Here is a 132,958-nt window from a genome sequence, read left to right as displayed (position 1 = left end):
TACTTACTTGTCTTTGAGATCTTTGATTTCTTTCAAAATTTTCATTAAAACAGACTGACGATCCTATAAATGAAAACGATTTATTTAACATATACATATATGCTGATAAGCTACAAAACCTTTTTAAGTTTTTATAGTTAAGATTTGTTGGCTCTTTAATGTTACATGTGTGTAGAATGTAGGGTCAGTTGTATGTATGCATGTATGTATGTATGTATGTATACCACCCATGGCTCCTAAATTTGCCACAGTATGCAAAATAAGGCTAACCAGCAATGTTAATTATGGCTTTGGCCCCACAGAATTTAATCTGGCTTTCTAGAGAAGGGGAAAAAAAAAAGACAACAAACCTCAACTTTGCTGTAAGCACGAGGAAATTTGTAACAACACGCTGTGAGTGCATCTGCGACAGTAAAAGGAACTTGTGCCAAAAACTTTGCCATCTTCTCTGTCGGTACCAAACACAACCATGACCGAATCAAAGATCTGTCCGTTTGCAGCAAATGCTTCTTTGTTATCATCATTTGAAGAAGATCACTGATAACGCAAAAAAAGATTTGTATAGAAGATGATAATTACCGTATTTGCTCGATTATAAGACGACCCCCCCAAATCTGAATATTAATCTAGGAAAAAAAAGAAAAAGCCTGAATATAAGACGACCCTATAGGAAAAAAGTTTAACCAGTAAATGTTAATTCATCTAAACAATTTTTTTTTTAATAAAAGCTATAATTGAGAAAAATATTTTGGTTTTATTTCCTTCTATTTTCCAACCTGCCCCCCAGTTATGCACATCTGCCCCAGAAATGCCTTATACCCCCTATATGCCACTGTGCCCCATGATATGCCTTTTAACCCTCTAAATGCCACTGTGCCCCATGATATGCCTTTTAACCCTATATGCCACTGTGCCCTGTGAAATGCCTTTTGACCCCCTATGTGCCACTCTGCCTCCAGAAATGCCTTATACCCCTATATGCCACTCTGGCATTTAGAGGGTTAAAAGGCATATTATGGGGAAGAGTGGCATATAGGGAGGTTTAAGGCATTCAGGAGGCAGAGTGGCGTATAGAGGGTTAAAAAGGCATTTCTGGAGGCAGAGTGGCATTAAGGGGGTTAAAAGGCATTTCACAGAGCACTCTGCCTCCAGAAATGCCTTATGCCCCCCATTTAACACTCCCCCGGCACCCCCCCCCCAAACTTACCGGTGCTTCTGACTTTCCTGTCATGTAGCCGGGGCAGCGTGTAGATCCCACGCACTTACGCTGCAGCCGGAAGGAGGTGTGGCTAGCAGCGGGGGTTGTCTGCGTCCATCACGCAGACCTTCCCCGACTGTCAGAGATCAGATCTCTCTGATCTCTGACAGCCGGGGAAGGTCTGCGCGATGGACGCAGACAACCCCCGCTGCTAGCCACACCTCCTTCCTGCTGCAGCGGAAGTTGCGCTGCCCCAGCTACACACCGGGGACTCAGAAGTATCGGTAAGTGCGGCGGGGGAGACAGGAGGATCCAGGTCCCCTGCAGCTGCGGGGGATCTGGATCTTAGTCGTCTCATAGTCAGACCTATTTGAGGTCTGATTATAAGACGACCCCGATTATAAGATGAGGGGCACTTGCTCTGAAAAAAACCTCGTCTTATAATCGAGCAAATACGGTAAATGTAACTTCACACTAAACACGTTTCATCCATTCACTTTAAGATTGAATACATGAAATGGCACGAACGTAGTGAGTAACTGCATAAAAAGTACCTGTTTTTGGCACGCATAATTACTCTCTCATATTCCAGCCCTTCCAATGCAGCCCAAACATCTTCTTGTTTCAATTTTGTGGAAACATCACCCTGATTACATGATGCAGAGAATGCGTGTAGCAACGGTAAGATCCAAATCCAGTGTTCCACATCCTGTTCAATGCAGCTCCGACACAATTTTCTCAGATGACTATCCATTCTGGAATAAGAATTATCACAAAAATATATATATAATTATCAAAGTAATGGATATTAAGATGTTGATACACCAACTATATCATCCTATACCTTTTTTTTTATATATATACGTAACTGAATGGTTTGGATTGAACTTCCTTTTGGTTGAAGCTTGTCAACTTGTAGCTTTTAACCAGGCCCTAACTGGCCATCTGGCTCACCGAGATCATTTTATTATACCATCATTCATAATATGTAGATGACGGAACTACACTAAACACACTAATATACGTATTATAATTTAAAAAAAATACAGTTACATCATGCTTACTGTGGGATTTTAGAGAAAACGCCTTTCACATTTGTAAGTTCATCAAGCAATTCTTCTCTTGGTTTTTCCTCCATACATAGAACACTGCATATATGTGCTAGCATTTCTTTGGTCACATCGATATCGTAGGTTTGGACAACTCGGACGCAGACTAATCCAGCCACCAATCTGTCTTTTATGATGGAATTTTCTGTTACTGAATTTCGGTTCAGGAAGGGCTTCACAATTTTAATCAGTGCGTTCAAAACCAGGGTTTTTACCTAAATTATAGATAAAAAGGTTGTCCTAGTCAGGCAATAAAGATAACTGCTTATTAAGTTGCATTTAAATCATTTTGCTATACCCTTTAGAGTTGTACCATGTTAGCCACAAAAAGAACAAGAGCGTATTTGGTAAAGATGATACCTTAACTGGCTAATTTAGGTGTAATAGATTGCAAGCTTTCATGGCTATCTAGGTAATATGCCTGAAGAAAAGACCTAGATACATTGGAAAGCTTGCAATCCATTATATCTCAGCCAAATCTTGAGTCATTTGAAGCAATTACTCAAAAATCCCTCTCCTTTGTCCATGCTGTCAGTTGCAAACTATGATGATATATTCTGCCTCTGTATTTTCATTTGAAAACATTAATGTACAACGTGTTTCCTGAAAGTACTAAAGAGAATGATATTGGATGACAACAAGATAACCAAGTCTTTGCCTTCAAACAGTGAAGAGAATTGATTATGATTTATGACGAATGGATAGAACTTCATGGAACATACCAGAAACATGACAAAATCTCTATACAAGTAATTATTGATTACCTCATTGACTCCAAATTTAGGCAAATCCCATTTCCTTGCTGTGTATATGAACACATAGGGTGTTGTGTACACAGAAAAAAATTGTTCCAATTGATTAAAGAAATTTAATACGTTGATGGCATCGCTGGTGCTCAGAATGCTGAAGATACTATCAAGCATGATCTCTCCTGCAATTAGTTTTCCTTTAGAAATGTTGTCGTATTTTTCGGTCACCATGGATTTTAGATAACCTAAAATACTTCTGTTTTCTTTCATGCAGATGTCATCATATTGATGCCACTCTAAAACAGAAAAAGAAACATCATCACCAAACATATTGAGACTTTTGGTTTTTTAACATAATGTGATGTTCAATTCTCTTAACAATGCTCTCAAATACTGAAAAAAGATTGTAAAAGATTGTAAAAACTCTCTCTCCAGCCCCTACGGCAATATATCGTGTTATAGTTGGGTCGTATGGCTACGGATTGTAATTAAACAGCCAATCAAGCTTAACTTTTGTCTTCAAGGGAAACACTGAAGGAAACCTCTGTATTTGCAGGGCCGGCCTTAGGGGTGTGCGACCTGTGCGACCGCACAGGGCGCCATGGTTGCAGGGGCGCCTGACCGGGACTTAGATTAAAGCATCGTTTGTTTTTTTTAAACTTTATTTAACATCATTCATGTTACATAAAGTTTAAAAAAAAAACAAAACGATGCTTTAATCTAAGTCCCGGTCAGGGGCGCCGAGCGGTTGCTCGTGAAGTTCTCGGCAACCGCACGGCGCCCCTTACTCTCCGTGACTCCATCGCGGTGCCAGCATCTCATGTTGAGCGCCGGACTATTCCGGCGCTCAACATGAAATGCCGGCAGAGCGAGAAGACGGATGCCTCTCGCTCTCACCGCAGGACTCCGGCAACAAGGTAAGTGGGGGGGGGTGTAGTTTGAAGGGGCAGGAGGGGGTGTAGTTTGAAGGGGCAGAGGGGGGGTGTAGTTTGAAGGGGTAGAGGGGGGGTGTAGTTTGAAGGGGCAGAGGGGGGGTGTAGTTTGAAGGGGCAGAGGGGGGGTGTAGTTTAAAGGGGCAGATGGGGGGTGTAGTTTGAAGGGGCAGAGGGGGGGGTGTAGTTTGAAGGGGCATGGGGGGTGTAGTTTGAAGGGGCAGAGGGGGGGTGTAGTTTGAAGGGGCAGAGGGGGGGTGTAGTTTGAAGGGGCAGAGGGGGGGTGCAGTTTGAAGGGGCAGAGGGGAGGGGTAGTTTGAAGGGGCAGAGAGGGGGGTTAGTTTGAAGGGGCAGAGAGGGGGGGCGCCAGAGGAGTAGTCTGCACAGGGCGCCACAACGCCTAAGGCCGGCTCTGTGTATTTGCATAGTGAGGAGAGTTTTAAATGGCGACTCCAGACCTCAATCATGTAGTGTCGGGTATGTGGACATCCAAGCTAATGAATTTACCGTTTCTGCCTGGCTTCACCGATGGGCCAACAGGCTCCCTTTACGCATCTTCTGTGCTAATCAACTAGACAGATTAGGATGTTGACGCATAGAAAACAGAAATCTCCCTTAAAACACAATGTGGCTGGATTTCCATTGATTAAATTATTATTTTTAGGCATGTTTTAGGGATCTGAAGGCCTTTATTTGCTCGTGCATGTGATTGATACATGTATGGGCCCAAAATGCATTGTTTTCAATGGGTTTAGGGACCGCCCATTGTCCTTGAGGGGTTAAATACCATTGAGATGTTACAATAGTAGAATTAAAAGTATCTAACAATGACAATACATAGAATAACATTAGCACGTGTTAAGGGCCCTGCTCTTGCACGCTTATAATCTAGTTAGTAGGCAGTTGAAGGGATCTAGTTCTTCTAACCGGAATGTTAAAACGTCCCATATGTACTGCATATGTAGATAAACATAATTCAGATGTGTTAATAAGGTACATTTTGAAATCCAGTCACGTGGAACTGCAATAATAAAAAATAGTAGTGGTCTTGTACTCCAACAGCACATGTTGCCCACTGTCATTATCTGATTAATAAATATATTAAGCTCCTACCAAATGAATCAATGGCCTTCATCACTACTGAGCTCTGACATATCATTACAGGGACACTCAAGCCATCACATGCACTTTACTGCATATAATAGCTGAGAGGACTATTCAACAAATGAAATTGTTGAAAGCCAACATTGCAATAATTTGCGTAAAGAAAAACTACAAAGTGTCCTTGTTTTGTGCAATGGAAATAACTTTAATAGAATCATAAGTGATCCTGCTGAAAGAACGGCATACCTCTATCAAATGTTAAATTTGAATTGATGTAAAGACGGCGATTCACATGCGTTTTTTCTGGACCATCAACATAGTAAATGTACTCATACTCCAATTTCTTCTTTTTATGCAGACATAGGTACTTGTATGGGATATCCTTATTCATGTTTTCTTTATTAATTTTGGCATGTCCTTCAAATAGATATCCATGATCCTTTAAATCCCTAAAAAATATGAGTTAAATTAGAAAATTAGCAGTTAAATAGATGCATTTGGTAACATAAATGAAGCCACTGAACACGTGGTTTCTTCTAATAAAAATGGTCTTTCTAGGAAGAGAAAAATACAGAATGGGGTATTTTTTGATTTTCCATAGTAAAGGTATACATCATACTTTTCAGAACATTTATGACGTTGTTTGTAAAAAGGATATTTACTGAAATCTCTGAGCAAACCTATTACTACCTAAACCTGGGAAGCAGAATACTCAGTAATGCAACTGCGACCAAGCACACAATATTGGAGAAACCGTGGAAAAATGGAATCCAAATGATTTACCGTGACCAATGCATTTCACAGATGTCATCTTTCCAATCGTTAAATCCTTTTATTCTTCCAGCCCTCACTACAACTTTATCTTCCTCGGGTTTGATATTGAAGTCCTTGGAAACAATGACGTGAAAATATACCGTGATAAAATTAGCTGGATCTGTTGATCTGCAAATACAATACATAAAAGGAACATCAGCAAATAAACCTTTAATATAGATGGGTTGGCCTAACGTGGGAAAGCTATTTGAAGGATTGCCAAGGGATGCTTTCCGGGAAACTGTTCAATGCAACCATTATTATTTCATTATCAGGTATCTGGAACAAGCATCTCAGGATCTGTACATGACTCAAACACGCAGGATTTGTACAAAATGAAAATTGGGCAGTTAAGTTGTTGATACGGTTCAAAACAGAAGAATTATGCATTTCGTGTGGACCAGTGGTAGAGAGAGATATTCCCATTTGTTTGTATTTTTTGCGTACCTTGTATAACGCTCTTGTTCCTGGGTTGGAACGCACGTTTTGCTGCTAGAAGCATTTTTTCTTTTCATCTCTGTCTCTTCCTTTTCAGACTTGCTGTTTTTCTACGATATACATCATTTTAGAATGTTTTATTATAAGAATGGAAAATGAGGTGTACCACCTTGGCATGAATGTTAAGGTGTAAACAGCAGAATTATTATTTGCTAATTAGCCTTAAAAAAAAATAACCTTTTACAGCAGCTGTTTTAGAAACCTAGAATTTGATATCAGATAAGAACCATTTGCCCCATCTTGTCTGTCCATTTTTTCATTATTTTATAACCTTCTAAGATCCATCATTTGTATATCTCAAATTTGAAGGTTTTGGATGAGTACTAATTCTATAGTGTCCAAATCTGCTAAAATCTAATGGAAATTTCCAATACTTACATATTACGGATGAAGCCCAACCTGACCACTTACATAATTATTCAACTTTTAACTGAATAAATAATCATTTATTTACTTAAAAAAGGAATGTCTGATGCAAGTGTAGCTCAACAGCTATCAGCCTTAGCCTTGAAAAAGCTGATGGGGTTCTAAATTCTAGAAAAATATTTTGAGCTGCCTTGAATGAGTAAACACAAAACAATCAAATGATGAACATTCTACAAAATGAGGACCTAATAAATCCACATATAATATCATAAAAAAAAGGGTGAAGCCCCTATACTGCTGTATATGAAAGGAGGGTGCAGGACAGTTGTGTGTTTTTATTTCCCCGAATGCACTATTAATTATAAAGCGTCTCTTGCAAAAAGGGCTGAGCTGGCCCTGCATTATGTATAATTAAATGAGGAGAAAGTAAATTCGCCCTTCCTAATTTATAGTGAAGTCAAGGAGCTGAAACCAAACTTTCCCTCAAACTGTTTGGCAGGCGTTTTTTGTACTGCACAGAAAGTGCCTCTAGATTCACCGCAATACACAGCAACAATTGCAAAAATGCTGAAAGCGTCTAAAACCTACCGCTAGTTCATGACTTCGCTTTTAGTAAAGCAGATCTGGCTATGTTTATGCCCATTACTACTGTAAGGCTAGACTGGGATATCTTCTACACATTCATTACATTAGCAGATAGTGTATGTAAATATATTAATATTGCATTATATAATTATTCACCTCAGGACCCTTAGCTTTGGTTTTAGAATCTTCACTTTGTACCATTTTGCTTTTTGAACCTTTTCCTTTTGCCTCTACATCGTCTTCTCCATTGGGGTTGGCAGAAGCGTTAGCTGCAGCCTTCTTAATTTCATCCTTTTGGACTTCCTTGTCTTTTCCTGATTTCGCATTGGTTGTCCTGTTCTTGGGATCCGGACCTTTCTTTCTTTCGTTATCCTTTTGAAGACTTTCCTTTGTGACCTTGTTATCTTCATCCTTATTTGAGTTCTCATTAGCATTGCTGGGTTCTGGGTTCTGATTGTCTGTAACTTGGTTGTCTGTAGTTGTTTTGTCGCTTACATTGTCTCTGTGTGTGTAATTCTCAGATTGCCCACCTTTCTGAACTTTGGATGAAGTATTATTTGTGTCCGGTGTGCTGTCCATGCAGTGCTCACTGGCTGGACTGTTATTTTCCTCAGATTTCTTGCATGTTGAACCCTCCTCAAGGTTAACCTTTCTTTCTTCCACTTCAGAAGATGTCCCTTTCTCAACTGTAGAACAGCCTTTGTCTGTTTCTTTTTCAGTTCTTGTAAGATTATCCTTGGATTCAGAAACTAATCGGTCCGTCAAATCCTTATCAGGTTGGTGTAGCCCTGCTTTGTTGGGCTCCTCTCGATTGAGTGGTGGATCCGTGGCTGAGGGTAAAGTGGTGTCTTCAGTGCCTGGAGAAAGCTCTTTATTTTGCAAATATCCTTCATTTGTACTTTCGTTTCCTGAAATACTGCGATGTCCTGAGATTTGGGGAACTGAAGGGAGTGAGGTAGTATCAGAATCATTGGCACCCTTGTTTTTATTTCTCCTTCTTTTCTGTAATATGAAAATGTAATCAACAAGGAAATACATTAATAAGCATGCAGCAACAAGTCAGATATAAAGACAAAAAATGAGCTACAGATAACTGTCATGAACAATAAAGGACTGGTTCAGCCCAATATTCACTTAAAATGGAACAAGAAAACTAAGATAAGCAAGCCCTGCAACATGCACATATTAGAATTAGAAGGTCTATAAACATTCTGTATTGTTAGCTGATCTGAAGTATAGTTCTTACTTTTTTACTGGCGGTTGCATTTGAACCATCACCGGGTTCATCCGCACGTTCATTCGATACTTGGCTGCTCTCTGATGCATTGGAAGAAGAGGCTCTCTCTCCAGTTAGTTCTTTTCCTTCTTCAGAAAGAGATGGTAGGTATGGATTCCCACCACACGTAGGACCTGGTTACATGATAAAATATTCATGTATTTTATAACCGACTGAAATTGGTGTTCACTAACTGGCATTTTTTTCAATGTTTTAATTTATTTTTGGCAGTGACCACGAATCAAGGTAACTACAACCAAAATGCTATTTGGCAATCACCCAAACATTGGTTATCTAGGTGGACTAGCCTTAAAACTCTTCATAGGTCTATTGAAAGGTGACATTCATTTGCCGAATCAAGGGATTCTAATGGTTGCATAAAATTACCTTCTGAGTCATTTAGATCTCTTGACTTTTTGGACAAATTGACATCTTCCAAGCTGGAGAAACTTGGGAGTGAATTTGTAGCTACCAGAGCTACACGTTTCCTCTTCTTTTTTTTCTTCTTCTTCTTCTTCTGGAATGCAAAAGTTACAGTATTGTCCAATCAGTAATTAGGTTTTTTGATGTGTATACAAATTTGTTTTGGTACAATTGTTTTTAAACAACGATGTAACTTAGGTTCCGTGACCAGCCTTCTAAAGACATCCATCTTTCCAAATTGTTTTTTAAAAACATCTTTCAGAGAAAGAGTATAACCTACAGCTATGGATCTCTTATTTTTTTGAGATGTTATACTTACACTTTTTACAGAATTTAAACCATCTTCCAATGGTGCTGGCTCATCAACAATTGAAAACTGGCTGCTATGTGATGAGCTGAAAGAACGGACTTCATCTGCAACTAGAATTTTCCAAGATTCTGGTCAAACATATAAGATGAATAGACTAAAACATGTATTTGCACAGATAAAGCAATATCCTATCTATCCACCAAACTCTTCAACAACCTTCATAGTTACAATTAACGCTGATAATTGTGGCCACATTAGAAGGTAAACCAAGGCAATATGAATAAACAGAGAAAAAATGACGGCAAAAAAAATATTGCATAAAGGGCATAGTAAAAAGGGTTGTAAATAATTCTGTTGTGATCAGGCCCGGACTGGCCATCGGGCCAGGCCGGATTGACTTAGGGGCTGATGGAGCTGCAGCTCCAGGCCCCTACCTTAAAATAGGCCCAGTCAGGACCGAACTGACTGGGCCTATGCGGCCTCTACGGCCGCATTAACGCAGGGCATAAGGGGCACCTGCCCCTTAAGCCCGCCGCAACTGCGACCGGGTCCGCCACTCTAAGGGGTCGGGAAGCCCCCACCAGGGCCGGCCTTACGGGTGTGCAGCTGCACAGGGTTTAAATTAAAACATCGGGGTTTTTTTTTTGTTTTTTTTACTTTATTTAACATCCTCCATGTTAAATAAAGTTTTTGTTAACTTTATTTAACATGGAGGATGTTAAATAAAGTTAAAAAACCCCCCCGATGTTTTAATGTAAGCCCTGTGCGGTCGCAGACCCCTAAGACCGACCCTGGTGGGGGCTTCCCGGCCCCTTACAGTGGCGGACCCAGTCGCAGTTGCGGTGGGCTTAAGGGGCAGGTGCACCTTATGCCCTGCGTTAATGCGGCCGTAGAGGCCGCATAGGCCCAGTCAGTCCGGTCCTGCCGCGGGCCCGGCCGCAGTTGCTGCTTGCTCCGGCGACAAGGTAAGTAGGGTGAGGGAGGGGGGTGCAGTGAGAAGGGGCAGAGGAGGGTTAGATAGTGAGAAATGGGGAGAGGGGATAGATAGTGAGAGGGGGTACATAGTGAAAAGGGGGAACAGTGAGAAGGGGCAGATAAGATGGGGAGAGGGGGTAGTGTGAATGCGTATGACAATTAATGAATTCATGTGTGGATGAATTGCTTGAATGATTTGTGAGACTGCATTAATGAATGTGTTAATGATTTGTGTGAATGAGTAAATGCAAAGATGGTACATGAAGGGTGGGCAATACATAAATAAATAAATAAATAAATAAATATGTGCTGCTCGGGCTTAAATGCCCGGGCCTATTTTTTGTCCCAGTCCGGGCCTGGTTGTGATGTTCTAGAGCCAACATTACAAAACCATTACATAGACCAAAAACCCTGTGACCACACATCATGGAAACCTGTTCATGGTTGTTTTTCAACATAGCATCTGGGAATTGATTATATATATTTCATCTAGGTGTATTTTCCTTTACAACTATGTAATGGTCTATTGTAGGCTAAAAGGTCCACATTTTGGTCAAATCCATAATATAATATTTTAGGTGTCCTGTGTATCATATTATAACTGTTGCATATAGAATTACCTTCGGCATCATCTCTTAATTGTTTGGGCAAACTGCTGTCCTCCAAGCTGGAGAAACCTGACATGGATGAACTCGTAGTTTCCAAACCTGCACTTGCACCTTTATTTTTATTCATTTTCTTTTTCTGCAATCCAAAACAAAAATGCCAGCAACAAGTAGGTTCAGTGATGCGTCAGTAAACAACTTCCAGATAGTTTTCTACTAACACGTTCAACTTTATAGACAAGCTTTCAAGAGGGCCCTGTATAGATCAAACTTTTCATTTCCTTTTTTTTTTTTTTTTTTTTTTTTTTTTTTTATCATACACTTTGTTCAAATCTAATATATGCTGGCTTTAAATATCTGAATCCAGTTAACACAAACCTTCCTCCCAGATGTGGCGTTTAAACCATCTTGCAACGGTGCCGGCTCATCCACTTGCACGTTAGGTACTCGGCAGCTCTGTGTCAAATCGGACGGAGGGACTTCATCTTTCAAAGACTCCACTTCCATCTCAGAAAGAGAAGGTAGGTTTGCATTTTCATCGCCTGCGGAGGAAAGATATTTGAAGATGCTGTTGGAAATGTACAGAATATATAGAAGGTGAAGAAGAAAAAGGCTAGTGCAACATGGGTACCTTGGAACACACCGGCAGTAACCGAGGGAGGCAGTTTTTTCCCACACTCGCTGCAGAATTTGGGGGAGACATCTTGCGTTACGTGTCCGCATTGGACACACTTCATGTTGAGAAACTGCAATCCAAGATGGTGTTTCCCGGAATCCTGATAACAAAAAGGTTAATCCATGAGATTTACTTCAGTGAAAGTGAAACAAAAGAGTCACAAAATAGATTACGCCTGCAGGCAAGCAATGACTCACGCAGACTGCTTGCTCATCAGTGTACATTAGATCAGATGCTAAATAAAAACTGAATTTGCTATTTTGTGAAGGTTAACCTTTTAATTCTTGGATCGTATTGATTTCCTTTTTATGCTCATGGGTACATGAAAGTACAAAAATCATGAAAGAATTGCTACTTTAGTGCAGAAAATTCCTGCGGGTAGTTTCTCATTCTGGCCTAGGCAAGGCAATTGATGTCTTTTATGATGGGGTCTGGCCAGGTTTCCAGATAAGATTTATGGCAGGATCTGCCCTAAGAACTAGTTACATTATCTGATTTACGGGCAGGATGTCATGTTACCCCATCCTATAACCTGAAGTAAATTGACTTTGGTTATTAATTATTATTTGAGGTAAGAGAGTTGAGCTGTGGTGCAGCACAAGCCAAACACAGACTGAGCCCAAAGCTGAGCTAGCTGGACATGCGCAAGAACCACAGAATGGAAGGTGTCCGAGGGAGCATGTTGCTTTCCATATTTGACCTTAAGCTATCGTTCCGTAACAGAATGTGTTAGAGACGTAAAATTTGATGGGAAAACGAAACCATTTGGCTCATCTAGTCTGCTCATTTTTCCTCCTCAAACCTTAATCAGTCGTTGGTCTCATTTTATATTCAGCCATATGCCTATCCCATGCATGCTTAAATTCCCTCACTGTATTTGCATCTACCACTTCTGCTGGGAAGCTGTTCCACCTATCTACCACCCTCTCAGTAAAGTAAAACTTCCTTACTTTCAGTCTAAGCCTCTGACCCTCACGTAATTTGTCTGCTATAAACACCTTACAATGTTTTTGGCATTATAACAATGAATAGAGCACTTTGGACTTTGTCTCTATCCACGTGATAACTACTGCCAATTTTGCTAGCAAACATATCGTGTTATTTGATTATATGTCTTAATGCCTGTTAAATTTATACATAAACTACAGAACTGGCCGGTGTGTTTACTTAGGAAAGAAGCTTAAGAAAGCAGATTTTTTTTAACCCGGCTAATGATTTAGCTAGCATGATGTATAGATGAAATGTATTTTGTGGTTCATTTAAGAGATATGTCCAGATTAACCAAGCATTTATACCACTGAAGGTGGGAGTTTGAAGGTTTATTTCATTTTATTAAAATAACAAATAAAAGGGTTTTATTCTAGCATGGGATTAAAATTAAAAAAAAAAAAAAAAAAAATCCCCTCTTTACTCTATTTTATGGTGGTTTGGAAAATGCGATAAACCAAAAAAGGAGGAACGGTGTGGGGCGGAAGAAGTGGGTTGTCTGGTACTAACATACGAGTGATATATACATAAATTATAGAGGAACATGCTGGGGCCAGATATTCCAGATAAGGAACCACAGTGGTAAATGCATGCCTGGTACTAAAATGTGCCAGTAAAATGTTTAAAATAAATAACAGACAAGCGCGTATTAACCAAGTATGTAGTAGTTACACTTTGGGGGTAAATTATTTCTTAGTTTATGAGTAGTTAGACTTAACTTGTTTAGTTTCTTATATAGACATTACAAGTATCATTTTATCAATGTTATTGTTAAGGGTAGTATTCAACAACAAAAACATTCCGCCGGGGATTTAGTATAAATAATAATATTATGGTATGCACATTCATGGCAAAAATAAATCATATGTAATAATGTACATATTACATTTTTTTTAATTTAAAAGTGATTTTAATTAAAATAATAAAAATATATACATACATATAGAGCAATGTGCTTTTGATATATAGTTTACCTTTAAGCTTAGAATGGGCAAATAAAAACAGGTAGATGTCTGAAGCAGGGGTCTCCCCCTTAATAGGAGCATCTCCTTACCCAACTTTTGGGGGGCAATTAAAGATCCCCAATATAGGAGTTAGTTTTAGAGAAGCACATGGGCTGTTTAGCTGAAGGGGGGGGGGACAACTGGAAGTGAAATACACCGTAAACACCCACAGCAGGGCAGAAATGGGAAAGCTGCACCTACCCCAGCCTGCAACAGCCCAGCACTTCCGCATTCACTGGGATTACACAGCACATCAAGTGACCCTTCCACAGCCAACCGGCACGGGCTTTCACACGATACTTTGTATCACTCTTGGATTGCACTGAACCCTCACTAAATGCCCCATCCCCTCCCAGATACCCGCATGGGAAGGGGGTTTTCTGAGGGTTGACATGATGAAAGCCCATGTTAGAGCATCACATCCTCCCCAAAGGGCACTGCTGCAAACACTGCTACGATTATCATTTCTCAATGCACTTACAGCTAACAAGAACTCCCCTCAGAGCATCCATACCCTGTCTCTAGCTGGATTACAATACATGCACCATTAAATCTTCAGCATGTACAACCACACCTGTAACTACTACTCTCACAACCTCCAGGGCTGCTGTGACAATGCTGAGGTTATATTCGTTTTACATGAAACCTTTCATTTACTTAATAATTTCAATAGTCTGGTGCCAATCAGGATACCTAAATAATAATAGAGGGGCAGATGGGCACTGAACGTTCTCAGAAGTTGTAATAACAAGCCCCAAACCATCCTGAATTCCATTTAAAGTGCAACCGAAATGAAATCCCTGTGGAGGATCACTTACCTTTGAGTTTCTGCCCCTCCTGGGGTAATGTGTTTTTGGGGGGTTCTGTAGATCCCTCTGTTTTCTGGCTGAGCCTCAGAGACAGATCTGCTCCTTGCCTTCTGTGCAGCTATTTCCTGTCTCTATTCTTTTATGTTGAGTTGAAAGTTTCGTTTTCTCAAGTTTTTTATTTGTTTCAATTTCCTTTCTTCGGTCTTCTCCCTGCCCAGCACTGACCGATCCCAATAGCACTTTCTTTATGGTCTGTTTGATGGTGATATTTCTGTTTAACCCTTTAGCTTTTTCTGGCTTTGTTTCTGTGATCTTTAACTTGCACAATTTTCTTTAAATATAAAATATTGGGATTTTGGTGCAATGCTTGAAAGTAGTCTTACAACCATAGAAACCAATGAAATGGTCCAATCAGCATTGTGATTCAATTGTTACCATGGTAATATTCCCACTTTTAAAATTCTGCTCCATAATCACTTTTTCTTTTCTTTGCATGTAATCTATAATATGAATCGTGAATAAGTAGCACTTTATAGGCAGGGGGAATTGAATTTTCAGTGTGAACAACAACAAAGCTGGACGGTGGTATCAGGCTGATGTATGGACTAGGAAGCTAAAGGGCATAGTTGCCAACAGTCCTGTATCTCGTGGAGTAAGTCCCTGACAACTGAATTATGTAGTGTTGGATAGCTGTCCTGATCAGTAAAAGCAGACAGCTGGTGTTTATCACATCCTTTAGGATGATCCTATTTTCAGTTCCTCATGATTTAATGCCAACCTTGCGGCCTTGTAAACCTTTATACATTTAATTGAGTTTTTTTATTTTTTTATTTATCACACCATATCTTGTGCATTAAGATTGTTGCTATTTAATGCCATTATTGACTAGCTGAGCATCATGGGATTTATAGCCCATAGCAGCTAGAGAAGGCCTATCCACATTAATGAATAGTTTCCCATAGAATAACGTTTAAAGCCTTGGTCCTCAAAAGATGTTTGTGTCCTTTAACACGGCCAAACATTGTTCTGGTTTCCGTATCACGGCCAAACATAGTAACATAGTAACATAGTTCATAAGGTTGAAAAAAGACCAAAGTCCATCAAGTTCAACCTATATACATATTGTGTCCCTACTGTGTTGATCCAGAGGAAGGCAAAAAACCCTTATGAAGCAGATGCCAATTGCCCCATACCAGGGGGAAAATTCCTTCCCGACTCCAAATATGGCAATCAGAATAACTCCCTGGATCAACGTTCTGTCCCTATTAATCTAATATCCATAACTTGTAATATTATTGCTTTCAAGAAACACGTCCAGGCTCCTTTTGAACTCTTTTATTGAGTTTACCATCACCACTTCCTCTGGCAGAGGGTTCCATAATCTCACCGCTCTTACTGTAAAGAACCCCCGTCTGTGCTGGTGTAGAAACCTTCTTTCCTCCAGCCGTAGAGGATGTCCCCTTGTTATAGATACAGTCCTGGGTATAAATAGGTCCTGGGAGTGATCTCTGTACTGCCCCCTTATATATTTATACATAGTTATTAAGTCCCCCCTAAACCGTCTTTTTTCCAAACTAAATAATCCCAATTCTGATAATCTTTCTGGGTACTGTAGTCCTCCCATTCCCCTTATTACTCTGGTTAGCTGTCTTTGAACCCTCTCCAGCTCCACTATATCTTTCTTGTACACTGGTGCCCAGTACTGTACACAGTATTCCATGTGTGGTCTGACTAGTGACTTGTACAGTGGTAGAATTATTTCCTTGTCGTGGGCATCTATGCCCCTTTTGATGCACCCCATGATTTTATTTGCCTTAGCAGCAGCTGCCTGACACTGGTCGCTACAGGTAAATTTACTGTTAACTAAAACTCCTAAGTCCTTTTCCATGTCACTCGTCCCCAGTGTCCCCAGTATGTATTTAATACATATTCCCAGCCTGGATTCTTCTTCCCCATGTGCATAACCTTACATTTATCTGTGTTGAACCTCATCTGCCACATCCCAGCCCAAGCCTCCAACCTATGCAGATCCATTTGTAATTGTGCACTGTCCTCTATTGTGTTAACCACGTTACAGAGCTTAGTATCGTCTGCAAAGATTAATACTTTACTATACAATCCCTCTACAAGGTCATTAATAAATATATTAAAAAGAATAGGACCCAAAACTGGCCCCTGTGGTACCCCACTAGCAACAGTCATCGTTCTGGTTTCCATATTCACATACCTGCACACACACTCTTACTCATACATACATACACACATGAACACACGCCATCATGTATAATTGTAAGCTCCTTTAAGCAGGGCCCAGCTCACCTTTAGTTCCTGTAAATTGTTATGCGATGCATTATGTTCTATTTACACATTGTTCAGTGCTGTGGAATATGATGGCGCTATATAAATCAATACATTTTAATACCTACACACTTGCTTGCATATATACGCATTATGCATAGTCCCAGAACACAACGGAACACATGGAAACGCTGAGATAGAATATTATATGTGCTTATATGTGTTTCACCACAAACAGAAGGGGGTATGTATGTTTGCATGCATGTGAGGATTAATGTGTATGTGTGCATGAATGTCTATGTATAAATGTATGTGAGCATGAATGTCTGTGTATAAGTGTGTGTTAATATGAATTGTTATGGAAACAGTATATATATATATATATATATCAGCAAGAAGTTCTTATGGCTTTAATGAATATAAGCTGGCTCTGACTAGTATAAAGGGTCAAACTCACGCAAATATGCGAGAGACGCAAGTAGCAGTACATTAGGACGTTCAGTATCAGTTAAACAAATAAGTACTCTATGTTTTACTAACCACCAAGATATCCGGCTAGCATTTTGTTCTAGTTACAGGGAAATTGCTTAACATTGTCTAATGTCTGTTTGTAACGCTTTTCTGCCTATATCTGCATAGTTTTAAGGATTTAACCAATTGATGTGATTTACGTATTAAGACATCCTTCTTTTTGGACACTATATAACCTATAACACAAACGTAATAAAGCAGAGTGATTTTGGACCAGACCCAGAGTGTGTCGTGTGTCTTATTTCTGTCTCCGTGCACGTACATTTATATTCATATAATTTGGAGCAGTTCAACAATTGAAGAAAGGCTTTATTGGAAAGCATCCAAAACAGAATCTGTATATGAAAGCATTTGTATGTATGAGCAGTGGCGTCGCTACAGGGGGGCAAGGGGGGGCAATTGCCCCCCCTAGGTTAATCCTTGCCCCCTGTTGCCCCCTGCCGAATTTGGAAAAAAGTCGCAACGCGACTTTAAATCCCGTCTTTTTTAAAAAAAAAATTTAATGCGGAGGCTTCCACCTCCGTCGCGGTGCCGGCATTTCATCCTGAACGCCGAAATATGACGTCATATTTCAGCGCTCAGCAGCGAAGCAGCGGCCACCGCAGCAGAGAATGAAGACAGAAGCCTCGTGCTCCCGTCGCTGGACCTAAAGGTGAGAGAACTACAAAGGGGGAGGGTAGATAGTGAGTAGGGAGAGGCGGTTAGAAAGTGATAAGGGAGGGGGTTAGAAAGTGATAAGGGAGGGAGAGGGGGTTAGAAAGTAATAAGGCAGGGGCGTCCAACATGCGGCCCGCGGGCCGCACCTCGAGCATGTACTGGCTGACTTGGCATGATAGGAGTGTGATTGCTAACAGCAATCAAAGTCCCATCATGCCTAGGTTCCAGCACTTACACATCCGACTAGTAAATGCTGGAACCTAGGCATGATGGGACTGTGATTGCTGTTAGCAATCACACTCCTATCATGCCAAGTCAGCCAGTACATGCTGAAACCTAGCTAGCTGCCCCCCTTGTGTATTGATGGTGCCAGCAGTATGGGGTCTGCACATCACTTACAGCCACCCTGTACCAGCATGTACTGGCTGACTTGGCATGATAGGAGTGTGATTGCTAACAGCAATCACAGTCCCATCATGCCTAGGTTCCAGCATTTACTGGTTGGATGTGTAAGTGCTGGAACCTAGGCATGATGGGACTTTGATTGCTGTTAGCAATCACACTCCTATCATGCCAAGTCAGCCAGTACATGCTGAAACCTAGCTAGCTGCCCCCCTTGTGTATTGATGCTGCCAGCAGTATGGGGTCTACACATCACTTACAGCCATCCTGTACCAGCATGTACTGGCTGACTTGGCATGATAGGAGTGTGATTGCTAACAGAAACCACAACACGCACAGTCCCATCATGCCTAGGTACCAGGATTTACTGGTTGCCTGGGTATGATAGGAGTGTGATTGCAGTGTGGACGCCAGGGCTGGCTTTGGGGTATGCAACCTGTGATCTATGCGTGTAATTTAGGGGGTTTTAAATATACCTTTTAATTACGTGTTTTTTTGTGAATTCCAATTGATCTATACCTGCAAAGCTGGGGTTGTATGTTATTCTGTAGATCCATATCTGCTATGCTATGTTTCCATACATTATTTATGTATACCTGCAAATACAGGGTTAATATGTCTTATTCAGTTGATTAATACCTGCAATGCTGTTTCCATGTATTTATTTGATCTATACCTGCAATGCTACGTTTCATATACTATTGTATACCTGCAAATACAGGATTTGTATGTCTGATTCTGTTTATTTGAGATCACAAGTGAATTTCAGTTGATCTATACATGCAAAGCTTGGTTTGTGTGTTAATGTGTTGATCTATACCTGCTATTGGCAACTGGGGCTAATGTTAATATATATGGGCAGCAGGGGCATCAATACACAAGGGGCAAAAACACTAAGGGGGTATAAACGACAATGCAGTGTGAAAAATCCATCCTGATGTAGACGTCTATGACGTAGATTGTGTCCTGCTGTTTGTGTGTTTTAGGTTATCAGTGTAGCAGAGCCTGTCCTCGGTGTGTGTTTGGGTGTTGGTGTGGCAGAGCCTGTCCTGGTGTGTGTTTGGGTGTTGGTGTGGCAGAGCCTGTCCTGGTGTGTGTGTTCGGTTGTCACTGTGTCAGAGCCTGTCCTGGTGTGTGTGTGTGTTTGGATGTGGGTGTGGCAGAGCCTGTCCTGATGTGTGTGGGTGTCTGTGTGGCAGAGCCTGTCCTGGTCTGTGTGTGTGTTTAATTGTTGTTGGTGTGGCTGAGCCTGTCCTGGTGTGTGTCTGGGTGTCGGTGTGACAGAGCCTGTCCTGGTGTGTGTGTCTGGGTGTCGGTGTGACAGAGGCTGTCCTGGAGTGTGTGTCTGGGTGTCGGTGTGACAGAGCCTGTCCTGGTGTGTGTGTTCAGTTGTCAGTGTGACAGAGCCTGTCCTGGTGTGTGTGTCTGGGTGTCTGTGTGACAGAGCCTGTCCTGTTGTGTGTGTGTCTGTGTGGCAGAGCCTGTCCTGGTGTGTGTGTGTTTGGTTGTCGGTGTGGCAGAGCCTGTCCTGGTGTGTGTGTCTGGGTGTCGGTGTGACAGAGCCTGTCCTGGTGTGTGTGTTCAGTTGTCAGTGTGGCAGAGCCTGTCCTGGTGTGTGTGTCTGGGTGTCGGTGTGACAGAGCCTGTCCTGGTGTGTGTGTCTGGGTGTCGGTGTGACAGAGCCTGTCCTGGTGTGTGTGTGTCTGTGTGGCAGAGCCTGTCCTGATGTGTGTGGGTGTCTGTGTGGCAGAGCCTGTCCTGGTGTGTGTGTGTGTTTGGTTGTCAGTGTGGCAGAGCCTGTCCTGGTGTGTGTGTCTGGGTGTCGGTGTGACAGAGCCTGTCCTGGTGTGTGTGTCTGTGTGGCAGAGCCTGTCCTGATGTGTGTGGGTGTCTGTGTGGCAGAGCCTGTCCTGGTGTGTGTGTGTGTGTTTGGTTGTCAGTGTGGCAGAGCCTGTCCTGGTGTGTGTGTCTGGGTGTCGGTGTGACAGAGCCTGTGTTGGTGTGTGTGTTTGGTCATCTGTTTCCTGGCACTTAAATTACAGTAGGAATTATTTAATTTATATTTATCCAGAGATAAAATGCCCTCCTGAAGTTGTAGTGACTTCAGGGGACAAAACGTTCAAGGCCCTGAAATCATTTAGTGGAAAAGTTATTTATTGTGTTATAATATTTATTTCAAGGATTAGTCGCACTCAATTGTGGCTTCAGGCTTCCCATGTTGAATGATCAAGTATTATTTTAGCCCAATAACAAAAGTATAATTCCATAGCACATTACTTTTGGAAATTATTAATGCCCCCCAGTTTGACTGTGGTATCTTGTGTGCCCCCCCTATATATTGTTTCTAGAGTCGCCACTGTGTATGAGCATGAAGCATGTGTAAGTTTTTGTGTGTTAGCATAGATGCGTGTGAGCATATATGTGTTTTGTAAGTGTTTGTGTCAGAGCATGTATGCGTAAGCAGTGTGAGATACAGTGTGTGTTAGCATGAGTGTGCAACTGTTTGTGTTCGTAAATGTGTATATATAAGTGGTGAGCATATGCAAGTGTATGTGTATTCATGTGTATGTATGTTAGCATTTGTAAATTTGTGTAAACAGTTTTTTCCTATGTGTGGAAGAGTGTATGTTGCTATGGGCAAAGAAGGCACAGACAAGCTGTCTGAGAGCAATAATGGCACAGGCAGAGTATTTGGGATTAAGATGTTGCTTCGGGCAAAGGTAGCACTCACACGCTGTTTGGGAGGGCTGTGGTTTCTAGTTCTGCCCCTGCCCCATTCACCAACAACAGCTCACAATTTTGTTTAACCCAAAATGTGACACCCTCAGGAAAGTATGAATGCTGACCACTAAAATCAAAACTTGACAAGAGACAGGAAGAAGAAATACAAATGTACAGTAAAGGAGAGGAGTTGTACATAGCATTCCAATCACGAAGGTGTATGCGATGACTCCAGAAACAGTGAGCATTAATATATATTTTAAAGACAAGTTCTTTTTTATTAAATTTCCAAAAACAGAGTAGCAGTTTTTAGATGTATTTTTTTTTATTCATTCGTACAATTGAAAATACTGGGTTTTAAGTGGGCATTATCCCTTCTACACATTGTGAAAGACAAGCTGATTGTGGACAGATGATGAAAAAACATCTGCTAGGTGTAAAATTTACTGAAGCGGGGCTTATAAACTGAATTTAGTGAGATACATTTTTTCACAGTCTTCTCTATACACTATGAAAAGCCAACTGAATAACTCCCAAACATGTTTCCCTTTGGTCCCCACCACTGACAACATTTATTAAGATTACTATTTCACTCAAACATTTGCACATGGCATACATTTGGTATTACCCACATTCTATTTTGGAATAACTGGTCCTGTTTAACTTGGTTGGATGTGCAACTCTGGTAGCCCAATGTGTATATGGCTTGTCATGCTCCCCTTTCATATTGTAAACACAGTTTAGGCGATGCATGCCCTTTAAAATACAAAATTCGGACTGGTGCGTCTGTCTTTGAAGCCACAACTGAGCATTTTGAATCAGGTTATGATGTGTTTGAACGTACATAGTATATATTGCAGGTTTCCCTTTGTATGTATAGTCTTTGTAGCTTGTAGTTGTAAAACCAATCATCCATGTATGTATCCATCTTGCATTCAACAAGCCTTATAGCTGCTAACCAACAGCTCTGCAACCAGGACCCCTCTCCGCTTTGAGTCACATAAATCCATCCTTGCTTTGCTTTCCTCAATACTTCTGTAGAGTATAAAAGCTGGAAAAAAACCAACAATTTGAAACATAACCTACAAACCTTTACTATGCCAACCAGTGAAATATTCTGTAAGATTGTTAACATTAATGTTTGCAGAATTCAGTAAATGTTAGCAGTGCCCAGATAGTAAGACGCTTGCATTGTGTACAGAAAATCCTTTCCCTGTACCCAAATCCCAAAACAAGTAATGAGCACAATTGGACATTAATGACACACTAATAGATTTAATATTAAATTTAGAATGTTTGATTATTGTAGTAAAATGTTCATTTAGCAGATAAAAAAAACAATTTATACAGTATACACATAGATAAGAGACAATAGCCCCTACGGCAAGCAAACAATGTTGTAGAGGCAGAACATCTCGTTCGTTTACAGGTCGATGGTTCATATGTTTTTTCTTAACATAACAGAAGTTGAAGCACTAGATCGTAAGCTTGTTTGAGCCGGGCCCTCCTCACCTGTTGTTTCTGTAAGACAAATTGTTATATTATGTTATATACTGCTTGTTATGTCCTGCCTACCCATTGTACATCGCTACAGGATATGATGGTGCTATATAAAACAATAAAAAATAATAATAATATTCATAATTTATGTACATGTCTGTAATGATCTAGTGGCCAAAAGTGGTACTGCGATGAATACCCCAGATAATTTGTTGGACTAATCAAAATGAATTAATGATTAATTCTCCAATCAGGAGAGAGGAGAAGAAAAAAAAAAAATCGGAGGTGGAGCTGATAAGGAGAAAAAGAGAGCTTTCTCTTTTTTTTTCGTAGGGTGTCCCTCCTTGTTTTGAGACACTGGTATGAATTAGCAAAATTTGTTAAAATGAATACTTGTATAAGTCTAACATTATGATTCATCAAAGCCGATTGATGGTAACAGTGTTGAAATGCATCATACTTTTTGTTTATTTTCATACTAATTAAAATACATTCATTTTCTTAAATAATCTGGTTACTGTGACATTGTTGTCGTCACAAATCCGAAAAAAAAAGTAAAAGTGGATTTATTGGTGCTATGATATAATATCAGTATGTTCTCTCTTCTGTTGCATTGCTCTCCAGTATAAATTATGCATCACACTTTTATATATTTTATCCGACAATTTGTAATAAAAAAAAAATAAAAAAAATATTGCAAACCATCTGTCCATCTAATAATGTTTTTTGGAAACAAAGAAATTAAGCTTAACTACCGTCTTGCCCAGTCCGGTACACAGTCCTATGGTGAGGCCCTCGTGACATTATGGAGCAACGGCTCTGTGCTGCCTTCCTCTTGATACAGATCTCCAGAAAATACAAAAGAGAAGACACCCTAAGCATAACTTTTTAGTAGCGCGGACAGTATGTTATGTAATGGGACGTCTGCTCACCAAGGACCATTTTTAAAAAGTACCAAGTTTGCGATCTTCGCACACAATCTATGTCCAACCTTTGTTGGAGTTTTTTGCTTGGAGAATCCCGGGACAATAAATTACGCTATAATTCACTCAATCCACCCTTTTCGCTATGGGGTAGATAGATGAGATCTATTGCTAGTGTACGGTTTCTCAGAACTTGGAGAAAGAAATCACACCCAGGTAAGCACCAAGGTCAACGATGCACATTAACGTCAAGTTAATTTTCTGACAAGAACTCGTCAATTTGACCACTGGCTGAATAAACTCAATGTGTGGACAATGTAGAAATTATGAAAAAGCCAGTCTCCTTGGTGGAGCCAGAAAGTGTTCATCTATGTAAACCTAGACACACCTGTTTTTCCAAGTCCCTGAAGACAATGAAAGGCCTTGGAATCGGCTGCCAATAACATCAGAAGAAGTTGAGGCTATGAGTAAAAAAAAAAAAAAAAAAAAAGGGTCAAGGTCAGGTATGCAAGTATTTGATGGTTCTATGAGATTTGAAATATTTTTTTTTGGACAGAAGTCCATCATTATTTACCTGGAGTCCACAAAAGGTAAGGGACAGTCCCTGGGATTTAAACTCGTGCAGAAGATCACGGAGCCCGACCACCACTGTGTAATCCAATGTTATGACGTGAGAAAAATCCAATGTCACAGAGCGTGGGGGCGACACTGGGAATAAGAGATTGGTTGGGTTGTATCTGTTTACCATGTAAGCCATCCTTACTCGCCGTTCTCAGAATGTACACGATTCCTACTCTCCACTAGGTTATTTCAGACCTTTTGTTTTTTGATAAAAAAAAGGCTTTTGTATTAATGCCCAATGGTTCCAAAGCAATTGCATTGATTGGATGAACTGTGACTAGTTTTCATAAAAGAAAAAAAATTTGGTAGAAGGGTCAGAAACGGTCATCAATATGAAGTTTTCAGATAATGACCTTGATTTAAGGCTTCAAGTCTGGATCAAATACAAATGACTGCGGTAAGAATGACAACCCAGCAGCTAAATAACTGTCCAATTTTACTACAGATAGCAAGTCTGCTGTAGAAATAGGAGAGTCTCCTAAAATAAGTACCCAAAAAGATGGGATGAATACGACAGAACAAATCATATATATTATTTTAGCAAAGACATAATATTCTACTTTTTAACCCGGGTATTGTAAGCTTGGTGAATCACAAAAAAAGAGGGAACAGGACAATCATTTTCACAAAAGGGATGCATTATGGTATTTGTATATAAGTGAGATACCTACCGGCAAGAGCTTTCTCATAAACGGAATCTCGGAGGAATTCCATGGCTGGAAAGTTCAGCCCGCTCATGAAATGCAAGGTTAAGCCATTTGATTGGGACACCTGGGAAGGTGAGGAGAAAGACTTAAAAAAACATTTTCAATGCCTTCTCAAGATGGTACAGAATTTAAGAGCTGATAAAGTATCCCTCCTAAAGTATCCCAACCTAACCCAGTACATGAAACTCCAGGCTTGGAGTTGAAACTTCTTCTATACATGTACACTTACCGTCATTTTTGGCCTCGCAATGGGGTAGCATAGAATAACCACAGAGATTAGAATCCCAGCAAGGATGCCATACTGGATTTCCCAGAAGGAAAGAAGGAAGGTTATCAGGAATGGAAGCAAATCTATTTCTGAGAACAAAGAATGTATTTTAATGACTGATATTAAATATTAACCATACTCAAAGCAATGTAGACTTTGATAGAAGAGAACGCTCATTTTAAAGGTTGTAAAATAGTACAACTGCTTAGTTCTCAGGATAAAAACATTTTTCGTGATGTTAGGTTAGATTAAACCTGGGAACTCCAGGCTGTAAACTGTGATTCTACTAACAGAACTATTTTGGAGCTCTGATTGTTGAAAATACACCCATTCACTTGTGCCTGGTCAGTCCAGGATAATACACTTACTTACTTACTACTTACTTTTAACATTCCATAGGGTTTTGCAGATGCCCAAATCAAACATGGGCGCCACTGCACAGATGATCACCGCGGCGAGGGCGGCTTTTGGGATGTAGAAGAACAGAGGTGTGAGATATGCAAGGGACAACAAAACCAAAACACCTGTGAAAAAAGGAGGAAATATGCTGAGCACCATGTACATTAAACTTCTAATAGCCACAAAAGACAGAAGGACGTCCAAAACGGCGTTTTTCTGTAATACATTTTTTCGTTGGCTCACAAGTGGTAAACGTTTAAACATGCATGGGATGGGTTAAATATATGTGATAAATTATTACTAGCACAATAGGAAGAGCGGCACATGGCAAACCTAATAACAGAATAACCTTCATCATTATGCTGGCCACAAACCCAGCCATCCAGAATATACGGACTGAATTCTTGCTCTCTATAGCACAGTTAAACCATTTGGTTGAATGTAGGATGTGACGGTTACAGCTTGTTGTGGGATAGCCAGGTCACATCATCACCCTATGAAAAACAAATATATCAGAGCTCACCTGTGAGCAATCCACCGGCAGGGGAGCAAACTCCCGTCTGTGAGTTAAGGGCTGTCCTAAACACAAAGCATAAGGTCACCACTCTCCACCGCTGTGATAGAAAACAGTTATACGTGGCATTGGCAAACTCACCGGCCGAAGCTTCCCGTCACAGGAAACGAAGATAGGAAAGAACCGAGGACGTTGGTGAGGCCTGAAGAAGGACAGACAGCAATCAGATTCTATCTGGCGTGTTCACACTGGCAAAGCGCAAGAGCAACGGGTATTGATGGATAATAAAAATAATCAATATTATTACAATTAATGATATGCGATTACTGCGGCACCTCAACTAGGGTGACAACATCATCTGTGTGTCCCGGGGCAAGTATATATTTCACATTCTGCTGCCCAGCACGTTGCTCCCCTGCGGGACATGTAACTGAATGACCAATTCCCTTCTGTGGGTTTATACATCATATACACCGCAGGGGGGCAGCGCTTTACATGTTGTGGTAAGCAACGGGTGAAAAGTAAGTTAGTCTGGATGCGGTCATCATTTTCACAGTGTTTGGCTGCGTTTAGTAATCTAGATGCCTTAAAATGATAATGATGTCATAAACATGAATAAGATTTGACGCAGGAAGTTGTTAACTTCAATCGAGCAGCTTGCTTATGACATCGCCAAGTCACACAAAAGTAAGAATAATTATTGTGCATCATAGTGCTTCCTTTGCAAATGTTCCTTGTGATGTCATGGAGGGCAGACAATTTGTTTTATTTTTATAAAGCCTCATATACATTTTCTTACAAATCACTTTTTGTTCCTGATATACTAGTTATTACCGATGGCAAGAAGCTCCTGGTTGGTGTTGATCCTGTAATTGTTCTGAGATGCTGCAACAACAAAGAGAAAACCTTTAGGAAAACCTGTATTTTAAAGGTGCTGTTCCACTTACTGAATTTAACACGTGTGTAACTATTACCTCCAACCTATTTCTTTGTCTTGTCACATACCCCTTTAAAGTTTTAGATTAAAAAAAACATGATATTGAAGTATTTACACTATACTTTCTGTGTGTAACGCAGATTAGAACTTTGAAATCTTAAACAATTCTCACCAAAAGCTCTGGCGATGGCAACACTTTCCAGTAATCCCATACAAGGAACAATGAAAAGTCCCGGTCCAATGTTCTGCGAGAAAGAGACCTATTATTAACAGCAATTATCAAATTAAATAGAATAAGATGAATGTAGGTGAACCAAACCAATCCTTGAGCAATGCAGTGTTCCTGTTTTATTAGGACACGCATAGAGTAAATCGATTAGTGACAACCTGGTACATCAATCAATGACCTTACGGAATATGTAGGGTGGGCATCACTCACCTGTACCATCTCCTGGAACGTGACAGTGCCGTTGGCCGTGCTTTCTGAAAATGGGGGAATACTGAATTTGGGGAGTCCCTCTGCTGTCTTCCCTGTGAGGATGAATGGCTGAGACCCCATAGCCTGGAAAGAATAAGCCACCAGTCCAGCAGCAATCACCACCACGGCATTTCGGGCTGTGGAAAACCACAAAGGAGTCGCCATTAGCCGTTATCCTTTTAAGAGCAGTAAACTAGAAAATCCCCGGACATCATAATGATAAAGCCACTTAAATAAAGGATATTTCTTGATATATAACTAAAAAAAAAAATGCATCTATATATGTGAACTCAGAAACGCATGGATGAAATTATGTGGACCATGATCAAGGTTGAGTTATCTTTGATATTCTTTTAATGATCACTTGCCTGTCGTTATGACCCAGACAATGAGGTAGCAAAACCGGTACCAGCATGACATGCCCCGGTGCATTCTGGGTGAGTGTTCTTTCATCCATTTTAGGATCATGAGTGTTGCAATGCAGGTCAGACCCAAGATGGCATCTCCTAATCTGAAGAGGGAGAGCACAATCAACACCATACCTAAATTATTTGTGTAAACATGTTAGGGTCTGAGCATCTTCTTACCTAGTATTTGGAAGTTGGCGAAATGTTTCGTATACCTGTAGAATAAACTCACGTGGAATGTTCTTCAGCCCCAGGAGGTTCTGATAAAGAATATCAGAGTGAAAACCTAGCAGAACAAATGGACGAAGAACAAGGGGCATGGGACATAGATATCTTTACCTACCTTTACTTGGCTAAACCCAATTGTGACAGATGCTGCTGAAGTAAAAGCTTTGATGACTGGATAGGAGATGAAATCTAAAAGGAACCCTAAAGATAAAACAAATGGTGTTACCAAGACTTTAAGGTTGGTCTCATTTATGGAAATACGGGCTATGATAGAACCAACGTAACAAGTCATTCTTTTTTTTCCTGTAAGACAGGGCTTGACAAATTCCAGGAGCCATCGGCACTAAAAATGTGAGTGGTGGCTCCATGGCTCCAACGGTTCCTCTACTTTGAGTTACGCTAATATAGAGACTCACCAAAATTTAAAAGTCCCATGGCTAGCTGGATGCAACCAGATAAGAACGCTAAAAGAATGGCCAGAGACGTATCTCCCGATGTGTAGACTGATACAAGGAGGGACATTATGGCTGTGGGACCCAATGTCACGTCTTTAGAAGTCCCAAGGAAACAATAAACAAAGCAGCCCACGAAAGAGGAATAGAGTCCATACTGAAAAGAAGAAAATAAACCGTTATCCCTTTTAACATGCACAGACCCTGTCTAGATGAACAGAACCCTATATTGCCACCATGACCATGTCCAGCTATCTTGTGGCCCTTCCATATATTTAGAAATTCTGCCACTGTATGTTGACCCAAACAATCACCAGTAACTCTGACATTGAGAAATAGACCCAGGTATGCTTCAACTCACCTGGACAGGGAGCCCAGCGACCTCCGCATAGGCCAGAGCCTGGGGTACTACTGTTAGACCAACAGTCAGCCCGGCAATAACATCCAGCTGCAACCATTGCAAAGAATAGCGTGACAGCCAGGAAAGAAAGGGCAGTCTCTTCTGCAGCGTCTCACGGGAGCAGCATGACATACAAAGCCTCCTGATTCTACCTTGATGGCCATTCAGCCACTCCATGGTGGCAGGAGACGGTTACCGCATGCTAACAGAGGAGGTAAAAGAAAGTAGTATCCCGGATGTGCACAAAACTAACTAAACTAAATAAAAATACTGCAGATCATGTGTATCTGAATACATAACAGAGCCAGACAGTGTTAGAGATGTAAGGACAGTTTTGGAGTGAAGGATAAAACTGTTCTTTCTATACACATTGTTATTACTTTTAGGGCTGTAGAACCCTGCGATAACCTCATACCAAGCAAACATTCTGAGCGCCTAAAAAAACGGAAAACAGGGGAGGAAAAGGCACATGGGGATTTGGGACCCAAATCGGGAAGTTCTATCCTAAATAACAATACTACATGGATAATGCCAAGTGTAATAATATCATTTCCATGGAATATCATTTCCATCTTTTTCTTCTCCTACATTTCCTTATGCCTAGCAGTAATGCCTTAGACCTGAGACATGCAACTCCTTGTTTGAGCAATTAATCTACCACGTCACATATCAGAAGCTGGTTTTTCAGGTTAGAATCTCAAGAGAATAAGTTGATGCCAAGTGAGTAAATATACCTATGGCATGATTTAAAGGGACCTGGTCTTGGTTATGATGACTATTACAGTGATGTATAATATCATGTATGGTGATAGACACGTTGTGTGTATAAAAACAATACAGACTTTTGATCTGAGACATTTAAGACTAAATGTACACAGTTCAGTTAGCAGTTTTGGCCACTAGGCGGTGCTGCTGAATCTAGAAGTTCCCTTCTGCATTGCCTTTATGCATTTATATACCTTTATGGATATATGCCACATGAGTATGTATATTCTTAATTAGTATGATAATGTTAAGGACTTCTGCTAGTAAATTTTACAGATACTTAAAATATCTGAATGATATCTAGAAAGGCTTTTTCTTTTCCGGGAAGTTTCAGCCACTTTTGTAACTAACGTCAGGACTGTGCATAAAAACTCAGGGAATTTAGCTTAACCCTTAATGGATCTTCTATGGGAGCTTCACAAGTAACTCCAACATTAGGGGATTACAAATCAGAGGAGACTTTCTGGATCAGACTGCTGGCTGTGAATGTTATTTCAGCGGATAAAAGCCCCATTCAGCCTCCCAGTTGAATGAGTTATTGTATCTGATGGTTCCACTTGTTGATAAACAATGAAGAGCTGGGATACATTGTAGCCTCTACCCCAGAGGCTCAAGCACAAGAACATTCGGGTATCCCTTAATAATCCATAGAATGGGGGGGGGGGGGCAAGGTGCTGGGGTGATAAATCAACATAAGGGGTGAGGCGGGCAGAATTAGGGTGGAGGGACAGGGTAACAGAATGAGGAAGGGGTGAGTGGCAGTGAAGATAATTAGAGGGGTAAGGGGCAGGGTAGAAAAAAATGGTGAGGGATGAAGTAGCAGCTTCTCACAAAAGAATGAAAGGGTTAACAGTGCAGAGAATAACAGAGAAAGGAATGAGAGGCACAGGGACAGAATCCAGTGCAAGTGAAGAAGACACAATGGGCAGAATGGGGTGGGGGCTCCGTGAGGGGCAACTGCTGAATAACAGACACTAAAGGCACCGGACAGACAGACAATACTGCCAAAAACACTGACCTGATACAGCTGCTCCTCTGTAGTGTGAGAGGGTGGCTGGACCGAGTCACGTGATTAGGGGGCGTGGTTAGAGGGAGATGGGGCGTGCTCAGAAAAGGCAGGAAACGGGCGATGCAGCCCCAATGGGTACCCGGGGGTCCGCTGTGGTTTGGTGGGTTCTCTGTGTCCTCGTATCAGAGGCCAGTGGAAGGAATGTGCTGCTTATAATCGGTAGGTACTGAACACGGTGTCTTAACCTCTTTTAGGGGAGAGGTAGGCGTTCTGATGTCTGTGTATTAGGAGGAGGGGAGAGGTGGGTGTCCTGATGTCTGTGTATTAGGAGGAGGGGAGAGGTAGGTGTCCTGATGTCTGTGTATTAGGAGTAGGGGAGAGGTCGGTGTCCTGATGTCTGTGTATTAGGAGGGGAGAGGTAGGCGTTTTGGATGTCTGTGTATTAGGAGGAGCGGAGAGGTAGGTGTCCTGATGTCTGTGTATTAGGAGGAGGGGAGCGGTAGGTGTCCTGATGTCTGTGTATTAGGAGGAGGGGAGAGGTCGGTGTCCTGATGTCTGTGTATTAGGAGGAGGGGAGAGGTCGGTGTCCTGATGTCTGTGTATTAGGAGGAGGGGGAGAGGTAGGTGTCCTGATGTCTGTGTATTAGGAGGAGGGGAGAGGTAGGTGTCCTGATGTCTGTGTATTAGAATGAGAGGAGAGGTAGGTGTCCTGATGTCTGTGTATTAGAATGAGAGGAGAGGTAGGTGTCCTGATGTCTGTGTATTAGGAGAGGGTAGGTATTTACCTTTGTGTTCTGTTATTCTGCCCCTGTGTGGGTTTAAGTCCCTGGGTTTTTACTGGTGGGATGTGCTTCCATAACCTGTGGGAGGGTCTGCTTTTTAACCCCATTCAAATCCGTTGATATGTGGTGTTGCAGGTGATGATGCCGGGTTTGAGAGTGATGTCTATAACAACACGGCCATCAAGACCCCCCACCTGAGAGAGCTGGCCGAGAAAAGCCTCATCTTTAAGAATGCCTTCACCTCTGTGAGCAGCTGTTCACCCAGCCGCTCCGCCATACTGACCGGCCTGCCCCAGGTGACTGCTCTGCCCACCCAGTGAACCTTTAACCCTTCAGTGAGAGGCGACTCCGATTTGGGGAGAAAAAAAGCAATTAATAGGGAATATTCCTTGCGTGTGATTTTAACGGCCCATGTAATGGGTACTGGTACCAACATAGCCTTTTGTTTAATTTCATGCCCTAAAATTTTCTTCCTACTCCTCTTTCCAACCATAACCATGGCTGCCTTAACCTCCAACAACGAGGAGGAATAATTATACAAAATGCAACAATGGGGAGATAAATGAACGGGCGGCAATAATTATTTATGTCCCAAAAAAATCTGCGCTTGGAGACTTTAAATCACCTAAGAAATGACCATGAAGAAATAACAAAGCCTTAGACATTTATTAAAAGTGACTAAGGGGTTAAATGCTGAATTATAAGTGTTTGTTGCTTTTTCCACTTTTATTCAGGGTCAGCTGCCTGTGCTGAGGTGGGATTTCACAACCCGCCGTGTCCCGACTACCAAAACTTCTTGTTTTTCCCTGAAAGCAGGAACTACACGTTATTTGTGTAGAGAGAGCTGTTGTTAATATAGAATGTGCCAACATCTTGCCGTCACTGTAAGGAAACGCTGAGCTTGCACTTCACTCAAAGGCAGCATCTGCTGCACTGATGACTTATCTGGTCATGATGGCCACATGAGAGACGTGGGCAGATATCGCATCAATGTGGTTTATTGATTCGTATGCCCAGATCTGATAAATAGCCGCAAGAATCATGCTCTTGTCTCTTAGAGGAAGTTGCACGATTGATGTCTGGGCAAACATACGTTGGGTTTCTTTGTTTTATCTGATGGCTCCAATTTTGTACCAAAATTGTTAGGGTTTGGTGGTAATAAATCTCAGAAATAGGTGTCTTTTGAAGCTTTGCCTCTCCATCTCTCCGTAGCACCAGAATGGCATGTATGGGCTCCACCAGGACGTGCACCATTTTAACTCATTCGATGACGTCAAAAGTTTGCCTCTGCTGCTCAGACAAGCCGGCATCCGCACAGGTACAAACTGGGTGATAACCCAACTCCTACAGCAAACCAAGCCACATGGAGGTGTATGCTAAATGTATACCTGGATCAACTCAAACCCAACATTTGGTTTGGCCCAGGTAAAGAGTCTAGACGCTCGCGCTGAAGGCTGGATCAGGCAGTAACCCTTCTGTTTGATTTATTATGCCTGAGAAACCTGTGTTACATTGTACCATCATGTCGCCTAAAAGAGCTCTATAGAGAACCAGATGTGTCCCTAAGTGAAGAAGACTAGCTGGAATCTTTGCAAACACATAAAGTAGGTTTAATTACCCAGGTCTGGTAGCCCCACATAGATGTCATCTGTAACCTATCCTATAGGTGTTATCGGAAAGAAGCATGTAGGCCCGGAATCCGTTTATCCATTTGACTTCGCTTACACGGAAGAGAACAGCTCGGTGCTGCAAGTCGGACGCAACATAACTCGGATCAAGCTGCTGGTCAGAAAATTCTTTGAAAGCCAGGACCAGAGGTAGTGTACTAAGTCATTTTTAGGTATTCATTATGGATTAGCGCATGTATCAGTCCTGATTATTTTTTTATGTGTCCTCTCTTGTGTGTAATTTTATTAAAATTATATTATGTGACACCAACTTCTTTCTCATCCAGGCCTTTCTTTCTGTATGTTGCATTTCACGACCCTCATCGCTGTGGACATTCCCAGCCCCAGTACGGGGCTTTCTGTGAGAAGTTTGGAAATGGCGACGTTGGCATGGGGAGGATACCAGACTGGACCCCTCGGTACTACACCCCGGAGCAGGTCCAGGTTAGATCTTAGAACTTCCCAGATTCACTCATTATCATAATAAAGTTCGTATCACAAAGCCAGTCAGCAGTAAATCTTTCCTTCATTAATGGATCATCTGTGGTGTCAACTAGTGTAGCAAGAGAGTTTTCTGAGATGAAGCTCCCCATGAAGATACAACCTTTGAAGTGGTCAATGCTGCAAGACAAAGCACCTATCTTTGCAGATATCATTCCAACCATCCTGGATTGGTTTCTGGGAAGGAATAATAATGCTTGTAAGACCATGATATATTAAACTCAGAAGGTGGCACTCGATACTAGAAAGCCCTGTCTCAAAGAGAGGACAGATGTGTATTATAAGGTAGCACAGATGTATACCATGATGTTTTTCACATTGGGCTCTTGTTCTTTCAGGTACCCTATTTTATTCCAGACACCCCCACCGCCAGAGTTGATCTGGCAGCGCAATATACCACCATTGGCCGAATGGACCAAGGTAAGTGCTTTGCATAACTTTTAACCCCTTAACGACCTTTGCCGGTTCAGGACCGTCACGGAAAAACGGTCACTTAACGACCTTTGACGGTCCTGAACCGTCAAAAAATTAAATAAGCTTAGAAAGTGATCAACGATCACTTTCTTCGCTTAAACGGCGTTGCTTTTGTAGGTTTTGTAAGATTTTTCAAAGAAAAGTCATAAAAGGTGGTTTTTGGTTTTTTTCAAATTTTCACCATGTTTTATTATTTTTTTTTATAGTAAATAAGGTGATAGGATCAAAACATATGATATCTGAAGAAAGCCCATCTTGCCCTGAAAAAAAACAATATATAACATGTGGGTACACTAAATGGGTGAGGAGAAAATTACAGCTGAACACAAGCACCGCAAAAGTGTTAAAACAGCCTCGGTCCCACAGGGTACAAAAAGAAAAAATGAGCCCGGTCCGTAAGGGGTTAATCTTAACAGTCGTACTTTGTAGTCTAGTTTTGACCAGCACTTCTCAGCCTCTGGAGTGGGTCAGAAAAAGGGTATGGGGTCACCTGCATTAAAAGCAGGGAGTTTTCACACCCTGTCTTATCAGTCCAGTGGAATGAGAGCTTCTGGCTGCGATGAACCAGCATAAAAGACTGAAAATGAAGACCCCAAATAGGACACATCTGGAAGATGCATGTTGTTTGTACGTTACAGCAAGTCTCCCTGCCCCGCTGTAATAGACCACAGAAAGAGGAGTCGCAGATGACTTGGGGATTTTAGGCTAATTAGGAAAACGGCGTTTGTGAAATTACTGGATGTTTTGAAACAAAGCTTTTCCCCTGGCACATACCTGCGCGACTTTGCCTGACCCTGGGAAAATATGGGTAAGGACTTTGACGTGCAGTCACATGGCTTATGGGACATGGGCACTACAAAGCCCATCAGAAGATTCTTAATCCGGATTTTGGATTTCTGTTTGTTCTCCTGCCACAAGAGACCTCAAACAAAAAAAAATATATATTTTTGTGTTGCATGGGCTTCATGATTGCATTATATTATAGCGTAATAACGTGTGTGTGTGTATATATATATATATATATATATATATATATATATATATATATATATATATATATATATATATATATATATATATATATATAGGTATTATCTGAGTCTTATGGGCTTATACTTTTGTGATCTTTGCTGACCGCTGAAGGTTTGCCAGATCCAGCAAAGCCAGACATAAGAAAACCTCCCTAGACACCCCATGTTCCACTATAGTATGGAGACTAATTCAACGCCTGTCTTTGTCCTTTCTGGCAGAGGGGCTCTTAATTTAAAGTCCGGTGGTATATCTTTTTCTGTAGCTTCTGGGTTTTAATACATAAGACTTGGAACCATCAAAACCCAGGATTTTGAGATCTTGGTAATGACTTTATTCCAGGTAATGTTACTGCATGGCTGGGGAATTCTTTCTCCTCTTAGACCTTCCTTTTGCATATTTTTATCCACTAGACTGAGAAAAGATCCTTTTATACACGTAAACATTAAAAAGAGGACGTATGTAACATTGTTGCAAGATGTTTATTTCATGGTAGGATGTCACTTTGTACACAATTTCATAGTCCTCTTGGTTTTCATCCATGGCAGGAGTAGGTCTTGTCCTTTCAGAGCTCCGGAGTGCTGGGCACGAGAATGATACGCTAGTCATCTTCAGTTCAGATAATGGTATACCCTTCCCAAATGGACGCACAAACCTGTATTGGTCTGGAAGAGCAGAGCCCCTTCTGGTGTCATCTCCAGACCATCCAAGACGCTGGGGGCAAGTCAGTGAATCGTTTGCAAGTCTTCTTGGTAAGGAGACACCAAGAGGTAGCTAAGAAAGGGTCTGCACTGTTAATATGGGCTCTGTATGCCCTAACATAATTTAGTCTGAAAGTTGTATCTCTTATTAATGACATCATATGCAAATGACCTGGTATTCGATGGGTCAGATGGGGAATTTGAAAAGTAATGTTTTTTTAGTAAACTAAGCCGGGTGTAAGGTCAACTTCTTAAACTGGACCAGCCAACTTGCCACATCTGGCTAATGTATATGTTCCTCTTTCCAGATATCACTCCTACCATCCTAGACTGGTTCTCTATTCCGTACCCAAACTACAAGGTTTTTGGTAAGAGTGTTGAGCTCACTGGGAAATCTCTTCTGCCTGCTCTGGAAATTGAACAGCCGTGGGCTACAGTATTTGGAAGCCAGTCTCATCATGAGGTGACCATGTATTATCCCATGAGGTCAGTCCAGCATATGCAGTATCTCCTCATACACAACCTCAACTTCAAGATGCCTTTCCCTATTGACCAGGACTTTTATGTGTCCCCAACCTTTGAAGACTTGCTTAACAGGACCGTTTCTGGCAAACCAACTAAATGGTTTAAGACTCTTCACAGCTACTATTACAGAGACCGCTGGGAACTCTATGACCGATCAGGAGACCCTTCAGAGGCAAGAAATGTGGCTGGAGATCCTGGCTACCAGGGCATCTTTAAGGCCTTGCGGGATTTATTACAAAAGTGGCAATGGGAGACCTCAGACCCCTGGGTGTGTGCCCCTGATGGTGTTCTGGAAGAGAAATTAGATCCAAAGTGTCGCCCCCTTCATAATGAACTATAATGGATGAATATCTTGACTGTGGCAAGGCAAAGGTGAAGATCTGCCATTTTTTTTGCCTGTAGCTAGAAAGTCGGCACGCTGACTATGACCTCATACCACAGTTGAATTCTCTAGCTTCTGCCCACAGTGAAGTTCCCAAATACATCAGGTGTATGGAATGCAACGCGCATGGCTACTGGAAACCACTAGGTGGCTTGTACCTCACAACCTCCATAACAATGCACTTTAATCCCAACATGCGCTTCTGCAGTAAGGCAGCTGCTCTATATACTGACTCGTGCCTTAAAAAAAGAGAGGACCGTAGTGCACGCCGTCCAATCTGATCGTATAGCTCGCTCCAGGGTTTTATGCGTTCCTTGTACCTCCTATTGAATGAGCCTCCTTCACCTCTCCAAGTATCTTCCTACCTTTAAATGGCTTCCTTATTGTTTCACCAGCCTACAATCAATTTATTATGCTGTATCTGCTACAAATAATAAACTAAATTAACTACAGAATTCATTGATCGCTTGCCACTTACTGTTTTTATTTAGTTTATTCAGATTCATATTTTCCAGCTCCTACATTTGCCTCCACCAAGAATCATAGGCAGAATTCAATCGGAATTTTCGCATCAGCCCGCATTGAAAGTATTAAAACTTTCTACTATAATTGAAAATAACTTGAAGCAAGCCAGCACTTTTTGAAAAATGATGCGCAAACTTTTTTTTTTTAAATATAGCTGTAATAAATCTGTAATGAGCCATTTAAAAAATTAAGAAAACTTACAATATATTTTTTGCATTTCTGTATATACAGCATTAAAAAAACTCTACAAACATACAGTTGATGGACCAGTACATAGAACAACTACAAGAGCGAAATCACAAAGAAAAGAGCGCCTGTTATCTTCAGAGATAGCGCAGGCACAGTGTACAAAAAGCAACATAAATCACATTATTTATGCTTTAATCATCTGTGAACCATGAAGGAGGAGGACCACATCGTAACCATTATTTTTTTTAAGTGAGATCGAGATTGTTCCCCCTCTTTGCTTTCGATGTAAATGCAGTGCCCTATCTACCCATGACCAATATTTTTTTTTCCAATACATCAGGCGGGTACAAAACGGTGTGGATAGGGACATAACTTCTAAAGGCTTCTCGTTTATGTTCCATCTGTGACCTCCTTGTCTGTCCGCAGAACGTCATGGATCAGTTTTGAGAAGTCAGCAGGACATTAAACATAATGGCATGAAACCACAAAATAGCTCAATTAGTTCAACATGACTTTTTATGTAAACCCGAGCGAGTTCGCAAAGAAGACACGCGATAGGAAAAAGACGAAAATCACAAGAGGAAGTCTGTGTGTCATAGAAAGTGAAAACAGAAACTTAGTTTCATGCTAGAATTTTCCATGCAAATTTTCCTGATTCTCTTGCTTGACCCATGACTGCTCCAGTTGTGACTTAAAGACGAAACTCAATTTATTCTTTAACCACCCTAGAGACCCATATGCTAGCCAAGTTGTATGGCTTAAGTGCTTAAGGGAAATATGCCTTAATTGCTTTAATTTTTCACATTTACATACATGGTTATATAAAGTGCTCTTGGGAGTATTTAAGTGCTAGTTTTTTATTTTTTTTTTTTTTTTTTATCTGTTGATTTTGAATCCCTGTGCGCATGCAGCCATTTTGGTTTTATAAGACCCGCCTCCCTTCTTCCTCAAACCGTTGCTTAGAAGTGATACAGGGAGATTAATGAACTGTATAAGTTATTTTCGATTGTATAGAGCTGAATAGAAAACGTGTATTTTGATACAATATAGCTTATTGGAGTGATATAGCACCTTGCTTTCTTTTTCAAACACTTGAAACTATTTTAAACCAGTGTCATTTATACCTCAACATTTTATTTGTACTATATGCTTATTACCAGTTGCTCAATATCTTATTATCAGGACCATAATAACTATATAAGCAAGTGATATGACTGATATTAGAATAATATGATCTACTATTTCATTTTTAAAGTGGTTACGTTACTTTTAGACACATGCTTGTCCAGTTAAACTGGACCCAAGGGCCACGTCAACTCCTTAGGTGCACTTGGGATCAACTTGGACCATTGGCAACATTCTTGAGGACGCTTGGTATCATCTCCAGAGCTGGTTGTCTCATTGGGAATGGAGCTGCTCTTTCTTTCTGGGTCAATCTCCGAAAAGCATTTAGCTTAGTCGGCTCCACAATATCCATTCTGGTTAACCATTGAGTACCCTGTTAGCTGGGGAACAACGGAGGGTTTGTAGTTCTTCAATAGCTGAAGACTGGTAAAGTATCTGTATATGTTGTTAACCAAAAGCTGGAGGATGATAGCCGCGTATGTTCATTAAGCTACCGTTACTCGGTGTGTATCTCTGCGCTGAAGCACAAGGAAATCCTAGTTAGTTAGGAAGTTCCGTGTTGTAGAAGCCAAAAGGTCAGCACTGCTTATTCTCCAGCCACACAACGTGTTTTTGCTCGTCTGTGACAGCTTCCTTCACGCTGCTGATCAAAGATTCGGTGTCACTCCAGCTCTCTGGCTCCACCGTGCGGTACAAGCAGGGCAGCGAGTCTAACTCAGTTTCTTCCCGGTGAGCACACTCCAGAAGCAGGTCTTCGCAGTTCCTCCACCAATGTAGCAGTTTCCTAAAGAGAAATTAACGAATTACATTCTGCCTTTATCAGCACAGAATTTTTTTGGCCAAGGATCAAAATATTTATTTGAAGACATTACTTTGGAAGCATCAACTTCTTATTAGAGACATTCATCATGGCCGTCCCTTAAATCAGTCAAGAAATGGTGGTAACTTCATCACCATTACCATCCCACGCACGCGACATGTCTATAAACCCCTTCCTCACTTTTATACCAATCAACGTACTTTAGTTTTTTTGTGCTCTTCTCCGTCAGTGGGACATGCAGGATGATTGGGTATATTCCTGCCCGGAGGAGCACGGAGACGCAAGAGAGACCGAGCTCCAAGAGGCAGTGCGCGTTCTGTAAGGAAGAACAGTCTTAAGTAACATATGAAAACCTTTTAAATAGCATAACTCAGGTCTTTGTCCTTTTGTACCTGTTGGGCCACGGCTTCTACGTTCTGCCTGGTGAAGCAGCAGCGGACCTTCTCCCCCTCTTTCTCCCCGATAATTTCTCCGCGTTGATACCTCGCTGCGTACTGCGCATCGCTTAGGCACTCTGCAACAAGCGGCAGAGGGTTAGCAAATACTTTCTTCAGCTGAGGAGACGCCGCGTTGACATAACTATCACGGTGAGGGTACCTGTGTCGCATTTCATGAAGTCCTTGCTGGTACAGAGCTTATCACTCAGGATCCTCCCAAGCAGAGAAGGAACAAACAACACAGGCCGGGGACTTGTAACCGTTACGTGGGTCACCAAGGTGTACGGCATCAATGTGGGGCAACTTCTTCCCAGTGTGGAACCTGAGGAAGGATCTGGACAAAAAAAAAAAGAAAATGTGCGCATTTTATTAGACAAACACCAACTCTACTGCGTAGATCAACCAGAATGATTAGAATTACCTTCACAAATTCCACAATCCAGAGATGCCCAGAGCAGGTGTGAGATGCACCGGTCTGTACTCACAACACGCACTTGCTTTCGACACTGCGGGGGATTTAAAGTGGAGAATATTACGAAGGCATGTAGATTAAAAAAAAAAAAAAAAGTGAATTAGTTGTTTAAAGGAGTCTAGATAATATTTTCGTTAAGCCTGGAGAAGGTGATAAAGTGAGTGCGCGCTTGGAGAAGATGATTATTTTTATCTCGTTCTATTATTGTCAAAGTCCATAGCTATCTATGTGTTCAGAGCAACGAAGAGAATGAAATGAAGTCCGAGCTTACCTTCCGCCAAGCTGCACTTTGCCAGGTCATCTGCCAGGTCATGTGTTGGACGCAGGTAATTAGCTGCTGCTGAGCCCTAAGCGACGATAAAGAGAGATATCAGAAAGCAAAAGCGATGCTGATGATGGAAAGGTTACAATAATACTAAGTATCCAAAATGACTACATTAATATGCCCTGTCAATATTATGGACAACGGGGATCTGTATATTTTTTCTGTTTTTACTCTAAATATACATCCCCATTAGGTATAAGTGAAGTGTGAGTGACAGGAACGTGCGTCTTAACAGATAGTTTCGGTTACTCACTGGCGATAGTTGGGTATGATCCCGGACTCTCCATCCTTCAAGGTGTAGGCATTAACCCTATGAGCAAACCATTGGCAGCGATTCTTGAACATGGTGTCTTTAATGTGAAGGATTTCGCCACAGGTCACTTGTAGACCTCCCCCTATACGGCCTGGCATGGACAGGTTAACGCGGACATAGAAAGAGTCTCCAGATACCTCAGACCCATTCTCTAGGTCCCGTAACAGCCTCCGATATTCTGAAAGGCGAATTTTAATATTTATTAATATTTTTTTTATATTTAATAATATTAATATTTAGTAAATGAAATGTAGCAATATAACGTGATACTTATTGTTAGAATCTTTATTATAATTATTAGTCATTAATTATATTATTTAAATACAAATATCAAAATGGAACTTTTTTAGACATACAAATTATATCAATACCATCTATTTTGCATCGTACGGAGAGGCAACAGAACCCGTTGACTCTGTTCAGGGTGCTATGAGCGTCCTCTGATGTCATTCCTGCCATGTCCACTTTATAAGTAGGATTTATGACATTGAAATCCACCTGCAAGAGCACAAATTTCCTAAATAAGGACAACGGGCAAAGGTATAATTTGACAAGACTCTGTAAGTGTTTGTACATTAGCCAAGCTCCTGATCCATAGCGTGGAGTTTAAAGCAGGCATAGGAAATGGTTCACTAGGGAATAAACTAATTTATACAGAATTTCCTAAAATATGAAACCATGTCATCCATTTTAAAGTATTCTAATGAATATTTGCCTTTGAATTTATTAAAACATTTTATAGTTATTTTTGCGAAGCCTTCAAAGGTTTGAGAAAGCAGCGTGCGCTTTAGCAGTTACAAGCTGCTTTCCCTGGGCATTCTGCACTGCTTGCTTAGAGACATTGAGAGGGTTCTTGGTGGACAAATGATAGGATCTTCACTTGAGCCCCTTTACCATTTGGGAGCAAATACAATGGGGGGGCATCACCATCGCAGCCAATCAGCCGTCGGTCGAACAGCTACAGAAAATAACGGGTACCGCAGTCGCTACGACCCGTTTTCCCAAAATTCCAACCATAAAAAATAAATGCATGCGGTTATGAGAGGATGACATTATGTGCTCTGCTTTTATTAATGTATTTTAGGGTAACAGGGATAGGTTGGAAGTGATCTCAAAACAAAAAGAAAACAGCTGGTTACGGACATTCAGAAATCACACAAGAAAAGGAGAGAAAAGGCTGAGAACCACCTTCCAGCTCCTACCAGCAAGAAGTCCCAAAATACTCAGCCAGGTTAGCGATTGACGACGCGTGTTTAGAGGTGTTCTTTATCACAAAAATGCCCTGGAAACAGTATTGGATGTGGCCGAAAAAAAAGAATTTGTGTCGGTGAACAAAACTCACGGCTGTAATCTGATATCCCGGCATCAATGACATCTCGTCTGCTGCAGAGTCTTTGGTCACATGGTGGATGAAAATTCCAGTTCGATTCCCCCCAATGATGCTGATCTGCTTAAGGAGGTTATCACCCTGGAAAGCTATTATGGTGGTCCGGCTGGTCATCCTTTGTGCATGGCGTCTCCGCGGCATGGAACTGGAAGACAGAAGGAGGCAAAGGCAAATTAGTCAATTCCAAGCAGGAGTGCAAAGTGACATAAAGTGCTAAGTCCCATCCACCCAGCCAATTAATTTACATACAAATATTCCAGATCATAATTAAAATTTAGTTCAAAGTTGGGACACAGTTTACCTACATTGGAAGAGAACTGGAGCCATCACCGCTCTCAACCATCTCAATGGTTGGCAGCATCGACACACCTGATGGAACAGAACAGAACAATGGAAACAAGGAAGCATATAATTAAAAACAAGTCATGCAATTAAAATGTGATTGTCATATATAGTTATATATTATTTGTTAATTATATCTGCAAGCGAATGGCTTTTAATATTCAGCTGCTGGAGATAAATTACTAAATGACAAAATGTATAAATCCTCACCTTTGTTGTCTTCCTCAAACTCCGAGTCTGTGTCGGCTTTCTCACTCTGAAGAAGGTCAGGGAGATCTTGGGAGCTGCTATGGTAAAAAGACGTGGTTAAGGACAACCTGGTGTCAATCTGCTTTCTACAGCAGTAGTTCTCAAGACAGTCCTAGAGGAACACTAACCAGGCAAGACTTAGTAATTAACTAGGTGATGGAATTTAGGTTCCTTCATCCTAACCAGTGGTCCTCCAAGCAGAATGGCCAACTATGTGGCTTCCTCTTAGTAGTTAGACCACTCACAAAGAGCAAGACAAGCCAAGACCAAGATAAGCAGTGGACTACCAGCACACGTTGGCATTTACCCCGTTTGGATTCTCTTTTTTGACAAATCTTTCATCCAGTAGCCTTAGAAGTGACTATGAGCCTGTATACATTCTCTTTACGCAGATACGGATACCGGAGGGTTAACTCACGAAAGAGATGAGTAAGAAACGGGTTATGGTAGTTATGGTTTAACAACAGGTGGCGATGTATAATTTGAAAAGAATATATTATTTAAATTCCTTAGTTGCTATGTTGGTTGAGGGATGGGTTCATTTAGTTACCTTTTGGAGAGTTCCTTAAGATATCCCACCTGAAGATGGGTATTTTCCCCAAGGTCCTGGCTGTTCTGCATGCACAGATCATGCAAGGACTGGAACACAAACAAAATACATATGTGTTGAACTTTTTCGATCACATCTCTCCACTCTCTCCTTTCTCCCAAAGTATACATACCGATATACGACAGAGACGAATTAACAGAAAAGAAACACAATAGACAGTCAAATGTAAAAGATGCATTAGACAAAAGCACACGCGTTGGGTTAAAATAACAGTAGGTACCTCAGAAAAGCTTGAATTGGACACCCTGTCTCCATCTTCAGAGGGGAATATGGCATCCATTCGGACCAGTCTCTGCTTCTGATTGGATTCTGTGCATTTCTTTAGCTCAGGGGAGTGTGGGCAACTTGTCATCTGCCCCAAGGAACACAGAAGAACGGGGTGAGGACTTGCTGTTCTTTCCTCTCTGCCAATTCCCAGCACTTGACTTGAATAATTAATCTCATACCCCATGCAATACGGAACGTGCAAAGACATTGTTGGCCCCATATATATGATGATTATTACCCCTTGGGAAGTCAGTTTCACTCTATTTTCTGACTTGGATGCTAGTTTGTGAAGTCCATGGGTGTAGAGTAGCCCTCCTTAATTCAGCTACATGGGTTTGGTCCACCACATCGCAAGAACTCAAAAGCCGCAGGCTCTCACCAAAAAATGATAATACGATTTCCTTCCCTTCTCTCCATCTGTCTCATTCTCCCCTCAACCCTCTAATAGATTGTAAGCTCACAAGCCCTCTTCTCCTTTTGTACAGTATTTCTTAACGTGTATAATCTTACCGTCACATTGTATGTTGACAATTTTAATGTTACTGGTTATTTCTACTCTTCCCTTATTCTAGTAACGCTATGGAATCCGCTGATGCCCTATAAATAAAGGTTACTTATTCCTTATACGTTATGTACACTGTGTGCATTCGATTCGTTTGTTTTACATTGGACCTGTTCAGCTACTAAAAGCACTACTTCCAAAGCCCTGTATTTACTTTAGAAGTTAAAGCAGCAAATGCATTTATTGTGCAAACACACAGAAGCACAAGTCCTTGGTCAATGTTTAAAGCTGATGCTATTCGCAGATTATGAATAAACCTTATAAACCGCTAAATTATATTTGAGAGTTTGCATCAGAGGGTGTGCTGGGATTTTGGTCAATGCCTTTATAGATACATTTCTTTTGTTTACGTCCCGTTTCCCTGGGGGATATTTGCGTGTGTTTCTGTTTGTTTAGGTGTGTTAAGTGCATACGATTGTCATTACTGGAAACTCTCTGGGTTTGACTGGGAGTCTCTGGGTGAAGCACTGCCTCCCTGGTCTCTGAGTCAGTTTCTTCGTTCTCTGGGTAGGAGAGCAATATGTGGCCACACCCACTCCCCCTCCCAAATCACAACATGTAAGGTCAGCCCCTCCCATACTCATAGCTAGCTCCGCCCATAATGAAACCATTCCCCCAGAAGTGGGACAGCTTCGGGTAGCCTACCCTGGGAAGTTCCCAGGAATGAGTACTCTTACCCTATGTGTCTGTAGCTGCGCTTCCATACTCCGAACCTGCAGCCTGAGGTCAGAGTTGAAGTCCGTAAGTTCCATTATCTGTTGCCTCAAGGAGTCCATATCCACAAGAAAGTGGTTAATCTGCGCTTGGGCCATATCGCGGGATCTGTAAGCCTATACAGGCAAATCAAGAGAAACATACATGACTGAGGGCATCCTAGGAAAAAAGTTAACAGCAGCACGTTACTGTAAGTGGCAGGAGGAGACTTGCGGCAGCCAAGTTAGGGTTAGCCGGAGAGTTGTCTCTTCTAACTGTTCGCTTGCCTGACGGCTGTCTTCTGCACGGTCAGGTCGGGTCACATCCAGAACAGGGGAAGCTCCTGTGACCTGTGCTAGTGGGCATGCTCATGACCCAAGAGGGAGAGGCTCGGCACCATAATTTAAAAGCCCAGAGATACAGAATACAGATAGTGTGGTCCTAAATTTGTCTTGAAGCCTTGGCCCGCCGATGCATGCATGTTGACCTCTGGTAGATACCTGGTCTCGCTCTTTCTGCAACTCTGACAGCTGGTTGTGAAATACTTCTGCTTTGTTTCTTAGGACCTCATTCTCCGCCTGAATGTTGCATTTGTCCTGGAGCATGGCTTCTTTCTCCTTTTGCCACTGTAGAAAGAGTAACATTCAGTTATCATAGTGTAAATATACTGGTTGTAGATACTTAATGGACCATCAACATCCGGCTCTGGAATACGAGCTCCACATACCAACTTCTCCAAGGTCTCGGAAGAGGAAATCTTCTCCCTTGTACAGATCAGTTGCGTCATCAACTCCTGTGTAGTTTCTGGAGTCAGGTCCGATTGCTTGATTGTGTCCAGAGGCATCTGAAGAGATCAAGACCAACATGGATGTATGCAGCAGAACGAGCGTTTATACAGCAAGTAGAAGAAGCAAAGAGAAAGCGGTGAAAAGGAACGGAAATTATAGCTGCTAGCAGCGTTCCGGCCTGAAGAAGGTCAACTGCCAACAATCGAATCTACAATAGTCACCAGCTTGGGCAGTTTGGATATTTAACAACTATAGATGGAGCCCATGTACCAAGAGCTGAATGGTCCCCAGCTTCCCTGGACCCACCTGCTTCAAACCTGGACCCACCTTCTTCAAACACGGACCCACCTGCTTCAAACATGGACCCACCTGCCTCAAGCTCTCTCGCAACTGATTGTTTTCCTTCCTCAACATCATCAGGTTTTCTTCACATTGCGCTTGGGATTTCCAGCTCTGAGCCATCTGGAGGTCCATCCGTACTCTGTTGAGTTCCTCTCTCAAAGTATGTAACTACAGGGGGGCATTTAATAAATGGCCTTATTACACACCTTGTATAGAGATATTTAACAATACATGTGCGGGGGGGGAATGCAATATGGAGACAGCAGAAAGATGTAACGGTGGGAGCGATATCTATGCTGGTTAAATAGGCTCATATACTATATTGGGAAAATGTTAATTTTATTTACTGGTTTTATTTATCACCTGTGGTGTGCTGCTATTGGCTATTTGATTTGATAGAGATTTTTTAAGCCATGTTTATAGTAATTTACATTTTTGAAGCTGAATCTAGAACCGGAATGAAACGTAACATAAGAGAACGGCCGGAAGGGTTTCGAGCTCGGATGCCTCATGTCAGCAGTACAGAAAGCATCAGACCGAGTCAAAAGCAGACTATTTTTGTAGGCATGATTAATGCAAGCATCAATAAAACTAGTAACTTCTGGTAAACACGTATCACACCCATTCACGTTTCAGGCGTTGTGAAATACGGAGCACCCGATGCCAAATACAATGACTCTCAACCTTTAGGACTTTCTCTACCTGTCTGCTGTAATCTCGGACTCACTGCAAGCGAGTGGAAGCCCTGAGTGTTTATAATCCAAGTGTGGAGATCCTGCGTCTCCTGAGGCTAGAACTAGTACTTTAGTGAAGAACAAAGTTAAAAATGTCTTCTGACAACAGCCTGATTGTAACAGGAACCTTCTACAATCATACTAATTGTGATACAAAGATCCCCATAACGCCCTCTCAAACAGAACACGGGAAGTTCTTTGGAGCGTTTAAGGTGGACGGACCTCCCTGATGATACGAGTATTGTGGACTGAGGTTGTGGCCACAGGGCAAGCAGTAGGATCATGTATGTTCTTTTACATGACTGACCTGTTCCCGCAGCTCATGGTTCCTGGTCTGCAAAGTGTCTTTCTCTTGTAGGGCAAGCGAGTAGCGCATGGACAGATCATACTGCTTATCTTTGAATTTGCTTAGTATCTGGCTCTGCTCATCCATCTCCTTGCGGAGTCTCTGGTTTTCAGTCTCTATGCTGCGCATGGACTCCTTCTCCGCTTCCAGACGCTTTAATTTCTTCAACAGGTCGCGCAGGTGATGCACGACAATCCCATTCAGTTGCTTCTCCTTTTGCAACTCCTCTTGCAGGGAATTCAACAGAAAGGCATGGAGCTGGCTGCTATCTATCAGTTCTGCGGAGTCAAAACACAAAATTATATAAGAGACAGAGGGGAAGACCACACGTAGCTCATCTGCTCTTAATGTCCAGATATCTTCTTGGCTGTGCCTAAATTTACTGACATGATACTCAATGCACAGTCGTATTGGAATAATAATAATAATTATTATTATATATTAATTATATAAATAATTTTTTATATTTTATTAATTATATATCAATTATATATTATTAATATTAATTATTATTATTTAAAAACAACTTGGTCTACAAATACTTTTCATGTTCCAATTTTGCAGAGTAGCCCGTAGACCGACCCCGCCACATTCTCCCGTCTCTTACTGCTAAAGCTGTTTGGGTCCATGGATGCCTCTTTTCCAGTGATGAAGGTATACATTTTAGGATTGACCAGGAGCAGACTGTCTAGGAAGGCAATGGCTCCATTCTTCCCGCGGGTTCGGAGCACGTCCAAGAGACGTCCTAGAATATAGTGGGCCATTGAAGACAAATGAGCATAGCCGTTGAAAACATATATAATAACTTTTCAGTTTTTTTATGGCAACAACCTATCAGTGACTGCTTCTATGTCACATGACCATTAAGTGTTCCCAGGAAAACCAAACAACAACCTGCAACTTGGTAAATTCAGTGAGTTGAAACTCCTGCAAACTCTCGCTTTAGTAAATAACCCCCAGAGAGAGAGGGTAATATGGCTACGCTCCTGTGGGAGGGTTTGTGGACAGCGCCTCACACCCAGTCATAAGAACGTATATTTGAATGATTGATAAACTGTCGATTGGGCGAGTTAATTGCACGTTTCAAGTTTATGACACGTTTGTACCCATGTGACATTCAAAATATTACTATCCCCTTTTTGGGGGGGGGGTAAAACTAAACCATCACCATATTTCGCCACCCCTAAGGAAATACCGAGCAGATACAGCAGATGAGACCCATTCGGCCCATGATGTAGAAACTTAGACCTTAATCAGTCGTTGGTCTCGTCTTAGGTTCAGGAGCCGTATGCCTATCCCATGCGTGTTTAACTTCTTTCAAGGTATTATCCAAAGAGTGGAAACATGACATTTATCTGGTTAATGTACCAACGCTCCGACCTCGCACTCGAACATGAATTTATAACGAGGAAGCAGAAACCGGATTCCAGAGTAGAAGACCTTCACAGGATGGGTCGCACTCACCTTGCCTCATTCCTCTGTTGAAGAACTTGGCAGAATGCAGAATCTCTTCTTCGTCCATTTCGTCAAGAACCTTGGCCTGGCGCAGGTACGGAGTGAGACGATCCGGGGACAGCTTTTTCACGATTACACACCTGTGCTGTTCTATCATCTCCCAAAGTTCCTCTTCCCCCAGATCGAGGATCTCTGGGTCGCCGTTCCAACTCGCCGACATTGTCAAACAAACTAAGCTCTCCAAGCCTTGGCGGGAAGGAAGCGTGCGTGGTGGTCTACCTGGTGGTCTACCACGTCACAGCTCAACGCCAACCCTGGGGGACAAAAGGAGAATAGTTAATCCGCCAAATTCATTCCAGGTCATCCAAGTACCATCATCTATATATATATACAGGTTTAAACTCCCTTTACCGTATCAATCTACCACATCTGTCGGGAGGCTGTTCCAGTATCAGTTTGCAGACACTAGCGAGAAGCGCAGACAGAATTGGTGGCAATCCCTGGAAATCAGTTCTTTTGTAAGCACGCGACAAAAGAATGTTGCAGTATCGGTTACGTTCCAGCTATAGGAAGCAAATTATTTCTGCTCTCTTCCTGAATAACGAGAATGCACGGAAATCCCAGGAAGTAAATCAAAGAGTCCATCATCCCCAAAAAAAGGTTTACGGGTCATTAAAGCGTCTCGTCTTGTGAATAAGCGATCTGCGAGATTTAAACAAAAACAACAATATTATAAAATTCTATATATATTTATATTATAAACATTTTAAAAAAAAATAATGGCTTGGAGGACTCACCGGCAGAATAAAAAATAAATTATTATTATTATTGTTAAAATATTTAGTTCCACTTCTAGAGCAATAAAGGAAAATATCAGATACCTCTGCGGTGGGTCGGCGGTTCCCGGTTACTCTCAGGTAGTGAGCTATGAATTTCCCCCACCTGGTTAGTGTAATTTCCAAGCTCTGACAGCTAAATGCCTCCTACTACGGCACAAAGGTCAGATGTGAAGATAAGACACGACTTTCACTTTTGATTTTGACCTTGCCATACCTTAAAAGTCTCAAGGTTTTTGCGCTATAGCTGTCAACAGTCCTAATGCGCTCCGGACAGTCTCAATACCATTACACTTCTGGCAGCTTAACATATGCGTTGCTGGTTATGCAGAGAACCTGTAGGCATGATATTAAACCTTGCTGTGCTTCTCGCCTATAATCAGTAACAAAAAAAGTTGCCGTAGCAGCAGATTTTTTTTTTTTTAGCTTTAAAACAGAAAAACAACAACTAAAGTGACCTGTATGACCAGGATCTGGTCATGGATCTGCCCCTAAGGGTCTGGGTATCATAAATGACACAACAAAAACATCTAATAATAGAAATTGTTATTTTTCAGCCGACAAATATTCCACGACAGAATCTTACGAGATGTCGACCAGATCAGAGTTTTGTCTACTTTGTAAGCAAGTAGTTCCAGTCAACTTGGAGCAAAAAAAAAAAGTTGCGGGTACTTGGAAACAACTCAAACAGACGAAAAAGATAAAAAAAAACCCCACAAAACAAACACAAAAGAGTTAAGTGATTTATTTTTAGCTTTTCTGACACCGCTATAGAAAAAAAGGGCTAGCGATTAAACTTTCTGGCTCTGCTAATACTCAATAATAATACTCAAAATACTTCAGCCTGATTGGCTGCCTAAACTGTCAATCATCGATGAGAAAGTGTTCCTATTGAGTTCATTGGAAGCACTTTGATTGACAGCTTCAAGCAAAAGGGAACGGAGTTAATTAGAGACGGTTATTCCTCCAGTGCTAGATCTTATTAGCACAATATCAGCTTTTCAGCAATGAAATCATTAACCCCGTTTAAATTCCTCGCCTAAATGCCGTAAGCCCCTGGCCATTTAATTGCAATCACCTCCAAGCAAGCAGGGCATTTACCGCCCTTTAAGCATCTCAGAATACACACCGTTGATGAAGGAATAATCCCAGCGAGCTTCTCCTGTAGGAAGAGCTGGGCCAGCCCTGTACAATGTATAGTTAAATCAGTGAATAAACCTCAAAGGGTTTGCAACACATTTTTGGAATGTCTCGTTCCTCCTGAAGAGCGCCGACGTCGATCCAGATTTCAACGTGAATTACTAACTAAATGACTCATCGGAGCGGTGAATAAACGAATCGTCCGACGCGCGTGGAATGGGCCGACGCAACCCAAGCGCAGCCAACGCGTCCAATACGTCTTCTTAGCGACAACCGCAGCCGACTCTACAGCATAATCGCTTGCAGAACCCAACGCGTCTAAAAGGATCCGGGGCCGGGCCGATGACGACGAGCCGGCCCTGCCACTTTAAGGCCAGCAGCCGTCTGACGGGGTTAGCGTGGCCGACGGCTTGATATGCGCGGCAGCATTCTAGGTTTTCAATCTCTACTAGAGCTCACAAGGGCAGGACCCTCTTCTCCTTTTGTACCGGTTTGTTACTCTGCGTGATTTTAATTTACTCCTCTGTAACGGTGCTACGGTATCTGCTGGCGCTATATAAAGCATTCGCCCGGTGTGGCATGACGTTGTACAGCGTTAATTAATGAACGTAGCTTCTTATAAAGACATAGCGGGTGGTGAAGCGGTACTTCGTTCCAAGAGATATATCATTATTATTATAAATAAAAAGTATTTTCAGCACCGGGGAGGAATTATTCTGAAAGGCCGGGAAATTCTGTTTCCTATAAACACGAGTAACGAGCCGCGATGTATTTGTGGCATAATACCGTTTGTAGCATGTTGAGCAAACGTGCCGCCCGTAAGCGGTGTCCTCCGTGTAACCGTTTCATCATATTGCCAGATTGCCACTCCGTGCATAAAACGCGTCGGGGGTTTGGATTCCAAAGGCAGGGCGAAGTCACTAGAACATCACTGCTGTAACAATACGTAAGAGGGCCGGGCTGGGGAGAACGAGGCGGCCCCTGGCACGTTAATTATCAAAATGACCCAATGACTTAACTAGCCGGCGGCTGATCTGCCTCTGCAGAAGCTCATCGGGTGAGCTGTCGGCCGGCAGCCTACTGCGTGCCAGATGGCCAGCACGTAAGCCAAGACGACTAGCCTCGACACTGAGTTTATTGTAGACGCGGTTCGTTAACACGAGAGAGGTTGGCCATCGGGTGGCCGGGAGGGCCGATAGTACTGCAGATGAGAACAGGCAGCGTGCGGCCGCCAGCTAGATCCGTGCAGTCGCTGGCCTTAAAGGGCCAGCACCACCTATTCACCCGTAGTCCGCCCTCTGTGTAAAGCGCGCGATGAATCATAACAGTGATCTGTAACCAACACTTAAATCTCTACCAACAGTCCCGCACAAAGTACACATTCCTGATGTTTATCCTTCTTTTCCTCCTTTCAGAGAAAAGAAAAACACTCAGTTTCCTGCTTCGGGAATTTTATCTTTCTCTCTCTATATAAATTGTAACAAAATAATCAAAAAACACAATAAATTAAAAAAATCCAGACTGATCCTGCTGAGGATTAGAGGATTCTGTTGGTTGCTATGGTAATAAGACCACACTTTGCCTCGGCATCACTTTTTACCCGTAACGTCAGAGCGCGTGTACATGTAGAATGAGACATAGGAAGTTATACAGAATAATTCTGGCCCAAAGTGGGGAAAAAAGAGCAGTCACCATGGCAACCAATGGTACACATCTGTTGATTGGCCAATTTGCACTAGATTTGCTTTCTAATTAACCCTTCGGTAGTTGTGGGCTTAAGGTTGGGGTTTTGTGGGTGCCACAATTGGCATTTGCCACCTGCTTCGGTGGCCAACAAGCTCAGAATGATCAGCAATCCCCTCACTCTATTAATCTCTACCACCAATGCTGAACAGCAGTTCCACTTATCCACCACCCTCTCTGTATAGATAATACATACAATAATCGCAAAGAGCAGGTACAAACACGCAACACGGGAGACGACGTACACAACAGCAAGACACAGCTACACATAATGACAAAACGTCAGGAATTTAAACACAAAAAGGGTTGAAGTAGTGATTGCCTCAATGAGGAGGAAATACACCAAATATATTAATGGTCCCAACAGAAGATCATACAGACTCAGGTAGGTCGTACTCACCTCATGAGCTGCTCTCCTCTCTGTGGCCCTTGTGGGGCCGGACTGAGATTGCTTGGCCGTGTTGTAAGCCAACGCTGACATTAAGGTGGAGGAGGAGGAGAGGGGAAGGTAACCAGTCCAGTTCTGCTGGTTGCTAATCCTGCCTCCGGGACCTGTCAGACTCTAAAGGCTGCGGACTACAAATCCCATCATGCAACTGCAGTTATGAAGAACATCTGCTTATGTTTGGAAAATGGGTCTATAGGTGCATCGCCTCGCCCCAATACATATAGGAGAGTAAGAGGGGGGAGTTGTTAAGGTCCTATCTCGGGACACTATGGACATGTAAGCTCGTGACAAGTAAAGTCCATTACAGTTTTCTTAACCTCTGGCAAATTGTTTTTTTTTCACCCCAGGCTACACCAAATCCCCGAAAACCCAAAGGCTACACAGAGAATGCGTGACAATCGCCTCTTATGCTGCTCTGGTTTGAAATGTATAAGAGTCCTTTGTCATTTTTACCTGTCATTCCACATCCAACCACCAGGGGTCTTCTTGAATGGCTAGCACTTACACCCTGGCTGGGTCCTTTCTATAATCTTTCTAGTGTTAATTGGAAAATGCATGTCGGACACGAACGCTCTGCCAAATGTGTTGGCCCTGGGGGGTAAGTAAAGAGCCCCCCTCTGCCCTTCACCGAGAACGTTAAACTCATGACAAATATATGAAAGTACTCCATGACGTGGGTTCCTACACACCACGGCCCGCCGGATAAAGACGCTCGCCGGAGCAACACGGGGTTGTGAACTACTAATAAATAGTTAACAATTTGCCATGTCATGCGTAGACCGGCGCTCCTGAACATATAGAACGGGGAACACCCAGATTAATGTATTTTGGGCAACACTTAGAGCCGAGGGAATCGGAATCTGCGTCACAGACGTACCCCGGGGCAGATGGCGTGTACAGTAAAAAAAAAAAAAAAAAAAAAAAAACTGCCTCTGTAAATCCGGCTACCGATCCCTGCGTTCCCCCGGTGTTGTGTGCCTCAGCTGAGTGACATTTGGCCCCTAACGGGTTAAAGGCCATGCATTATATATATATCCCGTACACGCACACCATGCGACCGAGCGTCTCTTCCTCGTTGTAGCGGCAGCTTTCAGGCTGTTATATAAGTTAATGGCTGCATATTTGAGCGCGTCACCCGCCGAGCCCCGTGGAATAAGATCACGTTCCCAGCCACTCCTGACATTAAAGGTCGCAGGAAGAAGCTGCGCGGCTGCCCAAAACCTTAGAAAACCACGAAAAGAATAACCAAGTCCCAGCAAGACCCAGCCGGAGCGGGAGAGACACCCCTTCCATACGTTAGATCCAAGTCACTGAGACAGCACTGGAGCCAACTGGCAGGGGTCCCCAACCACCGGGCCGTGGAGCAGTACCGGTCCATGGCCTATAAGCAACCGGGCTGCACGGCCCACATTGCCGTGACGGAGCACAGTGGCACAACCACGGGCGGGGGGGGCAGTTACCCCCCAGGCCGCCCTGAATCTTAACAAAACGGCCATTGCAGCTGCAAATTTTAAAGCGCCCCTAAGTCTGCCTCCGCCGGCCAATTTTAAAGCGGCAGGTGTGCCTGCACCAATGCAGCCCGGTGCCTCAGTGAGGCTCTTCGTGCCGCCCCTTTGAAGACGCGATGTGCCGCTCAAGGGGGGGGGCTCACACGGAACAGCTCATGACAGCTGGAAGAACATGTCGGAGGAGAGCAGTCTGCAGGTGTGAGTGTTAGGGTGTTGGTGTGGCAGAGCCTGTCCTGGTGTGTATTTGGTCATCTGTTTCCTGGCACTTAATTTTTACTTATCCAGAGATAAAGTAAAGGTTTTGTGTGATTTACTCTGTTTCAATCTGCATATTTTATTAAAAAGGATTAGTGGCAGTAAATTGTGGCTTCAGGCGTCCCGTTTATGCGGTTCTGCAAGGGAAGGCTGGGTCTTCAATAAAGTTTTCCACATTGTGTTTTGTTTGTTTGCCGGCAGCTGGAGAAGCAGCAGCTTTACATACAAGATTTATATTTAAACACAGCCTGGAGTGCTGTCCAGTATTATTAACCCCTTCGCGACCTTTGCCGGTTCAGGACCGTCATGACATGAAGGTCGCTAAATGACCTTTGACGGTCCTGAACCGTCATAAAATAAAATAAGCTTAGAAAGTGATCAACGATCACTTTCTTCGCTTAAACGGCGTTACTGTAATGCCTCGATGTCGAGGCATTCAGTAACGCCGAGATCGGCATCGGGGGCCATGTCTGGCCCCTCCCCGGGGCGTCAACAGCCGCCATACATTGTATGGCGGCGGACGCCCGTTTTAAAAGCGTTTAGGAGGCGATCGACGATCGCCTCCTAAACTTAAATGGTGTCGCTGGAATGCCTCAATCAGGAGGCATCCAGCGACACCAAACACTTACCTCTGGGTGGGCTGTGACCGCTCCGGAGAGCGGTCACAGCCGCCGCTGCCGGTGATCTTCGCCATCAAGCAAGATGGCGGCGGTCCGGGAAAATAAACAATAAAGATGATAGAGTTAGCTAGACGGTCTCCAGACCCTCTAGAGAACTCTGGCTCCACTTGCAGGTTGAATACAGGTACTGCATTCAACCATGCAAGTCAATGGAGCCCAGCTTTCTAATCACTATGTGATTAGTAAAATATTAAAAAAAAAATAAAAAAAATGTGCTAACATTTAAAAATAATTATGCAGTGATGTCACTAGATGAACCATCCAGTACATTGCAAAATGTGTAAAAAAAATATAAAAAAGTATTAAAAAGATAAAATAAAATAAAAAAATAAGGTTTATTATTTTGAGCAAGTGCTAAAATTTCTCAAAAATCTCAACAAAGAGTTAAAATAAAAGCACTTCAAATACCCAAGGGGTGTCTAATATATAAAAAAATGGCTGATGGGGTAAATTGGAGTGGCCAAGCTCAAAGATAGGGCATAGGTCCAGACTGACCAAAACGGAGAAAAAAAGCGCACTTCCCAAATGTGGCATTTTAAATCTCAAACAACCCGACAAACCCATGCATGTCGGGTATCACTGCACTCAGGAGATGTTCCTGAACACATATTGGGGGGTTGTTTGACAGTGGCATATACCAGAACCTGTATATCTATAACTAAAGTACAATTTGTGTGGAAAAAAAATAAAAAAAAAATACTATTACAAAGTTTGACAAAGTGTAGTTCTATAATTGGTGCATGGAAAGGGTTAAAATAACAGCATTTGGAATACCCTGGGGTGTCTAGTTTTCAAAAATATATGGTTTAAATGGGTTAAATTGAGTTAACCCGCTTCAAAGATATTCCAAAGAGGAGATGGAGGCAGAATGACCAGATTTGTTAAAAAAGATTTGGAAATCATAAAACGCTGCTTGTACTTATTGCCCTATAACTTACAAAAAACAGCAAAAAAACATAAAAACATTGGGTATCTCTAAACTCAGGACAAGTAGTAGAATCTATTTAGCTAGTTTTTTTACTTGCTTTTTTAGGTGAGTAAAAGATTTTTCAAATAAAAGTCATAAAATGTGTTTTTTTTCAATTTTTCACCATGTTTTTTTTATTTTTTTTATAGTAAATAAGATGATACGATCAAAATAATGGTATCTGAAGAAAGCCCATCTTGTCCTGAAAAAAACAATATATAACTTATGTGGGTTCACTAAATGGGTGAGGAGAAAATTACAGCTGAACACAAGCACCACAAAAGTGTCAAAACAGCTGCGGTCCCACAGGGTACAAAACGAAAACTGAGCCTGGTCCTTAAGGGGTTAATAATAATATATTAATATTAATAATAATAATAGAAGTAAAATGCACAATAAATGTAATGCACTTGACTCAAACCCAAAACACCCCTGATCGATTATATGACAAAACGCAGCATGACGTGCAATTCATTTTATTACAAAAAAAGTGAAAATCAATTAATTGCACAGAATCCGTTTACAGAACATACGTAATTAATCTATATTTTTAGGCTACCGTTCCACCAAGACAATTTATTAAAAATGCAAAATGGGTATTTTGGATAGGCGGTTTTCCAGACCCCAAAAAATACTCATACAGCAAAATCCGACGGGATTTACATTATTTTTTTTCAAGTATATTCGCTTAATAATATTCAATCGACATCTACATACGGTCATCCCCCACGATCACGAATCAGCAGGACAAGGAGTCCGCAAAGTTTGTTGATTGCTTTAAATTTACTTCCGTGAAAAAAGAAAATTAAAAAAAAACCCACACATTTTTGGAATTTTTTGTAAAAAGTGAAAACTGTAAAATCCGCAGGTTTCTCCAGAGCTGTTTGAGGACACGTTAGCCAATCGCTAAACACAGAGTGGTTTCTGTTTTTTTTGTCGTTCTACCTCGAAGAAAAACTTTCGTGGGAGACATTTATACCTTCTGGGCATTTAAATACAAATATTTTTGTTGAGTGAGTGGAATTCCCTTGTTTTTTTGCTCTTGACAAAGTCACAGAGATAGATTAAGCCTCTGTTAAAAAAAAAAAATTCTATTTGATTTCTACATTTTCTGGTAATTCCACTATATATATTTTATAGACATAACTCTTTAATTATCTCAATTTCACTAAAAACGCTGTACGCAGAATAAGTAGGACCTGCTCAGCTCCAACCGGTGCCTGGAACATACTCCGGCATCTGCCTTCCTCCCCAAATACACGGACGGGTTATACGTCTTCACCCTCCCCACTCCCCAAAAAAACTGTTGCACAAATGCTAAAACGGTGAAACTAAGTGACCTACAGACCTCCCTCTATGTCCGTGCCCCCCCCCCCCCCGAGACACAGTGCTAAACGGAAGATGGCGACGCAGAGAGGGTATTATATTACTCCATTCAAAAGCCCAAAAGATCAATCACATTTAGAGTAAAAAAAAAAAAAAATTCCTGAAAATGATCTGACGCTGATCATGTACGGTGTGTCCGATTTCGTTACTTCTAGAATCCGTTGAATTTAAAGTTTCATTTTCTTCTGGTTTTTTTTGTTTTTTTTGTCCCAAGGGCGTAGCATTTGCCGGTTATGCAACGCATGCGAGAAATATTAGATATCCCGGGATACACAGCGGCCCCGCTCCCGGATCGAATAATTGCATTATCTTTTGTGTATCACACACACACACACACACATATAGGCCAGGGGTGTCCAACCTGCGGCCCTCCAGCTGCTGCAGGACTACATCTCCCATCCTCCTCTGCCAGGTCCTTAGCTGAAAGAGCATTATGGGAGATTTAGTCCTGCAGCAGCTGGAGGGCCACAGGTTGGACACCCCTGATTTAGGCTGAGCTTTATGTGCTAATGATTAGCGGGGGAGAAAAAAAAAAAAAGTTATTTTACCGACGGACCCACCTTACGATTGTACTGCATTCTTCCACAAAAAGCATTTAACATGAAATGACTGCATTACTGAGTCTTTCTAAGCAAACTTCCCTCATTGCCCTAGTTTTTCTATTGCATACAGCAGATTATCCACCTTCTCAAGACCAGGAGATCTCAAAAGGATTTCCGATCGGCAAAGACAAGTTGTTTATGGACAGCACCTGAAAGACAGAAAACAAACGCTATAAACGACAGAGAACGAGGGAGGAAATCTTCAGAAGCCTTTAAAAGAATTCTGCAGAGTAGGTGGAACAGCACCGTTAATCACTGCATGTCTATACCGGCCTCAAAAAGCGCTCGGGATAATCGTGGTCGTTTTTTTTTTGCTAACTGAGGGTGCAAGGATAAGACATCATGCGCTACTTCGGTAGCAGGCCAGCCCAGGGCCACCATGAACGTTGAGCCATTGAGTCTTTGGGACTCTGGACCTGGTTGTTGAAGGATCCTCTGGGGATGCTTGGCCAGGAGGAGATGCAGCAGAAACCAAAGAGAACAGTCTGAGAAAGAAAGCTGGTTCATTTACCCCTTTGGGCACATCGTAATTACCTTGGTCTCCATGTTGTATTCAAAGTTTTCACTGGCTACTCCATTCACCACCACTTTGCGTGGTGGAGCAGGTACTCCGTAGACCGCCACTGTCCCCAGCTTCAGGGCGTCTGCCTGGCTGTTCAGCCGTATCACCTCGCTCAGGACGACGTTCTGCAGAAAATAAAGGTTCTCATTTTAGCCAAACAATGGTTAAATCCCCCCCTTCATTTTCATTCTCGCTCAAAAATGACAAGAACCAGCAATGTATAGCTTTATTCCATGGTGGACACGCCGAAAACGTACATTCGTGGCCAAGAAGATAATCTGGGTGTAGTCTCCCCTCTCAAATGTTCCTAAACTGTCACCGTCATCCCAGAAGAGTTCTCCACGGGCAAATCCCTCGACCGTCAAAGCCACCACCAGGGTCAGGTCACTTTTGCGCGTCCCCTCCGTGGTCATAAGAGGCGTCTGAGGAGAAAGCAGAATTAACCAAAAAACACAGTTTTATAAGAAAAATAGACTGGACTATACCCACCGTACGATACCATTACATGGACATATCAATGGCCTCACAGCATGACCTCCTCTCGTAGAGGACGGGGACTCTTGAATTAAACAGTCTGGACCCCAACATTATATTTTTTGTTTTTAAAGCATTCATGTGATTGGCTGCTGCTATTCCCATTGGTTTCAATAAGGGATCAATTTGCAATAACTACAAAAAGGGTGGGTTCTACTGAGCATGTGCAAGAAGTGTACTGACGTATGCTCGCGGCTTTCAGTAGAGGCAGCCGGGGAGGAGTTACATGAGACAAACCTAAATGTGTCAACGCCAATAACTAAAAAATTAAATAAAATATTGTCTGGCATTTATTTATAATATTGTAATATTTACCCCTCTAGGGGGGAAAAAATAGTTCTCAAAACAAAGCATCACTAAAAAGGGTTAATCTATTAATCTTGTGTTTAAACATATTCTAAATCTGGAAGGGACGGCAGAATTCACCTCTCCAGCGTCTTACCTGCACAGGTAAAATGTGGCCCCCTCGAACGTGGATATTTATGTCGCCAAGAGGAGCCGGAAGGACGATCCACTGACCCTTACTCTGAATCCCTTTCCCCTACAAGACCGGAATACAAAGTCACACAGTACACGATATACGATTCATTATATTAAATTATTCTATATATTTCTTTGGTAACTTCTCAGAAAAGGAATAAACTTACCGACCCCGGAGCATACCAGGTCCCTGCAGGAAAATATCCATTCACTTCGGTCTTTCCCTGCTCCAGAACAGGGGTAATGAGCAGAGCCTCACCCCACAGGAACTGGCGATCGATCGTCCACGTATTTGGGTCAGAAGGGAACCTGATTACACGAAGCAGAAACAGAGAGACAGACATACAGACGTTATCCGTATCGCTCAGCTAACACGATTGGGTTTCTCTTTGGCCACCACCGGGTCAGGGACTTACTCTATGAAAAGCGCTCGAGCTACAGTCTCGCCGTTGGCGTGAGCCTTGTGGAAGAGCGTATAGAGATACGGAAGCAAGGTGTATCTCACATACAGGGCTTTCCTTATGGCGTTCTGCGCTTGTTCGCTGAAAACGTATGGTTCCTGCGACTAAGAACACAAGGCATACAGAGTTATTAGCAGGAACGGTCAGGCGATTATGGATGCCGGTGCCAAGGAGGTCCGCAAACGGGACACGTTGGAGGTGGACAACCTTAACGTTTTCTGTCGCTGATAGGCGTTGATGTTTTGAGGTTCATTAGAACTTTAGCACATCTTTGGTAAGGCCAAGCCTAGCCAATGCACAAATTCTCCAAAACCTTTTTGCCATCTTTGAGCTTCTAGAAGGCAACACGTCGGCCATATTCTTTTTACATCATGTAGCTTAATCTATTCTTTCCACAAGCTCATACATGCTTAAGAGCGTACGTAACGGAAACAAAGGACGGCTACAAACTCTCTCTTTAGTGGAACAATATTTACATTTTCTCCTTCACCAAGAACGAGCCGTTAACTGATGAGTTTACACAGAGATGAATACCCAGAATTCCAGGTAAAACAAACAGACGTAGAACACAAAGAGATCGCCCGATTAGTTACCTTTGCATCGCGGGTGTTATGGTTTCTCATAAACGGGTAAAAGGCTCCCAGTTGACTCCAACGCACGCAGAGTTCCTCCGTGGTATTCCCCACAAATCCACAGATGTCCGCTCCCACTAAGGGCACTCCGTACATGTTAAAGAGGAGTATGGCTAGAATAGGAAAAGTCCGGCGTGTATGCTCAATACGAGGTTGCCACATGCATTGAGAGGTTGCTCATACACGGGGTTAGTTACCTACCAGGTACAGAGTGATAGAGCTGGTCCCACGTACTCTCCACATCTCCAGTCCAATGCCCCGCGTAACGGCCGTGGCTGGCAAACGTAGAGCGCGAGATGATGAAAGGACGTCTCTTCCGGACCTTTACCAAGGCGCTGCAACGAAGCACAGATGTCCTTTCTATAAAGAGTTTGAGACATCTACATACAACGTACAGAATCAATTCATCCACACGAGACGGAAGATAAGTCACAACCCTTTATTATTATATTACGTCACGAGCTCGAGAAGTTGAATCACATTTTAGATTTATTTTACTAATTAACTTAACACACAGTAGAGACCGGTTTAGGTTTGGTGGGGCAGAATGGTTTAAAAACGTATTCACCCAACTATCGATAACTAGTGAATTTCCATAGTGGTGGCCGACGTGGCCCAAGGCGACTGGCACGTTAAGGTGTTATTTCAGAGTATATGTCAGCAGATTCCAGGAACTCGGTTAAATATAACACTTTGAGATGTTATCACCTCATTTCTTACTGCCGCAGGGTACTTTACTAGTAAATCATGTTCCCAAGTAATGGTTATTAGGTGATGGGCAACGTTATTTGCAACTGGCTTACAATAAAAGTTTTTTTTCCTATATCGGAGCCATGATTTTTGTCCTCTGGCTTACGTACTAGTGGGATGCCATTGCCTCGGAGAGTCCATACAGGTTGTGGAGGTTGTAGTGAGAAGATACGTGCTGTTTGCTAGAGGCACAAATGGTTGCTGCATTTAGGGTCCCTCCAACGACCCCTGTAGGGGGGGGAAAAAGTCAACCAAGAAAAGAAGAAGGTCAGGCAAGAGATTCCTATAAAACCCAACGCAAAAAGTAGCGAGGGGAAAGAACATAATATAAGAAGATGCGGCCGAGTCACCGAATAGCGAGTTGGCTACTCTAATAAAAGGCTCACCAAGCTGAAGCAGAAGAAATTAGATCTGACTAGGCCAGAGACTTCCTAGGGCCGAAGAGCTTTAAAGAACTAGGCAGAGAAGTTTAAGAAACTTGAACATGCCACAAGTCATAAAGCGGTCATGCGTCTTAATCTTATACACAAACATTCCGGGCCACTTATGGTCATCTTAATTCTTCTTCAAAACCAAAAGCTGATGGGAACCCAACCTAGTCGCACAAAAATTAAAAAATCTGTTTATTTTCAGCTTACAGTATAAATAACAAACAGGCAGGATCCCGCGCAAGAAAACAACCAGGAGGTGCAAACAAAGTGTGCAAACAAAGCAGAAACTGACATTAAACGCATCTCCTTATGTTTTTCTCTCCCCAAATCAAACTCAGAAACAGAGCCGATTACTGGGTTACAGAAGAGAGACGCAAGCAGTTGATTCTAGGGCTTTTCTCGGGACACCCAATACCGGAGCTCTGATGGGAGATCGAATATTACCTGGAACATAAGGAGGATTCTCTAGGTCGTTTTTGGGACAGTCGTCAATGGAACCATGGACAAAGTTTGATGGTTCGTTCATATCCTGCGATACAAGAAAAGAAGTGACTAGCACTCTGTTGGGGCATAATGACCATAAAGAATACATTTTTAGTCCAACAGACTATGGAGACAGCAGGAACTAGGACCTTCATTGTGTTAATCCAGGTCTTCAAATTAATGGTAAGATCACAACTTTCCTCTACAAAAAAACCGTCCCGACCTTTAGATATGTTGCTAAAACACCACAAGGCTAAGAATTAAAGCTCACCGTACGGTTGGTTGGTGGTGGGGAGAATCAATGATGTGACGTTAGTTCCTGGTTCATATCTAGGCTTGGTTACCACTTTAAGGGGCTTTAACATAATTTAATGAAGAAGCCAATCCCCCATGACACGTTTATTTTCCGCATATAACATGGCGGTGTTATAGGTTTTATGCATTAAACTCCAAGTTGTAGCGGGTGGTGGAATATATTTAAATTGTCTCCTTCAGCTTGGATCATGAAGGGTCAACATAGATGAGCTTCTCCTGAATAAGCTCTTTATAACGTGCATTTAAATCAGTAAAAATTAAGGAAAATGGGTTAACCATGCATTATGCTGTCTTATCTCAACATCTGATATAGGAGAAAAGCATTTAATGCATTATTTGACACATTTTAACAAAAAGAAGGTGTTCACCCTACAGATTTTAATAACATGGGTGAGGTGACTTTCGAAAAAATCTCCCCATGTCAACTCCACACACTGGAGATAGCTCATGTAGCAAAGCGACGTTGGGGGCTCATATCTAAAATCTTGTGAACAGCATACCATGGGTTAAAAACATTTTGTAGGGGAGAAGAAGTTTCTGGCCCAGAGTAATTTTGACCGCCGTATATTTTGTTGGAGGCAGTTTGACAAATTTTTGTAAATCTGTGGGTGTTTAAAAAAATTATAGTTTGACATTTTTCTTTAAGATATTGTAGATTATAGTTAAAAATGTTGTAGATTCTTTCCCCGATGGCCTGTCAGTTTTAACTACGGTGCCTGAAGCACAAGTTATTGAAGTGGTTAAAGAGGTTGCTGATGAGAAAAAAAAACTAAAAAAAAAAAAAACTAGCTTTCATCGCAGAACGGTCAAAACCAAAGATGACCTTTACAAACCATTTCATAATTTGGTTAATCATCTGGGGGAATTAGGAAAACATAGCCATGTTCTCTTTAGATCAGATAATTCAGATCCTGGTTGGCCAGCTGATGGCATTAACCCCCAAAGCACGGGATACTCAGAATCATGGTTGGCCAGCTGATGTCTCCGCATGATGATACTTACTATCCACATTCCATCAAATGGCACCTGGTCATGGAAACGCTTTACCATGTCATACCACCACTCAAAGGTCTCGGGGTTTGTGAAGTCGGGGAACACAGCGAGGCCAGGCCAGACCTGAGACAATCGAGAGGAATCGGAATTTGTATTAGGGTTTCATCAGCATAAGACCATTTTAATAAATGAAATATAACATTTATTTGAAGTGGCGTTTCAAAAAGAAGACACAGGAGGGAATAGGGACTGGAGGAAAAAAATCTCACTTCAATTACTATGATTTTTCTGCATTTATTATGTGTCCCATACTTTACATTGTGGTGGCGTTTTGGGAAATCATGATGTGATAGAATTTTAAGAATATTTTAACTGGAAATGACTAAAGGAGTTGATGACTTTGTGAACTTTAGCTTTCAGTGCTCACCAGAAGAGCGATTGAAGAAAAAAGAAAATACAAAGTGATAAATAAAGGCATAAGAGATCTGGTTATATTACAGTGTTGTTCCACCGGAGTCATTACCTTCCCTACGAGGGGCTGTCCTGTCTCGTTCGTGATGAACACCCCCCTTTTGAGTCCATCGTCGTATGGAGGGTAAGTGCCGGGTGGGCTGGTGCTGCTGATGGCTGGATCCTGAAACATGGAGCCAGAGATGGTTCTTGTTCATTATAGTAAATAAACAACATCAAAAGAAACCCGTGGCCTAGAGGATCTCACATACGCCCCCCCCCCCCCAGTGATTCCAGAAGGTTATTTGCTATACACCCTTGAAGTCATCTATTTTCTGCACCATGGAAAGCTGGAGGTCCTGCTGTCCCTTGGTGGGCAGTGCAAATGAAAATATAATGTAAAGATAATTAGAGCTCATTGACATTAAATCCTAATCCTCAACCAAGTTTACGAGCTCATCAGCAACTTCCACCGAAATGGGAAGTAACCAACCAAGACTAATAAGCATTTGGTCATTTAAGCCAGAAAAACCCAAAAACTAAAACAAAACAAAAAAAAAATCTTCCTCACCACAATCATGACATATTTCATTCCTTGTTGGTGGAACTCGTTCACCATTTGTGGAAAATCCCCAAAGTTTTTTGGGTCGTATGTGAAATCTCGCGAACCATCCATGTAATCGATGTCGTTCCACTGAACTTCCTGGAGTTGAATAAACAGAGCGTACGATGAAATAGAGACAGATCTTTTGAAAGGCCCATACGGCAATGCCATCGGAAATGTTAATGAAGATAAGGAATAAAGATGGTGGAGATCTTTTTGAAGTATCTACTTTGTCCATCAGCCAGAGGTCCATAGAGCCAGAAACAAAGCTTACTGGCAACCGTTCTACTTTTGGCCCAAAAAAGACACAAATTCACATGTAGATAGAACTGGATTATGATGCGAGGAGAGGACCTCTTACCAGAGGAATCTTTGCGTCGGTCATGTTTTTTACCACTTCCCGAGTGATTTTTGAGGAGGAGTAACCCCAGCGGCAGAGGTGGAACCCAAGACCCCAGAACGGAGGCATGAAAGGGAACCCTACAATAGAAGGTTTTTTGACACTACTTACATCAAATTATTTAAAACTCAAAATTAATATATTTTTGGGATCTTGGCTACCATGTCAAGTACAAAAATACTGGTGCATGGCAAAAATGTCCTTACCAATGACGTCCTGATACTGTCTGATAACAGCTTTCGGTTCAGGCCCCAGGAACACATAAAAATCTAAAATCCCGCCTGTGGTTCTCCAGGTCACAGCCGGAGCCGCCTGCAGAAGGACATCTGGGGATAGAAAGCAAGCTTGTAGGTTCCTTCCATGGAAGCAAGTGGACGTGGCTCCAAATATCTCCACTTTTGGATCACGATCATATCAGGAGCCTTTGTGAAGGCGAATGGGCAGATTCACAGTGTCAGCTAGCTGATGGCCGGTCCCATCACATCGTCGGCCATTACGATGATACCCACCCATGGCATTGCTGTTGAGCAGGAAGACACCATGTGCTGAGCCATCTTTCTCCAAGGACATATAGAAAGGATGAGTCCCATAAAGGTTGGAATCTTTCTGAGAAAGCAAAAATCAGGGATGATCAGACGTATCCTAGGCAGCTGACCCTTCGCTTACCCATCAAGTATCTGAGAAGCCCCATTGTGTCATTCAGTTTATAGCCAAGCATTTATCGGACATCATGTTATTGTTAAACCATTATACTTTACATGAAGTTAGACACATTTGATAAGGAATGTAATCTTTGAGACACATAAAGCATTAAGTATGGCCTCATCCATTTCTAGATTGTAAGCTCCTTTGAGCAGGGCCCTCCTCACCTGTTGTCTCTGTTAGTCAATTTGTTATGTTAAATTCTACTTTTTATGTCCTGTCTACCCATTGTACAGCGCTATTTGATGGAGCTACATAAAACAATAAATAATAATAAGTTTATTACTGGACTATTAGAGTTCTTTTTAGATTACTGCTCCACCTAGTGGTGATTCAATAGAACATCAAGCAAAGTGTGAAACAAACAATAGAAACAATACAAATAAACAAACTTATATTAAATAAATAAGGTGGTAGGTAGCACTTCAAGATATTTTTACTCAGGTCACTCAAACAGTACGTATCAATTATATAAATGGTTGTCTACCCTTTGTCCTTATGGTCCCGGTAAAAAATAAAAAATAAAAAAAGGCAGGCCCATCATCAGCATTTTTAGGGATCACCAACTTTTTTTTAGTTTTTACAACTCTAAACAGAGAGTGTGTTAATGTCAAAAAAGCTCATCTTGCTGAATTAACTATGCATTATGAAACAATGAAAAGAGGAACTGGTTGGGTACTCCTCACCTAAATCTGAATCACAAGTTAGTGATTCGTTTATTGCGCCAACTCCACGGCTTACTAGCTATATATTTTCTAGATCTAAAGCTAGTGTTACTTGCACATAGTTGGTGGCAGTGGTGGGATATTTAAGAATATTAATATATTAAGATTTAGAACCCTTAAGAAGGTGAAATAAAAACTAAAAAAGACAATTGTCCATAAAGAATTGTTTCTGAGAAGTTTCAACGGTACTCTAATGCTGCATTGAGTTAGAAATGTGTTCAGAGCAGGTGAACAACTTTTCATTTTATTCGAACTAAAACCTGTAAAATGGTAGCAAACAAAAACTTTCCATAAACAACTTTGTTGGTTCACACAGGGTGAAATAAAAAAAACACATTAACCGGGTTTAATCTGATTAAAGTCTAACATTAACGGCCCTTAAAACATCAATCACTAAATAACTGTCTTAGTTGTCCTGTTGAAATTTTTTATCCCCCCCCCCCAAAAAAAACATTCCAGTTACAGTAACTCAAGATTTGGTATTAATGCAAACTTTGGCCCAACGCATTCTCATTTTGTACTCAACGATAGAAGATCTAGTAATCCAACCATGCACAAAGAAGGAAAGGGATTTTAAGGACACTATTCGGGACTCATTTTGGTTTGATTCCCCCCCCCCAATCGCCTCAGGAACTTCTGTGGAATAAATCGAAATGCTTTGGGGATTCGGAACTAGAACATGAAACCTCCGTCGGAGATCTTACACGCCATTAAAAGATCAGATGGTCTCCTTACCGTTGGAATTAGGTCTCTGTTCCAAAACGTGAGTCGCGTCCATCGGAGGTCGAGGTTGAGAGAAGTGAGGTGTTCACCGAGTCCATAGAGATACTGAGAGGGAAGGGACGTGGAGATCTGCAGGAACTGATCTGCGAAAAGCAGAGGGGCCACAGTGGTGTTGAGCCTGTAATCAGCAGTAGAGAAAGAAAATATATATAAAAATTAAATACGGCTTGGACTGCCCCTCTCAGATTTTACAGTTCTGTACATTAAATAAACCCGTTTTATGTCTCCTGAGAGCAGGAAGTCAAGATGGCTGCCCAGATACCTCGAGAGCAGCCAACATAACTTCCTGTTCTCAGGATCATCGTGATTATTCCTCTCGATCCTGCTTTAGGTGGAAGCGGACTGGCTCTGGCAGCCTTTATAAAGGAGGGTCGCAGAGCAAAGAGGTCTCTGCTTGGCAGATGTACAAATAATCCCATTTCTCTAAAACCATTAGAGCCATGCCTAGTCATCTCCAGTGCCGGGCCACCAAATAAGCGCACCGCACGTTATGTTTTCATACTTTCACAACACACACTGCTGGACCCAATCTGCTGCTGGACGTCTAGCACTGATGAGTATGTGGCCCTAACGGCCACTGGCCCACTGGGCATTAACCTGGTGTTTGGCACATTATATTTTATAGCCACACAGTATGCAGCTCGACAAACTGGTTTTCCAAACCGCGGAGAGATAAAGAACATCCACTGAATCATTCGTCCTTGATGAGTCACGTACAAAGTTCAGCCATTGTCTCAACCGACCTCGGACTTTCAAGGCCCGAAAGCTGATTCTAAACCGCATACTGTGAATGTGCCACCCCACTAAAGGGCTTCACAAATTCTCTTCCCTCCAAGACCAATTTGCGTTGTCAGAACACAAGCCGAACTCACAGAACTTGGCCGGTGCATTTCCTTTTGACGACGAGACCAAAGGGGTCAGCGCTGAACTGAATGTCATACTCTGTGGAGGGTGCTTTGCCGGTGACCTTCGGGGTGGGAATGGGAACCTCATAGCGTTTATTAGCTGGGTCCTTGATCTGTAATAAAGGCATGATGGTAATAATGTTACATGAAGTTACACATTATCGTAAAAGCTTTGACCACAGACACTTACGGTAAAGTGCAGGCGGGTTGAAGTCTCCAATAACACGTCCAACTGCAAGGTCATGATGTCATGAGGCATGAAGGTCCCCACAGAGCGGGTGAGGGTGGCACGGTACCCGTTCTCGGTATTTGTTAGGTTGACCAACTTGTAACTGGGGTAGGTAGGTGGGTAAAAACACCAGGGCTGCCCAATCTCAAGACCATTTGCTGTTGGAGAGTAGCAGCAGCCACGGGCCTCACATTGCTCCTTGCTCACCCCCTTCTCTGGAGCGCAGTCAAATCTACTGTCTGGTGCTGCATCGCACTGCATGGATTTTGCGTCTTCTGCATAAGATGGGGCCGCAGAACAAGCTGCACCCATCATGAGAAGAACATACACCCCCAAGACTGTATCCATAGACCTCAGCTTCATCCTTCCTCCAGAGTTTCCCTTCAGCATCTTTCCTTCTGCAAAATACACACATGGGTTAGGAAAGTACGAGTCTGTGAGGAGTTCAACGATTTGATGGCCAACATCGAGAACTTCTAAAGGTACCTACAAGATACGTACTAAGTGGTAAGTTTACCATCTACCTTGTTCTACAAAACAAGTAAGTTCTTACACTGACTGGTGTAATCAATAGAAGGTCTCAGTCTTAATCACCCAGAAGGACTTTCTGACTATTTAAAGGGACACTCCAGTCATCATATGCACTTTAATGCATTCAATAGCTAAATGGTCCTTTCAAATCTATGTGCATATACATTTGCCTCTTTGTAGGAGGGCTGTTGGGCCTCCCCTGCTGCCTACTCCCATGGCTTTGAGCAGCCAAAAATAAATGTCATTAAGACGGCAGTGGGATTTTTTTTTTAGTCCTTCCACTTCAAAAGTGGAAGGGACACAACGGATACCAAGTCCTCTGTCTTCATTTTCTGCATGTCTTCTACAATGGGACATGCAGCCCCTTCCTTCCCTTTCCAGACCCAAGGCTAAGGAGGACTGGATCTTCTAGGAGCTCCCCAAAGAAGAGACCTACTGAAGTCTTCAGAAAGGAGTGATGGCCAAAGGACGCGACCCACTCCTCTCTCCGAAACGAGTCATCGAAGACCCCACTCCACTGTGAAGTCAGTAGGGACTTCATTAGCATAAGCAGGACTTTATTTGCATTGCCATAAAGAATCAGCTCTGTGTGCCTCCAGAGATACAGATAATTATAAGGGGGCAATGGGAACCATTGAAACAAAAGAAACATTATTTTCTTTTGTGTACTCTCACATGGTTCATTTCCTGGGTATCACATGAAAACATATCATTTTGTTACATTAAATACATAGAATCAAGGGGACGACACACACACAAAATAATAAATAATACAAAATAATAAAGAAATAAAAAGGATTTCCGTAATCATTTCATGATATCAATAATACAGAGCTGGGTATATATGTTCCATGCGTCCCCTTTAAATAAAATAACATTTCTGATTATATATACTTGTTCTTCTGAAGCTTTTGTGCCCCCCCCCTTATTTTATTGCAAAGAAAAAAACACTTTTGAAGCAAATTTTTCAGATTCAGTCAATTGAAAATAATTTTTTATATGTAAAACTATTTGGGGTTCAAATGGATGAAAAAGAACTGCCCCTTAACCTTTTCAATTCCACAGGGGTAAAGTCTGACACTCCTATATGTCCTTAAAGGGTTATTTCAAATTCTGGTCACCTTAAGTACCTCCAATTTAAAGAATAATGCAATCCCACAATAGTCGGAGGATGGTACTTGACCCAAAAGCTAGCATTCTACTACAGTAGTCAGTGTTCTGAAGCATTTGCTATCTATACACAAAATTGATACAATTAAAAACAGCTGATGAAACATATAATGCCTAAAGAAATCTGGTACAGCCCAATGGGATTATATACTGAGCAGCTACATTAGGCTCTGTGCTGCACACACTGTATATATATATATATATATATATATATATATATATATAGGAAGTGGACTCAGCATTTTTACAGATCTGGTACTTCTTGTCCTCCAGGGTGAAGCTTTGCTGAATGTTTCAAGATCAGATCACAAGCTCCTGTTACTGCACTGCACAAGCATTACAAGAAGCATTAGAGATGGCGCAATGTCAGCCCAAACACAGCTACTCACCCCCACTTACACCAGCTGCACAGCTCCCCTCCTCCTGTACAGTGCCTTTAATAACAGCAAGTCACATGACTATGAGCCATGTGACAAAAATAGGAAGTGTGGGCAGAATGAGTGCAGAGGGCTGGAATCCTTTATTATAAATCTTTAAAGCCTGGATTTCATGCAATCATAATGTTTTACATAGCAGGATATACATTATATATATATATATATATATATATATATATACACAAAATGATATATCCTGCTATGTAAAACATTATGATTATATACTGAGAACCTACATTAGGCTCTGTTCTGATATATATATAGAGAGAGAGCAGAACAGAGATTATTATATAGTAATAGAGTATATAGACGAAGATGAATACTTCCCAAGTGTCCTTCTTTAAGAGAAACAGTCCCTGGGCCCCTCTTTCCTCCCCTGATGCCCCTCTTTTCTAGGAGCTTGGAATGTTTGCTGGGTATGAGGGGATCGCAGGGTTCTACAGCCATAAAAGTAACAGTTCTGTGCTTATAAACAACAGGATAACTGTTTATAAATTTATTTTGTAAATAATATACATTCTTCTTCTAAATTCCTTAATCAGGTAAACAGCTATCATTAGGTCAGAAAGTCACGTAAGAAGCCCTGCGCCCCCAGTCTCACATCTGACCCCCCCCCCCTTAAAACAAAAGTATCCCTCTTTGGGCAGTTTATATGTGGGGAGGTAGCGTATTTGTAATTGTTGGTAGTATGTATTTTTTGTAGTTTACCATAATATTCTCTTTGTGTACCCAATTCATATTTTACGGTATAATATGACATTAACAAATACAGCAGAGAAAGGGGGTCTAGGAGCGAGATATTGATGACAGATAACTGAAGTATTAATGAGTGGATTAAGACGTTATTACTTTATGGCGGGTCACATTTATGACCCAGGAACCCCAAATTGATGAAGAGGGCTCTATGATTGACTGTCTGGTAGGAGAGACACATTCTTAGCCTGGATTTCTTTCACTGCACTGCTCCAAATGCTGCCCAGGGTATCAGCCACCAGTTTAACCCTTTCACTGGTGCAGTGGAGGACATAAAACATCTGTAGTGATGGGGGCATCTATCTCAGTGTTGCCCAGTTGGACCACCAGCTTGCTGCTGCATTACATTTTATCCTGGAGCCTCCCCTTAAGGCGCCTGTCATTAAGGGCAGATTAACTTTATGGTTGTAAATGTTTAGTGCTGGAGCCGCATGCATGAAGAGTCCGGGCATATCCGAGGTTACAACTTCCTACTTGGACTCACAACAGGATTCCAAAGCAGCGTTCAATGAGAGATCATGAGAATTCACTTGAAATGTATATTAAATGCCCTGCCTTTCGTGCCAAACAATACAAATCCTCTTATTTAATGTTCCATATTAAAATATATAATAAGAGGAATATTAAATAATATTAATAATCCAATTGATTAAATGGTTTCCTGCGCTGTTTCTATCTCACGTGTGAAAGTTCCTCTTCAAACAGATCTTCTCCCAAGTCGTTAAATAGGAATTGACTGTACGAGCACTGTTCTATAGAGTTATAGTGCACAGATAAGGAAAACGCGTTGGGAACGTATAGAATATAGATTCATTCCCACACACGGAACTGGCTTTTGATGTCTGAAGGGTCCAGAATAAGTCCATGGTTTCTGCTGACAGGTACAGACGCGGAATGCTTGCCTCTGCCCGTGAAAGCAGTTTTTGTAACTTCCGTTTACAAGCTGGCTGTTTTTGGTAATTGTGTGATAAGCACCTGATTAAACCACACGGACACTACACCGGATTAACCTTTCATCAATTTTCCAACTATAACACTCATTCCAGTTAGCTCCGGCGAATACCAGTTTCATACTGGCTGAATTTTGCAACTTCCAAGTTACTAGTTATTAAAAAGAAGAAAAAAAGTACAATCTATTACTTTGTCTTTTTTTATAGGTGCTAATTAACCAAGTACTTTAACCCCCTGTCAACAATATTTATAAATGGTTAAAAATCCTCTCTAAATAAATAAATGGGGGGGATATTAATACTAAAGACAGCTCTGAAACCCGGATGAATTATCATGTAAAAAGTAGTAACATTAAGGTAACCACAAGGGTTGGTGGGGTCTCCTAATGTCTCTGATGGATTCTCCGTCTCTTGCCGTAAAGATCTCTCCTACCCGGCTCAACACCAGCTGTGTTATCAGAGACTGAGGAATGACACTATTCTCCAACCCCTACAATCAAGAACTTCTACATTTTCGGGGAAACAGAAGAAAAAGGGTGACATTATCGACCTTGACATTAAGCGACACACATGCAAAGTACTTGCAAACCTACTGCATTTCATTTATTCTGTACATTATTGTTGTCTTTCTTGGTCAATAGGTTTTTACACTGATACGGTTCTTGTTTGTTTCCTTCTGAAGGATGCCGCATTGCAAAGCTTTGGGTAAATGAGAAGTGCGTTCACTGGGACCGTTCAGACATGTTCCCTTGGGTGCCTAGTCGAGCCTCCAGGGCAAGGCTCACGCTACGCAGGGCGCTTTGATACTGCGGATACTCCTGCTGGATCTGGTGGACGATGGTGCTGACGGTGTGTATGCGGCTCTCTTGTTTCTGATGCTCAGCCTCCAGCGCTTGTGGAGTGCGGCAAACAGGGTTGTATTTCCCTTCCTTTACGGCCTGTAGGTGCTTCAGACGGGTCTGATAGGATACAATCTGCGACAGATTCTAACCCAGAAAACAAACAAAAATGTACAGGGAGTGAGTGAACAGTGTCACCTAGGTTCATTGCTCTTATTGGGCTAACCTCTATATCACATTGACCCCTATACAACTGAGTTAGGGTCTTAAAAGTGACATATGTGGGTAAATTACTATACACCCTGGAGCTGCGAAAGCAGCCCATAACTGCTAAATTACAAGCTGCTTCTTCAAAAGAAGCCAAATTTAGTTTAAAGGTTATTTTAGAATCTGCACATGCTATCAGGAGACAGATTTACCTGGCGTTTTTTCTCTTGAAGCTGCTCAATTTCTAGTTCAATGGAGCCGGCGTCCTGCTTTAGGGTGGTGATGTTGTGCTGCTTATCCGCGATTGCCGCACTGAGTGATTTCTGAGAGTCCTGGAGGTCGTTGAAGGTGCTGGTAGATTCTTCAATGTTCTGCTCAATACAAAACATGTAAGTTGCCTCAAACAAGTGATTTCACTTAAAAAAAGCATTGGTTTAATTTCTGGTCAGCTCCTGCTGCCTATAAGTCTGTGTCTTGGCATGTAACACTGCAGGTCTACTGTGCATGCATTCTTGTTCTCCTAGCGCCAAACATGCTAACATGCCCTCAAGACAAAGGTGGTAGAGAGTCACGGCAATAGAGTGTTTCGCAAAAAGGACTAAAGAGGACTTTAATTGAATGGAATAGTTATGTACAAAATGATTGTTCCTTTATATCGACGTATGCATACCATCAATCAACACTAGGGGGCAGCAAAGTAATTATGGGGAATTTTAAATGGCAGTCTTGCTCTCTACAGTATTTCCTGCTGATCGGATGATTACCCCGTACCTTATGAGTCTCTTTAATCGCCTTCCTCAGGTCCTGTAGTTTACTGCGGAACTCACTGGCTATAAGGTTCTTTTTGTCCTTCTCGTTTACGCTGCGCCCACGAGTTAGAATGGTCTCTCTCCGAGTTACCACAGCTTCCATATCACGGATCATCTTTTCTTGCTGTTTCATCAGCTGTGTGTGCCGGACCTGTAAAAGTACACATAAAGAGCGGTGGATGTATTAAACATCAAAGCAGGGTTAGTAGAGATTACTAATTCTAAAGAGTGATTAGCTAAATACAAGATTTCCATAAGCAAGAAGTGAAATGTAAAAAAAATTAGGATGAAGCCCTATTAGTTTATGGAGTGATACAAACATCGGTCCTTATATATACCTGCATTCGATGGATCTCTGTCTTCATGGCTCGGATCTCTCCTTGTCCAGCCTCAGAGTCCACTGCGTTTCGCATCTCTTTAGCGAGTTGAATCTTCTTTTCCCACAACATGATCTGATGCCTGGAGACGACAAACTGGTCTAAGCAGATCTGCCACTACTGGTCAATATCTGAATTCTTCCCGGCTCATAAAAACTTCAGAACTAACTATAAAGGTGTCTGTTGATGATGCTTTATAATCTGATATTAATGTATAATACGGAAAGGCATGAGGCGCTTGAGACACTTACTCTGTTTCCACCAGGCTATGCAACATTCTCTCCTTCTCCTCTTGGAGGTATCTCAGATTCTCCTGCATCTCTACGGACTCCTTCTCTGCAGCCTAGAATGCAGAAATCACACAGTCATTGCCCTGCGTGGTACTTCACGTGGCAAGCTCAGTGCCCGGGTTTTGCCTTACCCGAAGTGAACTCATGAACTCGCTCTCCATCAGCTGGTTGAGTTGCTGCAGTTGCTCCTTGGAGCTGCTGTTCTTGCTGATGAGCGTGTTCAACCGAAGCATGTCATTTCTTAGGTTCTTCATGTGGTGCTCGATGTCCTTCTGTTCATTTTTCTCCTGCTCAATCTCATCTGAAAGAACAAAAACATAAATAAGAGTGTAAAAACACCAATACTGCACCAGACATTGGGGAACTTGGAAAGAGGCAGAACTTTTTGATTGGATGAATCTGGGTCACCCAAAATTAAATATAGCAAATAATCTTACAATGGCTTGGACTTCTTTTTTAAGATTCAAAGACCAAAAACCAGGGAATATATGGATGAGGTTTTCTTGATGTAACTATGGAAGGTGGTCATTTAACAGCACTTACTCTCAGTGCGAATTTTCTTCTGCTGGAGAATGGTCAGCTCTTTCTTTAGCATCTCTACAGAGGCGTCCTGTTCTTCTCTCTGGTGGGTCAGTCTCACCATCTCTGTTTGCAGACGCAGCCAGTACTGCTGGATGGACGCTATGTCTGCACTGCATTCCTCTATTTGCTTGGTCAGAGCTGAGATCTGGATCTCCAAAGGCCCCAGTTCCTTGCCCTAAAAAAACCAAACAAACATCCCAGTGTCACAAAGCAGTGATGGCCAAGTTCTTTGTGTGGCAAGGGCACTGATCTTTAACGTATGCTGTGGGATTAATCGTTCTTATAACTTCTATCACTTTAAAACATCTGCAGGCATATTAGGCAAAATAAGATGCAACTTCTAGGACTAGAATAATTTTTAGCACTTTATAACTTAGATTTTTTAATAGATTATTGTCTGTTTTGCATTACTATTCCATTCGCTGTAACACAGAGTGGCCAAAATATATTCAAGGTCCCACATACCCCAATCTGTGCAACAGTAGACTCGATCTGTTTGCTGAATAGGTTGATGGTGGCCTGCTTTCTCTCGATTGCGATAGTGCGCTTGGCGATCTCGCTCTGGCTGCGCGAGATCAGATCGTTGGTGTTCTGGATGTTTTTCTCTAGCTCTGCCAGCGTCCTCTGCAGACTTTTGATCTGAGATGAGCTGTGATTAATCTCCAGCTGGACTTGAGCCGTGTCATTCTCAACTTTGGCAAATTCTATCTCCTGTTCGAGGCAAGAGCACACAAATTAAATGTAGTTGGTCACGTGTACTCCCTCCCCCAAAATCATTCCTGTATTTGTGGCGGCGATTATTAATCGGTAAAATAAGAGCACATCAGACCTTCATAACGGGTAATAACCAAGGCTATCACAATTACTTATTGGAAACAGAAAATATATTATTCAAACAGATTCTGTTCCATCCATAAGACCCTCTCGGTGACAGAGAGTCAAGGTGACTACAAGCATGGGACCAAATCTCTATTTTCTCAACCCAGAACAAGCAAATGTCTAATGATTTCTTGCTGTACCAGATCTAGTTTCCTCTTTTGCAACTTCTCAGTCAAGAGAGATGTATATTTGGTTGCTTTGTCCGATGTCATCTTCTCCTGCAGTTTCTCCATGATCTGATTTTCGAGGACCACCTTCACTTGGGATTCTTTCTCGATCTGTTTGCGGATGGTAGCCACCTCACTCAAACGCACGGCACGCTCCTTTAATAATACAAAAAGAGGACAACATGAAACATTGACATGGGGATGTAAGATTGTCTTCAAATAAATTCTGTATATTTAATATTGATGTGTTAATAGTTATAGTTATTAAATAACTCACTTAATCACTGGTTAGTCCTAGAACTGGGGATGCATAAATAGTGGTGGACTAAAAATTTTTTGAGGCTGACTAAAGGGATCTTATTCCAATATAGAATAAAAGGCAGTACTTTGACCTATAACAGCCAGAGCATCATTGATTGCTGAAGGACAAAGCATTGTATACTACACTTTATATAATGTGCTCTTGTGAAAAGCTCACCGCAGTGACTCTGCTTAGTGCTTGCTCCGTCTCTTGCAGAGTACGCATGTATGTGCTAAACTCCACGCGCAGCGCCTCCTGCTTGGCCTGACACTGAGCGATCAGCTTCTTGCTCATGGCTGAGTCTCTTTCGGTGCGGTTGAACATGAAGGTCAGCTGTTCGTTCCTGTCCTCTTCTTTTGTGATGGACTTCTTGTAGCTCTCGATCTCGGTGTCCATGGCCCGTAGTTCTTGCCGAGCCAAACTGGAAAAAGAAAGAGACTCAATTTTTTTTTTTTTTACATTTTCACATTTTGTTACAATTTAACCAAAAGCAGGTTCAAAGCTTACACTGTATAAGAGAGGGGCTAAATAAACAATGGCGTACCAATGCCATGTCGACCCCACCAATATCTGTATCTCATACAAGAATTTATTTCGGAAATCTCTAAAAACACCAAGCTGGAAGCACACAAATAACAATGAGGATGCACATACCTAAGAGCCTCCTGGACAGCCGCGTAGGCCTCATCTCTTCTTGTCATCCCAATCAGGCTGCTGTTCCATTGCTGAAACAGCTGTTTTTTCTCCAACCCAATGAATTCAATCTCCATGCTGGCCTGCAATGACAGAAGACATGGTTGGAAGGCCACAAAGGAACAAGTGCATAGTGTGGGTGGAGAAAGTCTTGTATTCACTGAACATTTGTACCCTCTGTCAGACAGATAGATAAATAGAAGTGTACGTTAACTACACCTACCTCTGCAACTACTTCCCGAGCAGCCTTAGTATCATCTCGTTGAGCAGAGAGTTGTGCGTCGTACAATGCAATTTGCTCCCGTAGACGGTCAGCCTCCCTGGTCAGTCGATCTATGTACATATCCTATGGAAGAGGGAGAGAAAAGAGGTGGGTGGTGGACGTATAGGAAAATTTGCAGAAAAAACACAGTAGTAGGGCTAAAAAGATGGAGTACCTGATTCAGTTTCTCCACCTCGGCCTGCATCCTCTCTGCCTCTGCCTTTTGCACGGCACGTTTCATCACTGAGATATCCGAGTGCACGTCTTGATTCATGTTCTCCATGTAAAAAAGCCGCAGGGCCAGGTTCTCCACCTCTGTCTGCATGCTGGAAACTGGAGTGTCGAAAGAGACCATTTAATGCCACCCTATCCCCTGCCGAGCTTAGAGGAACCATTAAACGTACAGCATAATATTCCCATTCTGCCCTTGGCCTCCTTTTTTTGAATGGCAGCTCATTGTGTATTTATATAAACCTTTTTAACTTTGTCTTCAAATAATTTTAATACAACATATACACATTTAAAAAAATAAATAATTACAGAGTTATCTTTTAGGTTATACATTTAAGATTACTCTCTCCTTATATATATCCTACTTATATTTTAACCAACCAAACATTGATAGTTAATCCAAGTTAGTTATATTGGGTATGACTGGCTTACTAGTATAGTGACATTGCATTAGAATAAGGGCAACTAACATTTCAATTTGCTGCAGTACGTTCTGGCACTCACAGGGTTGAAAGAACATGGATTTTCCATATCTAGATATGCGATATTTGATACCCAACATCACCCTGTAATGGATATTTCAGCAGGACGCTCTGCCCTTAAACATTTTCTGCTTGTAATCAAATCCCTGTTGAAGGCTTAATCACCTTTTTTTGTTTTGCTAGAAAGGGACAGCATCATCCTGTGTCGCAAGGCATCAAATCCCCCTCCTTTCAATCAGTTTAAACCATAATCAAGGTTTTGGTTCCCTTGAAGGTATAGTAAGGGATATAGGCTTGTCTGCTATTAGACAATTGTGCTGAGATGTATTAAATGGTTGGTGTGGATTTTACAATATGAAAACCTACTCATTGTTTCTGATTTTCTGCCCCCATAGTTCTCCTGGAAAAGCTAGAGAGGGTTGATTAGAATGCACACCACAAAAAATAGGGCATCACAAGAAACGGAGTCTGTTTATCCAACTAATTATGAGAACGGGTCGCCGTGAGCAAACCTGGCTAGGTTGTTTAACACAGAGTGAGTATCACGGGTATCCAAAATTATTCCAAAATGACCCTTATTTGTAAGGGAGCACATATGCACCAAGGCTGTCGCTGTAATTTATATGAGGATTCTAGGTCAACTGAAGTTTTGATCGTAGACACCATCCGGTTTTGTTTTTTAGAGAAAACTCCAGCTTTGACGGTAGAGAAAGGTGCTTTTAAGACCAGGCCTACCTTTCTTGCGCTCTTCTCCTGTCATCTGGTGGGTCTTCTTGTACAGATCCCTGATGGCTTTTAGCTCATCTTCTTTCTGCCGCCGGATCATGGAGACCTGGGCATGTTTGTCATGTTGCTTTTCCAGTCCCATCTGGAGACGGGCCAGCTCCTGCTGTATCCCATATAGGATAACACCAATATCATCTCGGTGGTTTTTGTTCTTCTTCAAGGATTCTTGCTGCAAAAGGTAACATTGAAGATGGAGTATTACAGACATCATACATGCCATCCTTACAAGCATTTATGTCCTAATCTACGATTCCACATTGTCATTTTATATGTGTGCATGTTTGTACTCTTGAAAGAATGTGAATAAAACTCTACTGCCACACGAAATACAAATTTTTTTTTGTGGAAATTCTGTATCTCCATGGAGATATGGAAATAGCCGAGCAGACACAAGCATGCTTGGGGAGGAACAGAGATGTCCCGTTTGACCACAAAGTATCTCTGCTTTTGGTGACCTAAAATATCACTCTCCTGTACATACCATTTCTCGCAGCTCCAGATCCAGACTGCGTATCTGCTTAGTGAGGTACGTCTTGAGAGCCGTCTGGAATCTTGTCATCAGGGGCTGGAAAAATAAAAAAAGAATGAAATCGGCATAAAGAAAAACAATAACGGTTAAATGATCTTAGTGACTGTAAGACGAAGAAAAAACAGGATTTTTGGAGTTTTAGGAAACAATGTGTTAAATCCCGGGAATACATATGTTTCATAAAAATCTGTTTAGTGGCAGTGCTTATATATAACATTTTCTCAATGTCGATCCCAAAAAACATATTACTATTTTTATTTTATTTTGTGGGCTTCATCCGAAAGTCTTCATAAATAGAAGAGCTAATTTTCTTACATGATTGGGATCTAGAACCACCAGCTCTGATGCGTCATCTTCTTCTTTCTCCTCGGCTGCTCTGTCTTCCTCGCGTAAACCTTGAGGAACATCATCTTCATCTTCGCTTTCTTCCAAGTGCTGGCTAAACTGATGGAGACCAGAATATGTGGAGGAGGTGACCGCTCCGGCCTCACCTGAATCCAGAAAACATGCACATTTTTACAAGGGGTTGATAAAAAGGCAAGAGTGAGAGGTGGAGAATAACAGCAAGTCCTGGTTCTTAAGCTGCCGACCATCATAGGATCGCTGGCTCAAAGCACCTGGACGTTCATGGATTGCAGTCTTGGCAAGGTGGAAAAACATTAGCAATATTTAATTTATATCTTGCAGAGTATTATTTCTCTCTATATTTTGTATTTGGCTCTGTTTTTGTTTCTCTTTATAAGTTGTCTAACACTGGTCCTTTGTACAAACCGGCTCATGTCTGTGTCGCACAGGGAGTTTTTGGGCACAGGGAGTGATATTACCTATACCTGATTCTGCCAGCTGCTCCATGTACTGGGATACTGTGTATCTCTCAGTAAAAGCCACAGAGGAAGTTTGGAGGACACTCGGAGAGCTGGTGCTCATTGCCTCCATCGACTCAAGTCCTCTGGATGTTAAAGGCTCCTCTACGGCGGTCTGGGCTGACGTGCCAACCTCCTCGGCCTATTAAGAAGAAGAAATATAGAAAAGGGATTTGCATTAGGTGCTCATGGACAACCCGCACCAGATGACTGGCAAATGACTGAAGCAGAGGAGGAACAGGCAAACTACAACCCTAAATCTCTTGTCCAAGTTGATAGTTGTAACAACTTACTTCATCTCTCTCTGTCCCCCGTGGCGAGACCGTGGCTGGGGGAGTAGCCTGTCCGTCATCTTCTCTTACGGTTTCCCATCCCCTTTGCAACAATGTTTCCTAAAAAGCCAAACAAGTGAAACTTATGTTAAGTTGGAACATAATGATGGGTAAATTAAATGAAAGTAGCACACTAAAAAGGATTTACAAACCATGCTAACAATATTACAAGCAAATGTATAGATCAAGGAATTTTGTATTAGCAGCACCTTTTAATATCACAACAACAAATTCTGCAGTGCTGTACAACAAATACAAGCAAAGAGAATAAGAAGGTGAAGAGCATCTTGTTTATGGCGATATCATCACAGGGGACATATTTTTGTTTTGATCTATACCTCTGCTTCCAATTCTGGTATTGCAGTATTGCGGTTATTTGTAACACTCCTCGCCCAAGCTGTAAATAATATGTAAATGACAGGATCCCTGCTATGGGACCCCCTATTTTAGCTTGGAAAGGGAGGATGGGTATCTTCCTAGAATCAACCATGTTATAGGAGACAAAAGTATATTTGTTTTACAGGAGAATAACTGAGAATAAATGGAAGATGAGATCCAAGAGGAAGCTGTGGAATATGATCATCATCAGGATAGAACTGGGACCTGTCCCCTTATGTATGAGAATATAAAGGACCATGTGAACATAAGGATTTTTTTTTTGCCAAAAGATAAAACTGCAAATTAAAATATACGCAAACATGGCTTCACTTACCTCCTTATCAGATGTCTGGAAGTCCTCTTGTTCTGCTTCGGACCTAGGGCTAAATATATTTCATACAATCAACTCAGTATCCAGAGTTACATGACATTTGGTGGTTGGCTTTTTTATATACTTTTATACTACAATCTGTGCTCAGGGAGTCTACGTTATGTACTGTTTTCTTAAATATTTGCATTAAACCTGTTGTCCATATACACTATATAGACAAAAGTATTGGGACGCCTGATCATTACACCAACAGGGACGTTAATGGCGTTGCATTCTAAATACATTACAGGCTTCCCATGTATGTTTATGCTTATTTCATTAAATATTTTTTAGTTATGAAAAGCAGATTCTGGCGCAAAGTGTGAAAAATCTTATCACCATAGCAACCACTGGAATCTTTCCGCGGATTGGACACTTTTTTGCACCATTTATATAATACCCATTGTAATTTAAATTTGCCGGTGCCAACTTTAAGTAGATTGCACATTAAAAAATGCGATCTATTCTTCTAATAATCCATAGTTAAGCCTTTTGTTTTATAAGTATTTTTTGTTTATTTATAAACACTAGTAATTATTCCTATATGTTTTCAAATACGTCAGCCTTATTCTATAAATAGCTTTAAAGGATGTTATATACTGTAATTTACATTCATTTATAATAAAATGAGGGAATACTCACCTCCCGGTTGCAGACATCTTTCCGTTGCTGAGCAACACTGTCAACTTCCGGGAGAGCGACCGCACAGTCTTTGGAGCGTACCAACTCCAGACCGCAGAGGGGGGGGTGAACCAGCACGCTACAGAAAAATAAACAAAGCGTTCTGGAGAGAAACAAGAGGCGCTGTGTTGAATAATGGAGAGCTGGTAGACAGGGTGTGATGGGGTTAACTACTTATGTTAATAAAGGGAACTTGATGTATGGAGAGTGCTCCCAGCGACCCCCCAAAGCATATGGTTGTGTCCCTAGGGAGCCCTTTAAATTCATCATCGGTTACTATACCTACATTAAGGTAAATAGACTGGAGAGCCGTAGGTGATCGCCGTACTCATGCGTGGGGCATCCCAGCAATGGAAGCACGACTGCAATAAATTTCATTTTATTTAAAGTTTGCGTGTTTCAGCCCACCGGGTGTCAGATGCTTGTTTTGACTCGCGAGACCCCATTGATGAGTTAGCAGGGTACCCTGGGTGTGTGAGACGTAAGATGTGCCTCGGAATGCTCGCTGCTGTTTATTGTTACATGCGGGGAGCTGGCAGCAATCTGTCTGTAATCAGATCAGAGTTGTGTAGCCGGCTCGCTGTTTGCTGTGTGTTTGGCTGGCAGTGAAGGAGTTACCCGGATCCGCCCCGCCTGCTCAGCTCCTTCTGCACACGCTTGGTTCAGGCCGGACGGGACAGAGAGCCCGGGAGGAGCTGCAGGGGACGGGGGCACCGGAGGGACCGGCAGGTAGGGGACCACTCAGGCCAAGGCAACGCGGGGGGCAATGGGCATCGCCGATGGGGGACTGTGGCTGTGCAGATCACGGGGGTAACACTATACATTACCCTATACATAGGCTTCCCATAATGTGACTGTACTATACATTACCCTATACATACAGCTTCCCATGATGTGACAGCACTATACATTACCCTAAACATACAGACTTCCCATGATGTGACAGCACTATACGTTTCCCTATACAACAGGCTTCCCATGATGTGACAGCACTATACATTACCCTATACATAGGCTTCTGATACTGTCACACTGAGCCTCACTGTGCACATAAAGGGGGTAGGACCCTATATTACCCTATAGAGGCTTCACATAATTTGACACTGATCTAAAAAGTCCCTGGCTATAGATGTATACATTACCCTATAGACTCCTCATCCTAATGTAATACAGATCCTATTTGTGCAGGACCATATGTGCAGCACTATACGCTATAAACGAGCTGGTTCTAATGTGACACTGCTTCTAACTTCACACAGCCATGCTTCTAGGAATAGCCCTGTCAATTACCATATGCACAGGCTGGTCACACTATATGTATATATATATATAATATAATTAGGACAAGGTAAACATCTACGCTGGCCCCTTGCCTATGTGCTTATAGGACCGATGTGTAGCCTATACACGTTCTAGTGATCCCCATATAACACTTTCATTTAGAAACTACAATAACATCGCTCTTCATCTGCTGCTCCGCTGGGATCCTCACGGGGTTAACAGGAAAAACATAATCTAATTAAGAAAGAAAAAAATATTCTAAAAAGATAAATTATTGTTTTTTTTACTTCTTAGATCTGCTTGGCGCAGATGACTAAACTATCTGCTTCTAATAAAATAAATAACATGAGTATCCTACGTACTTTATTCCATTAAATGGAAATCATTGCTTGGCAGACATGTGCCAACCGCTATTCCGCATTCAAATCATTAACGCCCCCTATAGATCTATAGCTTAGGGGCTCTGCACTTATTTTGTTCCAGTGCCTCTAAACTTGTATTACTACAATATTTTTTCTATGCAGTATATACTGTCTTTACTGTGGGTAGTAGATTGGTGGAACAGCCTCCCAGCAGAAGTGGTAGAGGCTAATACAGTGAGGTGATTTAAACACGCATGGGATAGGCATATGGCTCCCGAATCTGAGACCGAGGACCTGAGGTTTGCAGGCAGACCCCCGCATCTGTTCTGGATATGTTTCTCTGGATCGGAGTAGGAGGCTACTGGAAAAGAGCCAGTGGAATCCAACCATGTGACGGCCGCATGGGAAGGAAACCAGAGCTCCGGCTGCAGAGAGATCCCTTTCACGATAGCACTCTACATGTGACCTCTGCCTGGAGCAGGATCGGGGTATACACCTGCATTACGCAGCACCATTCAGGAGCAGGCAGCCCCCGCCTCCCAATGCCTTCACAGGGGGGGCGATCGTGCAGCTCCCATTACTCTCAGCCAATTTCAGGGCATTGTTTAACCAAGCACGAGAGGGAGGTCATAATCTAAAACTAGAGGGTCAGAGGCTTAGATGGAATGAAAGGATGTTTTACTTTACTGAAAGGGTAGTAGATAAGTGGAGCAGCCTCCTGGCAGAAGCGGTAGAGCTTAATACAATAAATTAGAGTAGACGGGGGGCCGAATGGGGCCGATCTGCGTTTAAATGCCGTAACCCCTAATCTTGATCTTAAAAGCAGGGGGGGAGGGGACCACTTTTCAAATATTGGTGTATATATTGATCACATTAACCATAAAGTCAATACCAGATAAGTCCTGGCGAGCCGGTTATAAATATTTAACGGCGTCTTTCCAAAGACTTTAACCCTGCGATGGCCGGCGCATCCACTCAGCAAGTCCCCAGTGACCCTTATAATGTGCCTTCGGTTTGAACAGATGTTAAGGCATTAACCATCTAATTGCCAGAGTCCTCCGAAGGCACGCGGTGCGGGCGATTACCCGGCGGGCGGCTCGTTGGAATAATGCAGCTAGACCAGAATTTTTGGTTTGGTTTAAAAACAAACAAAAAAAAAAGTTTCCAAGCAGATTCCAGAAATAGCGTGCAAGTAAATATAGAGTTAAAAAGTAACTTAGATACTCAAGATCCTTCCAGAGCAGAGGGTTGTACCTGTGCTCTGTATGAGCCAATAAGGGAGCACCAAATAAAATTCCAGGGGCAGTTTGCCACTGAAGAAGCGCATCTCCCCATGTCACCTGAGACTCTTGTAGGATAAGGAGGCAACAAGTCTGAGATGTTTTGGGGTCCCTGAGAGATGGCAGAGGTTGGCTGGCTTTTTGGTTGCCCTCTTTCAGCGTGGGGTTAAGAAGATCCAGCCCTCTTTCTGGTCTTTCGGCCAAGGTGGGACAGAAGAGGTTGAGTATCCTCATGGGGTGGAATGCAGCCGTAGAAGAGGGAGATTGAGGACCCGGTGGTCCGCTGAGTGCTCATGATCACCTCCACCTTCTTCACCGTTGAGGGAAATGCTGGATATCCCAGGATTCTGGATAAGTCATTGGTGATATATGGTCTTCAATAGTGACTGAGATCATGTGTTGGCCAGAAGTACACATGGCTGGTATGTCATTGGTCGTTAAGGGGTTAAAATAGCTAAATGTTACTCCCCTGCCCAAACGTAAACAGGATTGTTAAATTTACACATTACACGTACATTCTGAACATACATTTAGAGGTCACGCATACCGTAGTGTAGCATACACGGCAAGGGTTGTAATTAAACCACCTTTAATTATTTAATTGGTTGGTTGGGAAATTGGGGCGGCGAGATATTCGGCATCAACGTACATCCGCGTGAAATGGGTCTGACCCGAATAACAAAAAGCGGATCGTTTCGGCCAAAACATATATTTAAATGTCAATTAACCCCTTTAAGGACGATGGGTTGTTCTTAAACCCATTAAAAACAATGCATTGTGAGCCTGTACATGTACGGGCTTTGTCATGAAGGGGTTAATGATGTAATAATATTTAATAATAATAATTCTTATTTATGGATCTCGGAAAGCCCTCTGACATATACAGCAGACGTAGAATATGATTATCAGGAATAACCAGACTAATAAAAATGATGGTCTTTACTTTGTTTCCAAATTTTTGTTATTTAAATTTTTTGTAGCTTTTTTTTGTTTTGTTTGTTTTTTTTAATAAATGTTTTTAAACATTCTAGTCCAAAATGCATTTTAGTTACAATCTGATACTGAAAGACAGGGGAAGAGCGCATTGTCAGTGAGTTTATAAAAAAAAAAAAAAAAAAAAAGAGATGATGGTGCAAAGTGTTAAAGGTAGTCTTATCACCATAGCAACCAGTGCTGATTGAACCATTTTACCGGTTTCTATGGTTGCAATAGTCCCTTTAAAACTTTGTATATATATATATTATACATATATATTATATTAATAGCTAGTGGTTAGCTTGTTGACTTTGGGATCTATTCACTAAAGGGAGAGTGTGCAGGAGAAATGTGTTTCAGCTCCTTGACGTAATTATACGTCATGAAGCTCCAACCCCAGTGAAGGAAGAGCTTGGCTTGCCCCGTATAATGTATAGTTAAAGTAAGTTGATTTTTCTTCCCAAAGTCTCCTTATACATTGAGTTATACATTATACAGGGCCAGCTCAGCCGTTCATGCGGTAAAAACGCTCCTTTTTAGTGAATAAAGCACTTTGAGAGTGCATGACATGGTTCACCTGAGTGAATATGATTGACATCGTGGTTTGGCTCAATATATACCATCTTGGGTGTGGGCAGAACAGAACAGAGCATAAATTTAATTTCAGAAGATTAGCCCTCGAGAACAGAAGCGTATTCACCATTGGCACTGCTCTAGGACTGACTCGGGGCAGCTCCTCGGTTGCCTCCTCCATGGCCAACAGTCTTGCTGCAGAGCAGTGGGATATGACATCATATGTTGGGAAATTACATCATATGTTGGGATTTGACATCATATGTTGGGACGGGACATCATAAGGTGTGCAGCACCTTTTAACGTAGTCTATGGAGGCTGTGCCAACTTCCATGGAGTAAATTGGCCAGTTGGACGGGTTGGAAGACCTCCCTTGTAACCGGCCCATTGAGCGTTGGCACAGCGGAGGTATCACCCGAGAGTTGGCGTAGATCAAGTACTCGAGTACTTTTGGCTTTTTTTTTTTACCTTTTTTAACATGTTTTATTACATGCATTGTGTTGAAGAGAGAGGACGCGGTCGTCCTGTGCCCAAAGTGCCTCTAGCATGATTGATGTTTCCAGGAACATCCTAAAACAAAGGCTTTTTGAGGGCTACTTTTTTGTTTTGTGCTAAGTCAGGAGAACAAGGGCCGAGGGGCCGCGTCCTGAATTCCCGGGAACACTGATTTCACTGGAGACCGCTGTTTCCTTCACCCCATTATGGCGTTCGGCTTTTTACGGTGATTTCTCCACCAAGTTATCAGCTTAGGGCAGGAAATGAATCTCGCTGGCTGTGTGATTAGCAAAAATATGTTGGTTTTTTTTATAAATTTTGCCTGAAAAAATTTAACTTTTTTTTCACAAGCAAAAAAACGTAACCTAGTTTTTTTTTGTATTGCATTTTTATTGCACAGTTTAATTCACACATATTCACATTGTTGGTAGACTTGTGCATTCGTCTTCGGGCGAACATGGAAACGAACACGAAGAGTGCGTTTTCGTGTTCGTTCCGAAGACACGCCGAAGAGAAGACGGCGGCGGTAAAACGTAGGCGAAGACGAAGACACACACCACGAAGATCTTCGTGATCGTGATTGTCTTCGTCTACCATTCTCCCCCCCTCTTCTAACTTACCTTGTCTTCGCGGCATCGCGGCAGTTCCCGGAAGTGAAAATCCGCAGGTTCGCCGTCACGGGTTACAGGGCAGTGCGAATGAGCCTATTGGTCGCCTACAGCGACCAATTGGTTGATGCCAGAGGAAGACCCTGCAGGTGACCAATAGGCTCATCCCACTGGTCTCCCTCCCTGTTCAATTAGTTAATTTAGTTAGACTTTATTGGTCGCTCGTACGGACATTTAACTAATTGAACAGGGAGGGAGACCAGTGGGATGTGCCGGGTAAGTTACGGCACCAGGAGTTAACAGTCTGTACGAGCGACCCTATTGGTCGCCAGCAGGGGGCTCGTCTGCCATCAACCAATGGCAGACGAGCCCCCTGCTGATGACCAATAGAGTTGCTCATACGTACATTTAAACTCCTGGCGCCAGAGCTGCGTTAACCCCATATTAACCCCTTAACCGGGGAAACGAAGAAAAACCGAACACGAAGAATGTCCACGAATATTCGCCCGAAGAGAAGACGGGAAGGGGCGAATATTCGCAGAATACGAAGATTTTTTTCCCCCCCGAAGATGAGCACGAAGACGAACACGAAGAGCCCCCTGGTGCCCAAGTCTAATTATTGTGGCTTTTAGGGATGTAGAACCTTGTGATCCCCTCATACCCAGCAAACATTCTGAGCTCCTACAAAAGAGAGGCATCAGGGGAGGAAAGAGGGGCATCTGGAGAGGAAAGAGGGGCATCTGGAGAGGAAGGAGGGGCTGTTCTTATTTAAACCTGGGCACTTCGGAGGTATGGACCCGGCATGATTATCCCTTTGATGTATAGCCAACTCCTTAAAAGACAACTTTACAGAAATCACTGTTACTCCCACGTAGAGAAATCTAGCACCAGTTTGGACTTAATGTTTACAAATGCCTCTGAGCCCGGGACAATGTTTGAGAAGTGGGAAGGGAATTAAAGGAGTATTTGTGGCAACCTGCATAAGGGCAAACAGACATCTTTGCAACTGTTCATGCTTTTTGTGATGCTTTATTCACTAAACCGGCAGGTGATTTGGGGTGAGAGGAAACATTTTAACTTGCGACTTTCTTATATATGTTTGGAAGGGGCCAAAAGGGCCAAGAGTCTCCTGCAAATGGCTTGAAAATTCATCTATGCTTTATGCAGGGCCAGAAGAAGCTCCCCAATGGTCTCCAACTCATACATCACGGCAGTATTTGTTGCAGAAATCTGAGATTTCATGCTGGATTTGGTGAGATCATTTTGTGGATTGTAGTAATATATAGAAGACATCAGAGAACATGACACCAATGTTAAATCAAACACGGGGTCTTCAGGAGTTACTGCTCCTCCAGTGAACTCAACCCAAGGAAAGGTGTTGGTAGGGCCATGTGTTTGACGACCTTAGTAAGCAGCCAGCCCTTCCCGATATAAATTGTTGGCTATTGCCATCAGATTGAAGTTGCCGGCGCACATCCAAAGCCCCTTCTTTTCAAGTCTGGACAACATTCCAGAGCTCTGGAAAACCTAGGAGCTGTTACACGGCCATTCCTAAGGCTTTGGGGCTCGACTGAACCACTGTCGGCGCCACATTGACCAAAGAGAAGGTTTGGGCGAAGTCTTCATTCATCCAGTAAGTTATGGAGGATGGTGTTTGCTAAAGAGACAGACTGTATGCCCATCTCAACAAGCACGCATGGTTTACACTCTGTTTTTGGCCTCCTGCCTGGAATGTCTTATCGTACAGAACCTTGGTTTGTATCACGCGTCACAGGCCAATTCTTGAAATTCAAGCTACTGTGACACCCTTTATGTCTCCACTTTCCCGTAAAAACTATTCTTAAGTAGTGTTGTTTTCTGTATCATGTATCCTGTACCGTTATATGTTTTTAGCTGCCGTATATTTACCAGGATTTGTTCCTGAATGAAGAAGTGGAAGCACTAATTAGCCTTGATGCTTTGAATACTGACTATTGGCCTACAAAGTTTAGAGCTTTAGAGATTGAGAGATCTTTGAGGGCCCCAAAAGCTTCTGTGACCAGCCCATGAAAAGTATCACCTTTACATTGCTCCATGTGATTATATACGGTTTCCTTGATCTACAGAGAGGACCTCTTTAGAAGGGTTTGCGGAACCTGTGGCCATTGTGTATCCTCTTAAGCTATCAACAGCTGGAGGCCACCTTGTTATCCAAGCTCCGAAATAGAACCAAGAGCTTACACGTGACGGCTACAGAGTCAATAATGAAATGTGAGTCTTGGCGTGGTGCGCCTCTCTGAATTCTACTTGTTCCTGGAATACCGCCAGGACCTCTTTGCTTATCCTGTCAGGGTAGATTGCCCAGTACTTTGCAGTTTGAGGTTATGTCGCCCTGCACACCAGAAGAATGAACCGCGAGTCTCCAAAGAAGGTCTCCATGAGGCTGCTTGTGGAAATAGGTTGTCCTTACGGCGTATTGGCCTTGTGTCTCTGCACCTGCACGCGATGTACCTAGAACACATACATTTTATGGCTTTTATGAGCGTGTCCAAAACCACATTCGATGCAGAGATATCTGGTTCCACTTATACAGTGTCTTTTCTTTTACCGCAGGTGATTTGAAGTTTGGCAGATGATGGAACTGGTGCCATGTCTTTGGGTCGGCTCTTGCGTCGTGCGTCCTCCAAGGCCTCCGACCTCCTGACGCTAAGCTCTGGAGGAGGAACATCCTCAGTGCTGGACGGAGAGATCATATTCTCTAAGAACAATGTGTGTGTGCACCCCCCGGAACTGCTGCAAGATGTGGGGTCTCATCACCCAGGTGAAATGATCTAAATCTTTCTGCCTCTCAGTTTGGTTCATTGTGGTTTTCTGCCTCCATGAATGGTGCTTCATTCCATGCCTTGATTGTCACAAACAGACAAGGACTTGGACACAAGCATGATTAACCTGGGACATCCAAAAACTCTCGCCTGTTAACGATCCTTGAGTTTTGGAGTCCAGCACTTGGGGTCTTTTTTGTGAACTACTGTCTATGGCAATATAGCCTCCAACTAGCTACAAGATGCATATACGGTGATCACATCCGCCATTTTTTTTCCCAGGACACAGACGCGTTTCACATATTGCTGTAAAGTGCTGCCCCCTGTGGGATGTATAACAAATACCTGATTCCCTCCTGTGAGTTTATACATTACACGTTCTGCAGGGAGGGCCAGCTTTTTACGTGGATATCAGCGACTTGGGAAAATTATATGCACCCCAGAAAAATAATTGCCGATGTGGTCACCCTAGGTACAGGGAAAAAAATTGTATTTTATAGGAGAAATTGGCATTTGTTGTGTTTCTCAAAAGACTTGGAAGAGACAAGGAAGGAAAATATCTACAGAGATTGAATAAATATGGATAGAGAACCTTTTTTATTAGAAATGGGAACGTCCCCCGTGTTAAATTGTTTGTGATGATATTCTTTCAGGTTACATGTGTGTGTACATGGAAAAAGATGAATTTTTGGGAACCACCTTGATCCTCGCTTGGGTTCCTAACTCTCGTATCCAGCGCCAGGATGAAGAGGCGCTCCGTTACATCACACCAGAAAGTTCTCCGGTCCGCAGGGCGCCACGCAAAAGAAACAGACACCCTCCGGGAGCCTCTGCCTCCACGCAAAACAAGGCAGTGGTGGGTCTCAAAGAAAGCGCCGCAGAGACCACCACAGCCAGGGACGCAGACTCCCAAACAGAGAAGAACCTATCTGAGGGTTCTACAGAAGAAGTCACGGAACAGGTGGAGGAGGAGAGGTCTCTGGACCTATCTTCTGATGAAGTGAGCAAGGACAGTACTTTGGACTCTGATTCTGATGCCTTCTCCTCGCCCTTTTGCCTCTCCCCCATTAGCGAGGCTCTGGGAGAGAGCAGTGGCTCTGTATTTTTGGAAAGCGAGAACCGGTAAGGATTGTAGAGCCATGAAAATGGAACAGCTACTGGTCTGCAGAGTTTTAAGTCCAATGCATCTCGTGTCTTCTGTAAATTTATGCCTATATACCTAGAAATTAGGGTTTAAAGTGTGACTATTGTCAGATTTGATATTTCACGTGAAAAATTGTACTTCTAAAGTAGCACTTACTGTATTAATAATACCTGCCACTGGGGGGAGCTATAGTTCATGCATTCTTCCCCAAGAACAGAAGTTGACCAACAGAAGTTGCAGTTATTATTTTTTTCCCCGGTATTTCCGTGTTATTGTCGGTATTTCTAAAGGAAACATTTATGAGATCAGAAAAGTAGCATTTTACCTAAAATCAAATACCAGACACTAATAGGCCTTTATGTTTCATTTGGCCAGGGACGATGCCGACAGTCACGAGACCACCTTTACCCCGTCCAGCCTGAATGCCAACTCCCAGTTCAGGGACGTGAACGGCCAGGGAGGAACCGCGAGGTGGGAAGAGCAGCAGAAGCTCTTGGCCCTGGAGCAGACGTGCGGAGTTTTCCGCGTGGACCTGGGTCAGATGCGCTCACTGCGTTTCTTCTTCAGGTTGGTGGTTAAGGGGACAAAACGTGATTACTTAGTCATGACAAATATTTTGGCATGGCTTTGTTATAAGCCAGGTTAGACAGTCCTCTTGTATATGGCGGAGCTGTTCCTCCCAATGTAGACTCATTTGCTGACGTCTCTCTGTGTCTGGCAGCGATGACGCCTGCACCAGTGGGCAATTGGTGATCGCCAGCAGGGAGAGTCAATACAAAGTCTTCCATTTCCACCATGGCGGTCTGGGGAAGCTGTCAGAGGTGTTCCAGCAATGGAAGTACTGCCGAGAGACTCACCTGAAGGAACAGGTGAGAAAGAAGGACTTCTCGGTCAGAGATGGGGAGTCGGGGAGAGGTGTCTCAGGATAAACTCGAGACTTTTGAGGCGGAAAATGCACCTTCAAGGCGAAAAGGAGAACATCTCAAGGATAATGGGGACAATTAGGGACATCATATTTCCAGGTGTTCTGGGGTTTTATATTGAAAAGGGGCAAGAGGGAGCAACATAACATGACGTCATACATGGACCTTCCCCAAACTTAATAAAAAGTGAAGGTAGATTCATCTGCTCCAGACTGTGTGGCCCTGAGAATCTGTCCCTTCACCCTGAGACTGGGGCAAAAACCCTGAGACTCAAGGGCAAACCCTGAGTGTTCCCGGGGATGCCCATTAACCCTTTAGAATGACTCCCCTCCCTGAGAAATAGTCAGACCCCCCGGAGGAGGTTGTAGGCCAAGAAGGGAAGCAGGTATTTAATGGTAATGAATAGCTGAATCCCGAGGCCTGCGTCTCATTTATTTTTGAAGCCTGCTCCCACGCTGCGACATTTGATGGCCTCCCACAGGGCTCGCTGAGAATGGCAGCGTTCTGTGTCTGCACCTCAGATGGGGGGTGATGATGACAATTAATTACCCGCCTGCAGCACACAGACCCTGGTGGCAGCCCGTACCCCGTCCTTTTAACACGGACCATTGGCCGCGCGTAACCCGGTGAGATGAAATCCTTCGTGCGCTGGCCTAGGGGCAGGGAACGACTTCTAGGCATTCCTCTGCCAGCAGAAAGCAAAAGGGTTAATTAACTGTAATTAATAGGAATGATGTCCCTTCTCCTTGCGGGGGGCTTGGATGTGCAGACAAGTCAAGTTACGTTATTCCCACCAGGGAACATATATATTGTGCATTAGATATTATGGCTGAGTATCACTATGAGATGGCCCGGGGCTTCCGACGGAGACTAATTAGCGTAATTAATGATCTCACGGGGAGCAGGTGCGTTGGCATCAATCACAGGACCACGTGCCTGGGCTAACGGGGCTCGGGGGTTAAAGGGGAAACGCCGCAGCCTTTAGCATAACCAAATATCTCTATCATTACTACCGATTGCTTTGTCAGGGTAATTGTCTTGGAGCTGTTTATTTCAGTCTGGAGGCAGCCTGTGGCAGTACCAGCATTATCTATTTAATTCCCACCCTTACAAAGACTGTCTGAACCACAATCAGCAACTTAACAATAGAGAGAGTGGAGAAAATGTAAATAAATGTATAAATGTATTGGGGGGAGAGGGTCAATTTGTGTTTATCCCAATGTATAAATGGGCTGTTATTGCTGCTCTCCTCCCTCCCTCTCAGGTGACAGAGGAGAAGACCTGTCTCCATTTCTCCATCCGAAGACCCAATCTTCCCTCTTGTGAATCCCACCCAGAGGAAGGCATGTACCGACGTCTGGATGTCGCCAGCTGGCTCCAGCATTTCAATGAGTCTGGACAGGTGGAGGAAGAATACAAATTATGCAAAGTAAGACTGCCTACATTGTGGGGGTACCCAGGAACTTGAGTTCTTTGAGGCTGGGGCAAACTGGCCTCAACTCAACGTGGTTCCAGATTCCTGTTGGTTATATTAAATCTATAAGTATGGATTCTTGCAGTGGTGGGAGAAACATTGTAGGAATATGAATCAAAATCCAAAGAGATACATTTATTTAACTATTGATATTCCTTACTTATGGAAGTGCTTGTGACTCTGCGACCTGTGCTACATTTTTTGTAATTGTGCTATCTTTTTTTAAATCAACTGCCCAGGCCATATTCTTTGGAGGGATCGAGCCATCCCTGAGAGGCGAGGTCTGGCCGTTTCTCTTGGGATATTACAACTGGGAGACCGCCTCCGAGGAACGCGAAGCCCTTCGGGTGCAAAGGAGGGACGAATATTCTCAAATTCAGATGAAGAGGTACGTATATCTGCAAATTAAAATCGTCAAGTAACAGTAATCTGTAAAAATAATGATCCGGGTTATTTGCTTGTAAATCATGGTACCAGGGTAGGTTTCACATACTCCATCACAGCTTATTTGGTCGTGTCTGGAATCACCTTGAAGGTCATGGAGACCAGCCTGTTCTACAGATCCATGGTCTTTATGACAATAGACCAAAATGTAGTTGGTGACTTAGCATCTTTCTTTGCCTCACAACTTTTGTTCATTTTGGAACATCTTACATTTTCAGATTCCAAATACAATGACGTATTAATTATCTTCTTCTCCCTCCACCTCGTTAGGGTTTCCATGAGTCCCGATTCCCAGAAGAACTTCTGGAGGAATGTCCAGTTTACTGTCGATAAAGATGTGGTGAGGACGGATCGTAGCAACCAATTCTTCAGAGGAGAGGACAACCCCAATGTGGAGGCCATGAGGTGAGGCTGTGGGGATAGAATACTTCCAATGCTAACGAGGCTGGAGGTTATATCTGGTGTCCATGGTAGATAATTCGGGAGAGCTGGACACACACACTTAATTTTCATCAATGCTGTAAAGCATATGCTTTGTGGTTCCGATATAAATTCCTTTTTACTAGCAAGGTCCATACTTCCAAATCTAAACCCAAAGTCAATAGACTTTTAATCACCAATCCCTTTGTTTTACCAAGCAGCCTTAACTCAGATACCCTGGTGGGTCCAAAGTAAATACTCTACGCTAAGTGAATCTTTGGTGTTTCTTCTTGGCTTTTTGCCATGGTTTCTGTTCCAAAAGTGCATTTTCCGTAGTTCCTTTGGCTCCCTGAATTTCTTGTGGTGCTTTCTCCCTGGATCAATTTATATTCTCACTCTGTTTCTATAGATAAAGCAGAACACAACGCGTCCTAGGCTTTAAGTCACAAAGTAGCATGTCTTTGTTTCATGTATGTTCAAGTATCTACAAGGTCTATATTTTCCATGGAATTATGCTCTTCCTGCAGTATTTTTTTTTATAATTATTATTTTTGAGCTAGGGGGTTGATTAATGATTTACTCCCACTTCAAGATTAAGGGATTATAGTTTTAAATTATTTATAGGCTGGGGGATGGGACATACATCTGTGTCACCTTGCAAGAGAGAAGACTCAAAGATTCCACAGTCATTCATATGGAGAAATATAAAAATCAATATTTCTTTGTATGACATGAAATGTATTTCTATAATGTTTATAATTCTGTTGTAGATGATAAACTAAATTTTGCCAACCTTTCCTCAAAAATAATTTTTTTCACTAATTTTATTTCTCCTCGCCTATGATATTCCAATGCGTCTTCCATGAACGTCTCCCAATGACGCCGTCTTAAATTCTGCTCAGCATCTGATTCTTGTGCTTTGTTTTCGTTCCAGGAGGATCTTGCTGAATTATGCTGTGTACAGCCCCGGAGTGGGGTATTCCCAAGGAATGTCTGACTTGGTGGCCCCGTTGCTCGCTGAGGTCTTGGATGAGTCAGACACGTTCTGGTGTTTTGTCGGCCTGATGCAGAATACAATCTTTATCAGTTCCCCTTGTGATGAGGACATGGAGAAGCAACTGGTGGGTGGCCATTGGATCCCCCAGGCAGATAAAGTCTTTCAGGAAGGTTTCGGAGTAGACGTGTGTCATGGAATGCATTTCAGGAGCACCTATCATGCATACCATGACATTCGTAAGAGCAGCAGCTTTTTACCTTTCTAACAAACAGAATACTCCAATAGCCCTGAAGGAGTTATGCTTTTCTAAAAGGATGTCCATAGGTGAAGTATCCTTGTGATTTAGCTCCCACAGCATTAAACGTTAACCCATATCATTGGACTCCTTTCTTAGCTGTACCTCCGAGAACTACTTCGCCTCATGTACCCCCGGTTCTACCATCACCTGCTGTCTCTGGGAGAGGACGGACTCCAAATGCTGTTCTGCCATCGCTGGATCCTACTCTGCTTCAAAAGAGAATTTTCGGATTCAGAAGCCCTGAGGATGTGGGAGGCTTGCTGGGCTCACTATCAGGTACTGAACCAGGTCTTCACAACATGTTGTCTTCAGGTTTTCCTACGTCAGAAATGGGACTTCTTATTATGAATTGGTATAATTACCCCACCTCTCGCCGTCTTTTATTTAACGCGGGCTTCTAGAATGGGAATTTTTTGCTGATGTGCATGTTTGTGTCCTAAAACATGGAAAATTGTGAATGTTGGACTAAAAATGGTGCAGTGTTTTTTCCACCACGAGGTCTTGATGTCATACCATAGTATAGAAATGATCCAAAAGCATTTTTTCTGTTGTCTAAGGTCGGGCCCATTAAGTATGGCAGCAATGAAAAGGTAAGAAGAAATATGATGGTTCACAGAGGAAATGGAAAATGTTTGGGGCGTGGGGCTGTTGAATGCCACCACATTCCATATATTGGTGACAGCTGTGACAATGAGTAAGACATTTGGTAATGCTTAGTGGTATTTAACAGTTTTTTGCGGTTTCCTGATGCCTCTTGTGTCTCCTCCAGACGGATTATTTCCACCTCTTTCTCTGTGTTGCTATCATGGTTCTGTACGGCGATGATGTTATCGAGCAACAGCTGCCAACCGACCAGATGTTGTTGCATTTCAGTAACCTGGCCATGCATATGAATGGGGAGCTGGTTCTCCGAAAGGTGAGTTGTTACTGACATATAGTAATTCCGATTGCAAGCTCTCATACCCTGAGTGTTTCCCATTAAATAAAACCTAATACCGACTAAAAAAAAAGGGGGTCAAAGGATGTAGTGTCACCTAACCAGGGCTTGTTACTGTGGAACATAGAAAACTACTGATACCTTGGGTCTGAGAGAATGAAAAAGACAAAGATGGAGCCACAAGTCTCCGTATATTGATAACTTAGCACATTATCCCCCTGTGAATTATTTCCATCCTTTTTAACTGCCACCCTCTTCATTCCCTGGATCTTTCTGCCACCTTGTCTGACTTCTTTTCAGCTCCATCCGTTCTGTTGATTTCAATCTTCTTTTGGTGTACTTGGAACCTTCGATGTAACCTCCTTTGTCTTGTTACAGGCTCGGAGTTTGCTCTACCAGTACCGGCTCTTACCCAAAATCCCTTGCAGTCTTCACGACCTTTGCAAGCTGTGCGGTTCGGGCATGTGGGACAGTGGCTACATTCCTACCGTGGAGTGCACAGGCCAGCACTCCGAGTCGGAAAGCTGCCCCTATGGAGGCACCGTGGAGGAAACGTCACCAAAAACTCCCAAAGACAGCAAGCGAGGGCCTAAACCACTTGATGTATTCACCTTCAGGAAGTAGGGACCTTTAGTGATTCAGTAGGGATCTTTAGAAGCTATTGCGGGCAAAGCTACGGAACCTTGAGGAGTTTGGGTCGTATCATCAGATGAGAATGAGACTGCCGTGGGAAAACTCAGTATTGGTTTCAGCCAAAGCATCTAAGAAGCCAACCTTCTTATGCACGACATTAAAAGTGGTGTTCTTTTTTTTGGGGGGGGGGGGGGGGTTCTCTGGCATTTGGATTTCGACTGATCCTTATCAGACATGGCCATGGTGGACTAGCTGGTGATGAAGCTGTCTTTGCTCTCTAGTTGGGAGATCTTGGCTGTAAGACTCAGTTTCCTTTCCTCCCTATATAACCCCAACACGGAATATCGGTTACCTATTATTAAGTGTACAGAGGCTCCCAGATGTTATATGCGATAGGCCTGTTTCCGGGTTTAATGGAAGGGAACCCACGGTCCGCCACAGGCAATCGATAGTAACAAATCCTGCTAACAGGCACCCCTACTGCCAGCTGTTTCATACCAAAAATGTGAACTTTGTAATAAAACTGGTATTAAAGAACCGATCTAACATTGTGTACACTGGACTGTGTACTAAGCCCTTTTGTCGTGTAGGGGTTAAATCAATAGGTTTTTTATCTTCACCTGGACCATTTGAGAAAGACTTTGGAACCTGGCCACAGAGCCATTACCAGCGAAGCACAATCTCACCCTCGATCCACCCTCCTCCTTCTGCTTGAGAAGAATTATGTAACGTTACCTTATTCTACCTTTCAGGCAGGGCTTTCGCCGAGACGTTTCTAGTAAAATCATTTTGCCAACCAACGTGCGCCTCTGACTGGTTTGTCTGCCAACCACTCCAAACGCACGGCTTTCTGCTGGGCCGGTGCCCAAACGGTCCGCGTCTCTGTGAATCAGGGTTAGACAGCCGGTGGCTGAGTTGTAGTCTCTCAGTACAGGCTCATTTATGGGAATCATTTGTGTAACGTTATGAGGTCATAATTCTTCTTTGCAGGAAGCATTACACATTATATTTCCATTTCGGGAAAGCAGCCTGTACAATAAAAGTTACACGCTGCTTTCTAGCTCATACTGATGCTGTCTCTTTAAGACTGAAAGCGCAAAGAGAATCCGGAATCTGGTGTCAACAAAACCGCCCGCCATGCTGTCTTCATACATTCGGGTCTGAGTCGGATTCCGCTTTTTTGTTTTTGTTTTTTTTAAATAAGCTGCACTGCAGTTACCAACACAAGAATCTGGCAGGTTTGGCAGGTTGGCGCATGTGTCACTAACCTGCTATTTCTGTCGGATGACCTTCCGACTTCTTCATCATCACCTCCACGGTTTCACTCCTGGTTATTAAAGATTTTAAGTCCATCTCTGTTACAAAAATTATTATTTTTTTTAAAAGAAGATACGCATTTAAATAACTTGGAAAATAATTTCTTTTTAAACTGGACTGGTTCTTTAATAACAAATATATACATACAGTATATATAAAATAACTATATATATACATGTACAGTATATATATCTCCCTGCATGCTCACTGATGCCTCCCCGTGCACAGCAGATTCTGTATTACAATAGGGGGGGCAGTGGAAATGAACAGTTACTTTAGAATATAATATATACATTTTTACAAACATATGTTAAGACAAATGTGGAACAGAAGGATAAGGCGGCCCTGTTCTTGCAAGCTTGTGATCTATTAGAAGGTTGAGGGGAGAATGAGAGACCGCAGGAGAAAGACCGCTTGGGTGACTGTTGGAGTCAGGCAGAGAAGTCAGCGGTCTGGAGATCTCAAAGGTCCGGAGGACAGATGGTTTCTTCAGGTTGAGGGTATTAGGGTTCTTTGCTACTCTGAATACGTGGAATAAGGGCTGATGCGTGCTTCGTGGCATTTAAAGAAAGATTACAGAGAAAGGCACTGATGCCCTTCAGCTGCGACCTTGCCAGTTTGCTCTCACAGGAGCCGCATTGACAGCGTGGTTTGACAGCAGTAAGCGCCGCGTGGTTGCCCAATTGCTGTTTAAAGGTTCAAGGATGGGAGAGCAGTTTAGAATTTGGGGGATTTTTTCCTTTTCTTCTCTTTATTTTTTTCAGAAGCCGTCAGTTTAGTTTAGAAGAGCCACTTTTGTATCTTTAAGCCAAAACCCTGCAATGGAATCTCATCGGATACAAGCCAGCGGAGATTAACCCCGATATACTTCGGCTCTGAACCTGATCCGAACTCCATTTAATTTTGTTTCTTGTCTGAATGCAGACCGGTTTGTTACCAAATGTATTGTAGCTCAACTCTACTCTTTTTCCTGCTTTAGAGATAAAATTCTCAAATGTTAATGTTTCTTCCTATAACCGTGTCTCATTTATTAAAGAAATGGATACACAAAGTTTGGACTTCCCACTTTCCCAGGGATTCTATGGAATGTTCACGATTAGAATAATTAAGGAATTTTACACTTTATATATATTTACATATACATATATTTAGTATATGGCGTAACGTATATTGAAACACCTCTTGATCTATGGTGGTCTCATCTATCAAAAACTTTATCATTACTTTTTTCAAGCTGGGCTATTCACTAAAGTGAGGCGGCTCAATAAAACAAACTCAAATGACATCATGTCTGTTCACTGAAAGCCAAGCTGATGGCGTGCCAGCTGCGGTTGGGTTTCAAAGTTTGAGTCTTATGTCCAGTGATGTATTTTGGCCTAGGCAAGGTCCCTTTACCGCAAAATAGGGAGCCTATCACCCAGTGGGGAGATCAGCTCCCTTTAGCACCAATGTTCAGCAGGCCGGCTAAAAGGGAGATAAGTGATGACCCTAGTCAGCCCACTAACACTATGGAGGACTTCCACCTGGCTCTTTCTCTCCTTAAAAGATGGTGCCCTGAGATATGATGTCATATCCTTTGATCCTCTGCCCTTCTACTGGACTGGAAAGCTGCCAGGAACCTCAGCCAGCCAATGAGCCTCTCCAGAAGGACTACTGATTAGCCCCATTTGGGAGTTTGCTGTCTGTAAGATAATGTGACCAGATTGCCCCTCCAACCCACGGGCGCCTATTACAGAGGGCATCTGATGTAAAGAAGGGGGTAGGTGATTTTGAAGATATTTTTGTTGCAATTCCAGATATGGCCACAGGGGGCATGCAGTGCTTGTTGTAGGAGTCATTCTGTATATGATACCATATCTGCCCTTTCTGTATCCGCACTCACTTTTCTTGAGTGCTAATCTTGGACAGGATACCTATTTTATTCAAAGAAACCCCCATATTATTTTTATTGCCCTGTCTTTGTTCGGCCGTTATTTTTTCTTTGGAACAGATAAGTGCTCTGATAAGTGATGTCTTATTACATCATCGAAAGGGAGTTTAAACCTTTAAAAGCCAACAGCAATGAGCATTTCTGGTCTAAAGACTATTGATTTTGTTGGCCCCCGTTGAAACTTCACAATCCAACAAATTATATAGGGGGGAAACACAATTTCTTGGATTTACAGGCTGACGATGCTTACTCGATACGTAGAACCATTTGACCCATCGCAATAGCCCCCCCCCGCTTACACTCGAGAGCAGCCCTTTTTTCACCAGAATGCTGGTTTTTAACTCTTTAATGACACGACAGACTTTAAAGGGCCTATAACCGAATCAATATTTGTGGTGTGACCATGTTTCATTTGCAGAAATACAAGGAAAAAAAATGCTATAATTGATTTGCATATTGGGCAGCATGGTGATGCCTACAAGGGAAGAGAGTCCATTAATTTAGAATCTCCTGGTGTGATCATCCCGTAGATACAAGATCTGTATTCCAGTACAGCTGGTTCTCAGCGAGTTAAAGTGTGCGAACTGACATGTTTTAGGTCAGAGCTGGCAATGTCATCCCTTAGGCTGTTGCTGGATTACAATTCCCACTGTGCATAGTCGGCCGGAGGCAGATGTTTGAATTAGATGTATTCGGTCAGGGTTTATGGGATTACAACTCTGAGCATGCATAGCCATCCCTTTTTATATTTTTTTTTACTTAGTTACATAAAATGCTAACATTAACGTAAAACCATGACCTCTAGCCAGATTCTAACCTGCTCTCAATGGGTTAAATTCCCTTTTTCCCAGCGTGTCTTCATAATAACAGAGTACAGCTGTCACTGCCCGGCACGCCGGTCCGGTCTGCGCATGATGACAGCGTTTCCTCACCCTGCACAGGTGCAAAACCTACCCAAGGGAAAAAAGCATAGAGCCCAACGTTACTGAAAATACCTTTTTTCTCAATTTATTTGAGTTTTGTGATTGCATTCCCTGTAATATTTTAAGGCTGACAATGAAAGCCTGTCTGATTCATAAAAAAACATAAGAAATAGAGCTGCGGACAAGGATTGTGTAAAATGAGTTATATTAATATATATATATTTTATAAGATATATATATTACATGGCGCCATATTAATATACATTTTATAATATATATATATATATATATATATACTGTATTACATGTCCCAATATTAATATATATATTTTATTATATATATATATACTGTATTAGGTGGGGCCATATTAATATATATATTTTATTATATATTTTATTCTGGATTAGGTGGCGCCATATTAATATATATATATTTTATTTTATATATATATATATATATATATATATATATATATATATATATTACGTGGCGCCAACAGATTCTGCAGAGCTTTTTAATGATGGGAGGTATTAATATTAAATATTACCGGTAATAGGCAATTTCACGCCAAAATACCAACATTTCACTTACATATAGATTTTTTAAATCCACTCCCCACCATCCATTATCGTATTCTATCACTCTTTGCTACATTTGGGGGATACAAGTTCTGCTCATGGTGGGGGATCCTGACAACAGCTAACGCGTTTCTCCCCTAGCGGTCTAAGATTAAGGACCGATATCCGTGAATCGCGTTAGGCACGGGTGTCTTTCTTCTCCCTATGCTGTTCTGTGTCCTTTCTTGTTTTTATTGGCACTCTCTGCCTATGGTTGTCTTCACTGTTCCCCAACTTTAGGACAACTGAGCTGAGGACTCATGGCTTGCAACAGTAAATTAGTAAGGGTGGTGGATGCAGAGTACAGCTCTCCAGCAGAGACTGTAAGTTCTCCTGCAGTAAAGTGAAAAACGGTCCCGGAACCACGTTATTCCGTCTAGACGTCAAAAAAAATTTGCGCAAATACTGGTAACAAAATGTGGGCAGCTGCCAAGGGCCACTCCATGCCGGGGACCGTCCTGACAAGGCGATGAATGATGGGATCGCCCAATGAATGCCAGAGTGGTGACAAATGTGTGTAATTTCAATGCATTTCTCATCCTCCTGGCCCTCTAAGGGTTCATTTCAGACTGGCAGAGCTTTATGGCCCCCGAAGCCCGCGGGAACCCCTCGGTGAAGTCCGTGTGACGTTCTGATGTCACCTTCGCCTCTAGGGTCCGTACTATTGCAGCATCTGTTTACCTGCTCCGCGTAACCCTTCATCTCCCCGATCAGAGGAGGCGGAGCAGGAGCAGCAGGTGATTGCAAGAGGAAGGCAGGGACGCGACAAGTCACCGGGGGACTTCCGAGCCTCCCAGAGATGGTGCAACCTGCGGCTGGATGCTGTCAGCGGCTGATTCAACGTTCCTGGGATCCAGTGAAATGATTGTGATGTATTGCGTAAGCGGCGATGTAACTTGGAACCCACCCCTCAAAGCAGCGGAAACTAAACCAAAGGGCTTCTGGGGGCACTCTTTAAATATTAACCATTTCATGGTCCATCGTGTAGAATCTATGTAACGACTCAACCCAGAAGGCTTTATTACGGGTCATCGTGGAAACCTCGATTTGTCATTTTTTAAGATACGCTTAGTTGCGTCTCCTGCATTCAAGCAGGGATATCAATCATAACATACTAGGAGCAAAGACACTAATGAGGAGTCTTAGATATCATCGGTATGAATGTGTCGGGCCCCAGGCTGTGTGTAAATTAGATTTTGCCCCTATAAATGTAACCCAGCAAGTCAAAAAACCCCATGCTTCATGCCATTTCAGGATTACAACTCCTATCATCCTCTGGTCAAATTGTGCTTTTTCTTCTCCCAAAGTTGCTGATAATGTCACGTATTCAGGAGGAAAATGCTCTTTTAGTCAGATGTCTGTAATGCGATGTCAGGAAAGTGACTGACTGTCTGTGCGTCATTTTTAGCGGCTTTCCAGTAAAACACTGATTAGGCGGTAGCAACGAGAGTCAACGAAACCACAGAAACTCAGGACCCCGCGGGTATCAAACAATCTCTCGCGGTGAGGGGGGCAGATATTCTAAACGGATCTAAAAATCTCTGAGCGTTCCATTTCTCACTGGCATATCACAGCTAAACACCCTGCTTGAGCACAGGTGACTTCAACATACCTGTGTGTTCTGAGATGCAGCCTTTCTGAAGCAAAACAGGATACGTGGCCCCGCAGCATAGCTCGGGGACCCCGTCATTTTTGGGGCCACTCCACTGGCAATGATTGGGTTAAGAGATGGTAGACGGAGGCAAAGGGGGGCAAAACACTAAATATAAAGGCGTGTGAGTCACCGGCACACGGACGTCATCGATACAAGTGCTGTGAGTCAAAGACGGCCCCGGGTGGCCGATGTGCGAAGGATGATAAGACTATGCGCAGGAGCGTGTGTAATCGCGTGCGTCGATCCAGCTGCCCGCAGTGACCAATGAGCTTCAAATGCAAAAATAATGAAAAAATATAGAAACAGGTTAAAAAAATGGATTTTGATCCATACGCTGCGGTTGTATGTTATTTAGTGATGCCGCTTTCTTGCGTAGGTCCAAAAATACCCTATAGAAATACCCTATAGAAATACCCTATAGAAACACCCTATAGAAACACCCTATAGAAATAACGTCCGGCATGCTGTAGACTGGATCAATCATATGGCTTAGTATCTAGAACGAGGCCTTATCGAGGCATCTTCACCGATCGTTGCCGGCCCCTCATTAAAGGCGATTCTCGAAGCTTTTTTGTCTAATTATCCGCCGGTTCTTGCGGGTTGAAGGCGTTTATTGATGTTTAAAACGGGCAGGATAACTATTTGTGCAAAAACATAACATTTAAAATATGTTTAAATATATTTTGGGACTTTTCTGCATATTTGAACAAAGATATTGGCTTTTTTTTTTAGCTTTCCAACTTCTACCCCCCCCGGTGAATTGGGGCGCGGGGGGGCGCCCTTTATACATCTCTACAGAATATGATGGCGCTATATAGATCAATTAATAATAATATCAATAATAGTAGCAGCCTCTACATGTAACCGTGACAGCTCAGTTCGTTGCTCTTCGCTGAATATAATGTCTGAGTGGTCGCCGCCGGCGTGTGAGTTGCTGCCCAGGGACAGTTTAATGTGACGGGCCACCAGTCCTGGCTTCTTAAAGCGACCTCCAGAATTGTAGGAGGTTCTCACAGCCGCTTTCCAGCCGCACAATTGCTTATTATATAGCGGCCCGATTCCGAGCGCAACAAGCAACTCATTATATTTCCACACAATACGTGGCGCTAATTTGCTTTTCATCTGGGGGGGGGGGAAGTTTCCCCGCCTTCCAGTTTAGGTCATCGGAGGGTGAGGAGAGCGTCGCCATTAACCCATGCCGGGGCAAGCATTGCGATTCGTGGCTTTTTTCGGGTGGCTTTTCCCAGAGGACGCGTGAAGGCCTCTCTCCCTCCCTGGCGGATGAATAATTCACTCGCACTCGCATGCCATATTTTGATGTCCCTTAAATGCGTCTAATTGAGCGGACGGACGCGGAGAAACACTAAGCATGTCACAGACGTGACGCTTCAGTGAGCAGGTAATCCGTGTACTGCCTCCCGTGTCAGGCATGGGGTGAAGCAGTAAATATATCTCCAGACGGACGGAAATAAATCAGACGTGTGCAACGGAGGCCTAATAAAATGGACCAAGAAATACTAAGGGGTAGTTGGCTATTTCCTGGGGTATCAGGGCAGGTCTTGGAGCTCCCGGCCTACTTAGTCCCTTTTCGGACGTATGTATGGAGGATGGCTCATCCCAACAATCCTCAGCCATCCTATATAGAGCCCCCGCTACAAGGCCGCTGGATATATACCCCCCTCCTGGCTCCAGCGGATCCCCGCCTGCCTGTATCATTCCACAAGCAATATACATCACCCATCGCATAAATACATTGTCCTACTTCTTATCCGTCGCATAAATGGATTTCCTCTCTTTTTTAACCCCTTAATGACAAAGCCCGTACATGTATGGGCTCAAAATGCATTGTTTTCAATGGGTTTAGGGACTGCCCATTGTCCTTAAGGGGTTAAGAACCGTCTAATCGAATACACGGTACGTGCCGTGCGCTCGCCTCGGATAACCTCCATGGCATCGCTGTCAAGCGGCAGCCCCGGGTGGAGCAGGGACTTGGCTTTTCAAGGAGCAATCGTGCCAAAAACGCTCTTATCAAATGTAATTTTATTTAATAAATCACTGAAGACCCCCCCCCATTACCCTTCTACATGCAACACGTGTGGACATACATAGGCTTATACATTCACGTCATATGCATGCTACATGCTGATATGAACATGCTAGCACCTATACATGCTAGTGATGTCAACACGCACATTACAGACTGGCTCCATCTGCCGAGTTCTCTGTCGGCGCCTATTAACGCCCCCCCCCCCCCCCCGCTGCCTGGTAATAGGAGCTATTTACAGACATGACAAGCAGTAATTTCCGTAGGCATTAAGAGTGAATCACACCCATTACCTGTACCCACTAAATGTCACGGCGGACCATGTGCAGCCACAGAGAGGGTGATTCAAAAACCATCACGCGCCCACTAAATGTCACCGGAAACCGTGGAATACCTCCCAAGTCTCCCTTTTTTTATTTATAAAGGCCAGTCCGGTGATATGAGTATGTGTCCTGAATCCAAAAATAACAGAAATATGAGAACGTACCAGAAAAATGCGTTTATCGCTTCAGGGAGTTGTCCATGAACCCTACGTTTAGCGATAAATGACTACTAGCCCTTTAAATGGCAACCTAGTTATTTGCTACATTGTGACATTATAACAGAGGCACCATAGTTTATGACATCACAATAGCTGTCCGAAACGAACCCCACTTCTCGTTGGTTGGGGACCCTCTCCTGGGCACCAGCCTGGGGTATTTCAACTGAAGACTATAAACATTACGTTGGGACTCCGATATCGAGGGGGACGTTATGTTCTGTAGATTATAGACCACAGAAACATTCGTCATACCCTGGCCAGGGTTAACTCAACTTGCAAACAGGTTTAAGGTCACACGGGGATGATGTTTGAGATACATTTTGCGGCCGGGATAGTTGGAGTTGAGGATTACATGTTGCGGTGGAAGGTTCTTGGGATTATGGTCGGTTCCTGATGATGATGAGGAAAGGAGCTCACGTTAGTTGGCAGCGATGGGATCTCTTTATATCTTCGTCGTTAGCGATGGATGATGTTTATGTCTTTTTCTGTCTTCTGTTGCAAGCTATTAAATGTAAAGATGGAACTTTAAGCACGTTGCCGATATTATATCATTAATACTATGGTTGTTCACCATGTTGGTAGGCGCTTTCTTCATTGCTTGATAAATGTCCATCTCAGGGGAGGTAGATTGGTTATGCGTCAACGCTTCTAACTCATTAACCACAGAGATCACCAGCCTCTGATGGTAACTTTCTGCTTTAATGGAGCTGGATCGGGCATCCTTGAGCTCCTGCGGTCAGCATTGGGCATTCCAGGCAGGTAGTGCGGCTGGAGATTCTCATCCAAAGCGGGGCAGGGTAGTCGCATCTAAAGGAGCAGTTCCGTGTGCAGGAACCTGGGGCAGAAATGCCCCTTCCTCGACAGCAGTTCCTGGTGCCAAGATGCAAAGCGGCGACCAATCACCAGCAGCGATTCCAGGTGCCAGGATGCAAGATGGTGGCCAATCACCAACGGCCATTCAAGATGCCATGTCAGACAGGACAGCCTCCCCCCCGGCGGCAGCATCAGATACAGTATTTTCAAAGAGCTACGAGGTTCTAGAGGCGCACAGTTGTGCAAACACAAGCTCGAGTCATGGTAAGAAGAAGACCTCTGGCATTCTGAATGAAGTGAGCGCTGCACCATGTGATACTTTGTACCTTGTAGCTCTGCGGCTCCTTAGTCTCCCTTTTTTTTTTGTACCATTCCTTCCAACGTGTCCATATACCTGGGGACTCCCTGGGTTTGACGCAGAGTCTCCGGGGGAAGCGCTGCTCCTGCGGGTCTCCGAGTCGCTTTCCTCTTTCTCTGGCAGGGGATCGGTGTTTGGGGCGGTTTTGTTGCATTATAGTGATTTTTAGCAGGGTCGGCGATTGACCAAATAGCACCCAGCCAAGAAGCCCCTTTTTGCTCCACTCACGCACATGCCATTTGTTTTTTATGCATTTAGAATTTCAATGAAGGCTTCCATTGCTTCCCTATTGGGTACCTAACTGACTTCCTCACATTGGAGGCATATTCTCCGCTGACCGCTGATGGCCTAGTGGGCCGGGGGCACCCTAAGCAGCTGCCTGACTTGCCTGGCACTCAGCCAGACCCTGACTTTTTAGGCAGTAGAACCCTGCGATACCCTCATACCCAGCAATCATTCTGAGCTCCTAGAAAAGAGGGGCATCAGGGGAGGAAAAGGGGACAGACGGACTGTTCTTCCTAAAAGGCTTATTTGGGAAGTACAGAAAAAGCCAAATTCAGTAGGCAGAACTGGTTACACGGGGTTAATCTTTAAAGAGACTTAATTGAGCCAAGTCCCCAATGTTGAGTCCTCTGACACAGCTGATGATGTAACACAATGCAATGTGATTCAGAAGCTGCATCATTATGGCTTCAACACACCCACTACGGCAGCGAGAACGGCAGGTGCGCGGAGAGAACCCAGACATGCCCCGGGTGGATTACACAGACAGCAGGGGCAACGTCAGTCCACGGGGGAGACGATGAGCCCACCTCCCACATCTCCTGCTGGAAGCGGCACCCAGTCGCCCATCACTGGTGCTTCCTGTCCACCTAACTGCCCCGTAGTAGGGGATCCCTGGCCCGTTGGGTAACACTGGGGTTAAAAGTACTTGCTTATACATTGTGTTTGGACAGATTTTCCTGGAGAAAAACAGAATTTTGGTGATCAGATCACTACAAAAATGTAGAAATATTTCCATATTAACAAATAACAAAAAAATGCAAAATAATAATAATAATAATAAATACTATTATTATTATTATTTAGAACATATGCCACCCAGTTGTGTGGAAAAATCTCCATATTGACCTGATCTCAGCACCCTCAGCCTATATTCCACTGGCATAAGAGGGCCACCATGCACAGGCAGTTCTTTAACCCATGACGGGCTGGTATGTTTTACTTGCAGTGCCACATATAGCCACCATCACCTCGCTTTATATATATATAGACACCTACAGGCCCAGACTGGCCATCTGGCACACTGAGCAAATGCCCGGTGGGCTGCTGGCCAGCATTACTCCCTTTTCCCCCAATCTGCCGTGGCCGATCCGGTGCTGCGGTGTGCGACTGGTTATCCGTGGCTGCGTAAAAACGTAAACTGCGGACCCTCATATCCAGCTGTTGGCCGCATTTCCACACATGGCATCCTAGAGTGACCCCCATTAAATAGCCAGATCCTTCTGTGGCTATGGGTCATTCTGCACAGCTGGTTACCCAACAACTGGAAGGGATTTCGCCCCCGTATGCTAATTAACGGAAACCCTTCCAAATATCTCCCTGATGCTGTCAGAAAGGGGCTCCGCTCGCTCAATGCCTGTAGCTGCTTTTTTATTGTATAGCCCCATCTAGAAGGGTACTAGCCTTTGTGGACTACAACTCGCGGGCAGTCTTTGAGTTGGTAACGGCACGGCCGCGTCTGCTGCCCATACTATTCCATCGGCAAACGGGTTAACATCCCCCTCTTATCAGGTCTGGATCAGGAGAGCGGCGGATTAAATGAGTTCAGTATTTCCACTCGGAGACAGCGAAGCGCTCTTTTATCCGGAACATCTACTGCAGAGGGGCGAAGTCTGATTTAGAAAACTCGACATGCCTGGAAATGTTCCTTTTTGCTGTCTTACTCCAAATACAATGAAAGGGACTCGGCGGCTGAATCTCATCGAGACGTCTACAAATCTGCCAGAAACAGATCTATAGGAAACAATCCGAGGACCTGGAACAATCAGTATTTCCGTGAATTCGTTTGTAGGCTTCAATGGATGCCGTTTCTTGCCAATTGTGTATCAAGGAATGGAAATCTATTGGCGGCCGCCTTTTGGTAGACAAGTCATAAAGCAGCCTGGGCTACGACATAGGGCCCCTGGCCAAATGCCTGGGGCCACAGCACACATCATACGGTTCTGCGTGTTTATATATACGCCAATCAACTCAACCGGTGCAAGCCTTTGATACCCTGCTCAGGAACTGGTTCCTCCGAATGCAACTCCAACGCTTCCTAGCCAGACGGGTACGAGTATAAGGGAAGATTACGGTGGTTTAACTAGTTGTGGGACAGATTAACCCCTTAAGGGCAACGGGTTGTCCTTAAACCCATTAAAGCCCAATGCATTGTGAAAGGGTTAATAGTCAGATGATTAGGATGAAAAATGAAAAGGTGGTGCGCTGACCCCACGCATTTCACACAACGAACTTTCTGCTGGCAGCTATACTGGAAGCAACGACCCATTTCATACCATCTAATATTTGAAAGGGGGGGGCGCTTAAGATTAGGGTAACCAGACTTCCTATTAGGGACCAGTTAAAGACACCGCATTGTCACCCACTTATTGATACCTTTTATTATTATTCTTATTACACTACATTATTTGCTTCCATCTCTAGCGGCACAAACACTGTCATTTGCCATCTAAAAGCTGGCACGGGAGTGCAGACTGGCCGCCTGGCACAGACACAGGGAGACTGGCACTGTCATACGGCCTATAAACTGGGAATGACTGGTGTGTTGGAAAAGACCAAAAAGACACCAACCGGCCTCGGACGGGCCGCAGATACACGGAGAGCGGTGAAAATCAAGTAACGCTGCCAACAATGTGCAGTTTTTCCTGATGATTCTACAACAGAGGGGTCTATTCACTCGGCGCAGAGTTGGCACCAGAGTGGACAAGATGTGATCATTCTTGGGAAATAACCCAACATGTTTCACTAGATCACGCTACGGCCCCGATCTCCAAACCAAGTTTCTAGCTGCTGTGTGGCTCGGTGGATGAGGTCTCCATGTCCATGGTTGAACTCTTGCCTGGGCTTTGGCCATTGCTGATGCGTGTGAATTCCCGGATGGTCTTACCAGCAGGACTGAGCCCTGACTAAATCATTTTTCTCTACTATCGCCCCTTTTTTCAGTAAATCCACTCCAGTTACTTACAGCATCAGCAGAAGGAACGAGAGAAGATCTGAGACGTCAGGGATCCCCTGAGTCACCTTAGTCTTCTGCCTAAAGTTCTTGACCCATGGCTAATAGAGGCATTGAACGAATACCTGGGGTCTTTCTAACTCTTCCAAAATATTCTGAATTAAGCAGGGACTCCAGCTGTGATACAGGAGTGAGATGAGGACGCGTTTGGGTACTCGGATGTAATTAAATCAGAGAAGAATATTGAATTAGCTCTGATATTGGAGTAAAGACCCTGAAACTGGTGCACAAACCCCAAGATTTCCAAAATATGAATATGAAGACGAACTCGCCCGTCTCGAGATAACAGTAAAGTGTTTACCATGGGGGTGGTCAATTGCCACATGCTAATACCCCTAAAACTCCAACGGGGGAGGGCAGCAATTTACATCTCTGCCCCTAAAGCCCATTACTGGTATTGTATGGGAAGCAGCCCACCAGTGAGACAGACGCCTGATCCAGTGGGTTACAATGTCATAGATCTTGTAAATAAACATAGAACCTGCCGGCCGCTCAGACCCATCCGGCCCCCGTCTAGTCGCCCGCCTTTCCTCCTGTAAAGACTCAAACCTTAATCAGTCGTTGGTCTCGTCTTAGATTCAGGAGCCGAATGCCCTATCCCATGCGTGTTTAATACCCTCACTGTATTACCCTCTACCACTTCTGCCAGGAGGCTGTTACACTTATCTACCACTCTCTCAGTAAAACTTTACATCCAAGCTTCCAATGTTAGACTATGGCCTCTTGTTCTAACATTTCTCCCCGTTCTCTGTACTCTGTGTCAACCCTTTCAGTGCTGCAGGAGAAGCTCTCGGGGTATTATAAAGCAATGCGTTGCTCACCTCTTTGGTACTGAAGGGGTTACATACGAGGCACACGCTAGGAAAACTCCTAACCCTTTGTGTGATTTAAGGCACTAGTGGGAAATACTGCGGCTCGTACTGGTGGGGCCCCCTCTTGGAAAATGTAATACTGTGTTTTCCTCCCATCGCTCAGGATTCTGCGTCTGAGGGATTCGTTCCGACTCCAAATCCAAGTTTACTCTCTACCACTTCTGTTTGAAGGCTGTTCCACTTATCTACTACCCTTTCAGCAAAGTAAAACTTTACGACTTTGTACTTCCTTGAGTAAAGGCAAGGGTAAAGGCCTGTCGTATTATTATAATTATTATTACTATCAACAAAACATTATTATAGAATACCCTTTTCTATAATATTGTTTTGATGATAATAATAATAATGATAATGATAATAGTAATAATAAAAATAACAGCAACAACAACAATAATTATTATTATAATAATTATAACAACAATCATAATAGTAATAATAATAATAATATAATTACAACTTGGATTTAATTACTAAAACTCATATTTAATCAATAACTTCCTTTAGCTCACTAGTAAAGCAGGTTTTTTATTGCACAAACCTATAGGACGCGCGTTCTGTTAATTGAGCGATAGAATTTGGAGAGGTGCGGGAGTCTGCAGGTAGACGTTTGACAATGAGCCAACCGAGGTTTGCTCTATCGGTTCTTCACGGCCAATAACTAAGTCAGACTTTCAATGAATTATTGACCCGCTCACCTAGGCAATGCTAGGAAGAGAATTCATTGTCAGCTCCTCAGCTCCTGTAACTTAATCAATCATCTCCTGGAGCGTCACTTTATCTTCATCCTGGAATGGGGACAGGACTCCTGTATTATTATTCCCTTTTATTTATATATAGCGCCAACAATTCCTGCGGCGCTGATTACAGTCCCTACATTTAAAGGGTCTGATGAACAGATACATTAGGTAAAAAGGGACCTGCTCGCAAGCTTACAATCTAAAGACCATAGAGGAGTGGGGCTAATCTGATTTGGAAATCACGCACCGCTAGGAGAAGTAGTTTATACGGTGATGCGTTTGCTACTTACGATTCCTAATGCGTTTTAGTTGCAGCAGAGCCAGACTGGTGATGCGGGGGGGGGGGGGGGGGCTGGCACTTTAAGGCCAGTGGCCACTTGATGACGTGAGTGCGGCTGACAGCGTGATATAGGCATCGACATGCATGAGTACTTTACTACTGGATTCCTCCTTTTCTTTTTACAGGCCTCCTGGGCAATAGGAAAGTTTGTACTGGTTGTGTATGTTGTCTGCATTGGGCTACCATATTATTAGACCATATTGGGCATAATAGGTGTTATTACAAAAAATAGAAAAAAAAAAGAATACTGCTGTGGCTCTCAGCATCTGTTTAAATATTGTGACATATTGTGTATCATTATATGACATAAGTATCAATTGTATATTTATTTATTGTGCATTTGAATCCATGCTTTATAAACAAATTTTGGGCCAAGAGTAAAATAGGACAGTAACATATCAAAAGATATCTGGGACTAATTAGAAAAAAATAGATAACAAACTTAAACAGAACTTCATTAAAAAAATAAGTTAAAAATAGCAATTAAATAAATGTGTGTGTGTTTTTTGGCTATGAAAATGTCTGTGATAAGCGCACTTGCACCCTTTCACCACTAGGTGGCAGTGACCCAATCATCCTTTCAGGAAGGGACAGACTCCTTCCCTTACGCTTCCACTACAGGCACAAAGAAAGATCATGGGGTGACATATCCTGCTTTGCCATTTTATGGGGCCACTGTGTTAATGTTGCCATCTTGTCTAGAGTTACAAAACTATAAGAAGCATTTACACCCTGACTGGATCAGTTATGTGCTCAACGTACTCGCTTTCCACGCAGTTTCTTTTGACGAAAGTGCCCAGAACAGGCCTGGATACTCCCCATTCAGCGTATTGTCTGCTTAATCCTATTACTAGACATAAAACTCACTACTTTGTACAGAGCCGTGGACTATGATGGCGCTACATACATCAATAAATAATACTGAGCGTGCCTTTTGTTTTGTTTGGGGGGGCAGTAAAGGACTAGTCTTAAATGAGTCCATCCGGTGAATACAAATGCAGTCAGCAATGGCCCTTTGACCTCTGTTTGTTTGCGCGAGTTTATAATTGAAGAAAGCATTAGATGATGTAAGAAATCATTATCTGTGATGAAGTCAGCGCTGTTTACATAAGAATTACAGACGAAATGCCTATTTAAGTAGAACTTAACTCCTAAAATGCTGTTATAATTCCAGTGTTTTATTTTGTAACCAATAGGGCTTCTTAATGGGATACTCAATCATTTTTAGTGGTTGTCATGGTGATTACTCTACATTCAGTTTTGCCTTATCTTTGCTCTGAATATAGACCAGGTCAGATTACAAGGTGACCAAGCAAATCTTTGATTTAAAAAAAAGAAAAAGGAAAGAAAGGGCCTATCGGGGAGGAAAAAAATATATTTATAATATAATTATTTCACCACATTTCCTGTAAAATATGGAATCTCTGATTGGTTTTCAAAATAAAATGTTTTTACCCGAATCATTTTTATGGTGACAGCGTATCTTTTAGTAGGCCCTTTCACTGATGCTACATGATGGTGGGTTAAGGACTCCTTTAGGGGGCACCAAAAGAAGATAATTAGGCTCTGGGTAAAAGAGGCCAGTATATGGATGGCAGCTTCCAACCCAGGTGGGAAACTCAGAACGTGGCATAGAACGTGGCAGCAGATAAGACCCATTTGGCCTAGTCTTAGATTCAGGAGCCATATGCCTATCCCATGCATGTTTAACTTCCATCACTGTATCAGCCTCTACCACTTCTGCTGGGATGCTGCTCTATTTATCTACCACCCAAAATTAAAAAAAATTAAAAAAAATGTTCCAGGTGGGGACATGGGGCAGTTGCCTTTGCCTTGCCAAATCCTCCAGGGGCAACAGAATCCTGCTGTGTAAAGATCTGACTATAAATCAATTCCAATATGACTCTACAGTTAGATTTTTTATACTAATTTATCTGAATAAACCCCTAGCCTTACATTTGTGCAAATAGGATATTAGAGCGTTATAATTATCTAATCACGGTAATAACACAGGCTCATTTCAACAGAAGCAACATCAAAAGCAGTTATTTTTCTGGAATGAGAAGGCTCCCTTTTTCTGGCATACATGTGTCACTTTCCATCAATTGGTACATACATTATATTTAAATCCCCAGGAAACTGGGGTCAGATGGCCAGGATGCTTACAAATTCAAGAACACATTTCTAACAATGTTAAAAAGGCTCTCTCTTAATTTATTTTACCTGTCTGGGACTAAATATAATTTAAATGCATTAAAAAATATATTAAGGATATATATTATCTGTCTTGAAGTGGATCAGTTCAGTACAATGTATTCACCTCCTTAGTTTGTAGATTCAAAGGCAACATATTGTATTCAAATCTTCACTTATTCTATACAAAAGGAGCAGTCTTTTAGCTTACTGTTCCCAGGATCTGCATGATCACTGCTCACTATGAAGTTATTCCTCCCCTTTGACTGGCTAGAGTGAGCAGAAGGAAAGACATTTAAGGACAAAACTAAATATATATAGGTTTTGAAACTTCAGATCCCTTAGGTGCAAACACAATATTAAAAATCAATATCTTCAAATCAAAAAGCTATAACAAGGGGTCATGGTTAGTAGCAAGAAAAGGTAGATTTCTTAAATTTATTTATTTTTAATTGAAGAAGCTTTAAACATTAATTATTATGTATTATTTTATTTATGTTATATGAAGCCTTTTGAAAAGTGATATTTTTTTCTAAGGGGTATCATGATATGTAAGTAACACCTAATTGATTTAATCCTGTCTACTCCAATTATTCGGTTTCATCCTGTAATAGTGATGAGGAATGATGGTTAATTGGCTGTATGTATGATACATTCTCCTTGGACACAGAGGGGTTGGGAGATTTTATTTGGCATTGACAGAATTGCTATGTTTGCTGAAAAAAGAAAGAATTTGGACGTGAAAGATATTAACCAGGGCCATTCTACACAGGGTCTGGGATAAGAATCCTTGTGAGTTTACAATGGGAAGCCTAGGATACAGTAATCTCTTAAACTGAGAAATGTGAGCATCTGTCCAAATAATCTTATATATATATATATATATATATATATATATATATATAATAATTATTATTATTTAAATAAATTATATATATATATATATATATACAATAAAGAAAAATAATGTTTTCACAGACAGGCATAGCATGTGTTATTTTTTACACCTTGAATGCCAGGGAAGGTCTGGGTGTCTTGAGTATAAGGAGTCTTGTTGTGATGCTGTGTATTTCTGTCTTGGGCACCAATGTGTGTGTGAAATCATCACATAATTGGTTAATTTGTGTCTGTCGGATAATGTGTGGAATTGCAGGCAAGACCCCGGCTGGGAATGCTCTGGAAGAACAAAACGGGAAATGGCTTTAATGTGGATCATTAGTGTAAATTCAGCACTAATCAGATGCTTCATACAAAGAATGGAGGGGGCTTTTCTGCAGGAGGTGCCCCCCACACACACAGACCCCCTTACAGACAATAGATGCAGGGGACCCCACCTTATAATGGCAGACACATGGAGGTGGCAATGGTGGGGGGGGGCACAGAAGAAGGGGCTGATTCCCCAAATTCGAGGGATATGGTGATAGGGAGAACAGTGTTGCAGCTGAGACACTGCTTCTTCATTTTTACTTGTCACTCTTCATTTGCTGATAATTTCCTCTGACTATTAAGGAGTTAATTTGTTCTACATCAATGCCATTTCCTCCAGTCTCAAGGTCCAGAGCCAGGGGTAACTGGAGTGTGTGGGGGTTAGATGGCACTAGAGCATAGGGGTAAATGTATGAAAACATACATATGGGTAGTAGAGGGAGAAGGGTTGAGTGTGAGAAGAGACGAATATATATATATATATATATATATATATATATATATATATATATATATATATATATATATACATACACACACACATATATACATACATACATATGGTGGGTAATTCTTTTTAATGGGTAACCGAAAACAGATGTTTTTTCCCATCGAACCGTGCCCATAGGCAGTAAATTACTCAGCCTGGTAAGGGTTAAATCAATTTAATTGTGCAATAACTCAAATCAAACGATTTGCATAATCATTTGCATTCCTTTTCATTTTAAAAAAACGGAAATAGGGGTTGATTTCTGTGGCTGTCAGAGCCTTAAGCAGTGACAAAAGCCATCACAGCACCCTAAAATATTCGGGGTGACTCTTTCTGAGCCATACCTATAACCCATAAAAATGCAGTTATATAATGTAACCCCTGAGCTGCCGAATTGAGTCACTCCTTCTGGCAATCTTCTGCATCATAATAATAATTAATAATAATTAATTTGTGTCTATATCGAAAAAGCAGGTACATCACAATGCCCATAAACATCCCAAATAAACTCTTCTTTACTAAGCCTTTAATGCAAATTTTATATATATATATATATATATATATATATATATATATATATATATATATATATAAAATCCTACCTATACATATGCCCCCCACAAACACTAATATCGGAATATTTCTGCTGGTCTGGTATTGTAATCTATACATTCCTTCTAGATTCTGCTCAAGAAAATACAGATCCCCTCTGTTCCCCTCCAGTGAATTTAACGACCCACCATGTACACCCCATGTTCATTTACCTACCACCTATACAGTCATACTTGGAAGCTCCAAGTACCTCGACCCCCAACAAAGAGACCCATTCCCAACAACATTAGGTTCTAGAATAGTACAATAATATATATATATATATACACTAATATATATATATCGAATTTCTATGTACGAATTTACGTAAAAGTTATATATAAAGAGACATCAGAGCATATATGTAAGCGATCTACTAATAATGTATTAACTTCACACCCGGGGATGTGTTTCTATTCTCGGGGATAATTCTGAATTCATTTAAAATCCATTTTCTTCTGGACATTCACGCGTGAAGCAGTTAAACTAGTTACAGACTAACTACATACATCTCTGGCACTCACAGAGTTAATGCAATCAGATCCGGATCCTAACGCTATGAGATCCGGATTGTCCTAGGGGTGGAGTGGTAGGAATCTCAGATTTACTCGCGTGGAAATGTCACGGAATAAACACACATTAAACACACAAAACCTAGACAATTAGGATCTGGGTGTGACACATTTCCACCCAGGTATTTCGGCTTCCCTGAGCTATCGTGCGGACACTGTCTGCGGTAAACAACTCCCATCACGCTCAGCCAGAATAACTGGGTGTGAATCGCAGTCCCAGTGCTCTGTCTTTTGATTGCTGGTAATTGGCTTCACCCACGAAGCTGCAGACAGATCGGATACAATCAGCTATCGAGAGGAATATATTGATTTCACGGACGTTGGCAGAAGTCTGGTTACAATGTATCAGACCCCGCCATATGTCGGGTATACGGGAGAAATAAACGTCTATCTGTCTCACAGTACGGCTGTATAGATCGGTGACTCCTGGCCCAGCCTGCTCTGGGTGCCCGACTGGACATAATTCCATTCATTCACTCAATGTAATACACACACACACATATATATATATATATATATATATATATATGTATATATATACTCCTTCCATCCTTATATATAGAATCCTTACATCCTTATCTATATATAATCCTGACATACTTATATATATAGAATCCTTACATCCTTATATATAGATTCCTTACACCCTTATAGGATCCTTACACCTATATATATATATATATATATATATATATATATATATATTTATATTTACTTCTTCCACTAATATATAGAATCCTTACATCCTTATATACCGTATATATATATATATATATATATATATATTCCTTACATCCTTTTATATATATATATATATATATATATATATATATATATATATATATATATATATATAATCCTTCTACTCTTATAAATAGAATCCGTACATCCTTATATATATAGAGAGAGAGAGAGAGTCCTTATGTTCCTTATGTATAGCATCTCTCGGAATTAATATATCATTATGTATAGCATCTCTCGGAATTAATATATACAACATATGCCCAGTTAACAGAATTTTTAACTCCATATAACATCTGTGCTGTATCCAAACATATATTATATATATGTGAGGATGTAATATACCGCAATTCAAATATATACATGTCTTATTTCTTTATCTCTCTCTATCTCTCAACCATATCTGTGTTTATATATTATATATGTGTATAATGTATATATATATATATATATATATATATATATATATATATATATATATATCACACATATATTGTACATTAAACATATGCATTAAATAAACTGGTGTCATGAACCGGTTTAATCTCGTGATCCCCTCTGGTTCTAAAGCAGGATACAAACCAGTTGGGATTATGGTTACCAGTAACACCCAGGTGTCAGTCCCATATAGCATTACAGACTTAGAAAAAAAAACTCCGACCACACATCGCGAAAACCTCGACAGAAGAATAGTACATATCGCCCATATTCTTCCTGGCAGAGGTGTTTCGCGTAGTGACGTAATTTTGCGTTTTTAGCACCCGCTGTTTATGACTCATACCCCAGACACTGGTACTTTCTGACCCTGGTGGTGTGGACTGCAACTCCCATTATGCTCAGTCTGCCAGTTTCTGGCTGAGCCTGCCTGGAATGTCAGTTCCCACCAATGGGGGTCCCGAAAGCTGGCACATGCCCTTATTACTACGATTCGGGTTTCATCATCTTTTCCCTCCCTCTCCATTTCTCTGCGTCTCTCCCCATCTCTCGCTGTCTTTCTCCCCTTCCCCCCATCTACAGCTGAACTCTTCTCGGGGTGGGCGGGTATTCCAGCAGCCGGCGCCAATCAGAGCTGCCACTGGTTGCTCGGTGACAGGTGGAAGCTCCACCTTCGTGACGTCAAAGCGCGAGCCTTGCTTGAGTAGTGCTGCGGAGAGCGCGGAAGCTCAGAGTGCGAGAGATACGGGAGCGGGTCGGATCCTGACGCAGAGCGGAGCCCTGACCCTGGAGCGAGACATCACTAGAACCGTTCGTATTTATACTCAGCAGGCTGCAAGTGGGCCCCGGCGCCCTCCGCTGCGGGAGCATGGAGCTGCCTGCCGCGGGAGAGCACGTCTTTGCAGTGGAGAGCATCGAGAAGAAGCGCATTCGCAAGGTAAGGTGGGCTAACCGGGCAGCGGGGGGTCAGTGGAGGGTCTGCCGGCACTCGTCTCATCTGTGCATCCTTCTCCTGCAGGGTAGAGTGGAGTACCTGGTCAAGTGGCGGGGCTGGTCCTCTAAGTAAGTATACTGGTGTATAAATATAATATAGTATACCGTGCGTTTAAATATGTATGTAGATTGATGGTGAGAGTACACTGCTGTGTGTAAGTGGGGATGCTGCTGTAAATGCTTGTGTTATTCTGCGTATGAGAAGCGGATCCAGCTGCTGCCTCCTGGCATGCAGGCGTCCTGACTGCAGAGCGACTCGTTACCAGCTGTGTGCGCGCATTCCTCTGCTGTGCCCAGGATCACAACTCTCACTACCCTGGAGGCTCGTGATCTGCTGCAATCACCCCCTTTCCTTTAAATGGGGGGGGGGTTAAATTTCCGGTTGCAGACGGGTTAATGTTTTAGAGGCGGGGATCGTAGCTCCGGTGCTGTGTTGCAGGCGTAAGAAACCACCGCTGGCATGGAAGGGGTTAGGTTCTGGCTGGCACTTTCTTGGTCTAGAGTGGGGGGTTGGGGGCGCTCACTTTCTGCCAAGGCTGGAATTTCTTTCACTGCTTCCTGTCCTCTCCCTCCTCTCGCTCGCTCTCTGCGGTGGTTACACACTTTAACCCCCCCCCATCTCACACACACACACACACACACACGCTCGCACTGTGCGCTAATCACTAGATTCAGCAGCTGGCGTATTGACGCACCGGTGTTCCCGAGTATCAGCAGTGAGGACACTTGAGTCTTAACTCGGCAAGGCGTCTTGCTTGCTACCCGGCAGCTTGTTTCTCGAACGCGCCAGAAGCCATTTCTCTTCCAGAACGGGCACCGACATTCCAATGCGGTTTAACATTCTGGAGCGGTTGGGATTCGCTCGTCAGGATAGGACCAGCGATTGGGTTCTGGGTTTGCAGGAGACTTCTGTTTTCATCCAAAGTAGAGATTTCTTATGTTTCCTTTTTCATTTTTTAGATACAACACATGGGAGCCAGAAGAAAATATTCTGGACCCCCGGCTCCTTGTCGCCTTTCAGAACAGGTGAGAGACGATCTGGAATATCCAGTCCTCTTTATAGCCATAAACTCCTATTTACGGGGACGGGGGGGGGGGGGGGGGGGCGTCCAATCTATTACTTCTATATTCTTATGGCAAGGCTTTGATTCTGCGTGGAGCTCTTCTTAATTGCCTTGCAGGTGCTTGGTTTATTACCCCATCACAGTGCAAACATACGACGCTAAGAAGGGATATAATTTGAGGATGGGGGGGGGGGTTGTAAGAAAATTACTTTCCACCCCCCACTCCAGAAAACCACTCTTGGCTAATTTTGACGTTAAGTAAACAGTCTGGAGCAGGGCTTCCCGAGCTTTGAATTTCACGAAGGCAACCCTTTGCATCCTAATGAGATCATTAGCATGGATTCTGCATGCGTGCCCTTTACTGTTCACCTGGCTGGCACTTCCCGGGGGCAGTTGGCTCATGGATGCCCTCTAAGCTCTGTTCTGCCCCATCATCCTGTAAATGGAGCCGAATAATACTGCCCACCCTATGTCCCCGTTTCCATTCTGTAGAGCTAATGGTTGATTTCCACTTCGTAACCTTAAAGCCCCAAGAAGACTGTTGGGTTCTCATCAGGTGACTTCCCGCGTTGGATGAATTTCAAAAAATTTCAGCAGAATCTGAATTCCCCCCCCCCCCCCCTACTTTTACACCGTCTGTTATGTTCTTGTACATTGATGGGAAAGAATGTGTGTTCATACGCTGTATCAATCCGTTTTCTTCTAGAGAAAGGCAGGAGCAAATTATGGGCTACAGGAAACGTGGTCCCAAACCCAAACATCCCCTTACGGTAAGCTGAAGTCCAGTCCATCTTCTCCTCTTCTTCACCTCCACCAACAAGCATTAAGCGAGTCAAACTGCAAAAGAGGGGATCGTACCCCCCTGCCACCTCTATACCATCTTTATTTCGGGCATCTGGAGCAGTACCTCCCCTGATGTGCCTCAAGTTGTTGTTAAATAACAGCTGGAGGGCAGAACTTTTTGTTACCCTTGATCTTCAGTCTCGGTTAGGTCTGTCCATGCGCTATATTAAAAGTACACAAAAGTCTGTGTATAAATCGCTTGTTTCCTTTAGAGTGTTGTGGTGTAGGTGAGTTAAACCTGTTTTGCTATAATACATATGGTTTTTGGTGTCAGTCACTTCTCCTGCTCCTCTGCAACCAATGGAAAATTCTGCCGTATCGGGGAAGTAAACATGTTCTTGAAAGGTTCCCGAGAGCGGAATAACTCATGCAAATCGACATGCCCTGTCACTCGCGGCCATCCCTGTTATCTCCCTTTCAGTTAGAGTTGTTTGTTCTTCAGGTAGAGAAGTGTAGGGTAACATGTCATGTGCTCCTGTTGGATTAACCATGTCCTTTGAAGTTATTGTTTCCCAATGACTGCATGGGTCTGAAAAGGATCTGTTAAGACTTCGGCTGTGTCTAGGCGAATGCCTTTTGAGAAACCACCAGTATAATTTTCTTTTCAATTTTCCAGCTATCGTCATTTGCTCGTCGATCCAACGTCCTAAGTGATCTCCAAGATTCGTTGGTGGAGAACCGGACAAAACCTGACTTTAGTTCCATATCCAAGAGTCAACCTCACCAGTACCAACTAAACAGCAAGAAGCATCACCAGTACCAGCCAAATGGGAAGGATCACTCCGAGAAGCATCACTCCAGTAGCAAAAGGAAGTACTACTACCAGTTAAACAGCAAGAAGCATCACCATTATCAACCGGATCCCAAGAAACATGACCAGTATATAGCAGCCAAAGAATCGCAGGTGTCTATGGATCGCAGTTATTGGCACAAGGACTCGTGGATGCACAACCCATCCATGGAATTCGGGACTCAAGGAAAGAATTGCACTGCGTCTTCTGTAAATGGTGTAGAGAGAGACACTTTCTCAAGTGGAGGATCTGGAAGTACTTCTAAGGAAGCGTCTGGAAATGGGATTGGGGGTAAAATGAAGATTGTGAAAAATAAAAATAAGAATGGAAGGATTGTGATAGTCATGAGTAAATACATGGAGAACGGGATGCAGTCTGTGAAGATAAAGTCCTCTGAGGAGGAATGTGACGCTGAGCCTGGACGGAGGGTGGAGCCCACCTCCAACTCAAATGGGGACATGACTTGCAGATCGGTGGGTGAGAAACCGGAACATTGGAAAAAACGAGTGGAATCTAGAATTAGAATAAATGAGGGTAAAGGGGATGGGGACAGAGGATCCGTACAGCTGGCAGGGCTACGGAGGACGTATTCTACAGCTGATGGACTTCACGATCAGCCCTTGCAGCTTACCACCAAGAAAGACAGTAATTCATGGCCAAGTGTGACTAGCCCTTCTCCGTATAGCACTGAGTCTTCTAAAGACGTCACTTACTTTAATCCTAGGAAAAGGTGTCTGACTGAGACCAATGGGGATACAGACCCTTACAAGAAGTCACTCACTTCTAGGAGTGTGAGTGCGCCTGGCCGGCTCGAGGACCAGACTAATCAAGGTGCTCTTGCTGTGTCCACGCAAGAGCCGGATGTCATCCTTTTGGACTCGGATCTAGACGAACCCATTGATTTGCGTTGTGTGAAATCTAGACGTGACAGTGACCAGGAAGCGAAAAGACACACGACCCAAGCCTCTAGCGTGCCCCCTCAACCCATCGAGACTGCGAACGAGGAACCTCTCGCAGAATTCAAACCTTTCTTTGGGAATATTGTTATTACGGATGTCACCGCCAATTGTCTCACTGTCACCTTCAAGGAGTATATAACTGTGTGATTATCTTCTTCCTACAGTGATCTCTGTACAGACACAACTTGTAGAACATTTGGAAGACTGCCCTTTCTTCATTGTGTCGGATACAATCAGTTTGGTGGCACATGATGCCACTAGACGTTTTCTTTGTCTGATTTTTCCTGTTTGGCGGAGAAATATATACGGACATATATCCGTTTTTTTCCTCCAATCCTGGGTGTTCACGGAAGTCATAGCAACAACAAAAAATACAAAATACAAAAAAAAAGCACTTAACTGTTTGGGTCCACTGATGATTTACATGGGTGTGCTGTCTCTCTCTCATATATATATATATATATATATATATATATATATATATATATATATATGAATTTTTTGTTTTTAATAAGCATATTTATTTATATGTGGAAATACAACCAATTCCTTTGTTTCTGAAGCCCATCGGAGCGAAAAGTGTCCAATTCGAGTAACTATTTTCCTACCCTTATCAAAGAAACGTATGACCTTGACTGTAACCCGTGTCATAACTTGTATATTTTGTTTGAAATTTGTCTGTATTGTTAAGAAAAAGAAAAAAAAAAAAAAAAGTTTATGTAAAAAAAAAAAAAAGCTCTTTTTAGAATATGCTGCTATTAGAATTCTTTAATGCTTCCAGTAGCTGCTTGGATGTAAATATTCAATGTAAATGGAGAAATGTTGCGTACGCAGCGAAAGGCATCGCTGCCTTTTTGCTGGGGCTCTGTTACCTCTAACTTCAGGTGCTAAATAATACTGTATCATCTAATTATAAAGGAACTCCAGTCGCTGGTATGGCTTTTGTGTGGAAATGTTCTTAATGGGGTGGTGTTTCACGTGTAAACATATTCATGGGTCAGGTGTCATTTATGGGGTTGTGATTATACACAAATAATTGCCGCTTTTCTCGGTTTAAAGGGAGGTGCGTGACTATTTTTAATAGGGTAGAGTGGATAGTTTCTCCATCCCCCACCCTTCCCGCTGTGGGGTAAAAAAAAATCCCAAAAGTATATATGCATCAGCGCTGATTGAAAGTTTTTTAGGGCATACTTGAAGATAAAAAATAGTGTGCCGCTGTACGGTGGCAAGGGAGAGCAGTCTCAGGTAGGGGATTGCGTGGCTACAGCAGAGGTCCCCTTAATAGTAGTAGAGAGCCCGGGGGAGATGAAGCAACATCTTGCATCTTGCTGCATCATCCTCTTCCTTCTGTTTAACCTGGAGCAAGGAAGATGATCGTGCCGTCTGCTGAGACACTGCATCCCTATGCTTCAGCAAATGTTGCCGTGTTCGGCGCTGCGGGGCGATGGACCATCCACCTTGCAATGATTCTGTCTTGGCCAAGTGCGGGGCTACAGGCGATGCCTGTATAGATAGCATGCTGTGTATGCATTGCTACCGCACCACGATGAGCTAGATGTTGGTTACGATATCTGATTATACACATGGCCCGTCTACCTCTCTCTCTGCAAGGCAGCTCTTGATTGCTTTGGTGATACACAAATATGAGGGTTTTTTTTTTTGCTTGCTTGCAGAGAGCTTTCCCGGAAACCACAACTCACAAGAAGCAGTTTAACCCTGAAATAGCCCTGGAAGAGTCAGGGAGGGGGGCTTCCTGCCTCTCCTGTTCCTTCAAACCCAGCTTGCAGACACTGCATGCATTGATCTGACCTGCGGGGAGGTACACATCAGACGGAATCGACCCGATATTGCTGTAGCCCCTACGCTGTCGTAGAAACCAATCTTGTTTATATCGTGGTGTCACCTGTTGGAACCACAGGCCATGACAACCTTCTGTGCTCAAGATGCGTCGCTCGTTAGGGACAGAGGTGAAGAGTAGGGTTACAGTGTTACATAAATCATTAATAAGACCCCAAACCAATGTTTTGGTATCTGGTCTACAACAAAATTGTCCGTGCAGGAGATGGGGGTCAAGGCTGGGAGCTGGAGCTTTGACCCGTTCTAGTAAGTTTAAGCTAAAATTAATTACAGGGGAGCTCCTGAGATCCAGCACGAAATGTATTTTTAAATAAAGCATTATGGATGTGAGTGATACATAATGCTTCACTTTCAGTTCTTTTTAAATCTCTGAACCTACTTACCTGGAGTTTTAACGTAAAGACTTAGCTACCCGCACCTACCGCACTTCAGCACCGGAAGCCTTCTGGACTTCCAAACACCACGGCCATGATGGTCTCATGCAATGTCATCACGTAAGTATGGAGGCCACAAATGGCCACTGGAGCCATGGGCGTAGGAACCGGGGGGGACGTGGGGGACAGATCCCCCCCCAGTAACTCATGCGGGGGGGACTGATAATGAAGAAATCCCCCCCAGGGCCGTAGGAACCCCCCCAAAAGAAACGCCGCAAATGCGGCCCGCGAGACCTCGAGGTGCGGCCCGCGTAAGATCGGCATCCAGGGCAACCGATCTTACGCAGTCCGCACCTCGAGCCCTGCTACTTACCTGTGGGAGGGTCTTCTGTACTGCACAGAGGAAGCAGAACCCAGCAGAGTTCACGTGACATCACATCACATCCTGCTTACTCTGTGTAGTACCAGAGAACGCAGAGGGAGGCCGCCCCCTGCTGAAGTCTGTGAGCGGCATCGAGGAGCTGCAGTGCAGGTAAGGGGGTGGGGAGGGTGTTTGAATGAGTATGTGTGATTGAGGGAATGAATCTGTGAAGGAATGAATATATGAAGGAATGAGTGTGTGTGTCATAGCATGGATGTGTAAGTGCTGGAACCTAGGCATGATGGGACTATGATTGCTGTTAGCAATCACACTCCTATCATGCCAAGTCAGTCAGTACATGCTGAAACCTAGCTAGCTGCCCCCCTTGTGTATTGATGCTGCCAGCAGTATGGGGTCTTCACATCACTTACAGCCACCCTGTACCAGCATGTACTGGCTGACTTGGCATGATAGGAGTGTGATTGCTAACAACAATCACAGTCCCATCATGCCTAGGTTCCAGCATTTACTGGTTGGATGTGTAAGTGCTGGAACCTAGGCATGATGGGACTGTGATTGCTGTTAGCAATCACACTCCTATCATGCCAAGTCAGCCAGTACATGCTGAAACCTAGCTAGCTGCCCCCCTTGTTTATTGATGCTGCCAGCAATATGGGGTCTGCACATCACTTACAGCCACCCTGTACCAGCATGTACTGGCTGCCTGGGTATGATAGGAGTGTGACTCCTAGTGTAAGAGATGGGGATAAAGTGGGGATCTGATGGGGGAAAATGCTGTCCCCCCAGATTTTTAGGGGTTCCTACGCCCATGACTGGAGCTCCCCTTTAAGGATACTTCACTTACTCATAAGAGACATAAGGTTAGCTGTCTCAGAAGACCTCTTTGGTGATCTCTGGATACAAACCTGGATTTGTGCATCAATACAACATCTAAACCAAAACACACAAACCAAACACACCAAATACGTTTCATCCTCTTTCTAGAAGTAGGGGATTGGACAGCCACTAACCCTACAATCACTCCTAGCCAACCAAGGATAATAAGAGTAGAAGTAGGCTATGTCTTCCTGGAAACTGCTCTAAATTATTAAAATAGTTTAGATGTTTATCTTAGCTTGGGATTAGTCACAATGCATTAGTGGTATGGAGGGGAAGAGGGTGTGATCACCTAAAATTCCTAATTACATTCATGGTAATAGGAAACATTGGTTTAAGGGGCAGCTCTGTGTGTGTGGGGGGGGGGGCGAACAGGAGGCATTAATTTGGGATTGTTTGAAGCTTCTAGAGATGTTTAAAATATTGAATTCGCATTATATTTGCTATATAGAATATATAAGCTACATATTGAATATAGCATAGATAATTGCCACTTAATTGCAGGTGTGTTATTTAAAACCCAGATGATCACATCAAACATTTTATTTTATTGATTTTTCTTTATTGCCTGCATATTCATTATTTGTATCATGCTTCATTGTTCGCATTAAGTGCAGTTGATGAGTTTGAATTACTTCACTTAAAACTCAAAAGTAAAGAATGGGGGGTTAACCCTTTCTTTCCCCACGCTTAATTTTGGAAGGTTACATGTGCACCCTACTGAAATGTGATACTTAAAGGGTTAACAAAGAGCCCTCTCTTCTTCAAAGGTGTGTGATGACCAGTGACCCGGGTCCCTGTGACCCGGCGTGGGCAGGTGGTGGCTAATCCTATTTCAGACAATCACTTGGAAAATCTTCTGTAATTCCACAAGATCTGGTTTGTGGTGGTTTTACTGGTTGGAAACGTGACCCGCTCTGTGACCACATGGAGACACTGGTGACACCAGGCTTGTTTGGATAAGCTCTGACCTCACTGTACCTGCATTGTGCGCACAGCGCTGCTGACGTCACTGTGCATGACGCGTGTCCTCCGCTCGGTCACTAATTATTTAGCGCAGTTAACCTATTATTCGTTAATTAAAAGGTTGCAAATGCTTACTTTCAATGGATCTCGGAGCTTTAATTCACATTGCAACAAAATGTCACATCGACACTGAAACATATGTTCAGAAACAATAAATATTTATAAAAAAAAACCGATTGCATACATTAAAATACCACCAAAGGACATGCCATGTATTGTATAGAGAAAATCATATAAACCCCTCTATACCTCTCAGAAATACATGTACAATGTATACAATATGATATAGGAATATTGTATCCACAAACAAACAATTTTAAACCCATATGTTACCTTTCATATTGGGGATAAAGAGGGGTTTGTTTAAAAGAAAGAGTTAAACATGTGTCCGTAGCAATGGTTCATGAATCGGGATCCTCAGGTTCAGAAGCCCGTGGCTGAGTGTGATAGGAGTTGTAGTCCCCTAGCAGCTGAAGCAGCAGCCTTGTTGTTTTGGTTCTGTGATCCCTGGCAGGTCAGGGGCTGGTGTAATGTATCAGAACCTGTTTATCTGAAGAAGTGCTGGCTGTTTGCTAAGGGCAGTGCCAGCTTAAGATGGGATTTACTTTACAATAATATGCCATACTAACACCCCCCCACCCCATCTCCGAAAAAAGGGTGTTTGGGTCCCAAATTAGACAAAACTGAGCACGAGCAAGACTGCCTAAACTGGAATGTAAAAGCACCGACAAATGTATACAGTAAACTCTTGGCTTCAAAGAGTTAAAATGCGTAATCTACGAAAGCATATTTCTGCTTCAACCTTTAACTTCTCCCCAATGCAAAGGAAAACAGATTAACATATGAAAAACCGATTTGTGTTTTCAAACTATATGTATATAGTATATATATTTATATATATATATATATATATATATATATATATATATATATACTAAGGCACTAGGTACATATACTACAGACACACACGCACACGTATTTATATATATATTTATGAGCTCTGTGCCTAGTGCCTTATTATATATATAAATATATATATATGTAAACCTATAGGTTAGCACTATCTCTGCCCGCTGTCTCCGTTTCTTCTCCTTATATGGTAATACTCTCTGCGCCCCCTCCTCTACCCTCTCCTTAATTTAACTCTTCAGTCTCCATTCGCCCTCTGAACCCCAATCTTTCTTTAACTAGAATTATTTCAGAAGCGTTCTATATTTTTAACTCATATTATTTTCTTGCGTGTTTTTCCTTCCCGAGGGGGTGGGGGAGATGTAGTACTGCTGTTGTTTTTATTCCCGATCGCCCCTCCAGTTTTAAAATATAAACATAAATATGTACAGTGTGTCTTCTGTGCCCCCCCCCCAAAAAACCCTGGTAGGGCAGTCTTTTGGTATTCAGTCCCAGATCGGGGTGGCTTTGCCTTGGATTTCCGTATTCTTTGTTTCCTATGCTGGAAATAAGCCAGATGATACAATATGGAGGAGGAGAGGCTGGAAAAAACACAGTCTGTGTCCTTTCCACTGTCTATATAGGGTTTCTTGGCTGGAAAATGGCAGCTATGTTTATCTATATTGTCTGATGCAGGGTGCCAAACAGCCTATAGCTTAGCTAGGGGTTCCCCTATAGAATCAGAACCTATAGAAATCCAGAACCACAAGCTCTCAGCCTCCTTGTTTTTGTTAGGAAGCCATTGCTGCTCCCTTTCTGCCTCCGTGTAATTACAGGAAATCTGCTCTACTCATTTCTCCCACCAGACCCCAGAATAGTGGGAACTACATTTGGGGTACTAGGTACAGAGCTCAGGAAATAGGGGGCACCTACATAATATACATAATGTAACCCCTACTTCATTCCATATGTCACCACCCCCTGCCTGAATACTTATACACCTCTTATTTTACAACACATTATATTTGCCCCTTTCTAGCTTAAATACCCCAAACTCTGACCCTAATAGGTGGGTTTATAGTTATACCTGGCGATGTTTTAATTTTCGGCTTTTTTATTAAAACCTATTCTTGCTCTGTAGGAAAAATTGCGCAAAATATAAAACGATCGCATACATCGTTATGTTCTATTTTCGCTCACCCAAAATCTGCTTTAACTCAATTTTTATCCTCATAATTACATGGTGCCCAAAATGCAAGAATTGAATGAATAAAATTATTTTTTTTCAGTAGAAAAGGGAAACATTCGAACTGATAGATTTTGTAGGATAAAAATAATGATTCCATATTTTATAGAAATTGGATAAATTAATAAACAAGGGGATCATCCCACACTGGCCTTTTAAAAATAAATAATTTAATAACAAAATACATAATTAATAATACATAATATTTATATGTGTATTTTGTTTGCCATTTTTTGTGAGAAATCTGAATTTAGCTGATTAGCACATTTGATTAAAGGATATACATTGTATCCCCTAAAATAACTAAAGGGAATGGGGTGTATGACCCTAATATTAACACTGTATCCACCGATTAATCTTAAATTTAGATGCAGAAATACATCTGGAGGGGAGGAAGACTTTAATTAAGATAATTTATATACAGAAAAGGGGGCTTAGCTAAATTTACTGCAATAGTGATAAAATAATCCAATTATTTATACACAGCCCTCTATACCATTCCACTCTACTGTAATGCATACGATACCTATGGTATTATACTACACTACAATGTTGATTAGATTAGTAGTATGTACTAGTAATATATATATATAATTAGATATTATAGTGCAATTAAAGGCCATTGGCCCGACGTTATTAATCTCCAGTAAGGGTGAAGAAACAGTTATGTTATAAGCTGCAGGAAAATTATGGTGCAGGACAGAATCAATATTGCCCTATAATAACATTTATAGGAGGTGATATAATGTCTATATCTCCCTATATATATGTGTGTGTATGCATGTGTCCTCACTGCCATTGAGGACCTATGTCATTATATATATATATATATATATATATATATATATATATATATATATATATATATACAGTGAAGAGGAAACAAAATGACATACATTAACAGGGTAACTGGTCTTGTGTTAGCAATATGCATGACACCTAATACTGGAGTAATATAAACTATAACTGTGTTTCGTGGCTTTAATGATATTAATGACAGTCCTTATATCTATCTGTCATCTCTTATCTATTTAATATATAGTAGTGAGCTAGAATACATTTTTGTTATGTTTGCCGGATATTATATTTTTATAGATTATTGACATGATTGTTTAGGGTTTGCTTAGAGACAGATGCAAAATATGCGATTGTGTACATGGTTGGATCATGTGAATGTGTGTGCGAGAGAGGGACAGGCAGAGAGAGAGTGCATATGAATCGAAAATGTGTGTCTGATCTGTGTGTGTAAACAGAAATTGTGTGCATGTGTTTGCTTTGTATGTGCTTTGTATGTGCCGATGTACAGGCTGTTTATGTTTGTGTGTGAGAGATTGCTTTTAAATCTAAAATGTGTATCTGATTTTGTTGGTTTGTAAGCAGAAAATGTGTGTGTTTGTGTGTGTACGTAACGTGTACATAAAATGACGTCACGTGATGCCCTGCAGAGCTGTTCCGATATACACAGTACTGGATGTACTCTGCTGGTGTAAATACACCTGAAGATGACCTCACCTGTCGCTGTATGTCATGCTTAACTATTTAATGCGCAGGTGATCAGTATGTTATGCCCCTCCCCACTACCCTTCACACTCCACACCCCACATTCCACATCTAGATTTTTGGCTTTAAACTGCAAAACATCACTGCGTTAACCATGTGAGTGCCAGTGTCTGTGTGTGCGGGGGGGGGGGGTGCATGAGACTGTCTGCGCTTCTGGCACATCCTTGTACTGTCATTGCCAGGTGCTGATTACTCGGGCTAAT

The 132,958-nt window shown here is 42.5% G+C and overlaps 6 protein-coding genes across 6 annotated transcripts; 3 read left to right on the top strand and 3 right to left on the bottom strand.

The window, feature by feature from the left end:
* The first annotated feature begins 30,767 nt into the window (after window positions 1–30,767).
* Window positions 30,768–36,655, top strand: LOC149277039 (N-sulfoglucosamine sulfohydrolase-like). The gene is made up of 8 exons (XM_089503167.1): window positions 30,768–30,855; window positions 31,554–31,714; window positions 32,631–32,736; window positions 33,085–33,235; window positions 33,373–33,529; window positions 33,925–34,006; window positions 35,638–35,841; window positions 36,099–36,655. Exons 1-8 carry the CDS (start codon window positions 30,768–30,770, stop codon window positions 36,653–36,655), a joined length of 1,506 nt encoding a protein of 501 aa, XP_089359293.1.
* A 2,457-nt stretch (window positions 36,656–39,112) lies between these two features.
* Window positions 39,113–48,898, bottom strand: LOC149277038 (caspase recruitment domain-containing protein 14-like). The gene is made up of 19 exons (XM_089503162.1): window positions 48,688–48,898; window positions 47,831–47,968; window positions 47,185–47,501; window positions 46,171–46,311; window positions 45,741–45,857; window positions 45,514–45,639; window positions 44,998–45,150; window positions 43,432–43,520; window positions 42,843–42,919; window positions 42,596–42,659; window positions 42,246–42,435; window positions 41,275–41,401; window positions 40,844–41,081; window positions 40,537–40,612; window positions 40,215–40,299; window positions 39,954–40,127; window positions 39,749–39,870; window positions 39,557–39,672; window positions 39,113–39,320 (listed from the first exon to the last, which is right to left on the bottom strand). Exons 1-19 carry the CDS (start codon window positions 48,896–48,898, stop codon window positions 39,113–39,115), a joined length of 2,769 nt encoding a protein of 922 aa, XP_089359288.1.
* A 9,431-nt stretch (window positions 48,899–58,329) lies between these two features.
* Window positions 58,330–68,994, bottom strand: LOC149277037 (lysosomal alpha-glucosidase-like). Its single transcript, XM_089503161.1, has 19 exons — window positions 68,644–68,994; window positions 68,421–68,566; window positions 67,501–67,666; window positions 65,848–65,944; window positions 65,545–65,664; window positions 65,300–65,418; window positions 64,906–65,037; window positions 64,408–64,518; window positions 63,894–64,007; window positions 62,538–62,622; window positions 61,773–61,890; window positions 61,114–61,247; window positions 60,874–61,025; window positions 60,236–60,384; window positions 59,987–60,128; window positions 59,782–59,880; window positions 59,063–59,227; window positions 58,778–58,930; window positions 58,330–58,392 (listed from the first exon to the last, which is right to left on the bottom strand). The coding sequence occupies exons 1-19, from the start codon at window positions 68,992–68,994 to the stop codon at window positions 58,330–58,332; spliced, it is 2,616 nt and encodes an 871-aa protein (XP_089359287.1).
* Window positions 68,995–73,245: 4,251 nt separating this feature from the next.
* On the bottom strand, window positions 73,246–85,738 carry LOC149277036 (coiled-coil domain-containing protein 40-like). The gene is made up of 20 exons (XM_089503160.1): window positions 85,479–85,738; window positions 82,543–82,660; window positions 81,114–81,212; window positions 80,788–80,962; window positions 80,273–80,448; window positions 79,910–79,993; window positions 79,378–79,597; window positions 78,105–78,262; window positions 77,891–78,013; window positions 77,629–77,750; window positions 77,152–77,395; window positions 76,647–76,829; window positions 76,093–76,338; window positions 75,589–75,802; window positions 75,177–75,346; window positions 75,007–75,098; window positions 74,717–74,837; window positions 74,341–74,529; window positions 73,782–73,940; window positions 73,246–73,509 (listed from the first exon to the last, which is right to left on the bottom strand). Exons 1-20 carry the CDS (start codon window positions 85,736–85,738, stop codon window positions 73,246–73,248), a joined length of 3,417 nt encoding a protein of 1,138 aa, XP_089359286.1.
* A 5,045-nt stretch (window positions 85,739–90,783) lies between these two features.
* On the top strand, window positions 90,784–98,217 carry LOC149277035 (TBC1 domain family member 16-like). Its single transcript, XM_089503138.1, has 12 exons — window positions 90,784–90,955; window positions 91,610–92,078; window positions 92,476–92,667; window positions 92,822–92,969; window positions 93,406–93,408; window positions 94,288–94,452; window positions 94,737–94,885; window positions 95,212–95,346; window positions 96,296–96,482; window positions 96,753–96,932; window positions 97,426–97,572; window positions 97,972–98,217. The coding sequence occupies exons 1-12, from the start codon at window positions 90,784–90,786 to the stop codon at window positions 98,215–98,217; spliced, it is 2,193 nt and encodes a 730-aa protein (XP_089359264.1).
* Window positions 98,218–120,764: 22,547 nt separating this feature from the next.
* On the top strand, window positions 120,765–124,693 carry LOC149277034 (E3 SUMO-protein ligase CBX4-like). Its single transcript, XM_089503136.1, has 5 exons — window positions 120,765–120,833; window positions 120,915–120,958; window positions 121,850–121,915; window positions 122,660–122,723; window positions 123,413–124,693. The coding sequence occupies exons 1-5, from the start codon at window positions 120,765–120,767 to the stop codon at window positions 124,691–124,693; spliced, it is 1,524 nt and encodes a 507-aa protein (XP_089359262.1).
* The last annotated feature ends 8,265 nt before the right edge of the window (window positions 124,694–132,958 follow it).

The sequence above is a fragment of the Sceloporus occidentalis genome, unplaced genomic scaffold, assembly GCF_023333645.1.
Source record: "Sceloporus occidentalis isolate IW3139 unplaced genomic scaffold, rSceOcc1.0.p SCAF_221, whole genome shotgun sequence".
NCBI classification, from domain to species: Eukaryota; Metazoa; Chordata; class Lepidosauria; order Squamata; family Phrynosomatidae; genus Sceloporus; species Sceloporus occidentalis.
Note: the sequence above shows the minus strand (reverse complement) of the source record. Positions and strands in the feature narration are given on the sequence as shown.

Excerpts from the sequence above, each read along its gene's own strand:
- LOC149277039 (XM_089503167.1), top strand. The coding sequence starts at position 30,768 with ATGGGTACCCGGGGGTCCGCTGTGGTTTGGTGGGTTCTCTGTGTCCTC. Across the intron at positions 33,236-33,372 it reads TTTGAAAGCCAGGACCAGAG|GCCTTTCTTTCTGTATGTTG; the intron begins GTAGTGTACTAA and ends TTTCTCATCCAG. Across the intron at positions 35,842-36,098 it reads ATCGTTTGCAAGTCTTCTTG|ATATCACTCCTACCATCCTA; the intron begins GTAAGGAGACAC and ends TCCTCTTTCCAG.
- LOC149277037 (XM_089503161.1), bottom strand. The coding sequence starts at position 68,994 with ATGGGTGCAGCTTGTTCTGCGGCCCCATCTTATGCAGAAGACGCAAAA. Across the intron at positions 68,567-68,643 it reads CAACCCGCCTGCACTTTACC|ATCAAGGACCCAGCTAATAA; the intron begins GTAAGTGTCTGT and ends CCTTTATTACAG. Across the intron at positions 67,667-68,420 it reads AAATGCACCGGCCAAGTTCT|GCTCAACACCACTGTGGCCC; the intron begins GTGAGTTCGGCT and ends TGCTGATTACAG.
- LOC149277036 (XM_089503160.1), bottom strand. The coding sequence starts at position 85,738 with ATGAGGATACTCAACCTCTTCTGTCCCACCTTGGCCGAAAGACCAGAA. Across the intron at positions 82,661-85,478 it reads TTGGCTCATACAGAGCACAG|CGTGCTGGTTCACCCCCCCC; the intron begins GTACAACCCTCT and ends ATTTTTCTGTAG. Across the intron at positions 75,803-76,092 it reads CTACTGTTGCACAGATTGGG|GGCAAGGAACTGGGGCCTTT; the intron begins GTATGTGGGACC and ends TGGTTTTTTTAG.
- LOC149277038 (XM_089503162.1), bottom strand. The coding sequence starts at position 48,898 with ATGTCGGCGAGTTGGAACGGCGACCCAGAGATCCTCGATCTGGGGGAA. Across the intron at positions 45,858-46,170 it reads TGCGAGAGAGCTTGAGGCAG|ATGCCTCTGGACACAATCAA; the intron begins GTGGGTCCATGT and ends TGATCTCTTCAG. Across the intron at positions 41,082-41,274 it reads CGTACGATGCAAAATAGATG|AATATCGGAGGCTGTTACGG; the intron begins GTATTGATATAA and ends TTCGCCTTTCAG.
- LOC149277035 (XM_089503138.1), top strand. The coding sequence starts at position 90,784 with ATGTCTTTGGGTCGGCTCTTGCGTCGTGCGTCCTCCAAGGCCTCCGAC. Across the intron at positions 92,079-92,475 it reads TTTTTGGAAAGCGAGAACCG|GGACGATGCCGACAGTCACG; the intron begins GTAAGGATTGTA and ends TCATTTGGCCAG. Across the intron at positions 94,453-94,736 it reads AAGAATACAAATTATGCAAA|GCCATATTCTTTGGAGGGAT; the intron begins GTAAGACTGCCT and ends TCAACTGCCCAG.
- LOC149277034 (XM_089503136.1), top strand. The coding sequence starts at position 120,765 with ATGGAGCTGCCTGCCGCGGGAGAGCACGTCTTTGCAGTGGAGAGCATC. Across the intron at positions 120,959-121,849 it reads TGGCGGGGCTGGTCCTCTAA|ATACAACACATGGGAGCCAG; the intron begins GTAAGTATACTG and ends TTCATTTTTTAG. Across the intron at positions 121,916-122,659 it reads CTTGTCGCCTTTCAGAACAG|AGAAAGGCAGGAGCAAATTA; the intron begins GTGAGAGACGAT and ends GTTTTCTTCTAG.